The following is a 144,179-nucleotide window of genomic DNA, read 5'->3' as shown; positions in this document are numbered from 1 at the left end:
AGACTGTAAACTTTCGACACAATCTGCCATTAAGACTAAGTAGTCAGCACAGGCCAAAGTGCTTCCACCTAAGTGAATCCGTTCCTGCCACTTAATACCTTTCAGTAGATAATCCATGTAAACTATGAAAAACAAAGGTAAGCAAACTCGTGTCCTCATACCGAGGTGGTGCAGCTCTTTACAGGCACACCCCCAATGGAGGTGAGCTGCATGTACCATTTCAACCACATACCAGCCCTCCTGCCATTCTTAAATTTCTTGCAGTACCGGGAATCGAACCCGGGCCGCCGAGAACGGCAGCTAATATCACTAACAGTTACTTTACCTAGGCGGAAAAAAACAAAGGTGAAATATTACAGGGTTGTTCGACTCCTGTAAGTACCTCAATCGAAGAACATTCTACCATCAATTCTCACTGCAGCCCAATTGTCAATATATATATAAAAATGAATGTTTGTATGTTCGTATGTATATAAATGACACATTTCCTCCTAAACCACTCGAGCAAAATCAAAGAAATTTGGTACACTCATAACTTACTATCTGGAGACGAGCACTGTGGGGGTAAGCCATCCCTGGCATCCTTAGGGGTAGGGAGTCATGGGGTTATATATAAAATTAATCGAAAATAGTGTCGAATACACAGTTTCCGGGTTCGCTGACATGAGGTGAATAGTGACATTTCGGAATTTTTTAAAGTTCATTTTCACCGTATTCAACCTTTCTAACTTAATCTTACCCAAAATAGATGAGATACCAGCCATTTAGACTGTTATGTATGGCATCTTATCGTAGACCTATAATCCGTTTGTCGATATGATGTACCTTTTAGAGCAGTTAATCTTCAAATGAAAGTAAAAATGCACATATTTTCGTAATTCGATCTATATTTACTCATTGAAGTCGATATTTAACGATCCAGAAAGGGTGTGCATGCCTTTGTTATTAATACTTTACAAATCGGTAATGACTCTCAGCAGGAGAGCGTCTGCTATTATAATCAGTGTTCTCCACATCGACTTTAACTGGCAGTATGAATGTGGTCTTTCTCCAACTCCTTTGTACCATTATAATTATTTTCCTTGTCGATTTGACTGGCAGAAGCCTAGGGAACATGCATTTTTTTCAAAACTCCTTCACCCTATTGTGTTTGGTAGTAGGCTAGGGTGCTCGCCATTATAATCAAATTTGCCCTCTAAAATGTGCTTGACGTTAGGCATAGTGACCTGCTATTATAATGGAAACTCAAAACCTCGGTGTGAGTGGCAGTAAGCTAACTGGCATTAGGAAAAAGGGCCTATCATTATATTGATAACAGCAAAACTCAATTTTGACTGGCTGTAGGGAAAGTGCCAGCCATTATAATAAAAATTCCTCGATTGTTATCTGTCTTGAAATAGGAAATGGGGCCCGTCATTGTTACGAAAACTCTCCAAATATATTGTGACCGCGCAGCTGGCAATGGGCCCAAATCGGTTGCGAATGGCAGTAGATAAGTTGACATGCCATTATCGTCACAACTCCGCAACTCGCTCTTTACATTAGAAGCAACGTATGTGGACCTCCCTATGCTGTTTCTCGGATAACGCTGTGAGACATGGAATTAAAAAAGATCTTATTCACTGCATGTACAGTGATTTACTTAGATATCCGAATACAATATAGAATACCGTAGCGAAGCACGGGTACATTTGCTAGTATATATTGTACCGGGAACACCGCTACGACAGAAGTCCGAAGTATGTTTGTTGAACTTCGCGCGAGATGGAAGGTAGGCAGCCCGCCGAACGCAGTGACGTACCCAGCGAGTGACGTGGCCGCCGTAAGCCAGCTATCCGCTACCATATATGGTAATGATCCAGCTCGTCCTCAAAAGTACATTTTGAGCTAATTTATCGCTATTTTGACATTGCCAACTTCAAAGCCTCTACAATGGACATCATCTCTTCAGATTTCAAGAAAATCCACCGAGTATTATAGAAGTTATAAGGGTAGATAGTACCCGAGTTCTAGACACTTCCATGCGAACGTGTATAAAAGGAAGCCCACCCGACCTACGAATTCAGTGTCTGTCACTCCGCCGTCTCTGTGACACGGGTGACAAGAGAAGTGTTGTGCGTGTCGAACTTCTAGTCGACAGTCTGCGAAATCCAAGTTCGGTATTTTCTCTAAGTGTTGTATCAAGGCTTTATCATATTCTTGAAGTGCCTGAATGGGACTTTACTTCTGAGAGCATCGTATTGGAACTTAGTCATATTGACACATTGGGACTTTGTTTTTTTTTCGTGTGTTGTGATTGGACTTTGATATTTTCTTAAAGTGCCATATAAGAACTTTGTTTTTTTTCTGAAGCGTCTCATTGGAACTTAGTTATTTTCGCCAAGTGTCGCGATAAGACTTTATTATTTTCTTAAGGTGACGTACTGGAACATTGTCATCGGAACTTTTTTTTCTTCGAGTGTCGTGTTGGGACTTTAACATTTCGGCATATTGGAACTTTGTTATTTCTACACATTGGAACTTTGTTTTTTTTTGAAGTGCCACTTAAGGACTTACTTATTCGACGACGATTGAATTTCACGTGTGTTGTGTATCGCATTGAACTTACGTTTCGAACTTATTCGAACTTATATTTTTGAATCAATTTCTGGAACATTGAACTTAGGGGACATTAAACATTACGTTTAATTGTGAAATATGCAATGCTTTCCAAGTGCTGCACAGGGACTTATGTTTTGATTCTTAAAGACTGTGACAATTCGGAATACGCATATCGCATTTCCCGAAAGCCTAGAACTTTCCAGTATTTTGAGTGATCCATATTTTATGAAGTCAGACTTTTTCTTACGAATATTATTTTCTTTAATGGCTATTCACTTCGCTTATTAATGCAACAGGACAGTTTCCGAGTGCTACTTATTCAGTTCATTGCCAATATGTTTTAAATCTTCAGAACTATGCATTTAGGACTGCAGTGACAGTAATCCTCTAGAACATTCTGACTTACAGTGGGCTTGCATTATGAACTTGCATTTCTACCAGTACTTGTTCTTCGAGTGATTATTCCAGAACGTTTTGATTTAATATCTAGAGTGCAGTAACCATAATTAAAGGGTCATATCTGTTCAGACAGTGCCCTGAATGTGTGGAGTGCCGTGCAGGAAATTCAGGTGTGAATTACGTCTCGAATCGAACCCAAGAACTTGTGCCAATCTTCGAGACATTCCAGAACGTCGGGACATTCCAGAACGTCGAGACTTCCAGAACGTCGAGACATTTCCAGAACCTCCAGACATTCCAGAACTCCTCATCCGAGCAGGTGTGGTCCCTGCCCAGTCGATGTCCAGCACCATCCCAGGACTTGGAGGTACCAACCAGCCACGACACTTCCACACTGCTGTACGAAGGTGATATGAACTTGCTTTTGATGATCAATAAACTCAATTTATCAAAATAATCTCTCAAATTGATAACTATACCTCTCTCTGTACCAGCTCCAATGATAAAGCCACTCCCTAGATTAAGAATCGTGCTCGTTGAGTTAATATCAAGCGCCTTAAAGATATGAACACATTTTTACGGGTACAGAGAGGAGGTAGTATACGTGGCGCCCACCTTTAGGGGCCAGATTTCATTGGAGCTTAACATGAAAGATTTACATACAGCTCAAACTATGGTGACTAAATTTAATCAGAATAGGAGGGTTTTCAAATTTCAGTGGACACTAACTTAACTGGAATATAAGTGCATAATTTAAGTGATTTGGTAGAGGTGATTTGCAAAGACTTGATTTAATTAATGTGTGTTGAAACATTGGCACTAGGACTTAAGACTTTGAACTTTTGACTGAATGCAAGTTTCGAAAAGCTTTCAATTTCTTTTGAAGTGTGTCAATCATTATTTCTGTACTTGGTACTAGCGTTATATATTTTAATAAAATGGAGGAGATTATGGCAGCGATTGAAGCCCTTAGGCTCAGTATGAAAGTAGCAACTGAAAACTTAGAACACCGACTTACTGAGTCCAGCTCTAATCTTGAACGTCAACTTAACGAATCTAGTTCTAACCTCGAACGCAGGCTTAATGAGTCTAGTTCTAATCTCGAACATCGGCTTAATGAATCTAGTTCCAATCTTGAACAGTCTTTGAGAGAACAGAGAGAACAATTAAATGAGTCTAGTTCTAATCTTCAGCGTCAACTTAATGAATCTAGTTCTAATCTTGAACGTCAACTTAATGAATCCAGTTCCAACCTTGAACGTCAATTTAGGGAATCCGTAGTTCAAATTAATGCTGAAATAGATAAGAAGTTTGTAGAAGCGAATGCCAACCTAGAACAAAGACTTACTCAGGCTGGTGCTCGCATTGAACAAAAATTTAAAGAGTCCAACGCTAGGGTAGATGAAAAATTTTCCGAAATCAATGACCAATTGAAAAGTAACATGGAGGTCATGAAAGAAGAAATTAAAACCCAAGTTGTAGCTCTTCTTAGGGATGACTTCAAAGCCATTCTCCCCACTTCTCTGGCAATTGCTAAAGAGATGGAAGGCTTAAAAACTCAGTTACAGGAATCACGTTCACAATTATCTGTAGCCCAGGTTAAAATAGCCTCTATTCAGGAGAAACTTAGAGATACATTTAAAAATGACATTCAAAGAGTAAACAATGAAGTCAGTCTTATAAAGAGTAAACAGGGAGAGTTTGATAAAAAATTTCCATCTCAATTAGATACTACACACACTCAGGTTACGCGTATATGTCGAGACGTATCCGAATTAAAAAAAGATCTCCAAGATGAAGTTAAGGTAGTAGAAGATACTATTAAACAACAGGTGAAGGATGTTAAAACATAACTACAAGGACAGATAGAAACCCTTGGTAGTAAAGTCTCTAATTTAGAACTGAAGGATACTCCCTTATTTTCTTCTAGTCTAATAAAAACTAATGAAAACGCAAACATTACCACTATCATCCGCATGACCGATGAAAAACCTGCTAAATTCTCTGGGAAGGAGGAATACACCGCTAGGGAATTTTTACTCAACACTGAAGAATATTTTCAAGAAAATAAAATCAGTCCTGATCGACAGCTTCGTGTCGTTTCCAAGTTACTAGAGGGACGCGCTCTATCATGGTATTCCGCTTTTAAATCTTGCTTTAACACTTATTCTGAATTCAAGGAAGCTCTATTGAAGCGTTTTTGGAATTCAGAGACGCAACATTTAATTAAGTTGCAGTTGTATGCTAAGAAGTACAATACTTCTATAAACACATCCCGTTACTCAGATTATTTCATCGGGCAACTTAAGAAGATGCAATTTTTGGATCCACCATTGCCTGAGCAAGAGCTGATCCAGGCGATCACGTTGCAATTCCCAGCCCAAGTTCAGGAGATTTTGGTAGCTGCTAACATACAATCTTTAGAACAAATGGATGGGATACTTCGTAGATTGGACACAGCCCACGCTCAATGTTTACCGAAAGGGAGTAAGACTAAAGAAATGACTACCAGTCCTGTCGCCATTGTGACACAAGGACGTCCAGATCCGGAAGTACCAGAGGAATGGCCTACGTCATGAAACACACCTACCCGATATCGAGGGTATAAAGGACGGCCGGAACGAGGGAAAGTGCCATACCAAAATAGATTAACATGGAAAAAGCCAACAGAGGCCCAACAAGTAGAGGATAGATGAATTGAATAGACGATGGCGAGATACTCAAGAGTACTTGAAAGAACAGCGAAAGGGCGAGAATCAAGAAGGAGCAACCTCGCTAGAGTATCAGCAAGCCGCTGGTAAGAAAAACGAAACACCTGCCCTGAACCCTAACACAACGGGTGCAAAAAAAAAAAACTCCAATTTTTTCTTAAGAAGATTGCCTGAAAATGGAAGGAGGGAAGAGCCGCTCTGCGTAACTCAGGTACATTATTGGCACGTAGAGGACTCGGAACTACTCCATGAAAACATGACACCGTCTAGGCCAAGAATCCAACGTAGCCTGCCAGTAATCACCATTAGGGTTGGCAATATTAAAGTTATGTCATTGGTAGATTCAGGAGCTCAAGCCTCACTTATTTCAGCCAGACTATTAGAAGCCATAAAGGAGAGACGTGATGTACTTGTGATGCCTGTTTCCCAACTTAGGATCAAAGGGATTGTTCCAGATAAGTGCATTAAATGTAAAATACAGACTTTTATGGAATTCGTCGTGGGACATGTTCAATTTGAGCATGTTTTTTTAGTAATCTCTCAGATGAAATTCAATGTTATCCTTGGATCGGATTTTCTCATCAAATATGGAGGAGTGATTGATTACACAGCAAATGTCATTACATTTTATAACGTTGACCCTGTAGAATTACAGCTGATCGAAGGAGACGACGGTCGGATACAAGGGATAGATACCCCGCAAGAAGAATAGCGATGCACCAGTGTGATTGAAGACCCAGTGGCCAACAAAGACGTTTCGGATTCAGTCAAGGAAATCTTCGAAACTTATCCAGACGTGTTCAATGATAAACCCGGAGAGATCCGAGATTTTAAATATCATTTAGATGTCAAGGATACTTCCACTTATAAAAGACGTCCCTATTCCATAGTATGGAGATGCAGAGCATAAGCAAGAACACACATCATGGAAACGCCGAGGGATATATAATGTTTCTTGCCTAAAAACATACTTCGAGAGAGAAGCCTAAAGAAAATACTTGTCGAATTTTCTTTGCCCTAAGAGGGGGGGACATGCACCGGGAACACCGCTACGACAGAAGTCCGAAGTATGTTTGTTGAACTTCGCGCGAGATGGAAGGTAGGCAGCCCGCCGAACGCAGTGACGTGCCCAGCGAGTGACGTGGCCGCCGTAAGCCAGCTATCCGCTACCATATATGGTAATGATCCAGCTCGTCCTCAAAAGTACATTTTGAGCTAATTTATCGCTATTTTGACATTGCCAACTTAAAAGCCTCTACAATGGACATCATCTCTTCAGATTTCAAGAAAATCCACCGAGTATTATAGAAGTTATAAGGGTAGATAGTACCCGAGTTCTAGACACTTCCATGCGAACGTGTATAAAAGGAAGCCCACCCGACCTACGAATTCAGTGTCTGTCACTCCGCCGTCTCTGTGACACGGGTGACAAGAGAAGTGTTGTGCGTGTCGAACTTCTAGTCGACAGTCTGCGAAATCCAAGTTCGGTATTTTCTCTAAGTGTTGTATCAAGACTTTATCATATTCTTGAAGTGCCTGAATGGGACTTTACTTTTGAGAGCATCGTATTGGAACTTAGTCATATTGACACATTGGGACTTTGTTTTTTTTCGTGTGTCGTGATTGGACTTTGATATTTTCTTAAAGTGCCATATAAGAACTTTGTTTTTTTTTCTGAAGCGTCTCATTGGAACTTAGTTATTTTCGCCATGTGTCGCGATAAGACTTTATTATTTTCTTAAGGTGACGTACTGGAACATTGTCATCGGAACTTTTTTTTCTTCGAGTGTCGTGTTGGGACTTTAACATTTCGGCACATTGGAACTTTGTTATTTCTACACATTGGAACTTTGTTTTTTTGAAGTGCCACATAAGGACTTACTTATTCGACGACGATTGAATTTCACGTGTGTTGTGTATCGCATTGAACTTACGTTTCGAACTTATTCGAACTTATATTTTTGAATCAATTTCTGGAACATTGAACTTAGGGGACATTAAACATTACGTTTAATTGTGAAATATGCAATGCTTTCCAAGTGCTGCACAGGGACTTATGTTTTGATTCTTAAAGACTGTGACAATTCGGAATACGCATATCGCATTTCCCGAAAGCCTAGAACTTTCCAGTATTTTGAGTGATCCATATTTTATGAAGTCAGACTTTTTCTTACGAATATTATTTTCTTTAATGGCTATTCACTTCGCTTATTAATGCAACAGGACAGTTTCCGAGTGCTACTTATTCAGTTCATTGCCAATATGTTTTAAATCTTCAGAACTATGCATTTAGGACTGCAGTGACAGTAATCCTCTAGAACATTCTGACTTACAGTGGGCTTGCATTATGAACTTGCATTTCTACCAGTACTTGTTCTTCGAGTGATTATTCCAGAACGTTTTGATTTAATATCTAGAGTGCAGTAACCATAATTAAAGGGTCATATCTGTTCAGACAGTGCCCTGAATGTGTGGAGTGCCGTGCAGGAAATTCAGGTTGAATTACGTCTCGAATCGAACCCCGGAACTTGTGCCAATCTTCGAGACATTCCAGAACGTCGGGACATTCTAGAACGTCGAGACTTCCAGAACGTCGAGACATTTTCAGAACCTCCAGACATTCCAGAACTCCTCATCTGAGCAGGTGTGGTCCCTGCCCAGTCGATGTCCAGCACCATCCCAGGACTTGGAGGTACCAACCAGCCACGACACTTCCACGCTGCTGTACGAAGGTGATATGAACTTGCTTTTGATGATCAATAAACTCAATTTATCAAAATAATCTCTCAAATTGATAACTATACCTCTCTCTGTACCAGCTCCAATGATAAAGCCACTCCCTAGATTAAGAATCGTGCTCGTTGAGTTAATATCAAGCGCCTTAAAGATATGAACACATTTTTACGGGTACAATATATATATATATATTTGATTGCTTTTCATCTGAATGTAGTGTAGTTGATGCACTTTTGATTTTTTAATGTATTTATAATTAAATATAACTATTATTAAATACACAAACATATTTATTAAAGAATATACATGCGTGCTCTCATGTTTATATTTATCGTTCTTCTTTTATTTTTACTCCCTGAATCCTTGATCTTGCTAAATGATTACTTCTATGAATTTTTCTATATTTTCTTTCATAGGGCCAAGACGCTGCAGTTTTCTCCCCTGCCGGTAACGAAGGTACGATATTAATTCTAGAGGCACTGTTACTCCAAATAAATTCCATTAAAATGAACTATATCAATAAAAAGATTAAGTATGGATATGTTCAATAAAACACTCATAACTTTTTTCGTAAATCTCTTTAACACGTTTCCACTCTACCTGTTCTTGCTCTAAGATGAGGCTGTGTCAGAATCCACTCCCGAATGTGAGCCAGATCCTCTTGTCTTCTCTCGGGCACCTCGTTAACATTGTTTCTGGCTGCAGCTTCCAACTTCGGGCTCAATGGGCGTATTCCAGGTATGCACCGCTTCATCTTCCACGTCCTTCAACAGAGGCAGAATATATGTGAAACAGAATGAGGAAAAGAGAGTATGAAAACTGTGGACAAGTACCATTTTATTATGACCATCATGTTCCTTAAATGCAATCCCCAGAGTCTCACAATTGTTGAGTTTTCTATGAGAGGCATGGCGAATGCTTAGGATTTTACAGGGTGTATTCGTGATTATGTTACAAAGGTTCGGGCATGATGGAGAACGGCAAATGGATCAATTTGAAATAAGGAACTGTAGACCGGAAACGTTCCAGTCAAAAGTTATGATAGGGCCCGGATGTTTATGCAGTAATAGGTCAGAATGCAAACTTACTGAAGCGAGTAATAAGTAGACTCTACCCGCACGACGGTAATGCTATGAGGTTTGCATAAACATTAGGGGTTCGGCCCATTATTTAGAAACAAATTTACTTAGTAGGAAATATCTATTAGCCCGCTCTAATGTAGTGGGAGTAACATAAAATCTAGGGCTTCTAATGGGCCGAACCCCTAATGTATATGCAAACCTCATAGCAATACCGTCGTGCGGGTAGACTCTACTTATTACTCGCTTCAGTAAGATAGCATTCTATCCTATTACTGCATAAACATCCAGGCCCTAGTTATGAATAATCCTGGATCAGACATTCCCTGCAAAATGCATAGGATGAGGAGGTCCTGTTTCATGGCCCCGTCGTTCACCTGATCTCACCCCGACTTGATTTCTTGTTGTGGCGGTATATGAAAAGCCTTGTGCGTGAAACATTTGTCGAGTCTGAAGAGGATCTTTTGGCAAGAATTCTCGCTACCTGCGACGCTGTTCAAACGACACCGGGGATATTCAAACGGGCACGACAGAAATTTTTACGATGTTGTCATGCCTACGTTGACACAGGGGGATGCCATTTCGAATTTTTTTTGGAAATGAAGCAGCTTGTGAAACTTGCTTAACGTTTGACTCGATCGTTTCCGGAATTTGGTTCCTTATCTCAAATGGATCCATTTGCCGTCCTACATCATCCTTGAAAGTTTGTTATCATCATGCATACACCCTGCAGAAGCATGACTACAGAGACACTCTCTTAAGATATGGCCATTTCAATTATTTTCCTCAATGTAAAAACCTCAACTAAGGTCAAAGGACATTTCCTACCTTCCATATTTTATTTTTATAGAAAGTTTTTTACGCGTATTGAGTCGTTCTCCTCGCCATTGAATTCCCTCTAGCTTTGCCATGTTCTCAACTGTAGAGGAGTGCCAGGGAGGAACAGTATTGGCCGCATTAGTGCCAAATAGGCTGTCGGAACTGCTTTCTTTATACCTCCCAAGACTCTGTTTGCTTTGCACCTTATTTCCTCACCATTCTTGTTCCATTTTAAATTGCTCATGTCCGTTTATGTGTCCTGAGTAAACCTGCGTCCTCAAGTCACCAAGAAGCTTTAATTCACCGGAGTTTAAGCAACAATAAATCGAGTCTGCTGGTATCAAGATGTGAGCTACCACTAGTCTTAGGTTACCCCTTTTCGACAGTTGGTTTAAAGAACGCCAAGCCTTAAGCGTTCTGAGCTGCAGCCAATAGGAGTAGGCTGTTTCAGAAGCTACCGTCAATGCTCAACACCTGATCAGTGGAGATGGTACCCTAAGGTTTAGCAAATTAAAGTCCGGCTTTGTGGGTAAATGGATAGAATGCTTGCCTTTGGTCCGATGGCCCTGGTTCAATTATCAGAATCAACTCCCTCGTAATCTTAGTTCCCCTCGTTTGGGAAATGGATGTTGATGACGTCTTCACCATTCATTTCATCCTCATTAGGTCACCACCAAGCTTATACGGATGACACGCACAATTATTATTTTTAATATTATTAAATTAAAAATTTGAATTTTCCAGCATTGCCAGCGGTCGTACCCATCGTTAAGAGGTACTCTTGGACAGTTCGGTGGCACCCGGTACGGCTGGCCGCCTGGACGAGGCCTGAACCGGTGAGTGACGTCACAGCGCGCTGCGGACTGCTAGCTAAGATGCTACACTGGCTACATGTTATGACGGTTATACTAAATGTAGAGCTGTTTTGCCACTCAGCATACATGAAAATGTCACAAGGAGCATTATTCTGCATGTTTCCGTTCCCTTGATCTGTCAGCTTATCATCTAGTTCGTACGGTTAATATTTACCTGAAGAAGGTAACTTAGTCCGCCTCTGTGGTGTAGTGGTTAGTGTGATTAGCTGCCACCCCCGGAGGCCCGGGTTCAATTCCCGTCTCTGCCTCGAAATTTGAAAAGTGGTACGAGGGCTGGAACGGGGTCCACTCAGCCTCGGGAGGTCAACTGAGTAGAGATGGGTTCGATTCCCACCTCAGCAATCCTGGAAGTGGTTTTCCGTGGTTTCCCACTTCTCCTCCAGGCAAAATGCCGGGATGGTACCTAACTTAAGGCCACGGCCGCTTCCTTCCCTCTTCCTTGTCTATCCCTTCCATTGTCCCCCCCCCGCAAGGCCCCTGTTCAGCATAGCAGGTGAGGCCGCCTGGGCGAGGTACTGGTCATTCTCCCCAGTTGTATCCCAGACCTACAGTCTGAAGCTCCAGGACACTGCCCTTGAGGCGGTAGAGGTGGGATCCCTCGCTGAGTCCGAGGGAAAAACCAACCCTGGAGGATAAACCGATTAAGAAAGAAAGAAACAAAGTAACTTAAATTATCTTGGATTTGTGATATAGCTTATGTTCCTATATGTAAGTAATGTTTGTAACACCTTCTTTTGAACAGCTGAGTACTAGGAATGTCTCTAATTTCAACCGGCAGGGAATTCCATAGGCGGATAGTAGCGGGAACGAATGAATCACTGTAACTGGTAGTGTGATGAGTAGGGAAAAGTAGCAGGGAGTTAGTTATGAGGTGCTGTGTCGATTGCGGACACAAAATATTGGGGTTCCAGGGTTTTCCACTCCTTTTCAACCCGTCTTACCAATGCAGTTCTGCTCTAGTTGCCATACTGAAAGTTAGCTCTACCACCGTGTTTAGTTTTTAGTTCGTTTGCTTGTTTCTGCTATTTAATAGTTGTGCTATTACGGAATTTTTCGAGACGGAGAAAGGTAACCCTTGTGCCTTATTGGATGCTTATAGTTACAGACAGTTTAGAGGTAGTAAAAATAGCGTTTCTGTGGTGTAGTGGTTAGTATGGTTAGCTGCCACCCCCGGAGTCCCGGGTACGAGGGCTGGAACGGGATGCACTCAGCCTCGGAAGGTCAAATGATTAGAAGTGGGTTCGATTCCCATCTCAATCATCCTGGAAGTGGTTTTCCGTGGTTTCCCATTTCTCCTCCAGGCAAATGCCGACATGGTACATAACTTAAGGCCACGACCACTTCCTTCCCTGCTCCCTGTCTATCCCTTCCAATCTTCCCATCCCCTCACAAGGTCCCTGTTCAGCATAGCCTGGACGGGTAACTGGTCCTCCTCCCCAGTTGTATCCCAGACTCAGTGTCTCACGCTCCAGGACACTACCCTTGATTCGGTAGAGGTGGGATCCCTCGCTAAGTCCGAGGGAAAAACCAACCCTAGAGGGTAAACGGATTAAGTAAGTAGGTAAAAATGGTGTTACCACATGGATTTGTTTGAAGAAGAAAACGAAGGAGTGCAAAGGAAAAGTAAGGTAAGTAACATAAGGACCTGGATTCGAATCCCCGTCAGCAAGTCGTAAAATTTATGAAACGAGATTTCCACTTCCGGATGTGCACATGGCCCTGAGGTTCACTCAGCCTACACAAAAAATGAGTACCAGGTTAATTTCTGGGGGCAAAGGCGGCCGGGCGTAGAGTTAACCACTCTACCCCAGCAAGTGCTGAGGTTACGAATAGTAGAAGCCTTTACCTTCCACCCCTCCAAGGGCCTTCATGACCTGTACGGATATGACTTTGCTTTGCTTTATTTAACATAACTTAACCTTAACAGATTTTAGTAATTAGAATGTGTATACCTCTCTATTACGTTTCATTTAAACTTTAGTTGCAAATATGAATGGATGAAAACCATAACGGTATAAGTAGCATTTTCATCACTCAGAGTAAAAGGCATTTAAACATTTTAACACTCATATAAAGCATGCTATTTGTAGTTATACCACCTAGAACGCAGAATATTACCGCTATCACTTGTACCTCTTTGCTGGTGAAAGGATACATCCTCCCGGAGTTACATCCTTCACTTAACTAATTTTTTTTTAAATGTCACTTATACCGTTCTGGTTTTCAGCCATTCATATATTAAAGTACATTATTGATGAGACATGCTCGTTTAGCATGTTCATAACATGTAAGTTTTCCTGTGATTGCTAAGAGTTTTAATCAACTCTTGTTTGATTTCACTTAGCTATTTCCCAAACTGTAACACAGAGGGCAGCACCCCTGCTTTGAAAACGGATGGTCCTTCTTTCCGCGATTCTTTGACTTCATCTCCTTGACTTGATGTGTTTGTTGTGGTTGTGACTAGAGGAAAAAGAAAGATGGAGTCGCCTCTGATCGGGGTAGCTTTTCTTAATTACCGCTGGGCGTTTATGAGGTTTAAACTCTGCCTGTTCTCATATTCCCTTTTTTAATTTACCAACTTTAACTGCAGGTAATGTGAGCTGTGTTTTCGTTCTTATTTTATGTTTATCTTGTGGCTATTTCAAGTGCCTTGTAACCGCGACTGATTGGTATACGTCTTTGCCCCGTGAAATGAATGGGATGTGTGCTTGAGGGCATTATTGTAGTGATGGTGATGAGGTAACTGGGTCACTGCGAGAATTCTGACTATGTGCACTGTTTTATGTTATTATTTTTTGCCACCAAAAGTAACTATGTTCCGGGTGTCGGCACGGAGATGGGTTCGAGCCGTACCCGATGCGTTGGTTGGTGGGGCTCGTACGCGGGCCATTAGTTCATACCGTCCTGTTTATTATATATTTACGTTGTGCACTTTACTACGTCGTGTCTGGGAGCTTACTTATTGCCAGGTGAGTCATTCATTGTGTGTTTGGAATGTGCTTTGAATGAGGTTATTGACCCTATTGTTACCCGATATCGACAATGCCTGAATGTTTGTGTGTATGTGTGAGAATCAGCGAGGGGTTTAAAAGATGACGTATCGGTCAGTTAATTTACATTCCTTTTCTTATATCCCTGCGTACTTGGTTTTCACTTCGAGTACGGGGTTTATTATTTTATCTTGGTCTATCTTATGACCGTTTTGCTTGTTCATGTGGCCGCCATTGTAGTTTTATTTTAATTCGGGTGATGTGCACGCCCGTTTGTTTTCTTTGCCTTTCGTGTTACTCTTTGGTACAGAGATGTTCCATCCCCGGCCATCCCGATACCTGCATATCTACCTTTTATTTTGCTCTACTCCGTGATGTTCTGTGATCTTTTGTCCTCGCAATGGTCATTGTTGTTGTGGCTGTAATGATGGTGGAGCCTTGATTAATGCTTGGTAAATATTAAGCGAATTACTTCGCGGAAAGAAAGGACCCAAATAAATCCGTGAGGATTGTTTTCCTTTTATGAGATTTCAATGTAATGTGATAGAATTCATTCAAGTGGTGAGCACGTCGTAATTTATTGTTCATCTTAATGTTCTCGATGACTTACGATTCTAGCTTCGATTAAGCTGAAGGACAAATGTATGTTTCCCTTCAATACTCTATTATGTAATTTTCATTGGTGGCTTCGTTTTATTTTATTTCTTTCTGATATATTTATATAAATAAACCCTCATTTCAATTTTTATTGGAATTTCATTACATTTATTTTGTTACATCCTTGTTATGCATTATTAATGAGGGCCATTTTGAGTTCGGGGCCGTTATCTGCCTTATCCTGATCGGGATCCACGCCCTCGAATCTCCCGTCTTGTTTTATGTATTCCGTCATGTATCATTAGTGAGGGCGGTGTATGGTACAAATGGTAGCATGGTTACAAGGCACTTGAAATAGCCACAAGATAACATAAAATAAGAACGAAAACACAGCTCACTTTACCTGCAGTTAAAGTTGGTAAATTAAAAAAGGGAATATGAGAACAGGCAGAGTTTAAACCTCATAAACGCCCAGCGGTAATTAAGAAAAGCTACCCCGATCAGAGGCGACTCCATCTTTCTTTTTCCTCTGGTCACAACCACAACAAACACATCAAGTCAAGGAGATGAAGTCAAAGAATCGCGGAAAGAAGGACCATGCGTTTTCAAAGCAGGGGTGCTGCCCTCTGTGTTACAGTTTGGGAAATAGCTAAGTGAAATAAAACAAGATTTGATTAAAACTCTTAGCAATCACAGGAAAACTTACATGTTATGAACATCCTAAACGAGCATGTGGAGGAAGGTTAGGAAAGGGGAATGACGACTCCTTACCAGGGAAACGAAGAAATCAGACGAAATGTAAGAAAATGTGATGCACTTGATTTCCTGAAGCCTGAAGATGTAGAGATTTACTATTCGTGTTCCAGTTTCATTTTTTCCATATTGATAAACATGAAATCTCATTGCACGTGTTGTGAAGCGTGTAGAAATTTTTTACTTAATTTGGTTGTATTTATTAACAACCAAAGTACCTAATTTGTTTGATTATTAAATATATGTTATTCTTATTTCATTATTAATATTTAATTACTAGTTATTATTTATTTCCTTACATATTTTAGGTAATGAAGTCGTGAAAATTGCAAATCATGATAGCATACCTGATGAGGCTCAACTGGATGTAAAACGAGCAATATTTCGGGCAAAGAAACAGGGTAGAGAAGAGCCTAGTTCTTCTATACCTCACATTCATTCTGAAGAACTTCAAAATTTGCCTAATAAAGGATATGAACTTGTAGCATACATTCCTCAGTTTACAAATATTAAACATTCAATGTACTATGGAAGGAATAAGGATCACGGAGTGCAGAAAGAACCGAAGTTAGCGTCAGAAATCATCCTCAGTGAAGAATTGTTGAAAATATTTGACGGAAAGAGCTTTCTCCTTTCAGGTGACGGCACAGATGACAGAATGTTAATTTTTGCCAGTTCTTTAGCTAAGGAAATGTTGCGAGAAAAAGGCGTTGTTTTATCTTAAATTAAGAGTGTAAGCAACGAGTTCGCCCAAATATACACGATACATGTGGATCTGAGAAGTAGTGAAAGTGAAGGTAACATCACTCCTATTGTATTTGGACTTCTTCCTGACAAGAAAAGAGGGAACATATATTCGGATGCTCGAAGCTGTCCCAGAGTGGAAACCAGAGAAATTCACGGTAGACTTTGAGACTTGTGCTAAGAGAAACATATCCTCAATCTGAGATTCATGGCTGTTTTTTCCATTTCACGCAGCGTCTGTGGAGGAAGGTTCAGGAAAGGGGAATGACGACTCCTTACAAGGGAAACGAATAAATCAGACCACATGTAAGGAAATGTGATGCACTAGATTTCTTGAATCCTGAAGATGTAGAGATTGGATGGATTCTAATTCACAGTCAAGCTCCGCCGGGTTGTGAAGTTAACATAATTTTTCGACTAATTTGTTGAGCAATGGGTGCTAAATGAGCCTATCCCGCTGGAGATGTGGAACTGTTTTAACGTTAGACTTAGAACAAAAGTAGTATAATACAGGGATTCTGCGGCCTCCTCCGCCGCCCGCGGCGCGGGAAATTTGAATTTTGGCGGGAGATTTGAATTTTGGCGGGAGATTTGAATTTGTAAACAAAGCCACGTGCTATTTGACAGCTGTCATCGACAACAACGCATCGCTAACCTCACTGCTGCCATCTTGACGGGCCTAAACCTCAGTAGTGCCAACTTAACCTAACTAGCATGAGGTAAAAAAAGCCACGTGTTTTTTGAGAGCCACGTGCTTTTTGACAGACAACAACGCATCGCTAACCTCAGTACTGCCATCTTGACGGGCCTAAACCTCAGTAGTGCCAACTTAACCTAACTAGCGCGAGATAAACAAATCCACGTGCTTTTTGACAGCCACGTGCTTTTTGACAGACAACAACGCATCGCTAACCTCAGTACTGCCATCTTGACGGGCTTAAACCTCAGTGTTACCAACTTAACCTAACTAGCGCGAGATAAACAAAGCCACGTGCTTTTTGACAGACAACAACGCATCGCTAACCTCAGTACTGTCATCTTGACGGGCCTAAACCTCAGTGGTTCCAACGTAACCTAACTAGCGTGAGGTAAACAAATCCACGTGTTTTTTGACAGCCACGTGCTTTTTGACAGACAACAACGCATCGCTAACCTCAGTACTGCCATCTTGACGGGCTTAAACCTCAGTGTTACCAACTTAACCTAACTAGCGCGAGATAAACAAAGCCACGTGCTTTTTGACAGACAACAACGCATCGCTAACCTCAGTACTGTCATCTTGACGGGCCTAAACCTCAGTGGTTCCAACGTAACCTAACTAGCGTGAGGTAAACAAATCCACGTGTTTTTTGACAGCCACGTGCTTTTTGACAGACAACAACGCATCGCTAACCTCAGTACTGCCATCTTGACAGGCCTAAACCTCAGTAGTACCAACTTTACCTAACTAGCGCGTGGTAAACAAAGCCACGTGCTTTTTTGACAGCTGTCATCCGCCATCTTTAAACTACAGAGCGCTGTGCTGCCCTCTTTAGATGTAAAATTCGTCACCTGTCATCAGCAGTGCTGCCATCTAGGCGGGCCTAAACCTTAGTGCTACCAACTTAACCTCACTAGCGTGAGATAAACAAATCCACGTGCAGCTGTCATCCGCCATCTTTAATCCATAGAGCACAGTGCTGCCCTCTTTAGATACTTACCTTTGAAATGTGGTGGCGGATAATTTGAAAAATGCTTTTTTGACAGCAGCCATCTTTGAGCACCGTGGTGCCCTCTTTAGCTACTTACCTTTGAAATGTGGTGGCAGGCAATTCCACATGACAGCAGCCATCTTTAATCAAGAGAGCACCGTGCTGCCCTCTATGTGCTGGCGGCAAATTGAAAAATTCCACGTTCTCTTGTTTGGAAACAAACTCACGTGCTTTTTCGACAGCTGTCATCTGCCATCTTTAATCAATAGAGCACAGTGCTGCCCTCTTTATTTTGAAATGTGGTGGCGGCAAATTCCACGGGCTCTTGTTTGGAAACAAAGCCATGTGCTTTTTTGACAGCTGTCATCCGCCATCTTTAATCAACAGAGCACCGTGCTGCTATCATGCGGGCAATTTCATCACCTGTCATCCGCCATCTTTAATCCACAGAACACCGTGCTGCCCTCTTTATGGCTACTACGTTAAGCACGTAGTAGCGGCCAATTTGAAAAGTTCTGGTAGCTATCATCCACCATCTTTAATCAAGAGAGCACCGTGCTGCCATCTTTAGCTAGATACCTTTGAAATCTGGTGGCGGCAAATTGAAAAATTCCACGTGCTCTTGTTTGGAAACAAACTCACGTGCTTTTTTGACAGCTACCATCCGCCATCTTTAATCAACAGAGCATAGTGATGCCCTCTATGTGGTGGCGGCAAATTCCACGTGCTCTTGTTTGGTAAACATAGCCACATGCTTTTTTGACAGCTGTCATCCGCCATCTTTAATCCAGAGAGCACCGTGCTGCCCTCTTTATCGTAGTAGATGTAAATTCGTCACCTGTCATACGCAGTGTTGCCATCTTTAGCTAGATACCTTTGAAATGTGGTGGTGGATAATTTAAAAAGAAAAATTCTACAGCAGTCATCTCTCGACGCTAACTGCATAAGATGGCGGCTGTACATGACTCATTAAGGGTGCTTACGCAAGATGGCTGCTATACACAGGTTCTTATGAGACTCCCTTGGGATGCTTGCGCAAGATGGCGGTTATACATGGCTCCTTATGAGATGCCCTAGTGAAGCTTGAGCAAGATGGCGGTTGCTCTTATGAGGCGGCTTAAGGATCCTTGCACAAGATGGCTAGAGACGCCCTAAGGATGCTTGCGCAAGATGGCGGACACAAGATGGCGGCTATACACGTCTCCTTATGGGACGCCTTAAGGGTGCTTGCGCAAGATGGCTGCTGCTCTTAGCTTAGAGGCTAACGTGTCGTGCTAGTTCGATTCATTAAATTTGGGGCTTAAATGCAAAATGTTAAATATCTCGAAAACGGTGCATCGTAGAGCAAAACGGACAAAAAAATTTCTACCCAATACCTCGGTTCGTAGTATGGGGAACAAGTAAAACATAGTCTAATGATGAGATCAACGGTTCGGTTCTAACTTAGGCCCTTTGGCATTAGCTCTGTTTCAGCTTGTAATGAAGCAAGTCTTCGTAACATGATCAGGTCTAGCTATGGTAGAGAGTATAACGTACCGTGCAGGTTCGATTCATTACATTTGGGGCTTAAATGCAAAATGTTAAATATCTCGAAAGCGGACAAAATTTTTCCACCTGATACCTAGGTTTGCAGTATCAGAAACAAGAAAAACATAGTCTAATGATGAAATCGACGGTTCGATTCCTACTTAGGCCCTTTGGCATTGGCAGCTATCTATTTCTACAAGATGGCGGCTATACACAGCTTCTTATGAGACAGCTTAAGAGCGCTTGCACAAGATGGCTGCTGCTCTTATGAGACGCCCTAGGGGTGCTTGCGGGAGGTAGCAGCGACAAGACGATGACTATACACAGCTGCTTATGATACGGCCTAGAGGTGCTTACACAAGATGGTGGCTGCTCTGATGAAGAAAGCTAGCTTTGCATCGTGCAGGTATTTTTACAGCACTAAACCTCATAGGTTTGAAATGTGGTGGCGGGTAATTTGAAAAATTCGACGTGCTTTTTTCATAAGCTGTTAAGGCCTCATCTTCTGTCAAGGCATAGCTCTATCGAACAAGTTTAAACCTGCATCGGAATAGCTAGAGTAAGCGCGTGCTGCAGTGATGACGTCATTAAGCATGTTTAGACTTGCAAATCACAGAAGAAACGTAACAAGGCTGGAATCGAAAACTGCACTCTATGCCGTTAACTTTATCATGTGATCGGAACATTGATTGAAGTGTTTAGAACACTGTACTCGATACAACATGTGTTTAGAACATGCCAGGGGATATCTTTGTTCTAAGAAGATTAGTTTACCGCACATTCCTTGGCTAAAGGGCTAATGGGCTAAAGGGCTAATGGGCAAAATGGCTAAAGGGCTAAAGGGCTAAAGGGCTAAAGGGCTAATGGGCTAAAGGGCTAAAGGAGCAACAACCTCATCGATCGCTATCAGCAAGAACGCTTGTACTTTGTTAAGTGTAGAAAATTAATCTTTATTTGTAAATGGTTTCATGTTCAGAACAAGGAATGGAAGCTAGGGGTTACGTCTTACCTAATAAAATCCCCGAGGTGCGATGAGTTACGTTTTTCGAACTAGTGTTTGGAACACTGAACTTTTCAAGATGATAGCAGAGAGTTTAGCAATGTTCTGTTGTTGGATTATAAATTCCGCGCTACAACATGCATAAGGTGGCAGCCCTTGAGGTTTACTGCTGTAAAGATGACAAGAGTGAGGTTAACAATGTTCCGTTGTTGGATTTTAAATTCCGCGCTATAACATGCATAAGGTGGCAGCCTTGAGGTTTACCGCCGTAAAGATGGCAGCAGTGAGGTTAGCGACGCTCTATTGTCCTTCAAAGTGAGGTTAGGGTTCGTCAAGAAGACAGCTGTCAAAAAAGCACGTGGCTATGTTTACCAAACAAGAGCACGTGGTCGTGACGTCACGGTCACGTAGTATGCTGCCTTAGCATGCATAGTTCAATGTCTACAAATACGTAGTAAACATTCTGCTATGTTCACAAGATTTTTTACACATAACTATTCTTTATGCTTTAAGTTCATGCACATAGGCTATGCTAAGATAGCAGCACAAACACATGCGAACTTTGTACATTCTAATGGAATAAGTTTAGTACTGCGTGCATCATGGATACATGATGTGTACACGCATGTAAACATGGCTATACTTAATGCTGCTGCTTTGTTTACAAGATTTTTATACATTGCTATTCTTTATGCTTCAAGTTCGTGTACACACAAGCGATAGTCGTACGCTCTGGCAGGAGAGGTTCAGTACGATATTCGATACATACATTATCGATAGGTGATGTGTACACGCTTTAGAACATAGCTCTTCTTTATGCTTTAAGTTCATGCACATGGGTTAGGATACACAAAAGCGATTGCTACATGCTCTAGCGGAAGAAGTCTAGTACGATAGTCGATACATGTAAAATCGATAGGTTATGCTAAGATAGCAGCACACTTAGATGATTTTAGCACAATCTAGTGGAGAAAGTTTAGTATGATAGTCGTTTCATGCAAAATCATTAGGTAATGTGTACACGCTTTTAAACAAGGCTATTCTTTGTACTTTAATTTCATGCGTACAGGTTATGCTAAGATAGCAGCACAATCTAACGCAAGAAGTTTAGTACGATATTTGATGCATACAAAATCGATAGGTGACGTGTACACGCTTTAAAACATGGTTATTCTTCGTACCTTAAGTTCATGCGTATACGTTAGGCTAAGATAGCAGCACAGTCTAGCGTAATAAGTTTAGTACGAGAGTCGATGAATGCAAAATCGATAGGCGATGTGTACACGCTTTGAAACATAGCTATTCTTTGTACTTTAAGTTCATGCGTCTTAGTTATGCTAAGATAGCAGCACTATCTACCTGAACAAGTTTTGTACGAGAGTCGATACATGCAAAATCCATAGTTGATGCGTACACGCTTTGAAACATGACTATTCATTGTACTTTAAGTTCATGGGTATAGGTTATGCTAAGATAGCAGCACAATCTAGCGGAAGAAATTTAGTACGATATTTGATGCATGCAAAATCAATAAGTAATGTGTACACGCTTTGAAACATGGCTATTCTTTGTACTTTAAGTTCATGTGTATAAGTTATGCTAAGATAGCAGCACAATCTAGCGGAAGAAGTTTAGTACGAGAGTCGATGCTTGCAAAATCGATAGGTAATGTGTACACGCTGTGAGACATAGCTATTCTTTGTACTTTAAGTTCATGCGTCTTAGTTATGCTGAGATAGCAGCACAATCTACCGGCAGAAGTTTAGTACGAGAGTCGATACATGCAAATCGATAGTTGATGTGTACACGCTTTGAAACATGACTATTCATCGTACTTTAAGTTCATGGGTATAGGTTATGCTAAGATAGCAGCACAATCTAGCGGAAGAAGTTCAGTACGAGATTCGATGCAAGCAAAATCAATAAGTAATGTGTACACGCTTTGAAACATGGCTATTCTTTGTACTTTAAGTTCATGTGTATAAGTTATGCTAAGATAGCAGCACAACCTAGCGGAAGAAGTTTAGTACGATATTTGATGCATGCAAAGTCGATAGGTAATGTGTACACGCTTTGAAAGATAGCTATTCATTGTACTTTAAGGTCACGCGTATAGGTTATGCTAAGATAGCAGCACAATCTAGCGGAAGAAGTTTAGTACGAGAGTCGATGCGTGCAAAATCGATAGGTAATGTGTACACGCTTTGAAACATGGCTATTCATTGTACTTTAATTTTATGGGTATAGGTTATGCTAAGATAGCAGCACGATCTAGCGGATGAAGTTTAGTTCGATGGTCGATGCATGTAAAATCGATAGGTGATGTGTACACGCTTTGAAACATGGCAATTCCTACTGCTGCTCTGTCCCCAAGACTTTTAAGCATAGCTAATCCTAATGCTGCTCTTAACGACGTCGAGCTAAGGATTGATTACGTGACCGTGACGTCACGACCACGTGCTCTTGTTTGGTAAACATAGCCACGTGCTTTTTTGACAGCTGTCTTCTTGACGAACCCTAACCTCACTTTGAAGGACAATAGAGCGTCGCTAACCTCACTGCTGCCATCTTTACGGCGGTAAACATCAAGGCTGCCACCTTATGCATGTTATAGCGCGGAATTTAAAATCCAACAACGGAACATTGTTAACCTCACTCTTGTCATCTTTACAGCAGTAAACCTCAAGGGCTGCCACCTTATGCATGTTGTAGCGCGGAATTTATAATCCAACAACAGAACATTGCTTAACTCTCTGCTATCATCTTGAAAAGTTCAGTGTTCCAAACACTAGTTCGAAAAACGTAACTCATCGCACCTCGGGGATTTTATTAGGTAAGACGTAACCCCTAGGTTCCATTCCTTGTTCTGAACATGAAACCATTTACAAATAAAGATTAATTTTCTACACTTAACAAAGTACAAGCGTTCTTGCTGATAGCGATCGATGAGGTTGTTGCTCCTTTAGCCCTTTAGCCCATTAGCCCTTTAGCCCTTTAGCCCTTTAGCCATTTTGCCCATTAGCCCTTTAGCCCATTAGCCCTTTAGCCAAGGAATGTGCGGTAAACTAATCTTCTTAGAACAAAGATATCCCCTGGCATGTTCTAAACACATGTTGTATCGAGTACAGTGTTCTAAACACTTCAATCAATGTTCCGATCACATGATAAAGTTAACGGCATAGAGTGCAGTTTTCGATTCCAGCCTTGTTACGTTTCTTCTGTGATTTGCAAGTCTAAACATGCTTAATGACGTCATCACTGCAGCACGCGCTTACTCTAGCTATTCCGATGCAGGTTTAAACTTGTTCGATAGAGCTATGCCTTGACAGAAGATGAGGCCTTAACAGCTTATGAAAAAAGCACGTCGAATTTTTCAAATTACCCGCCACCACATTTCAAACGTATGAGGTTTAGTGCTGTAAAAATACCTGCACGACGCAAAGCTAGCTTTCTTCATCAGAGCAGCCACCATCTTGTGTAAGCACCTCTAGGCCGTATCATAAGCAGCTGTGTATAGTCATCGTCTTGTCGCTGCTACCTCCCGCAAGCACCCCTAGGGCGTCTCATAAGAGCAGCAGCCATCTTGTGCAAGCGCTCTTAAGCTGTCTCATAAGAAGCTATGTATAGCCGCCATCTTGTAGAACTAGATAGCTGCCAATGCCAAAGGGCCTAAGTAGGAATCGAACCGTCGATCTCATCATTAGACTATGTTTTTCTTGTTCCTGATACTGCAAACCTAGGTATCAGGTGGAAAAATTTTGTCCGCTTTCGAGATATTTAACATTTTGCATTTAAGCCCCAAATGTAATGAATCGAACCTGCACGGTACGTTATACTCTCTACCATAGCTAGACCTGATCATGTTACGAAGACTTGCTTCATTACAAGCTGAAACAGAGCTAATGCCAAAGGGCCTAAGTTAGAACCGAACCGTTGATCTCATCATTAGACTATGTTTTAATTGTTCCCCATACTGCGAACCGAGGTATTGGGTAGAAACTTTTTGTCCGTTTTGCTCTACGATGCACCGTTTTCGAGATATTTAACATTTTGCATTTAAGCCCCAAATTTAATGAATCGAACTAGCACGACACGTTAGCCTCTAAGCTAAGAGCAGTAGCCATCTTGTGCAAGCACCCTTAAGGCGTCTCATAAGGAGACGTGTATAGCCGCCATCTTGTGTCCGCCATCTTGCGCAAGCATCCTTAGGGCGTCTCTAGCCATCTTGTGCAAGGACCCATAAGCCGCCTCATAAGAGCAACCGCCATCTTGCGCAAGCATCACTAGGGCATCTCATAAGGAGCCATGTATAACCGCCATCTTGCGCAAACATCCCAAGGGAGTCTCATAAGAACCTGTGTATAGCAGCCATCTTGCGTAAGCACCCTTTATGAGTCATGTATAGACGCCATCTTATGCAGTTAGCGTCGAGAGAGGACTGCTGTAGAATTTTTCTTTTTAAATTATCCACCACCACATTTCAAAGGTATCTAGCTAAAGATGGCAGCACTGCATATGACAGGTGACGAATTTACATCTACTACGATAAAGAGGGCAGCACGGTGCTCTCTGGATTAAAGATGGCGGATGACAGCTGTCAAAAAAGCATGTGGCTATGTTTACTAAACAAGAGCACGTGGAATTTGCCGCCACCACATAGAGGGCAGCACTATGCTCTGTTGATTAAAGATGGCGGATGGTAGCTGTCAAAAAAGCACGTGAGTTTGTTTCCAAACAAGAGCACGTGGAATTTTTCAATTTGCCGCCACCAGATTTCAAAGGTATCTAGCTAAAGATGGCAGCACGGTGCTCTCTTGATTAAAGATGGTGGATGATAGCTAGCAGAACTTTGCAAATTGCCCGGTACTACGTGCTTAACGTAGTAGCCATAAAGAGGGCAGCACGGTGTTCTGTGGATTAAAGATGGCGGATGACAGGTGATGAAATTACCCGCATGATAGCAGCACGGTGCTCTGTTGATTAAAGATGGCGGATGACAGCTGTCAAAAAAGCACATGGCTTTCTTTCCAAACAAGAGCCCGTGGAATTTTGCCGCCACCACATTTCAAACTAAAGAGGGCAGCACTGTGCTCTATAGATTAAAGATGGCAGATGACAGCTGTCAAAAAAGCACGTGAGTTTGTTTCCAAACAAGAGCACGTGGAATTTTTCAATTTGCCGCCAGCACATAGAGGGCAGCACGGTGCTCTCTTGATTAAAGATGGCTGCTGTCATGTGGAATTGCCTGCCACCACATTTCAAAGGTAAGTAGCTAAAGAGGGCATCACGGTGCTCAAAGATGGCTGCTGTCAAAAAAGCATTTTTCAAGTTATCCGCCACCACATTTCAAAGGTAAGTAGCTAAAGAGGGCAGCACTGTGCTCTATGGATTAAAGATGGCGGACGACAGCTGCACGTGGATTTGTTCATCTCACGCTAGTGAGGTTAAGTTGGTAGCACTAAGGTTTACGCCCGCCAAGATGGCAGCACTGCCGATGACAGGTGACGAATTTTACATCTAAAGAGGGCAGCACAGCGCTCTGTAGTTTAAAGATGGCGGATGACAGCTGTCAAAAAAGCACGTGGCTTTGTTTACCACGCGCTAGTTAGGTAAAGTTGGTACTACTGAGGTTTAGGCCTGTCAAGATGGCAGTACTGAGGTTAGCGATGCGTTGTTGTCTGTCAAAAAGCACGTGGCTGTCAAAAAACATGTGGATTTGTTTACCTCACGCTAGTTAGGTTAAGTTGGCACTACTGAGGTTTAGGCCCGTCAAGATGGCAGTACTGAGGTTAGCGATGCGTTGTTGTCTGTCAAAAAGCACGTGGCTGTCAAAAAGCACGTGGCTTTGTTTATCTCGCGCTAGTTAGGTTACGTTGGTAACACTAAGGTTTAAGCCCGTCAAGATGGCAGTACTGAGGTTAGCGATGCGTTGTTGTCTGTCAAAAAGCACGTGGCTGTCAAAAAGCACGTGGATTTGTTTATCTTGCGCTAGTTAGGTTAAGTTGGCACTACTGAGGTTTAGGCCCGTCAAGATGGCAGTACTGAGGTTAGCGATGCGTTGTTGTCTGTCAAAAAGCACGTGGCTGTCAAAAAACACGTGCCTTTGTTTACCTCATGCTAGTTAGGTTAAGTTGGCACTACTGCGGTTTAGGCCCGTCAAGATGGCAGCAGTGAGGTTAGCGATGCGTTGTTGTCGATGACAGCTGTCAAAAAGCACGTGGCTTTGTTTACAAATTCAAATCTCCCGCCAAAATTCAAATCTCCCGCCAAAACTCAAATTTCCCGCCAAAATTCAAATTTCCCGCGCCGCGGGCGGCGGAGGAGGCCGCAGAATCCCTGTATTATACTACTAACAAACAATACCATTGAAGGGTGGAATTACAATTACAATTACAAAATCAATAGTAACATTGGAAAGCCTCAACCAAGAATAAAATATCTCATCGCCTAGCTAAACCTGGCAGCAGAGAATTCAGATCATTCAATTATGCGGATGGACTTAAATTTGGAAGGAACTAAAAGAAAAAGAAAGTAATGTAAACTCGACGAAAGAATTGCTCGAAGCACGAGGAAGTACAATGAGGATGGCAACCTGGGAAAGTTTTTGGACGTAATGTCATTTATCCTCAGAATGGAGTAAGCGTAAGTGTGCCCCACTGTCGGCAGCCCTGAAGATGGTTTTCCGTGGTTTCCCATTTTCACACCAGGTAAATGCTGGTAAAGCGAATGCAGCGAGCTTGCAGTTGCGATCTACAGTATTCTATAAGAAGGAAGTGAGCTCCCAGATGAAACTATCTTTACATCGGTCTGTTTTCAGACCAACTTTGTTTTACGGGATATCTTATTCATAAGTTAGAAGTAATAGACATGAAAGTAGCAAGAATGATTGCTGGTACAAACAGATGGGAACAATGGCAGGAGGGTACTCGGAATGAGAAGATAAAGGCTAATTTAGGAATGATCTCGATGGATGAAGCTGTGTGTATAAATCGGCTTCGGTGGTGGGGTCATGTGAGGCATATTGAGGTTAGGTTACCTAGGAAAATAATGGACTCTGTTATGGAGGGTAAGAGAAGTAGAGGTAGACCAAGACGACGATGGTTAGACTCGGTTTCTAACGACTTAAAGATACGAGGTATAGAACTAAATGAGGCCACAACACTAGTTGCAAATCGAGGATTGTGGCGACGTTTAGTAAATTCACAGAGGCTTGCAGACTGAACGCTGAAAGGCATAGCAGTCTATAATGATAATGTATGTATGTATGTTTGTAAATGCTGGGGCTGTACCTTAAAGCCACGGACGCTTCCTTCCCATTCCTAGGCCTTCCTATCCAATCGTCGCCATAAGACCTATCTCTGTCGGTGCGACGTAAAGCCACTAGCAACAAAAAAGGGTAAGTGACGTTCCTTCAAAAAACGTATGTTGTAAATATGAGTGTATTATTAACGGTATGTATGTATGTATGTAAAATTAATACGTAAATAATTAGTAGCAAAAACGACAAACTTCTTAAAAAGTGCAAACCGTTATTCTGACAAAGCAAAATAACAGCTAATTATGGGACTAGGTCTTCATTATTTTGAAGGCCGAGTACGGTTAACCGTGCGGGTTCATGGCGTCCGTGGGTCTTACGACCACTTGCCGTTAACTTCATGTGCTGAGCTACACGGCAGGCCTACCTCGAAAATAAGCAAGGTGCTCTAAATAAAGGGCAGGCAGTCCCGGTTAGCGCTAACAACGAATCTTTATGCACTTGCACAAGTAAGAAAAGTACAATATAGCTAGTTTATTTCACGAAGGCGTGTCTGTAGGAAATAGGCACATCGAGGCTATCGACAATCGAGACTGTCCACAATAAAGACGCAAATGAAAGGGAACGAGTTGGCACTCTTCCCAAATATTTTGTGTCCGCAATTGCGACTGTTCGACGACACCAGTTATGACCTTGTTTACAGACTACCCCAGGTACTGAAGGTCATCTCTCAAGTAAACCGGTCTTTTGCTCCGTAGAACACTGTGACACAGAGTGCAGCTTTCGTCTCTCCTCCAAATATAGCCAAAATAACTGATTGAGGTATGGCAATGTTTCGGTTTATTGAAGACAAGCAGATTAGAGCAGATGTAGGATGCAATAGTTACGTAGAAATGAAAAGGTTAGCACAGGATAGGGTGGCATATAGAGCTCCATCAAACCAGTCTATGGACTGATGACTCAAACAACAACATCTACCCTCATATAAATAATTCAACTCCTTCCTCACTTTTTTCACCCCTCACCCCTTAAGTGGATTTTCTAAAAATGAATATTTGTGTTCTTTTATTTATTTATTTATTTTCGCTAGTTGCTTTATGTCGCACCGACACAGATAGGTCTTATGGCGACGATGGGACAGGAAATGGCTAGGAGTGGGAAGGAAGCGGCCGTGGCCTTAATTAAGGTACAGCCTCAGCATTTGCCTGGTGTGAAAATGAGAAACCACGGAAGACCATTTTCAGGGCTGCCGATAGTGGGGTTCGAACCCACTATCTCCCGAATACTGGATACTGGCCGCACTTAAGCGACTGCAGCTATCGAGCTCGGTCTTTTATTTATAAAGGGGATTCCAAATATTAATTTTCATGTCTGTAACATGTTAGGTTTTGTGATTTATTGTAGATAATTTCGCTGCTGTAGAATCCAGGAGCTGACGTTGCCATGGTTACGGCAGCTCATTACTTTATCCGATTCCTAGAGCAGGGGTAGTGTGGTGCCAATATCTCCGTAACGGTTGGTTTTAGGGCCTTAAAACATGGTTTTCGGGCCCGTAGGGCTTACCGAGTTTTGTTCTTTGCGTTCTTTGGAGCTTTGTCTCGTCCTTATACGACAAATTTGATATTTTGCATATATTAGCCAATCATTTTATATCCCCCCCACCGTGCCCCCCACCACGAATATTTTTGAAAATAAAATACATCCTATGTTACTCACTGGCAATGTAGCTTTCTATAGGTGAAGTAATTTTTAAAATCGGTCCAGTAGTTTTTGAGCCTATTCTTTACAAACAAACAAATTTTTTCCTCTTTATAATATTAGTATAGATAAAACGGATACATGCGTTGTAATTTGGTACTGAGTGTGCTGTTTGAATTGTTGTATATAACGTCTCCGTAGTCGAAAATGGGTGGAATTAAACTTTGTATAAATAATTTCTTTGTGTTAAATGGGACACGATCTCTTAGCCTGTTAAATGAGTGTAGTGTGTAGAAAGTTCCCTGGCAGATTTTTGTTGCGTGTTCAGACCGGGTTAGTGTTTTGTCAATGATTAGGCCAAGATTCTTTCAAACCGATTTCTGTTCCTTGGTTTTTCTTCTCCAATTTACTGTGGTTATTCTTAGATACACATTGTTGACGTCCTGTAAGATATGAATGCAGCCAATATAAAGGTGTAGGGGAAAAATTAATAGCTTTGAATTTTGCCAATAATATGTCTCTGTCTACGCAGACTTAACTTAAGTCTAATAGTGTGAGAACGGTCAATCGTCCTTTGTCCATTATTAATTGAATGATATTGGTAACTTTCAGTAATGCTTTGGTAGTGCTGTGGTTAAGTCGGAGTCCTTATCGGTATCTGTCCACTAGGTTGCGTACCGAGCTCGATAGCTGCAGTGGCTTAAGTGCGGCCAGTATCCAGTAATCGGGAGATAGTGGGTTCGAGCCCCACTGTCGGCAGCGCTGAAGATGGTTTTCCGTGGTTTCCCATTTTCACACCAGGCAAAGGCAAATGCCGGGGCTGTACATTAATTAAGGCCGCGGCCGCTTCCTTCCAATTCCTAGGCCTTTCCTATCCCATCGTCGCCGTAAGACATATCTGTGTCGGTGCGACGTAAAGCAAATAGTAGCAGGTTACGTTTTTGAAGATAAATAGAGAATTGTTTGTGTACGATTTTTTCGAGTATTTTACCTAGGCGGGGTAATACACAAATTGGTCGAAAGTCTTCTGGGTTGCTTGGGTTCTCTTGTTTTTCTAAAGGTTGTATTATGGCACACTTTCATTCAGAAGGAAAAATCCTAATCATGAGAGAAGTGTTTATAATGTGTGTGATTATAGCGAGAAAAATTTCCGTAAGTTTTTTTAACTGCGGCAAGTTTATTCCGTCACAACCAATTGCGTCTGATTTTATTTCAGATATTACGATCCTGACGTCATGTGGTGTAACATGGAAAAACTGTTCAACCCTTTGTACCTCTTGTAAGTAATTTTTCTTTTTAATAATAATAATAATAATAATCAAAATGCTATTTGCTTTACGTCCCACTAACTACTTTTACAGTCTTCGGAGACGCTGAGGTGCCGGAATTTAGTCCCGCAGGAGTTCTTTTACGTTCCAGCAAATCTACCGACACGAGGCTGTCGTATTTGAGCACCTTCAAATACCACCGGACTGAGCCAGGATCGAACCTGCCAAGTTGGGGTTAGAAGGCCAGCGCCTTAACCGTCGGAGCCACTCAGCCCGGCATTTTTTCTTTTTAAGCAGAAATTGTATTTTAGGAATTTGTATGATGAAAGTTTTAAGTGCAAAGGATTGTAATTTATATCGTGGCCGAAAAATCCAAAATGTGAAATATCCAATATATCCTCATTTTTAATGCTCTAAAATAAAAATTTCTTAGAACCCTCTCTTAGCACTCTCTTACACAATTATACGAACATGTACTTAAAATTTGCCTGGTGCCATTTCTTGATGGATACAGTTCTTTTGCATCCATCTCTTGGCACAGGCCAGAGTAAAGTGTAGCTTCCACCGAAGTCCCAGTCTCATCCGTGGCTGTGACAATATGGAAGCTGCTGGGGTATGGGTGGTGCTGAGTAATGGCATTCAGAGCACGACTACTGCATCTGAGTGTTGTGAAAGGTGTTGCTCATAGGGTCAGTCGTGCTGCAATAGCACTTTCTGACCCAGTGAGGAAAGCAATGGCAAACTACCTCACTCCTCGTCTTGCCTAGTACGCCTCATTTTGGTGCTGCCATTGGTTTTTGCGGTTTCCTCATAACCGCATAACCTTTGGTGGTGCTATTTGAGGATCCAACCAGCCTCTGGGCTGATGACCTAACAGACAGATCCTTAAAATTTGATTCCTCTATATATATACTGGTCTCTGCTAGGCGTTTATAAGACCAGTAGTGGCGATTGGGAATGTATAGACAACAAAATGTACCGGGGTCTGGGGGGGGGGGGATATAAATCAAAATTGACAATGAGCTATAAAATGGTAATTTTCGATGCTCTCTGAGCGAATTTCTACAGAGACTTAAAGGCGTTGACAGTCCACCAACTGAAGTGCAGTAAGAATAGATTTTTGAGAGAGAGACCGAGCTCGATAGCTGCAGTCGCTAAAGTGCGGCCAGTATCCAGTATTCGGGAGATAGTAGGTTCGAACCCCACTGTCGACAGCCCTGAAAATGGTTTTCCGTGGTTTCCCCATTTTCACACCAGGCAAATGCTGGGGCTGTACCTTAATTAAGGCCACGGCCGCTTCGTTCCCACTCCTAGCCCTTCCCTGCCCCATCGTCGCCATAAGACCTATCTGTGTCGGTGCGACGTAAAGCAACTAGCAAAAAAAATTAAAAAAAAAAAATAAAAAATAAAAAGATTTTCGAGATTTTGATTCAATACGAAACAAAAGACCTTTCACCAATATTACACTTGCATTACTTTTAAATAGAAGTATGGTGTGATTATTCTATTAAAAATCATTTAGTATTTGGCTACACTGTAAGAAACTAACAGACACTAGACAGCCAGGTACAATGAGAGGGACTACCAGGATGACGAATGCGCGCGGCAAGCGGGTGACCTTGGCAAAAATACAGGGTCTTTCAATCAAATTTTGGTCGTCTGGTCGGCCGGCGCAGCGCAGCGGATAGGTGGGTGAGCTGAAGGTCAGACGAGCTCATGGCAACTTGCTGATCTTGGGGCCGATAGAGCGCCCGTATGAATCGCATGTAAATATCAAGCACACATAATAGAGCATAATCAAAGTAAAATAATTTCTCACCTTGTCGCAGAAGATGTTCAAAATGTCCTCCACCTGCATTACACATTCCTGGCTCCACCTAAAGAAATGTTCATTCATACGCATTAGTTCATCTACCGAGATGGCCTCAATTTCTCTCGTGATATTTCGCTTCAGTTCATCTAGAGTGTGAGGATTTGTTGCATAAACCTTATTTCTCAACTTTTCCCCCTAAAAAAATCGCAGACCGTAAGATTTGGAGATCTTGCGAACTACAGTGGTTTACTAATTACCCTGTTGTAAAAAATTTCCTCAATTAAACTTAATAACTCGTTAGCCGTGTGCGCGGTTGCCGAGTCTTTCTGGAAATGGTTTTCCGTGGTTTCCCATTTTCACACCAGGCAAATGTTGGGGCTGTACCTTAATTAAGGCCATGGCCGCTTCCTTCCAACTCTTAGGCCTTTCCTATCCCATCGTCGCCATAAGACCTACCTGTGTCCGTGCGACGTAAAGCCCCTAGCAAAAAAAAAAAAAATCTGGAAATATCCAGATTGGCATTCATTGTATGTCAATTGTTAAAACATGGCAGGAGAACGTCATTCCTATAACTCTGCCCAGTGATTGTGGTTTTAAAAACTATAGGCCCTATTATTCTGTCTGCAGTTACTTAATTAACTTAAATTTAATTAATTTTTTTGACAATTTGCTTTACGTCGCACCGACACAATTAGGTCTTATGGCGAGGATAGGACAGGTAAGGGCTAGGAGTGGGAAGGAAGCAGTAGTAGACTTAATTGAAGTACAACCCCAGAATTTGCCTGGTGTGAAAATGGAAAAACCACGGAAAACCATCTTCAGGGCTGCCGGCAGTGGGATTCGAACCCACTATCTTCCGAATACTGGATACTGGCCACACTTAAGCGACTGCAGCTATCGAGCTCGGTCTTAAGGAAGTTAAAGGAAAGGATTAGCTGGAAAGACAACACGGTTTGTACAAAATGTTGTTTTTATAAATAATTCCTGGTATCAGGCGGCTAAAATGGAATGAAAATTTAATTTCTTTTCCACCAAGGGGGGGGGGGGCACCCCTCACCCTAATCGCCGCCACTATATGAGTCAGTCAGTCAGTCAAGACAATGCCTTTTATATTACATATAGATTTTTAATAAGTAACTGTAACATACTAAGTAAGAGTATATTTTGTTTTTTTTAAAAAGGTACACTTCTAAAAAAGTACCTAATATATTTTCTTAAATGGATCGGTACAAAAAGCAGATTTCAAAATTTGTGCATTTTAAATATTCTATATCTCATCTCCTGCTATATGTACAGCAATGAAACTTTCTAAATGAAGCATACTACATGTTTGCTATGCAAGCACATACCTCAGAATTTATTTCGACATTATCAAACTCACTAGTAAAGTATTCAAACTGGTGGCACTTTGCGTGTCGGTGCTTCCCGTTTCCTTCACAGCTGGGCCATTTATGAATATATTAGTGTCTGCTTTTTTTCACATCTACTATTTAAAGTTATAACTACAAAACTGACCACTTTATGAATTACATTTGCAAAATAAGTATTTCTAATTTTGTGTTATTGCATATTTTGATCAAGTTTTAAAAAAAATTATCAACTCTAGACGCACGATTTTGGTCAGTTTCGTAGACTTCATCACTAAGGATATGAGATAAAAGAATCATAGTAATACACCCTATAATTTAGGAGTTTCAAGGGAAAGTTTTTGAAAAGTACAACTTTGACATAATGACACAAGCGTGCCGCGGAGATCTTCAAATAGCCTACGAATGTCTGGCTTTTAAAATAATAAATCCTAAACTAGTGGAGATATTTAAATAATTATTTCACCAAAAAGAACTAGAAGAGTGGGGTTATAAATAAAAAGTGTTGTTACGTGCCAGCCCAGTGGTAGACCCTCTCGGTACTTCCGGGAAGGGGCTAATTACTCACACGACCTGGGATCCCCCAGCCGGTTTGTGATGTGGGGCCAGCCTTTCTATGTATTATTCTCGTACCTGTGAGTTTCTTGGAGATTCAACAGGAATGCTCTGCCTCTAGTCACCTCGCAAACGTTCTGGCTCAAGTCACCTGAGCTATAAAAAGGGCAGCTAGCCGCGGACGGTCAATCAAAGTTGGGCTCCGTGGTGGAGTCAGTGTTGGGCTCTGTGGCGGAGTCAGTGTGAGACTCAGTGTGTTGGAGTTCGATGGCTGGGCTGAGGGCGACAGGGGTGTTGGCTGTCCCACCGAGGCCTGAAAGAGGAGCTGTCGCTGTGGTGCCGGTAAGACCAGTGGATGGCCTGTAGACGGCGGAACAGAAGACTGTACTGTGCGTTCGTGTATTTCTGTGGACTGAGGCTGAGCGTGCGTCAGCGAGGGAAGCCGCTATCCCGAGTGTGAAGGTAAATGGACCTGTGTTAATGTTCGCTGTTGTGAGTATCGTCCCGCTGTTGGATACCGTTGAACTGTTTAGTTTGTGAGTTACTGGACTACCTGTGGAGTCGAATCAACGAATAGTCATCGTGTGTCGAGTGGCCCGTACTCCTGTGTTCAGATCCATCTGTCTAAACACAGCTGCTTTATGAGGTGGGGGGACTTGGGGAAAGTGGAAGTAAGGATTAAGCGTCCGCAGGTATAGCAACGGGCTGGACCGCCTACTGTGCCATAAGGAAAAGAGAGAGACTTGTAAATAGACAGCAATTAGTGAGTGTGACGGCTCATGGTTAAACAGAATTGTGCGGGTAAATGTGTGTGTACATTTATTGCGGCATCCTGAAATAAATTGAAGTAATGAAACAGAGTTTTATACGTGACAGTATTTTGAAAAATGAAATATTTGAAGGTATTATGCTGTAGCTGACCGATCACCTTTAATGCTGTATTGGTATCTTTTACTAACTAGGATGATGTTTACACACAAGTCAGTGACGGCTGGTAACTACAAATTCTAAATTATCTCGCAAACAGCTCGTTTGTGGATCCATGTTTACTAAGACTTTTTTGCTTCTAGTATCGTGTACTTATAGCTGTTTCAATTTGCGCTAGTAATTATGATACAACTAGTATATTTCTGAATGTGATGATGCTCTTATAAGAATGAAGTACGCCATTCTATTTTAATTAAGTTGTTTTCTTGCAGGTAGTTTTTTTTAAATTTATTACTCAAAATTAGTTTTGACAGACTGAAGGAGTTAACAATTATAGAAGTTAACTGAGTCAAAACTAAAAGTCAATTGCTTCAGATATTACCAAAAAAGAAATCAATGCATAGGTATCGATATTTACTGACGTTGTTAACATCACAACATCCTTAGCTGGCCAAACTTCTGATGGTGAATTTGTTTTCGACCAACGGCACTCGGACCGTCTAACCACGGTGTAGACTTGTCGCGTTAACGATCATGGCTAACAGGTCGCCTACATTCCATCATCAGCGGGAATAATGCCAGTTGAACACCATCAAGTCTTTCCATCAATTCAATACTTCACAAGAAAAGATGTCAAACATTGTTCAGCATTGCTGAAAGTTTTACAAGTACAAGATAAAAAGATTTGGCAAGGTTTGATAGCATTTTGATTTAACGTGGAGGAAAGGCAAACAACAATTGTGGTACTTGGACCAGCAGTGGGATACTGTCTTCAAAATAAGGGAAACGCGCAATGTACCACAATTTACATGGGCAAAATAATAATAATAATAATAATAGAAAGGAAATAAAAACTATAATTAAGGGACTGAAACGCAACAAAGCACCCGGGGAAGAATTCATCACGTCAGAATTATTTAAATATGCTGGTGAAAACAGGGTGAAACAGTTGAAAAGGCCCTTTAGGCATATTTGGGAAACAGCACAGCTTCCTAAAGAGTGGAAGAATGCGCTTATTCGCCCTCTACACAAGGAAGGCGACAAAAATAACCATAATAATTACAGAGGAATCTCATTTCTCTCTGTCGCATATAAGATATTTTTAAAAGCACTGCAGCATAGAGTGGAGCCCAGCTGGACAAGAAGTTAAGTGAATACCAAGCAGGATTTTGAAAAGGACGCTTGTGTGCAGAACCAATTTTCATCTTGAAATCACTGATGAGACGAAAGTGGTTGGGCATGACCTTTGTAGATTTCAAGAAAGCATACGATTCTGTAGAACGTACAACACTTATCAATATTATCCAGGAATTCGGATTAGATGACAAATCCGTACCTCTGATAAAACAGACTATCACGAACACATACTCCCGACTAAAATTGATGCGGGTGCTCTGAGAAAAGTTTGAGATGAAAACATGAAACAGACAGGGGGATGGGCTCTCCCCAATACTTTTCAACTGCGTTCTGGAGAAAGACGTCCGGGAATGGAGGAAGAAATTGGGTAAGAGAGGCTATCAAAATGGAGTAAGAATTGGTTGTAAAACTACCGGTATTACAGTTGATTGCCTGGCCTTTTCTGATGATGTTGTACTCTTTGCGGACGATATTCAAACGGCAGCAAAACAGATTGAAGTACTCCAAGAAGTAACTGCTAAGACTGATCTAAAGATCTCATTCGACGAAGCTAAATGCATGGACTGCGAGAAAACTGATCCTACCCGTAAGATAGTGACACCCTATGGAGATGTCGAGAGAACTACGAAATTCAAGTGCCTTGGTGAACGTCTAACCCCCTATGGTAATGAGAATGAAGCACTGAAGGAAAGAGCTAGGAAGATAGAATTGACTTTTAAACTGGGTCAGGATACTTGCAAATCCAAATCCCCCTCTTTCGAGGCAAAACTGAGACACTACAGCACAGTAGTTCCATCAGCATGTCTCTATGCAGCGGAGACACTTTCTAAGATAGAAGACCCCTTAATTGAGAAAAAAGAACGAAAGCTTCTTAGGAAGATCTTAGGACCAAAGAAAGTCGCTAGAGAATTTTCCTTCCGTCTGAGGTCCAACTAGGAAGTGCATGAGACGATTGAGAAGATAACCACCAAAATGAGGAGAAGGAGATTGATATTTTGTGGACATTTGAAGAGAACGAGCCCAGACAGACTAGCATATAAATTAATTATTCTTCATGAAAAATGGAAACCTCATCCCCGCTGGTTGAACGAAGTGCATAAAGATTTCAACGGAGGAGGTATCACGCCCACAGAAATTCGAAATAGAAATATCTTCAGACAGAAAGCTGCGGAACTGAGGGATAATCCAGAGAAACGACCTGGTAAATCACGGAACATCTCGGTGGAAGAACGGCAAAGGAGGAGCCAAAGGTTAAAGAAATTTGGAGAGAATGTAAAGAGAAGGTTATTACCTTTAGGAGGAAACGTGGCAGGTAGCCGGTTTATGCGTAGCCCAAAGTTGGCTGTATCGAAAAAGAAAGAAAGAACGAAAGAAATATTAATAAGAAAACTGTGGTGTCATTTATAGAGTTCAAGAAAGCCTTTGGTTCGGTGGACAGAGAGACTTTGGTAGGGAATTTGGAGTCAAAACCAAACCGGCAAGTATAATCAAAGAGACCCTAACAGACACAACCTCCAAGGTAAAATTCTTCGGGCATCTCTCACAATCATTTGAAATCAAGAAAGGCGTGATGCAAGGGGATGGACTATCCCCTCTCCTATTCAACTGTGTCCTAGAAATGATAGTGAGAATATGGAACTCAGAACTTGAACATCAAGGGATAATCCCGATCTGTCTAGGGAGAAAATCAGGTGGGATTAAAGTCAACTGCTTGGCTTTTGCTGACGACTTTGCTATACTATCAAAAAGTCCAGAGGTCGCAACCATCCAGATTAACCTCTTGGAAAGAATCGCCAGCCAAACAGGACTGAGGATCTCAGCGGAAAAGACCAAATTTATGACGAACATGAAAGATGTGCCAAAATTCCTGGAAACAGAGATAGGACGGATAGAAAGGATCAAGAAGTTCAAGTACCTTGGTGAGACGATACAGGAGAATGGACTAGAAAAATCTGCAATTGAAGACCGGATCTCAAAAATGGAGAGAGCATACGGCTTGACAAAAAACATCTACAATAAGAAGTGCTTATCCTGGAATTTCAAATTAAAGCATTACAACACCGTGGTCAAAACAGAATGCCTGTATGCCAGTGAATGCCTGTCCATGAACTAAAGCTGGAGAAGCTAGAGGTCCTGGAAAGAAGAATCCTCAGAATAATTATGGGAGCTGTTCAAACGGAAAGCGGATGGAAACTTCGGAGCAACAAAGAAGTTTACCAGAAGGTGGAAAGAATCTCAGAGACCATGAAGAAAAGGAGGCTGGTGTTTCTTGGACATCTATACAGAATGAACGCAAACAGACTTACCAAACAGATATTTGATTACTTCTGGAGAAAAAAGACCACTACAGCATGGATTAAGGAAAGGAAGAAGGATATGGAAAGGTTAAGCATCTTGAAAGTCCAGCTGTTAGTAAGGAATACGTTTAGGAACACAATGAAGAAATTGGAAGGTGTTCAAGCAGCAGGAAGAACTAGGAAGACCGGAAGAACTTGGACAGATGAACAACGGAAGCAGGCCAGCGAGCGCATGAAGGAGAATTGGACACAGAGAAAACTCCGCACGAAGAGAAAGAAATGAAGTTGATCCTTAGTTGTCCTTTCGCTTGTAAATAATAATAATAATAATAATTGTACCGGGCGTTACACCTCCACGCCGCTAATTTAAAAATTGCGGCAGGTGAAACTCCTCTGCTGGAGGAAGTCTGAACCTTATATACGCTATTAATTCGCTACCTTCTCAGAAGATGTCACCACGTGGAAAATTTTGAGTTTTTGAACTGTGTCATTTTTGATGTGTTTTTGTTTCGCCTGAAGTAAGAAGTGTGAACTTTCTCTCCTAGAGGACACTACGGAAGATCAACAATAGTGCACCCTAGCGTGGAGTCAAAGAACTATTTTGTTGGAGAAATTTTTATTTCAAATGTTTGTTTCTTGTTAAATTTCTTTCTGTTATTGTTTAAGTTGGCTGTATACCCCTCTTTTTCCCCTTGTTTTAGATTTATCCAATCCCGAATTTCTTTTAGTAATTTCCGACCAATCCGATGTATTTCCCCCCAACTTGGATATGTTTCTGTAACCTAGCCAATAAAATAATTGTGGGCGGGTGTTTTCATTCCCCTAACGCCTAGAACCTTCCACGAGAGGATATAAACTGCTGATTTTTGGGTCTCTGCGCCACTTCTGTTCCATCTTTCAGTGTGTTAAGTACATAGCAGGGGGCGGGAAGCGCCTCTTTCTTCGGCAGCGGTCAACAACAAGGTAATGGCCGATTTATAACTTCTTTCTTTGCTAGCTCAGCAGTTTAATTTTCGGGGCGGGTTCTAAGCGTTCAACCATGTAACCTTTTCCTAAAATGTAACTACTCTTTTCATATATTCTCTTTTAAAGCTTCATACTGGGATAGAGAGTGCTAACCCTCTCGAGCTCCCACTCATATTGTTGTGAGGTGAACTTAGTTTTCTCAACCTATTCTTCGTTAACGTAAAACAAATTGTTCTCTTCTTAAGTCACCTCTTTAGTATGGGATTAGCCCTTGTATTAACGGCCTAGTGCCAAGTAGGTCTTAAGCAAAGTGTATTGGGAGTGCAAGTTCGCCTCCTCTCAAATTGTATTTTAGAGGTCATGCATTAACCTTCTTGTCATTTAACAGACCTCAGTAGGTTGGGTATTTTACCCCTGTGTATATGTCCTTGGAGGACAGCTTAAAGGTGGAGTTCGGAGTGGCCTATGATAGGCTTGTATTTTAGGGGGAAGTTGCCCTTTCTTGAAAATTGTGTTTCTGCCTCAAGGAGGCTTTTGGGTGTAATTGGAAGCAAATGTTTCTGGCATGTTTGGGGGTTTTCGGCCCCTTTGTTGTATGGTGTTCATTGTAAGGTTGGGCTCATTGCTCAAGAATTATGTTTCTGACTTTTGAAGCCCCAAATGGGGTACCTATGTAAATGTATTTTTCAATCGTGTTTCGGCTACTAAGTACCTGTTCTATTTGTTGTTACCTAATTTTGAAAAGAAAATATAACCTTGTTAAATTTTAAAATTAATTTCACTTTAGTAGCTTGAGACCTATTCACCACCCAGCACCTTCTTTCATGCATAACTACCACAAAAACACGGTAACAATAATAATAATAATAATAATAATAATAATAATAATAATAATAATAATAATAATAATAATAATAATAGTATGGCCTCAGCGACCGTGTGCAGACATATCAATTTGAAAGCATTTGGCTGTCTGCTCGTCAATTTCGCCGTTCCGTTTTACTCTGGGCCTACTAGATGGCAGACCGAGTAAACCGAAACTCTCTTGGGCGTCTATGGCTGAGATTTAATGAACTTTGTCGGGTAAACACCAAATCTGTCACAAGAGATCTTTTACATGCCGACATCGTACGACATGGAGTGTCGAATGGACATTTTCCGCTACCTTGAGGCCGACACTCTACCACTGATCCACAGAGGCAGCTATGGGGAAATTTAATCTTCAACGTAACATTAACTGAATAAAAATAAAAGAATGTAACGGAATTTTATATCGTATTAGATGAACACGTTTTAGGAATTCTATAAAATTAAAATAATAATAATAATAATAATAATAATAATAATAATAATAATAATAATAATAAAAATAATAATAATAATAATAATAATAATAATAATAATAATAATAATAATAATAATAATAATAGCCTCAGAAACCTTAATCATTGGTGAAGGATCTTTAACCAAAGACATTGGAAACAAGAAAGGAAAATTTTACGAAAATATTTTGACCCAGTTTGTATAGATGGAATATGGAGGAAAAAATCATCCCAGGAGATATATTGTCATTTTGAAAAAAATTCTCACACTTTTCGGAAAAGACGATTGAAATTTAATGGATACATAATCAGAATGAAAACTAACAGGCTAACTAAAAGAATTCTCAACCTAGCCCTTTCATTAAAAACCAAGAACAGCTGGCTTCGTGAAATTGAAACAGATCTCCAGAAAATCAACATATCAGAAGACATTCTACAGGTCAGATGTAAATTCAGAACCAAAATCGACAATCACCACTTTGAAGACAAACCTAACACCAGAGCTACTATAACTTAGACAGAAGAACGAAGGAAGAAGCTCAGCGGGAGGATGAAGAGATATTGGGAGGAAGAGGAGGCCAACACATCAGCTAAGCAAGTTCAACCGTGCTCCTGAGTAGGGCATAACGGTGTAAAATAATAATAATGATAATAATAATAATAATAATAATAATAATAATAATAACGTCCGTCTCTGTGGTGTAGTGGTTGGCGTGATGAGCTGTTACCCCCGGAGACCCGGCTTCGATTCCCGACTGTGCAACGAAATTTGTAAAATGGTACGAGGGCTGGGACTCAGCCTCGGGAGGTCAACTAAGTAGAGGGGAGCTCGATTCCCTCCTCAGCCATCCTTGAAGTGGTTTTCCGTGGTTTCCCACTTCTCCCCCTGGCAAATACTGGGATGTTACCTAACTTAAGTCCACGGCCGCTTTCTTCCCTCTTCCTTGTCTATCCCCTCCAATCTTCCCATCCCTCCACAAGGCCTGTGTTCTGCATAGCTTGTGAGGCCCCCTGGGCGAGGAACTGGTCCTCCTTCCCAGATCTATCACCCCGAATCAAAAGCCTGACGCTCCAGGACACTGCCCTTGAGGCGGTAGAGGTGGGATCCCTCACTGACCCCGAGGTAAAAACCAACCCTGGAGGGTAAACAGATTAAGAAAGATAGAAAGAAAATAATAATAATAATAATAATAATAATAATAATAATAATAATAATAATAATAATAATAATATTAATAAAAATAATAATAACAATAATAATAATCATCATAAGCAAAGATCGTCATAAATCGATCATTGCTGATACTGTTTACTTATATGATACCGTAGAGTACTTAAACATAAAAGATGTCCACTTCCTTGATATATTTCTCTTGCAATCTCCTCGTACGCTGCCATTTTATTCATTTTATTATCGGAATCTGCTGAATATAGGCAGCGATGTGCGTCATACTTACTAATTAATACACACATAACATCCCTCCGTCATGAAGACAGCCCTTTTTTATTATTATTATTCCCGTCCCACCAATCCCAGCATGCCTAGTGGCATAGCGCGCACCATTAATACTCGAATTTCATTGGTCAATTCTGTCAATTGTTTGATCGATTAGAACATGTTCTAATTCGCTTTCAAGAATTTTGAAGACTTGTCAAGTATTGAAAGTGATTTGACAAGTAGTCTTATGAAGTATTAACAATTATTGTAAAGTCTTGATTTTGACAAAAATTCGATCATGTACAACATGCTCGACACAAACTATTTACAACATGTTAAAATGGACGTTAGCACGTGTCAATTCAAAATGATGGCTAGACAGAAATGCACTACAAAACAAACAAATAGACCGAATGGAAGAGATTGCACGACCCTAGAGTTTACGTTGAAAAAATTCAAAAGATTGTATTATGACATACCTCTGAAGGGACCGGCTGTTTTCACCGTCTCAGGTGTTGAACTGGTACTAAACGGAGTTGAATATCTTGCAACTAGCATGAGAACGCTGCTTGATGTTACGTCAGCTCAAGGTTGTGAATCAGGCCAGTTTTGACATGCGCTGGGCGAGTTAGGGGATTGCAGCTGTGAGCTTTCATCAGGGAAATAGTGGGTTCGAATCCCACTGTCGTTAGCCCTAAAATGTTTTTCCGTGGTTTCCCATTTTCACACCGGGCAAACACTGGGGCTGTACCTTAATGAAGGCCGCGGCCAATTCCTTCCAACTCCTAGGGGTTTCCTAACCCATTATCGCCATAAGACCTATCTGTTTCGATGCGACGTAAAGTAAATAATAAAAAAATAGTTTAACCTGCCTTGTTCGTAACCTCTGGGGCAGAATATCTCATTATACCATACATGTTTGCGAGGTTGGTTTGATACAGTGCAGATGGTGTTAGGAGAGGTTATCGCAGAGAGGCTCAACTTGCAGTCTTCCAGCAAGATGATATCAGATATTTTAAATTCAGTAATGGACGGTATCGCTTTGGATATGGTAGGTCATGGAAGACTACTGATAAAAGTGAGGGCCGACTGGACTAGACAAAATAGAGATTGAATGGTTGCCTAAATTTCTAGAAAATTAGAACTTAAAGAGTTAGAGTAGGTGAACCATTATCTGATCCTGTAATGATTAAAATGAAGCTTCCCCAAGGCACTATATATTTTTTTTTTTGCTAGGGGCTTTACGTCGCACCGTCACAGATAGGCTCACAGCCGCGCGCCTCTACGCGCACGGCCAACTCGCCCGGTGATACCTTTCTTTTCTTTTTTTCTTTTCTAGTTGTGGGATCCCGTCCATTTTTGCCTCTGGTTAGTGTTAATAGACGATGGTTGCCCGGTTGTACTTCCTCTTAATCACCACCACCACTTACACCTTTCACCTTTCTAATCTGTCTTGTCGGGCTGAGTGGGTCACACGGTTGAAGCGCTGGACTTCTGACCCCAACTTGTCAGCTTCGATTCTGGCTCAGTCCGGTGGTATTTGGACATGCTCGGCTAGCGAAAGAAGCCACAACTTGTGAATTCCGCCATTACAAACAATTACCATATTCTGATTTCCTGCCCATAACCAAACAACAGGGAATGGTCTACAGAGAATTGTCTGAGTACTGGAAAATGTCACAGATTACAAGAGGAAAGCACCATGCTAAAATTCAGCCCACCATACCAACGCAAATGTGGTTCAAGAAATATTGAAACTAACTCGCAGACTCCTTTCATCTTTAATGGGCCATGGATGCTATCCGAGTCATCTACACAGGATCAAGGTCTTCGACAACCCTCACTGCCCAGAATATCCTGGAGAAATAGCCGACTCGAACCACATCATAGTGGCCTGTAAGAAGTACTCCCAACATCAGGTCCGATAATACTGCCTTGAGGAATTCCCCTCTTTATTATTACAGGGTCAGATAAAGCTTCACCTACTCTAATTCTCTGAGATCTCTTTTCTAGAAATATAGCAACCCATTCAGTCACTCTTTTGTCTAGTCCAATTGCACTCATTTTTGCCAGTAGTCTCCCATGATCCACCCTATCAAATGCTTTAGACAGGTCAATCGCGATACAGTCCATTTGACCTCCAGAATCCAAGATATTCATGTTGGTGTACCCACCCGAGCTCTCCTTATGGGAATGCAATGATAATATAATCAATTTTAAATCGCAATTAATGGCGCATTGGAATAATAAAAAATATAGGGACATGTTCACTCAAAGCATAATGACATTGGGAACACAGAGGTCAGTAAATCTCCGGGATAGCAATAAAAATGAGTATATAATAACGGCCGAGAAATATTAACTTACGTGCTGAATACTTGCAGTTAGCGTTCGGTAATACAATAAAAGTAAAAAACAGTTTCTGGAAACATTGCTGTAAATTTTATACATGTATGCCACGTAATTATGCATTCTTATGGGGAGGTATGACTGAATGTTTCGTATTTTGGGCCAAAAACTCGGTTTTTCTTTTTATCCATACAAAAACAGCCCTATTCTTCCTCTTTCACAAAATGTTTTTTTTAGTAATTCCGGCTTGTTTAAAGCTTGTAGAAGCCATTTAATGTGAGCCCGCAGGACATTTAAAAGCCCAGAACCACACTCACTTTTCCTGTAACGGCATTAAGACAGTTTACTGTGTGTTTTTTGCTGGATATTCAAGTATTTCGCGGCGTATTTTTCGTAGAAGCACACCTCGGCATGCTGACAGTCACTTGTTTACTACGTAATCAATACAATTACGTTATGTTAGGAAATATTGTAATTTGAACTGACGGAGAGAATGTTGTACCTCTTCCAAATAGTACTCAATTTATATCTGCCACACATGTATACTTTGATAGTTTAAATATATTATGTATTTGTATTATTTACATTTAGAAATCGGCCCCTAGAAATTCGTATTTGTGTTAATCGTAGTAGTACAAGCATGGCTCCCTTGTTTGTTTATATTTTACTAACATGCAGAAGTAACATATGGTTTCAATTCAGCGAGTGAAATATCTAAACTAGTGATTTTTCATTGATGTATTTCATCTTAATTCCTTTGTAAATGTGTGGGGTATTGCAATAACACAGCACAGAACACCCATGGAACTAAAATCAGGAGGTCTGGCGTCACTGAACTAAGCATAAACAAAGCAAGCGCGCTGCTCTTGGTCTATCTACGCTGTTTTTACTACGGCTAGGAAACATAACATCTCTATCTTTGTGCCCTAGCCGTGCCAATAAAACACAATCAGGCCAGACACCAAACTGGAAGTCGGCCTCCCTCCACCATGCCCAACTGTGTACTTCCAGGCGTAGATCGCTCCTTCACTGGCGCTGCCGTATTCGGATATCTCAAAAACAAAGGCGTTCCAGTAACAAACCTAAGTAGAATACTGGTGGATTTCGCACCCACCGACCGAGTCCTGATCCAACTCGCCACAGAAGAAGCCGTCCAGAAAGCCATAAGATGGGGCATCTACATCAACGGAAAACCTCACTACGCAGAGCCATGCCCATCTTACATGGAAAATTACTTCGAACTGAACCCGGGAGCCAATCCACCCCAACAAATCCAGCCGCCATCACCACGACCCCCACCTCCATATACCCCTCCGCGTCATCTGCTGACCTATCCACACACTACTACCACTACCACTATCACCACCACCATTGCTACCACCCCCACTCACCCTTCCATCAACATTCCCATAACCACCACAGTAATGACACACTCCTCACCAATAATGATGTCCCCTCAACACTCCACACAGCCTAGTCCAGTAAACCCTCAGACCGAAGAAGAAGACGCCACCAGCATTACCATGGAAACAAGAAGAGAGACACCACCACCAGTTCCCGAGTCCAACGAAGCAACTCCACCGCCACCACCAGCAGCAGCGCCTCAGCCCAACGCCAGCTGCGTAATCAGAGGAATCAACCCGGCCATCCCCTCGGAAATCATCACCCAGGAATTACGACGATCAGGACTCAACCTAAAGAAAGCAGCTAGGATCCTCAACGCAGCCGGGCCCACCTACATGGTGCGGCTCCTTCTCCACCAACCCGAAGAAGCACAAAGGCTCATACAGCAGGGGATCCAGCTCTTCGGAAAACAACACCGGGTGGAACCATCTCGCTCCAATCCTCAACCACCCATCCGCCCTAACCCTAACCCATCACGGAACCCTCCCCGCCTCCCCCACCAACCCATCCCACCTAATAACTCCAACCTTCTCCTCCTGCTATTCACCTCCCTCGTCAATATCACCTCCTTCTATCAACAAACCATCCACCTTCTCCTATCCAACAACCCCACTAGTTATTAAAATCTTTGTATCTTGTAATTAAAACTGTATTGTAATCAACTAAAACTTGTAAACCAATTGTAATAACCAACCTATGTAACAAGAACCAATAAAAAGCACAAGAGCAGATACTGCACTCTTAGCCAAGAGGCCAATCCCCCACATCACTAAATTAGAAAGCACCCCCTCTTTTCATCAAACCCATTAAATCCCCAAACCCTGCCAAATCTCCTGGCCAGAGAGAAGGCGTTACCTTGTAGGTGGCCCGCCCCTTCCCTTCGGGAAGGGGAATCAAAACACCCCCCTAGGTCCTTGGTCCTTGGTCTACTGCACCGTGTGCTCGTTGCCAGTCACCTTCAATTCGGTTTACTGCTACCCAAGCTACCAGCCATCCATGTATAGAGATCAGTGATTTCTTTCAATCTAAAACTTGCTTTGTATGCCCTCTGACTATAAGATAAGAAGAAGGCATGGGTAAAAAAAAAAAAAAAAAAAAGATAGAGATGCAAGGCCGTGGCGGTAAGTTAGGTACCATCACAGTATTTGCCCGGAGGAGAAGTGGGAAACCACGGAAAACCACTTCGAGGATGGCTCAGGTGGGAATCGAACGTGGGCCTCCAGGGATAGTAGCTAATCACACTAATCACTACACAACAGAGGCGGACATCAGTAAAATTACAATTACTTCACAGAAAACGAGTTTCGAGATGGAGCTGGAATGAAACCAAAGATTTCAAGGGTAATACATTACTCCAATTTGTGCTTTTTCAGCATAGAGACATTAAGTGGTTGTCATCGTTACTTGAGACTGAACAGATATTCAAAATGATAGTTCCCGAGCGAAATTAGAATGTCACTTTCGAGTTTTCAGGGTAACTTATTCAAATAGGGGAGTGGAAATGCCTTAACCTGTTCACCATCACGTGTTTATTCCGGCTCGATTCTCGAACACGTAAGCCCTGCGGCTGGGGGTGGTTTTCCCTGCCTGTAGTATGAGGTGTCTATAAGTGAGACCTAGGACTTTCAACTTGGCAGCGTGGGTTGGCGACCTTTGTCTGGCGTTGCTTTCACATACTTGTGACAGGCTCCTCGGTTTCAATTTTCCTATCTGACCTCTCTCGGTCAACTCTTTTTCTTCTCCTACCTCCTCTGCAAGGCGCGGCCCAAGCGGGTTAATCATACACCAGTGTCCATAACCTTCGCAAGAAAAGTATATATATACCCCCGACCCCTTTCTCATAGCACATACAAAAGTCTCCACTACTTGCTGTGGCGCTATACAAATAAGTTAGGCGTAACGAACGACACTTTTTGGGTATTTCCGCTAATAATATTGTTAACAAATTAAATTAAATAAACCCGGGTGAGTTGGCCATGCGGTCTGGGGCGACCAGCTGTGAGCTTGCATCTTGGAGATAGTGGGTTCTAACCCCACTGTTGGCAGCCCTGAATATGGTTTCCCGTGGTTTCCCATTTTCACACCAGGCAAATACTGGGCTGTACCTTAATTAAGGCCGCGGCCACTTCCTTCCACCTCCTAGGCTTTTCCTACCCATCGTCGCCATAAGACGTATCTGTGTCGGTGCGATATAAAGCCACTAGAAAAAAATAAAGGAAAGAATATGGAAAGAACTAGCTGATAAGAGAACAAGACTACTACAAATTGCTTTGTTTAATAACTCCTATAATTCCTAGTTTAAGCCGGCTAAAATGGAATTAAAATGTAATGTTTTCTCCTTTTTTAATCCCTTAATCCTTAACTTATAAATTAATAAAAAAATTCTTCTGCTTATCCCAATTATTTCTGGGATCGCTGGAACCTTCCAGGCTCATTTTGGTTTCGGGCGGAGGTTTGGGACCGGACGCCCTTCCTGACGCAACGTGTTTCTCGAGATGAAAATCTCACCCAGGATCGATAGGGATTCGATCCTCGGCCTTCTGGGTGGGAGGCCAGCAGCTAGGCCACTCAGCTAAACACGGTCACTCCCTCCCACTCTCGCCTTCCTATAAATGAATATCTGCCCCAATTTTTCCTCTTTAATTCCTTCACTTTATCTTCCATATTATGGTCTTTCCTCTTTCTACTCTCTGCCTCTATTTTCATATACGCATTACAATGACAGTATTATTTAGTGTTTGCCTTGTGTAAATAATTCAGCTCTTTTCTTGAAAATCGTTATTTGTGAGACTGAAGTGAAACCACGCTGTAATAACACACACAAACAAATATCTTCTTTTTCTGCCACTTTTCCCACACTTGTGGGGTCACGGGTGCAAACTGTGTCGCACATGAGGGTTTGGCCCTGTTTTCGGCCGGATGCCCTTGATGACGTCAACCCTATATGGAGGGATGTAATCACTATTGCGTGTTTCCGTGGTGGTTTGTAGTGTGTGGTATGTTGTATGAATATGAAGAGGAAAGTGTTGAGACAAACACAAACACCCAGTCCCCGAACCAGAAGAATTAATTAGACGCGATTAAAATCCCCGACCCGGCCGGGAATCGAACCCGGAACACTCTGAACTGAAGGCCTCAACGCCGACCATGCAGCCAAAAAGTCGGACACACACAAGCAAATATATTGCATGTTTATAAGCCGTGAGACAATAAGAATGCAAAAAGATTAAGTCTGCATACCGTACCAAAGTGGTGGCAGGATAACTTTAGGTTAGGTTAGGTTAGTTTAGTTTAGGTTAGGTTAGTTAACGGTAAGGTTAGGTTAGGTTAGTTTAGGTTAGGTTAGGTTAGTTAAAGGTTAGGTTAGGTTAGGTTAGGTTAGTTTAGGTTAGGTTAGGTTAGGTTGGTTTATGTAAGGTTAGGTTAGTTTATTTTAGGTTATGTTAGGTTAGGTTAGGTTAGTTTAGGTAAAGTTAGGTTAGGTTAGGTTAGGTTAGGTTAGTTTAGGTTAGGTTAGTTTCGGTAAGGTTAGGTTAGGTTAGTTTAGGTAAGATTAGGTTAGGTTAGGTTAGGTTAGTTAAAGGTAAGGTTAGGTTTCGTTAGTTTAGGTTAGGTTAGGTTGGTTTAGGTAAGGTTAGGTTGGTTTATTTTAGGTTACGTTAGGTTAGGTTAGGTTAGGTTAGGTAAGGTTAGTTTATTTTAGGTTAGGTTCGGTTAGGTTAGGTTAGGTTAGTTTAGGTAAGGTTATGTTAGGTTAGTTTAGGTAAGGTTAGGTTAGGTTAGTTAAATTAAGGGTAGGTTAGGTTAGGTTAGGTTAGGTTGGTTTATGTAAGGTTAGGTTAGTTTATTTTAGGTTAGGTTAAGTTAGTTTAGGTTAGGTTAGGTTAGTTTAGGTAAGGTTAGTTTATTTTAGGTTAGGTTAGGTTAGGTTAGTTTAGGTAACGTTAAGTTAGTTTAGGTTAGGTTAGATTAGGTTAGGTTGGTTTAGATAAGATTAGGTTAGTTTATTTTAGGTTAAGTTAGGTTAGTTTAGGTTAGGTTAGTTTAGTTTAGGTTAGGTTAGCTTAGGTTAGGTTAGTTTAGGTTAGTTTAGTTTAGGTTAGGTTAGCTTAGGTTAGGTTAGTTTAGGTTAGGTTATTTTAGGTTAGGTTATGTTAGTTTAGGTTAGGTTAGGTTAGGTTGATAACGAAATGTCCTCCCATTTCAACTAATCTGTTCTTTATAGAGTAGGTAATGTTGCGTTCCTTTTCGGCGTTCTTGCAGATTCTTCTTGCTTCTCATACAACCTGGTTGAATTCTATACATACGAACTGGACGAAATAAGACTATATTAATAAAATGTCCCCTTCGTCATTTAGCGTCAAAACTGCGTTATTAAATGCATTATTCGAACATGTTACAATTCTGCTTACAGTACCTTGTATTATCCAAATAGATTTACAATCCTACAGAAAAATTAATAAAATATGTTTTACTTATACCCGCAAATGTAACACTAGTGATTTTCACAATACGGCAGTGACAGTACGTAAATCGCACAAGTCACGAAATAAACCATGACTACATAGTGCCAACGTGCAGGATCAACAGTAACTGTAAGACGTCGTATCGTCAAGAAGGGTCCCTAAACTGTATGGTTTGCGACACTGAATCGAACCCAACAGCTAGAAAATGACTATAAAAATCGCTACTTTCAGTATTAACTGGGGAGAAAAAGTAAGATTGTACGCTTAGTGTATAAACATACATGGCACGTTCAATTAGTGTCACAGATTGAGTTATGATCGATGGCTACTTCCAGAATCACAGATGACGAGGACACTATTTGTGCACTGCTGGACCTACCTGTCCGTGATTGTGATGCCATTAGTGATACTAGTAACCTTGAAATAAGTTATCATGACACGTTTTCAATAGAAAGTTCCAGTGAGACTGAGAAAGTCCGCCCCTGTGTTGTAGTGGTTAGTGTGATTAGCTGCCACCCCCGGAGGCCCGGGTTCGATTCCCGGCACTGCACAAAATTTGAAAAGTGGTATGAGGGCTGGAACGGGGTCCACTCAGCCTCGGGTGGTCAACTGAATAGAGGTGGATTCGATTCCCAGCACAGCCATCCTGGAAGTGGTTTTCCGTGGTTTTCCACTTCTTCTCCAGGCAAATGCCGGAATGGTACCTAACTTACGGCCACGGCCGCTTCCTTCCTCTTCCTTGTCTATCCCTTCCAATATTCCAACCCCCGCAAGGCCCCTGTTTACCGTACCACATGAGGCTGCCTGGGCGAGGTACTGGTAACCTCCCCAGTTGTATCCCCTGACCCAGCGCCTGAAGCTAGAAGACACTGCTCTCGAGGCGATAGAGGTGGGATCCCTCACTGAGTCCGAGAGGAAAACCGACCTTGGAGAGTAATGAGATAAAGAAGAAGAAGAAGAAGAAGAAGAAGTTATTTAATCAATTTAATATGAAACACTAGGCAATGAAATACGACACTATGAAGTGAGGTCGCCACTTATGGCATGTAGCACAATGTTAAACCAATTCATCCTGAATTTTGAAGCGGTTTTCATGAACCCCAATTTTTAATTACTATCGCGCTGGATCCAATCATCGTCATAATGATTGTCGAATACATTGCAAACTGTTTTTTGATTTTTCTTTTATCTGTAGTGAACATTTCTTGGGTGATGTTCACGTCTGTGTCGGTCGCTCGGCCATGGTCTAACAAGCGGCCGCTGGTCAGACCAAAGGGGCGCACGTCACGAGGCGTTACACTTGGCTTTCTAGACCGGGGCCGCTATCTCACCATCTGGTAGCTCCTAAATTGTAATCTTATAGTCCGAGTGGACCTCGAACCAGCCCTCAAATCCTGGTTAAAATCCCTGACCAGTACGGGAATAGAACCTGAGACCTCCGGGTAAGAGGCAGTCACGCTACTTATACACCACGGGGCTGCACTCAAATGACAAAACATCTTATTTTAGAATCGCTACGAAGAAACATAATTATCACAATTGTTTCAATGGTTCAAAATATACACTCTCGGACAGAACAAATTACACGACATACAAAGACTTAATTTAAAAAAATGCAAAGTATTTAAAATTTATTAATTGAAATACGTTAAAATTACCTAGATATTTCACCAGTACTTGAAAAAGCTAAACATCTTCTTGGCTGAAATACCTACTTTACAGTACACTTACAGGGAATGCGAGTATTAAGACTGTTTTCCTTTTCACCCTTCAACGTGAAATCTCTAACTTCCAAGAAGAAAGTTACACTCGGCTGTCTTGCTGACCTTGCCTCAGACAGGAGGTGACCAAATTTACAAATACCAAAAATATTATAGGTTCAAATTACACGCAGGTCCAAATTACACGGAGGTCTCCTAGTATGGGTTCCGACGACCAACATGTTCCGCAAGTGTTACATAATATATATTCCAGTTATGGATTAAAATTACATCAAATGAAGTGTTCAAATACCTTAGACCTTCTCCTGCCTAAGTACAGTTCTTCCGTCGTCTTCACAGAGTTTACGTGTCCCCAAAGGTGTAATTCCGGAGATATGTAAGTCAGGAAAGATCGGGATTCATCAGTACATATTATTCACACATTCAGATTACTTAACTCATGATATAATCAAGACACGTGCATTGTGTAATCCGTTACAAATTACATGGTACAAATGTTAGTCATTGTGTAATTCATCACAAACTGCATGGTACAAATATCAGTCATTGTGTGATCCCTTATAAATTTCATGGTACAAATTTCAGTCATTGTGCAATCCGTTACAAATTACATGGTACAAATTTCAGTCATTGTGCAATCCGTTACAAATTACATGGTGCAAAATTCAGTCATTGTGCAATCCGTTACAAATTACATGGTATAAATTTCAGTCATTGTGCAATCCGTGTAACAAATTTCAGTCATTGTGCAATCCGTTACAAATTACATGGTACAAATTTCAGTCATTGTGCAATCCGTTACAAATTACATGGTAAAAAATTCAGTCATTGTGCAATCCGTTACAAATTACGTGGTACAATTTCAGTCATTGTGTAATCCGTTAGAAATTACATGGTACAAATTACAGTGATTGTGCAATCCGTTACAAATTACATGGTACAAATTTCAGTCATTGTGCAATCCGTTACAAATTACATGGTGCAAATTACAGTCATTGTGCAATCCGTTACAAATTACATGGCATTCAGTCATTGTGTAATCCGTTACAAATTACACGGTACAAATTTCAGTCATTGTGCAATCCGTTACAAATTACACAGTACAAATTTCAGTCATTGTGCAATCCGTTACAAATTACATGGTACAAATTTCAGTCATTGTGCAATCCGTTACAAATTACATGGTACAAAATTAAGTCATTGTGCAATCTGTTACAAATTACATGGTATAAATTTCAGTCATTGTGTAATCCGTTAGAAATAACATGGTACAAATTTCAGTCATTGTGCAATCCGTTACAAATTAGATGGTGCAAATTTCAGTCATTGTGCAATCCGTTACAAATTACATGGTACAAATTTCAGTCATTGTGCAATCCGTTACAAATTACATGGTACAAATTTCAGTCATTGTGCTATCCGTTACAAATTACATGCTACAAATTTCAGTCATTGTGCAATCCGTTACAAATTACACGGCATTCAGTCATTGTGCACTCCGTTACAAATTACATGGTACAAATTTCAGTCATTATGCAATCCGTTACAAATTACATGGTACAAATTTCAGTCATTGTGCAATCCGTTACAAATTTCATAGTACAAATTTCAGTCATTGTGCAATCTGTTACAAATTACATGGTACAAATTTCAGTCATTGTGCAATCCGTTACAAATTACATGGTACAAATTTCAGCCATTGTGTAATCCGTTAAAAAAAGCATGGTACAAATTTCAGTCATTGTGTAATCCGTTACAAATTACATGGTACAAATTTCAGTCATTGTGTAATCCGTTAGAAATTACATGGTACATATATTAGCCATTGTGTAATTCATCACAAATTACATGGTACAAATATTAGACATTGTGTAATTCATCACAAATTACATGCTACAAATATTAGTCATTGTGTAATTCATCACAAATTACATGGTACAAATTTCAGTCATTGTGTAATCCGTTACAAATTACATTGTACAAATATTAGTCATTGTGCAATCCGTTACAAATTACATGGTACAAATATTTGTCATTGTGCAGTTCATCGCCCCATGGTACAAATATTAGCCATTGTGTAATTCATCACAAATTACAGGGTACAAATATTAGACGTTGTGTAATTCATCACAAATTACATGGAACAAATATTAGTCATTATGTAATTCATCACAAATTACATGGGACAAATTTCAGTCATTGTGTAATCCGTTACAAATTACATGGTACAAATATTAGTCATTGTGCAATCCGTTACAAATTACATGGTACAAATATTTGTCATTGTGCAATTCATCACAAATTACATGGTACAAATTTCAGTCATTGTGCAATCCGTTACAAATTACATGGTACAAATTTCAGTCATTGTGCAATAGGTTACAATTACATGATACAAATATTAGTCATTGTGCAATCCGTTACAAATTACATGGTACAAATATTAGTCATTGTGCAATTCATCACAAATTATATGCTACAAATTTCAGTCATTGTGCAATCCGTTACAAATTACATGGTACAAATTTCAGTCATTGTGCAATCCGTTACAAATTACATGGTACAAATTTCAGTCATTGTGTAATCCGTTACAAATTACATGGTACAAATATTAGTCATTGCGTAATTCATCACAAATTACATGGTACAAATTTCAGTCATTGTGCAATCCGTTACAAATTACATAGTACAAATTTCAGTCATTGTGCAATCTGTTACAAATTACATGGTACAAATTTCAGTCTTTGTGCAATCCGTTACAAATTACATGGTACAAATTTCAGTCATTGTGTAATCCGTTAGAAATAACATGGTACAAATTTCAGTCAATGTGTAATCCGTTAGAAATTACATGGTACAAATATTAGTCATTGTGTAATTCATCACAAATTACATGGTACAAATTTCAGTCATTGTGTAATCTGTTAGAAATTACATGATACAAATTTCAGTCATTGTGTAATCCGTTACAAATTACATGGTATAAATTTCAGTTATTGTGTAATCCGCTACAAATTACATGGTACAAATTTCAGTCATTGCGTAATCCGTTACAAATTGCATGGTACAAATTTCAGTCATTGTGTAATCCGTTACAAATTGCATGGTACAAATTTCAGTCATTGCGTAATCCGTTACAAATTGCATGGTACAAATTTCAGTCGTTGCATAATCCGTTACAAATTGCATGGTACAAATTTCAGTCATTGTGTAATCCGTTACAAATTGCATGGTACAAGTTTCAGTCTACTTGCAAGGATCTGAAGGAGCCTTCAGCGCCGAACATTTCCTCCACCGTCTTGGGTTTCCCGGGCCTTTTCGATTCGTCCACACCGTATTTCTCGTCCTGTAGGAAGTAATCCCTGTAACTCTCGATCTTCGCTTTCCACGCCGCTGAAATGATGTAAAATGGGCATTGCAAATAAATATGATAGAGCTAACACCTTAAAACAACGCTGTGCTAATTTTTTTATTTAAATGTAGCATTTCTCTGTTGATTCAGAAGATGGACAGTGTTGGGAAGCAAATGCAGTGCCACACAGTCAGGTGAAGCGCCAGTCTTGCCACTGACGTGCATGTGGTACTGCAGATCACCAGGTGATATCTAGTGATTGGATAAGGAAGAAATGATCGTACCTCCGATAGACTTCATTGAGCCAGCGTCTCCTCCATACTCGGTGGGAAGTATACTCTTCAGTTTATCAGTTTGTAGAGCTTCGATGTTAGGGTGCAGGAAGAACTGTAACAGAATAATGAGTTGTTACTTAAAATCTCTCACTAACTCTTTCATAAATGCCTCGGAATTAAACTACAAAAGCTTCAAAATATTACTGAGACCCTATGAACCTTTTTCAAGAGTTCTGTTTAAAGAAGAAGAAGAAAAAGAAGAAAAAAGAAGAATAAGAAGAAGAAAAATCAATACTGGTGTAAGGCAGGGAGATGTATTATAGCCTCTACTACATTGCGAAAAAATTAAATTGCCTATGGCTTCTAGTGCCTGCCAGGTACAGGTCTTTTGAATCGACGCCCGTACGCGATGTGCGCGTCGTGATGAAGACGAAACATACACCCAGCCCCTGTGCCAGCAGAATTAACAAATTATGCTTAAAATCGATCCTAGGACCCCTGCGACCAAAAGTCAGCACGCTAACCATTTAGCCATCGAGCCGGACATACGACATGGTGTGTTGAATGGACTGTTTTCCACACTTCTGAAAACCTCTGTCTGCTTGTGATCTACCACTGATCCATAGGAAGCAAACTTGAGAGTAAGGAAACGAGCTACTCGAATAAGCGGTATGTTTCGAACTGTCAGTGGAGAGATGGTGTGGAATGGCGTTGGTAGACGAATAAGCTTGAGCAGAGCTTAATTTATAGGACGAGGGGTAAGAGATTGGAATAATTCATCAAGGGAAATATTTCGTACATTTGTATGGTCTTTGAAAATATTTAAGAAAAGGCTAGGTAAACAATTGAGGGGCCACCTCTATGGTGTAGTGGTTAGTGTGATTAGCTGCCACCCCAGGGACCCGGGTTCGATTCCCGGTTCTACCACAAAATTTGAAATGTGGTACGAGGGCTGGAACGGAGTCTACTCAGCCTATGGAGGTCAACTGAGTAGAGGGGAGTTCGATTCCCACCTCAGCCATCCTGGAGGTGGATTTTCGTTGTTTCCCACTTCTCCTCTAGTCAAATGCGGGGATGGTACCTAACTTAAGGCCACGGCCGTTTCCTTCCCTCTTCCTTGTCAATCCCTTCCAATCTTCCTATCCCCCACAAGGCCCCTTTTAAGCTTAGCAGGTGAGGCCACCTGAGTGAGGTACTGGTCCTCCTCCCCAGTTGTATCATCCAGACTCAAAATGTCAGACTGATTTCAGGTGGGATCCCTCGCCGAGTTCGGGGGGGGGGGGGGGGGAGGGGAGACCAACCCTCGTGGCTAAACGGATTTAAAAAAGATCTCGCAGCTTTGTCATTTTAACAACTGCTGATGTTAGCCAATCAGATCGCTTAGCGGGAGTATTCAGGTGGGTTTTACGACGCGATGTTGCTAAATCTGTACGAGGCTTAATACCGGCTTGAGAAAACTATTCGAAGAAGGCTTGCGTTACAATGCGAATCAAATCCACTGTACCCATGCCAAATGGCTGCTTAACGACGGATGCCGATGCAAGGAAAACAGCATAAAACACAAAAACACCGTGGGATTCAGACGGTGTCCCCACAGCGCACTTGTCATGACGGGATTCAGTCAGCTCGGAGGGCCATGTTCGAATCCCTTCCCTGGCAAAATTTTCACTTTGAGTCTCCTCTCTAGCCGACCAAGCCACGTGCAGATTTGGCATAACAACCTCGCAAAGCGATCTCAATGACTAACTTCAGTAGCTCATAAATGATAATGGCGAGGGATATGGATTTTTTCAATAATTATTTATCAGTATGACCCGTCTTCGATTCATGGGTGGATGATGAATTTTAGCGGCGTCTCGTTAATTCCCTTAGCTCGGGGACTGGGTGTTTGTCTTCATCCCAAAATCCTTCATTTATACACATCACATTACTAACCACCTAGAAGGACCCCGCACTGAATACGTCCCTCTGCGTAGGATTGGCGTCAGGAAGGGCATCCGGCTGTAAAACTGAACAATATTCAAATTGCACCGTAATTCACACCTACGAACCCTCCAGGATGTAGGGAGAAAGTGACGGAATATATCTAAAACAGTCAGTAAATTATATGGCCTGAAGGGGGCTTACAGTACATTGAAGAATACTAAGAACATTACAATAATTTTCAACTAGGCTTTATGTTGTGTTTCACCAACATTCCGATTGTTTCAATGAATCGCAGGCAGAACGTGTGACTCAGGATCCCGTGGTTCCAGGTTCGGTCCTGGGGGCGGTAGAATATTTCTGAAAGGTGGGCGAAAGTGAATGAAGTAAGTTATAACTGTATAATATTTACGCCTCGCGCAATAGACATGATGGAGAGCATTTCACTTGTCACTGGGACTGCCACCAATCAGGCTAGAGACTGGACTCAGCACAATTATCTGTCATTTTGGACATATTTTTGTTCATCTCTTCTTAAACCCAGTGCCAAAGAGGTTGAACTTGAATTTAAATAAACGGCATTCAGAGTGTCATATTTCATCCCAGCGACCCCGAAAGCCACGGATTATACACTAATATCGGTCGATTTCGTTTATTGTTACATATCAACCCGTCCTCTAGGAGTGCTAGTCGTGTCTTACCCCACAGTATTTGTTATCAGATAGTAAGTTATGTGTGTACCAAGTTTGGTTGAGATCTGTGCTGGAAAATAGACACATTCATCCGTAATTTCGGTCATTCTGGATATTTTCTCTTTCACCCCTTCTAATCACCATTTCAATTGGAGCTGAGCTTGACTTACAGGGCATCTAGAGTGTCACATTTCATCTTAGCGACCCCGAAAAGTATGGATTCGACGGAAAGGTACTTCATGAAACATGGCGGCGTGTTCCAATCCTCCTTTAATACAGCCGCGGTCATGCACCTCCTAGCAAGGAAGGTACGTCATAAAACATGGCGGCGTGTTCCCATCCTCCTATATACAGCCACGGTCATGCACCTCCTAGCAAGGAAGGTACGTCATAAAACATGGCTGCGTGTTCCCATCCTCCTATATACAGCCACGGTCATGCACCTCCTAGCAAGGAAGGTACGTCATAAAACATGGCGGCGTGTTCCCATCCTCCTATATACAGCCACGGACACGAACCTCTTATCAAGAAAGGTTCTTCATAAAACATGGCTGCGTGTTCCCATCCTCCTATATACAGCCACGGTCATGCACCTCCTAGCAAGGAAGGTACGTCATAAAACATGGCGGCGTGTTCCCATCCTCCTATAAACTCCATTTCTTACCGAACTATCATGATACAGAGTACGTCGTTGCCTCCTAGCAACAATCTGTCCATCAAGGACGATCTACATCTTGGTGCGGCTTTGTAATCTTCTTTATATTAAAATATTTGACTAAAAACAGCTTTGGCAAATCCATCCGTCCTTTCTACTGTACCGCTTTGTTTCATATCTGTTCAATTCTCTCCGGAATTAGCTGCCGGTGAATCATGAGACATTAACAGGTCTCTAAGTCAGATGTTTACGGAATTTTAAAACGAGTGACGTAAACTTATCACTTCAGTAGCTGTTGCGTACAATATTCTATTTCATATGATAGTGAATTTACGTAATCTAAAGTTATTGAATTTATTTATAAATAATTTTGATTCGGCGCCGCGCGAAATGTCCATGTTTGATCAATGCATTGACGAACGGACAGCCAGATGGCTTCAAATTCAAATGTCTGTACACGATAGATTAGGCCATGCGATTATTATTATTATTATTATTATTATTATTATTATTATTATTATTATTATTATTATTATTATTATTATTATATTCATTTAGGAAGGCTCGGCTTGTGTGTATTATAACACAATGGGCTGATTCGGTCTACGCAAGGAGTCACCCTCTTGATTATGAAACTATACAGATATCTACAAATGTTTACAACATAAATAATTACAACATACACACACATTATTATTTTTCTCCTTAGTAGATCAATAAGGCTTCAATGCTGTAGATCGGAGGAAAAGAAAGTCATTCATTCATTCATTCATTCATTCATCAAATTATGTCCCTAAACACCTTTTTTCCTACCCTTTTTGGGAATCTGTCCTTCAGATCACCGGAACTGCGACCTGGATCTTCATGCAGTTTAGTGAAACTCAGAGGAAAAGTCGTTTCTTGAAACTTTCTCATAATGTGGCAGGTTCTCAGGAGGATGTCTTTCTACAGTTGAACGTGCGTGTGCTGATGCAGGTTTAATGCGACCAGAGAGCTGTGCAAGCTCTTCGGAACATCACCAGTGCATGATATCACTATTGGAACTGTGATGACTGATTCTAGCTTCCGCAGGCGTTGTATTTCTGTTGCCAATTCTGTGTATTTTAATATCTTCGTGACTATTGTTTGCAGACTGGAGTTGTTTGGACGAGAAATTTCTATAGATGATGCAGATCTTTTTCATGTATCCATGAGAAGAATATGTGGCTTATTGTTGCTTAGCGTGACGTCACCTATGACATTTCGGTCCCATAGAAGCTTGTATGAAGAGTTTTCGAGAAGGGATGGCGGTGTGTATGTCCAATAAGCAGCTGATGACTGAAGAAACCCACATTTTACAGAAAGTTTCTGGTGATGAACATGTCCCTACTTATTATTATTACTACAATGTCCGGTGTTCTCCGTGATAATACTTATGTCACAGAAAAGTGTACAGTACTCATTTTCAAGCACTGGCGGTTTAATTCTTGCGCACGATGAAAAATCAAACCCGTATGACTATCACCCTAACATTCATTGTACGCCTGGCGAGTGTTACCAGAAGCCCTCTGACTCGACAAGAAACCCTTGTTTTTTGGTAAGACGATGCAAACTTACTTGCTGCTTTAAATGAAGCAATAGAAAACAGATTATTCGAGCTATGTACAGCAGTTGTATAACTTCCTCTTTTTTTATACGTTACTTACCCTTTCCTTTAACTTCTCCTTCAGAAGAGATCGCATCAAAGAAAGCAGACTTTCGAAAAATGACGGTGTGTTGATGAAGTTCAATGCTTGTGGTCTGCAGGGATATCCAGCCTGTAACAAGGGTATTAAGCGTAAAATTTCTCATATTCGATACTGGTGACAGTGGTGGTAGTTATTTTTAAAGGAGTAATGTTCCCATATTAGAGGAATATACCTCAAGATCAGGTCGTGTGTATAGTTGTTAATACATCAGCATGATCATAGCACCATCGCATGCCCCAGCACAGGTACTGATAGTCGCATGACAGTGATCTATAAAAGACTTGCACAAAACTGGCTACAGTGACGTCTCAAAATATTTGTGAAGTGTGTGCGGAAATTTTTGTTGATGAGCCAAGGTTTTAAGGTGCTATGCGTTTGGTGAGATTTAAGATTTTCTTTAGAGATGAGAAATTTGTTATAGGGCGAGTTGACCGTGCGGTTAGGAGCGCGCAGCTGTGAGCTTGCGTCCGGGAGATAGTGGGTTCTAATCCCACTGTCGGCAGCCCTGAAGTTGGTTTTCCGTGGTTTCCCATTTTCACACCAGGCAGATGCTGGGGCTGTACCTTGATTAAGGCCACGGCCGCTTCCTTCCAACTCCTAGCCCTTTCCTATCCCATCGTCGCCATAAAACGTAACTGTGTCGGTCGACGTAAAACCACTAACAAAAAAAAACCAGAGAAATTTGTTTCTATGCTAATCTGCAGAAAACTGCTCGAGATAGAATAGAATATTTTACCACATCCCCAGAGTGTTGCATCATCCGACTTGGACTTGTTTCACATTCCACAGTAGTCTTCAAAATTGTAAAAAATACACTCGTGTGAAAACTTCAAGTCCAAACATACCAAGTTACACCCAAACGGAACTTTCAACATTAAACTAGACAAGGAGAATGTTCAGTCATTGGAGATCGTTTTATTAACACAAATATACATTAGTGTCCAAAAGTTAAGCATAATCACTAAACAAGGCCATACCGCCTCATAGGAATGTCAGACGGATTGCTGAACAAACGGAAGCTGAATCACACACCATGTGTCACACAACTTGTCCAAAACAGAGTGCCAGAACTGTTCTGATAGCTAAGGTACAATTTTGACAACTAACAAAACTTGGCAATGTCTTCCAGAACAAATTACCGGTATGCTGTTAATAGGGCGTATGGTTACCCCTAATGGCCACACATGCTTCGCAGCGACGTGGCATGCTCTCTATCAAATAGTCCAAGAGTTCTTGTGGCAGTCGATCCCATTTCTCCGAATTTGCAATGCAAAGGTCTTGGAGGGTCCTTGGTGGAGGCTGGCGAGGTGCAATTTGCCTCCCCAATGCATCCCAGGCATGTTCTATAGAATTCAGATCCTCAGATCTCGCTGGCCAGTCCATGCGTTGAATGTCTCCCCCAGCCAGAAATTCATCCACCAGTGCACCGCGTGCGGTTGGTCATTATCGTCCATTAAGAGGAAGTCTGGACCAAGCGCACCTCTGTAGAGTCGAACATGTGGTCTCAGTACCTCATCCCTGTATCTCCGAGCGTTAACAGTGTTCCTCGAATCACCGATGAAGATGTGCAGGTTCGTACGGCCATTCAACATGATGCCGCACCACACACTGACGCCACCACCACCATACTGGTCCCGTTCCACTATGTTCGCATCTTTGTATCGGCTACCCGGTTCTCTCCAGATTAATGTGCGACGGTAATCGTTCTGCAAACTGAAGCGGGATTCATCTGTGAAGCGCACATGCCTCCATTCATTCATGGTCCAGTTTCGATGTTGACGGCTCCACAGTAAACGGACCCATCTCTGTGCTGGTGTGAGCGAACGCACACCGCTGGACGTCGGGCAAACAGACCTGCTGTTCTGAGCCTCCGGTACACAGTTTGCCGGGAAACGGCAACCCCTGAGACGGCTGCAAGCTCTGCGACAATTGTCTTGCAGGTGCCCTCCGACTTCGTCGGGCTGTCATGGCCAGATTGGTCCTGCTGTAGGGTGGTTACCCTTGATCGATCCGGTACTGGCCTACGACTAACATCTCCTGTGTCACGAAATCGTCTCCAAAGCCTGGAAATAACACTTTGTGGCACATTCAAGGATACGGCGACTTCGGTCTGTGTTTGGCCTGCTTCCAGGCGGCCGAGTATTCTACCCTGCAAAACGGGATCCGAATGGCGTCGTTGTACCACTATGTTCACCACGAGGCTACACTCCGCACCCTATAACAGGGCAAACGCGACTGAGGGTGTATGCGGCGCAGGCACTGGCTGGGTTTACCTTGCGGTTACGCCGCTAGTCAAAGGAGGGAACACTCCTTTCCTATACAGAGCGAACACATAAGGTTGGTAGGTGCATATGTCGTGCGATTTGCGGTCTATTTCCTGTTGCCCTGCTTACTCGTAACTTATGCTTAACTTTTGAACACTAGTGTATATACAGGGTAAAGAGTAATTCGCGCACTCGGGCGTCGCAGCGCGACTCCTCACATGCCAGCAATAAAAAAAAAATGTCTCTTACAAATTTTCGTCTTGCGAGTATATCCGGCAGAAAAACGACGTTGAAAAGTAACAATCTGGCAACACTGTAACCACATGTAGGGTAACTACCTCTGTCAGCAAAAGTTAGTCGTGCTGTACAGTTGGTGCAGTGGATAGAGTTTTGTGTTAGCATGCAGGAGGTCGAGTGTTCGATCCTGGTTTGAGGCGTATGTTTTTTATTTCGTAAATGTAGTCCAGGTGGTATGGTATGGTATGGTATCGTCCACAGCGATTGCAGTGGGTCCTCTAGAAACCACTTGCACTTACATACTACGATCCTAGAAATGGATGAACAATCGTTTTCATTGGTCAGCTTTGAAAGGCGCCCTTTCCACGTCGTGGGCGTGAATTTATTCGCACCACTTCATCTACTAGATGTGAAACCTGTTTTTTTTGTACCCTCCTCCAATGATCCCATAGATTAGTCATCATCATCATCATCTGTTTACCCTCCAGGTTCGGTTTTTCCCTCGGACTTAGCGAGGGATCCCACCTCTACCGCCTCAAGGGCAGTGTCATGGAGCTTCAGACTCTTGGTCGGGGGATACAACTGGGGAGTATGACCAGTACCTCGCCCAGGCGGCCTCACCTGCTATGCTGAACAGGGGCCTTGTGGAGGGATGGGAAGATTGGAAGGGATAGGCAAGGAAGAGGGAAGGAAGCGGCCGTGGCCTTAAGTTAGGGACCATCCCGGCATTCGCCTGGAGAAGAAGTGGGAAACCACGGAAAACCACTTCCAGGATGGCTGAGGTGGGAATCGAACCCACCTCTACTCAGTTGACCTCCCGAGGCTGAGTGGACCCCGTTCCAGCCCTCGTACCACTTTTCAAATTTCGTGGCAGAGCCGGGAATCGAACCCGGGCCTCCGGGGGTGGCAGCTAATCACGCTACGTATGTTTTTTATTTCGTAAATGTAGTCCAGGTGGTATGATACCTGGCATCCTAATCGTCAACAGCGATTGCAGTGGATCCTCTAGAAACCATTTGCACTTACATACTACGATCCTAGAAATGGATAAACAATCGTTTTCATTGGTCAGCTTTGAAAGGCGCCCTTTCCACGTCGTGGGCGTGAATTTATTCGCACCACTTCATCTACTAGATGTGAAACCTGTTTTCTTTGTACCCTCCTCCAATGATCCCATAGATTAGTACCAACTATTATTCTTGCCTCGAGTTGGCCGTGCGCGTAGAGGCGCGCGGCTGTGAGCTTGCATCCGGGAGATAGTAGGTTCGAATCCTACTATCGGCAGCCCTGAAAATGGTTTTCCGTGGTTTCCCATTTTCACACCACGGCCGCTTCCTTCCAACTCCTAGGCCTTTCCTGTCCCATCGTCGCCATAAGACCTATCTGTGTCGGTGCGACGTAAAGCCCCTGGCAAAAAAAATTTTCTTGCCTCGTTCAGGTCCATTACATTTCGTTAGGGCCTTACATAACCAGTAGGCCTAGCAACGTGCTCTGCGAATAATGTCCAAACTCGGTTACAGTTTGTATGTGTTATCACCACGGTCCCGATAATTCTGCCTTTCAACATTGCGTCTGGTAACCGCATGCTGTTTAGTACGTATCTCAATGCATTATTATTATTATTATTATTATTATTATTATTATTATTATTATTATTATTATTATTATTATTATTATTATTGTTACTATTATTATGTTGTTGTAAATGTAGGATACATATGACCTCAGAAACGGTGTCTTACTGTATTACAGTAGGTAATGTCAGACGGAAATTAGCAAATAAAAAATGCGCCTCAACCCAGGATCGAACCATCGACCTCCTGCATGCTAACCAAAAACTCTACCCACTGCACTAACTGTACAGCACGACTAATATGTGCTGACAGAGGTAGTTGCTCTACATGTGGTTACAGTGTTGCCAGATTGCCACACTTCAACGTCCTTTTTCTGCCAGATATACTCGCAGGACGAAGTTTTGTGACAGACATTTTTTTATTGCTGGTATGTGAGGAGTCGCGCTGCGACGCCCGAGTGCGCGAATTACGCTTCACCCTGTATAAAGTTGAAGGAGTCTGCTGTCTGTAATTTCGTTTCTTTTTCCAATTTTTCAGATATTTATCCGTTTTAGGTCAATTCAAGACCGTATCAGTGGTTTCATTTTTCGTGTCTGTTTATCTGCTTGTTCTACCATCACGGCGAATCGGCTATATAGATCTCGACCAAGTTTCATCAAGGGAAAGGTTTTGATATGCATATAACTTCAACAGCTCTGAATAGAAAATATAGGAAAACCAGAACAGTTTTCTTTAATTTTCTCTTCTATCATTGATCATCATCATCATCATCATCTGTTTACCCTCCAGGTTCGGTTTTTCCCTCGGACTTAGCGGGGGATCCACCTCTACCGCCTCAAGGGCAGTGTCCTGGAGATTCAGACTCTTTGTCGGGGATACAACTGGGGAGTATGACCAGTACCTCGCCCAGGCGGCCTCACCTGCTATGCTGAACAGGGGCCTTGTGGAGGGATGGAAAGATTGGAAGGGATAGACAAGGAAGAGGGAAGGAAGCGGCCGTGGCCGTAAGTTAGGTACCATCCCGGCATTCGTCTGAAGGAAAAGTGGGAAACCACGGAAAACCACTTCCAGGATGGCTGAGGTGGGAATCGAACCCGCCTCTACTCAGTTGACCTCCCGAGGCTGAGTGGACCCCGTTCCAGCCCTGGTACCACTTTTCAAATTTCGTGGCAGAGCCGGGAATCGAACCCGGACCTCCGGGGGCGGCAGCTAATCACGCTAACCACTACACCACAGAGGCGGACTTCTATCATTCATTTTCTGTAAAATTACTTGATTACATGTGAAAAGTTCCTTCATTAATAACTTGTTTTATGTACATAATTTCGCTTACTCTTCAAATGACGGAGAAAAGTACTATTTTCTGCGGGTCTCATGCTCTGCTTTGAGTGCCCGATAGACCGACAACGAACCTACAGGTTACCATGGCAACGTCTCTGACTGCTTGCCAGGGAAGTTTTTTTTTTTTTTGCTGGGGGCTTTACGTCGCACCGACACAGATAGGTCTTATGGCGACGATGGGATAGGAAAGGCCTAAGAGTTGGAAGGAAGCGGCCGTGGCCTTAATTAAGGTACAGCCCCAGCATTTGCCTGGTGTGAAAATGGGAAACCACGGAAAACCATTTTCAGGGCTGCCGATAGTGGGATTCGAACCTACTATCTCCCGGATGCAAGCTCACAGCCGCGCGCCTCTACACGCACGGCCAACTCGCCCGGTGCCAGGGAAGTGACGTATTGCCATTTTCTTCATCATTCCTGTAAACTCGTTATTCCTTGGGTAGAAGTCAAGAGAAACGTCAATTGGCCATTCTGCGGGATATTGGCAGAATACCGTTGGAGGTTGAAATATATGAACAGTACCGCGGTGTGTAGCCCATTATTTCACACCGTAATATGATTTCTGGCATTTGCTATAATTTTTACTGTATTTCTATTCTATTTCTGTTTTCCGCTTTAATTTCTTACCTCTGCCTTGCCTCTTTAGGTTTAAGTAATACCACCGTAAGTCATCTTGTTATCTGTTTACCTAAGAAACCCTGCACCTAAATTTCTCCTCTATTACCGCCTACTCATATCCGTAACTCATACCATCACAATTTATTGAGGGACATTTTATTTTCCAATACATCCACTCGGTATGTAGATATTCTTCCTATCCGACTGTCCTCAGTTATAATCTTATTTTCTATTAGTTTCAATTTTCTAAAGTGTATTGCTTTTCTGCTTAATTACTCCGTATGAAAGCGAGTGATAATCCAGAAACCTGGACACTCTTTTTGAGAAAAAAACTCCACGCTCTTAAACTTTTTAGCCCCAGAATGTATCGAAATATGGATGCAATTTTAATGAAAGTGCAGACCTTCGTTTGGGATTAATTGGTGGCTAAACGGTAAGTCGTATGACTTATTGTCCGGTTTCGATTGCTTTTACGTTAGATAGCACTGCCTTTCTCTATTACAATCAAATATCTCCAACTCGATTGTGACTGGCATTAGGAAAATGAGCCTGTCTTTTTAATGAAAACTCCCTATCTCTACTCTGAATGGCGCTTGCCAAGTGAGTCTGCTGTTATAGTAGAAACTCCCGAACTCGATTGTGATTGGCAGTAGGAAATGAGGCCTCCTATTATCAACAAAACTTCCCCAATGCATACCTTACATCGGAAACAACGTATGGTGTCCTCCCGGTTTTGTTTCTCGGATAGTGCTAAGACATCTGCAATTTTATGTAATTTTACACACTACCTTTACAGTAGCTTACGGAGAAATCCGTATACAATGTAGAATACCGTAGCGAAGCACGGGTACATTTACTAATATAAAAGAAAAGAAAATAATTTGTCCTGATTGACTGACTGACTGACTGACTGACTAACTGACTGACTGACTGACTGACTAACTGACAGACTAACTGACTGACTAACTGACTGACTGACTGGACTGACTGACTGACTGACTGACTGACTGACTGACTGACTGACTGACTGACTGACTGACTGACTGATTCATAATCACAGGGTCAAAACTACAGGACATAAAGAAATGAAATTTTGGAGATACATTCATATTAACATGTAGGTGCTTGCTAAGGGAGGATTTTTGGATATTCCGTCGCTAAGGTGGTGAATTTTCAAAATAAGGATATCTATATCTCAAAAACTTAAAAGTTTACACACGTAAAAATTGGTATTTAAAATCTCCCTTAAAAACAAAGAAACACGTATTTTTTTGTTTTTGGAAAATCCCATTAAGGGGGTGAAAAAGGGGGAAAAGTAGTTGAACACCTTTTATGAGGAGACTTATATCTAAAAAACTGAAGATGTTACGGACATAAAAATTGAAATTTGGAATCTCTTTTCAAAATAAAGAAACACGTATTTTTGTGTTTTTGAATAACCCGATGAATAGGGAGCGAACAGGAGTGACAAAAGGGGTGAATTTTTAAAACGACCATATCTACAAATTATCTCAGACACGTAACATATTACAGATTCAAAAACTGGTATTTGGAATTTCCTGTAAATATAAAGAAATATATTTTTCGGAAAATGGACTCAAGGGGAACTGAAAAAGGGGTGAATTTTTAAAATGGGCGTATCGACAGTATATCTAAAAAACTTAACATGCTGCACACGTGAAAAATTGGTATTTGGAATCACCTTTAAAAATAAGGAAAGCATAATCTTTTGTTTTCGGTAAAAACAGTTAACCGGGGGGGGGGGGAGGGCGAGGGGTGAGAGAATTGAAAACTTGGTTGAATTATTTGTATGACAATATATATATATATATAAAAGTAAACACGCATTTTGGATGGAGGAGTGAAATTGGTAGGGCGGGAAGAAAACGGAGATGAATTCCTTTTACGAGGACACATATATCTCAAAAACTGAGGATGTTACATTCGTGATAATTCATGTTTGGAAGCTCTTTAATGAAACGGATACTGTTCATTTTTGGAAAATTTACTTAAGTGGGGAGTGTGAAAGGAAGTAGAATAAAAGTGAATTCTTTTTTTCTGGAGAAACTTATATCTCAAAACTGAAGTTTATAGACGTGAAAATTGGTATTTGGATTCTCCTTGAGAAATAAAGAAACACGCACTTTTGAGGACGGGGATCAACTTAACGGGTAGGAAGACGGGGTGAAAAAAGGGTTCAGTTACTTTTACGAGGATACTTGCATCTCGAAAACTGAAGATGTTACAGACATGAAAATTAGTATTTGGAATCTCCTTTAAAAAGAAAGAAACACGCCTTTCCTTTTTCGGAAAATCGACTTCAGGGGTGTGGGGTTGAAAATAAGTAAATAGGGAGTTGAAATATGTTTACGAGGATACTTTATCTTAAAGACTGAAGCTGTTACAGACGTGAAAGTTGACATTTTGAATTTCCTTTCAAAATAAAGAAAGCTGTATGTTTTTGTTTTTGGAAAGTCCGCTTAAGGCGGGAGAGGGGTGGAAAGAAGTGAAGAAGAAAAAGTTGAATTATTTTTATGAGTGTACATTTATCTCAAAACTGAAGGTGTTACAGAATTACAGACATAAAAACTGGTATTTGGAATCTCTTTTAAAAATAATTAAACACGTATTTTTTTATTTTTGGGAAATCCAGTTAAGGGACTGAAAGGAATTGGAAAAGCGGGTGAATTTTTTAAAATGAGTACCGGTATATCTACATTATATGTCGAGAACTTAACATGTTAGAGACAAAAAAATTAGTATTTGAAAAGTCCTTTAAAAAAACAGGAACATGCACCTGAAAAAAAGTGAAAAGTAGTTGAATTATTTTTTATGAGGATACTCTTATCTTTTAAAAAATGAAGATGTTACAGACTTAAAAACTGGTATTTGTAATCTCCTTTAAAAATAAAGAAATATGTATTTTTGTTTTCTGGAAGTACACATAAATGGGAGTAGGGGTGGGAAAGGACTGATGAAGGGTTTGAAGTGTTTTTATGGGGATACTTACGTATATCTCAAACACTGACGATGTTACAGATGTGGGAATACGCCAGCATCGTGTGGGCAGATTCACTGGCACGTATTGGAACTGGTATCTCGTCGTCTCCAGAAACAGTAGAGATACTTAATGTTATTTTAGATTAAAAGATGATTAATATTAATTTCCATTTGAAATTCCCGTACCACATTGCTTATATCACCAATGATCACGGTAGTTTTCGACATGAAGCGTGTCATCTTACGTTAAACGCAGAAAGAAAATAAACCATCATCCTTGGATATCCGAAATTACTCGCGAAGATCAACCGAGATTCCCAGTCTTACTAATAAACGGTGCATACATTTTGTAGCAACTTTATACAAGGCTTATGTGCAATTTGTTACTAATCAATATACCTCGGATTTGTAGGTGGTAATAGGTTAGATTGCAAAGTAATATGGTTGCTAGTAAGTGTCATGCAACCCGTAAATTCAAGGAGTTCTATAGGCAGTGCCCCTAATATCTATGCAAATCTCATAGCATAACCGTTGTATAGTGTCGGGTACACTTGTTACTGGCTTAAGTAAGTTAGCATTATTATTATTATTATTATTATTATTATTATTATTATTATTATTATTATTATTAAAGCGTCTTTATTGTGGCGAAGTTAGGGCTCCCGGCCCTTTCTTACACTTAACCACTTCATGTATATACAATGTATATTTTACATAAAATTTAAACATGACATCTTTACAACCTAAAGTATAACTAAAGCAACTAACCTTGTGAGGCAGACCGTCCAATGAGGCTGGGCGGCACCTGCCATTTGTAGGTAACTGCTTGTTATTGTGGTGGAGGATAGTGTTATGTGTGGTGTGTGAATTGCAGGGATTTTGGGGACAGCACAAACTCCCAGCCCACGAGACACTGGAATTAACCAATGAAGGTTTAAGTCGCCAACCCGGCCGGGAATCAAGCTCAGGTCCGTCTGAACCGAAGGCCAGTACGCTGACCATGCAGCCAACGAGTTGAATGGTAATTCACTGAATTGCTTATACAGACCAGTTAAAACATCAACAAACTTGATTCAAACACACATTTACATTTACATTTACCAATTCGAGGATAACGTAGTTTTCGGGAATATTTTTACGTAACGAACCTGCCAAACCTGGAACATCTTCTTGATGACGAGAGGCGAATACTGTAGCAGGTGTGACATGGTCACATTTTCCAAGTCTATGAGCAGGTTCTGGCCGTAGATGACTGACTCATCACTCTCCATGAGCACGATCTCCTCCATCATGAACATCACCTTCACCATATCGTTGACGTTGCTCACCTTGGGGTCGTAGTTCGTTGCCCGAAAGACCCATAGTGGACCGCAGTCCGGCTCACAGTCTAGCGTCAACGCCATCCTGCAGGCAGAGGTACATGAGGAATTTGAATACTGTAATTTGGTAAAATGCCAATGTACCCTGCCTGAGAAAATAAAATGAAGCACCCAGCAGAATTAGTCGGATGATAACAAATGGCATTCTCTGTGACAAGTTAAACGGCCACCGGAGTGCATTAGTGTTATTACCAGGCCTGGTAGGGTATATAAGGGGTGTGAGCAGCGTCAGATGTTGAGCGATCCCTGTAAAAGACACGGAGATGCCTCGTTCTTGTCTGAGACAGCGTTATTAGCACCTGACAGAGTTTGAAAGTTGCCTTACCGTGGGGCTTCATTTGACCGGCCAGTCGAATCGTGCAATATTCCCCGTTTGTGGGACATCCGAATGTGACAGTGGTCCAATGTTGGACTTTATAGGAACTTGAGGGCAGATATACTCGTCTCCAAACTTTCTGGTCGACCACGTCTGACCACCACAAGGGAGGATCGCCGTATTGTGCACCAAGCACATTGTAACCCCTACACATCTTACAACAAGTAGTGGACTCCCTGCAACATTCTGTGTCGGAGACTAACAGCAGCCATACTAGGGAATTACCGTCCCATGCATAGGTTGCCTTTAACAACTCAACACAAACAGCCTCGTCTGGAGTCGTGCCGTGACTGGGAAGCATGGACTGCTGACGAATGACATCGCATTGTGTTCAGCGATGAATCGAGGTTCTCCACCACCCTGGATGACCATCGTCTGAGAGTTTGGCGGTGACAGGGGGAGAGGTCCCATGCTTGCAATATTTCTGAGAGCCACAGCGGTGTTATGCCTGGTGTCATGGTGTGCGGAACCATCGGATATGACTTCCGGTCATGGTTGATAGAGATTGAGGGTAATCTGACGGCATAAGGGAACCTGCGTCCTCATGTGTTACTTCTCATGCGACAGTGCCTGTACGAACTGACTGCGTAATGCTGAGGTACTCCCATATCCGTCCCCGATAGAACATGTCTGAGACCATCTCGGATGTCAACTCCGTCCCCCTGTCAGTATCCACATTATCAAGGACAGTTACAGCATTTGTGGGCCAGCTTGCCTCAGGAGAGGAAACAAAGGCTTTATGACACCCTTTCCAACCGAATCAGGCCCACATTGGATGCAACGTCATAGTGCTGAATTGACTCGTATTGATAAGTTCTTTGTAAAGTTGACTCGATCTTGTAATCACAGAAATAACATCACACACCTGAATACATGAATTTTCATTTATTTTCCTCTTCCCATTGTGGGTGCTTCAATTTTTTTTTGTCAGGCAACGTATAAGTTACGGAATGGGGATTACTGAGAATTAAAATGAAACCATCCCTATGAATATTATCTCCTATAATATGTTGTTACTGAGTTGCATACTGCGGAGTTACAAGGCGCACATTGGCCACGTCACAGGATATGCTCGAAGTCTCCTCTACGTTCAGCCTGAACATGGACTAGCAAAGCCACTCGAAGATGCCTTTCCCCAGACACCCCCAACAACTTCCTAGTAAACTCAGAATTGAAGACATGGATGGAAGAAGGGCTTAAGTCATGTTGTGGCGTTATTCGGTAAATTGCATATATACGTTCCTTGGAGGCTGTTCTAAATTCTACCTAAATGGCTTCTCGGTAGTGTTAATAGATGGCGTGTGATGTGCTATATTGAGTTGCGCCGTTCTTACAAATATTGGTCGTGTCCGACTTAAAGTACACTCCAATGCTGACTTACGGCGAGCCAGCAATCATCACTCATCAGAAGCGAAACGGCTGACGCAGGAGTAATGTCAGCAGGAGAAACATCTGATATTTCAGCAGATGACAGTGAATATATACCAAGTGAAACCTCAGATGATTCGGATACTATCCGAATGTTCTGCCGTTCTCAGCCCAGTGTCATTTGCAACACCACAAACAAAAGGACTTAAGTTTTCTATTCCAAAGTATGTCATATTATGTCACTCGCCTGAAGGAACTGTATGAGGAAGCCAGAATTATAATATTACGTTTCATGATACGTTTCAGTTAATGAAGGATATGAGGTCTGTAAGATAATTTGGATAGCTTTCCAGTCCCTCATGTAGGTATTAAACCCGGGAAATTAAAATATGTTAAGGATTTAGTAAGCTTTCTATGCGCAGGTGCACGTGCATGGTTTGAAAATATTTTTCGGGGAGCTGAATCTGTGGGAGTAGGAAATTCTCGATATAGTGAGTCCCCTAATAATATGTTGTGACTTGTCAAATGTTCTAACCTGTAAAACTTGTTTACATACTACCAACAATGTAAATAATATTAATTTTCAATGACAATGTTTCTTGAAAATGGAATAAGGGCGTAATTCCAAAATACAAAATTGACAACAAACCACAAAATTTATAAATACTTTTGATGTACATATTATGAAATAATCAAGAATGTAGTTAAATATAATATTCCAAAATTCTGTATTTCTGAGAAAAGTGTTTGATGCTGTAATTCTTTAAACTCATTTATCTCAAAAGTGTGTTTTTGAGTTACGCCCTTCTTCCATCCATGTCTTCAATTATTAAAATAATAGCAGCGGTACATTCAAATTCCCGTTTATATTTAATCCACCTTCGTATCTTGCTGTATGAGGAGAATATATTCAGTTTTAGAACCTGTGACAATAAAGTTGGGTGAATAGTCCTGTACTATCAACATAGATGAACAATGCACGACAGTGACCTTACTGTCCTTCGAAATAATCCCCTCCCATAACTATGCACTGCTCAGATCGGCGATATATGTCCTGGAAACTTTGCAAGAAGGCGTCCTTTGGGATGGTGTTCAAAAGCCTCGTCACGTTTCGTTGGATGTCAGGAATATCGTCAAATCTCTTTCGTGCAGTTCATCCGCTACCATGCGCACAGTGAATCGCCGATCGTTCGTGATTAATGTCCTCACCGTCTCAATGTTTTCGTCTTCCGCTACGAAGGTTGTCAGAAAAAATTTTCCCGACCTTTTCGAAAACGGGCGAACAACTGGTACACACACTTCAAGGACAGTGCTTGATCTTCATAAACACGTACCAACATCGCATTCGTTCCTTTCGGTGTCTTTCCAAGCTTAAAACAAAACTGTACATTGATCTTTAGGTCGTTCATGTTCCTGTTCCCAGTTCAGAACCAACGCACTAAACACGCACTGTGTAAGACAGGTCTTACACGGCACACACACGATGCTCAACTGAACGACACGGGGAGCAGGTGGTCAAAACCTGTGCAGCATTGCGTGTCGCCAATGTTGTCGGATAGATCGTTCTGGCTTCATTCACCGAACGTTATTGTCACAGGTTGTATATATAGGATACGCCAATTTCCTGACTTGTCCATGATATTCCTGAATGTCCACAAGTACAAATCTGCTAATGAGAGGAAATTTTGGCCCCTTACCTTATATAACTTCATCATATTATTTAAAGAACACTACTATTATCTGTTCTGAGAGGTACTCTCGTTAAATTTGGGAGGCGAGTTCTGAGACAGGTTGTCACAGTCCTCGCCCCTGCCTGGTACACGTACGCTGTGTTCAAGAGTGTCTGCAGTTCTGGTAACATGGGGTCCCTGTTGCTGAAGAACTCCGGTAACGCCGTCCTGTAGGTATAGTAGGCGTCTATCTTCTCTTTCGTCCTCTCCAGACTGAACTTACACCCGCGGAGGAATATCAGCAAGAACGCGTCATCTGCGAACAGAAAAAAGCAAACATTTATTTTCACGATGTCCTGCTGGTTCGCCCACAAATACAACTGCTTGTCCACGCCATGCAGGCCCGCCAACGGGATGAGGTAAGGGACTGTCTCTATTACTCCGACACCACTACGGTAGCTCTGAAGTCCCTACAGGAACCCTGAAAAAAAGATATACCATATGTAAATGTCTCCGCTTCAGGGGTAAAATAGAATCATGGATATGTTTTAGGGGTTGGAAGAGGAGAGACTGAGTACATATTATTTGGTTCTTCCCCTTTTAGTGGTCTCAATCAATCAATCAATCAATCAATCAATCAATCAATCAATCAATCAATCAATCAATCAATCAATCAATCAATCAATCAATCAATCAATCAATCAATCAATCAATCAATCAATCAATCAATCAATCAATCAATCAATCAATCAATCAATCATCATTTAGGGCGGTCACTCAGGTGGTAGATTCCTTATCAATTGCTTACCCGGCCTTCTTCTTCTTCTTCTTCTTCTTTTTCTCTTTACCCTCGAGGGTTGGATTTTCCCTCGGACTCAGCGAGGGATCCCACCTCTTCCACCTCAAGGGCAGTGACCTGGAGCTTCAGACTCTGGGTCAGGGGATACAAAAGGGGAGGATGACCATTACCTCGCCCAGGCGGCCTCACCTGCTATGCTAAACAGGGGCCTTGCGAGGGTGGGTAACATTGGAAGGGATAGACCAGGAAGAGGGAAGGAAGCGGCCGTAGCCTTAAGTTAGGTACCATCCCGGCATTTGCCTGGAGGAGAAGTGGAAAACAACGGAAAACCACTTTCTGGATGGCTGAGGTGAGTATCGAACCACCTCTACTCAGTTGACCTCCAGAGACTGAGCGGACCCCGTTTTAGCCCTTGTACCACTTTTCAAATTTCGTGGCAGAGCCGAGAACCGAACCCGGGCCTCCGAGGTGGCAGCTAATCACACTAACCACTACACCACAGAGGCGGACCATACCATACTTATTGCATTTATTTTGAAGTTCCAAGATGTTAGACTGTAAACTTTCGACACAATCTGCCATTAAGACTAAGTTGTCAGCACAGGCCAAAGTGCTTCCACCTAAGTGAATCCGTTCCTGCCACTTAATACATTTCAGTAGATAATCCATGTAAACTATGAAAAACAAAGATAAGTCAACTCCTGTCCTCATACCGAGGTGGTGCAGCTCTTTACAGGCACACCCCCAATGGAGGTGAGATGTATGTACCATTTCAACCACATACCAGCGCTCGTGTCATTCTTAAATTTCTTGCAGTACCGGGAATCGAACCCGGTCCGCCGAGTTCGGCAGCGAATATCACTAACCATTACTTTACCGAGCCGGACAAAAACAAAGGTGAAATATTACAGCGTTGTTTGACTCCTGTAAGTACCTCAAACAAAGAACATTCTACCATCAATTCTTACTGCAGCCCAATTGTCTATACTTACTGAAGCGAGTAATAAGCAGAGTCTACCCGCATGACGGTAATGTTATGAGTTATGCATAAACATTAGGCGTTCGGCCCATTATATAGAAACAAATTTACTTAGTAGGAAATGTCGACTAGCCCGCTCTAACGTAATGTAGTTGGAGTAACATAAAATCTAGGGGTTCTAATGGGCCGAACCCCTAATGCACATGCAAATTGCATATATATATAAATGAATGTTTGTATGTTCGTATGTATGTAAATGACACATCTCCTCGCAAACAACTCGAGCAAAATCAAAGAAATTTGGTACACTCATAACTTACTATCTGGAGACGAGCATTGTGGGGGTAAGCCATCCCTAGCACCCTCAGGGGTAGGGGGTCAGGGGGGTTATATATAAAATTAATATAAAATAGTGTCGAATACACAGTTTCCGGGTTCGCTGACATGAGGTGAACAGTGACATTCCGGAATTTTTTAAAGTTCAATTTCACCGTATTCAACCTTTCTAACTTAATCTTACCCAAAATAGATGAGATACGAGAATATATCATAGGACCAGCCATTTAGACTGTTATATATGGCATATTATCGTAGGCCTACTATACGTTTGTCGATATGTTGTACCTTTTAGAGCAGTTAAATCTTCAAATGAAAGTAAAAATGCACATATTTTCGTATATCGATCTATATTTACTCATTGAAGTCGATATTTAACGATCCAGAAAGGTGTGCGTGCCTTTGTAATTAATACTTTACAAATCGGTAATGACTCTCAGCAGGAGGGCGTCTGCTATTGTAATCAGTGCTCTCCACATCGACTTCAACTGGCAGTATGAATGTAGTCTTTCTCCAACTCCTTTGGACGATAATAATTATTTTCCTTGTCGATTTGACTGGCAGAAGCCTAGGGAACATGCATTCTTCTCAAAACTCCTTCACCCTATTGTGTTTGGTAGTAGGCTAGGGTGCTCGCCATTATAATCAAATTTACCATCTAAAATGTGCTTGACGTTAGGCATAGTGACCTGCTATTATAATGGAAACTCAAAAACTCGGTGTGAGTGGCAGTAAGCTAACTGACATTAGGAAAAAGGGCTTATCATTATATTGATAACAGCAAAACTCAATTTTGACTGGCTGTAGGGAAGGTGCCTGCCATTATAATAAAAATTCCTCGATTGTTATATGTCTTGAAATAGGAACTGCGGCCCGTCATTGTTACGAAAACTCCCCAAATATATTGTGACCGCGCAGCTGGCAATGGGGCCCAAATCGGTTGCGAATGGCAGTAGATAAGTTGACATGCCATTATCGTCACAACTCCGCAACTCGCTCTTTACATTAGAAGCAACGTATGTGGACCTCCTTATGCTGTTTCTCGGATAACGCTGTGAGACATGGAATTAAAAAAGATCTTATTCACTGCATGTACAGTGATTTACTTAGATATCCGTATACAATATAGAATACCGTAGCGAAGCACGGGTACATTTGCTAGTATATATTGTGCCATTTCACTATTATAAGAAGTCCCGTCCGTAAGTAGAACAAAGATGGAACCCAGGTATCTTAGAATAATTAACGTCGAAAGGTCTGATCATACCGCATGCGAAGGCGAAAGTATTCACATCAAGTGGGAGAGAAAAAGAATTAAGATTCAGAAGGCAGTGAAAAGGATCGAACGGGAATATTGTTACTAACAATTATTTTTAAAAAATTAGAAAAACGAGATTGGATTGCTACCTGAAATATACGAGTCGAAGACGGAAGTAACTGCACCAGAATTTTAAGGACGGTACAACAAGAAATCAGCTCAGTGGGACAAAGAACGGATTTTTAGAAGCTACGTTGCGAATTAAGTGGAAGATTAATAATTTCATTAAAAGAACTCCAAGATACGTGAATAGTTGAAAATAAGGGCAACAAGCTTACGTCACCGTAGTCTCTGCTGACGTATTTCACGATATTACCGAAGTGAAGAGTTACAGAAAGGGAATCCTTCAATAACTCGAAATTGAGTGAAGAAAGAGAATTTGATCATTTCAAATTATAAAATTACATCACCCCAAGGAGAATATTCGACAAGTAGATCAACTCTTTCAAAAGGAACAATCTTTGCATTAGACAGTTTCTCACAGCTATTCACAATGGAAATGCCAATTAATCTTATTTGCTATTCTATTCCAACTAGTCCAGAGATGAGCAAGGTGTTCTAAGAAGATGATAAGCCAGACTGCCTAAATGGGTGCCGCCGGATGACGTTGCCGACCGAGATGACTAAGCCCAGAGGAGAACTATACTAATATTTCCCGTCCACCTAGGGAAATAAGAGGCAATGTTTCAATGTGTCCTGTCAGCTGGACATATGACGACTGGAGCTGCTGAATTCAGATAAGTCTTACTTTTAAATTAGTGTAATAATGTTCATATTCAACTGTGAGTGTAATATGATTTATTAATTTGTTCCGTGCGAAATGATTAAGCGACAAGAGTGGTGTGATGAGTTAGAATAAAGGTGGATAGGTAATCTTCAGATATGCATGACAAATCCTCCGATAGGTAGTCAATCAGTGATGAAAGCCTACGTTCGAAATGTGATCCATGTAGTGTAAAATACTGAGTTAGTCAAGGTGACAGTGAGTTGTATGATATGTAAAAGAGCGATGTTGGTACGTGTGTATATTGGTTATAGCCAATGAATGTCAAGTTAGGAACCAGCAGTAGGATATGCTTGCTAGTTAGACAAATGTATTTATGATAATTGGAGGTTATGAAGGAATGAAGGTCATAGTATCTTAAAATATGTCCATGAACCGTGATTAAAATAATAAGGGCCACGATTGTAACAAGTGAACCCGTATTTAGTAAGGAAACAGAATATATTTTTGAAAGTATAATAATAATATTTTAAGAGAAGTTGATACGTGATTGATGATTTAGAATAGTGATGGTTATTGATTCTTCGCGAGGATGAGCACGGTAACGTGGTTATCCACTTAACGGTTTTCATGTAGAGTTTTGCTAATAAGGAAATGAATGTGTAACAGTTTCATGTACTGTTTATCTTACAAGCAAGCATAAAGAAATTCAAATAAGATCGGAGTGACATCTGTTGGTTAGAACGCACACTTGGTAGTGTCAACGAAATCTCAGTTAGGAGGACGAACTAAACACATGTACTGTCACAAATGTTTCCTAATACCAATCTATTCTCAGACGAGAGGAACGTAGTAACTTCTTAGGCGACTTCCTATCACTGATGGCTAAATGAAAATGTAGGAATCATATTCGATGTTCAAGTCTTCACACCATGCACCACTTTAGATAGCATATTTCAGATGAGACTCGTAGAGTAGTCGTTAACAAGTATAATATCGCACGTATGTTTAACTTAAAATGACGAGAGGATTTGGATCTTTAAATGGTATGTGTATCTTATTGGTACTGTTTGAACCTTTTATGAGAACTACATTGATTTAAAAAGAGGACTTATCAGACTTCACGCAGAATAAAACAACGTAAATAAAGGAGCATGAATATTCAATATCCAACATTGTGACTTAATTATGTATCGAAGCATTAGGGAACTATCCTCCCAGGTTAATATCCATAGGTATTTATTAGTATGTTGAGAAAGATAGGAATGATTATATGGCAGTAAATGAATATGAGCTCCGTGGGAGAGCTAATAGTTAATTCAAACCTGTTATGTAATAGGGGAAATTCCAATTCATGAGATATGGTTATAAATCTCAAAATGCGTCCTGGATACCATGAAAAAGACACCCTCAGTCTATATTTTTGCTTATTGGAACTCATGTTGTAAATATTTTTCTTTTCCTTTGCTAGGGTGCACCCAAATGAATTTTTTTAGTTACCCAGATAAGTTTTTTAGTTATCCAGATAAGTTTTTCTTTAGTTACCCAAGTAAGTTTTTAATTACTCATACGAATTTTAATTACCTATGTTAGGAACTATTTCACTAATTTAAGTATTCAAACATATTTGACTTCAATGTTTCAATCTATTAATTGTACGCTTTATTCTGGTTTGATTATTTCTTTAAGGGCCTAAGAGGGAGAATTTGACATTTTCTTTTGGACTTATGATTTTTAATTTCATAGTAATGAGCTGGATCATAATGATATTCAGCTGAATAATGGCTTATGCGGAACTTAATAATTTACCATATACTGTATTCTGTCCCTGATTTTGTGGGCAAACAAGACCTGAGCACTTAGTGCAGTGGATTTCAGTAGATCTATTATAAATGATGACGAAATCAAACAGCTTTTCCTTTAGAACGCATAGTGGGTGCCGGATGTACCAAATACCGGCAGATTCTCCGTAAACATTGCCTACATGTATTTTTGCACGATACCGTCATTTCTTCGGTTCTTCTTTTACCCAGAAATGTGGAAGTGCTGAATGAAGGAGTGATATGGAGCAATTAGAAGAGAAAAGGAAATGATTAATTATATAATCGAATGGAGAAATAGGTAGACTTATGAGGTTAAGCCCATGTTCCCTAGAAATAGGCCAAGTGAACAGTCGATCATACAGTTTCCTTTACCAGATTTTTCTTGTGGAGGATAGCTCAACATTCGAGTTCTGGATTGAAACATTTGTATAATAAACAAATATGTAAAATCTTAAACAGTTCTTTCAATGTGTTCGTAGTTTAGAGACCTAGATTTAAGTAAATGAGAGCGGTAACATCTTGATAGCATAAGAATTAGAATAAGCAACATATGAGAGTCGTTTCTATATGTGATTTAAGTCTTATTTGGCTCCGTATGGTATGCCTTTCTCTTATTCGGAACTCACCACCCAAATTATAGAACTATTTATTTGGAAAGGTCATAATTAAGCTAGCCTGAATATTATGCGTCCTCTGAGAGAGCCGGGAACGGCGCAATATATATATATTTGATTGCTTTTCATCTGAATATAGTGTAGTTGATGCACTTTTGATTTTTAATGTATTTATAATTAAATATAACTATTATTAAATACACAAACATATTTATTAAAGAATGTACATGCGTGCTCTCATGTTTATATTTATCGTTCTTCTTTTATTTTTACTCCCTGCCTCCTTGATCTTGCTAAATGATTACTTCTATGAGTTTTCTATATTTTCTTTCATAGGGCCAAGACGCTGCAGTTTTCTCCCCTACCGGTAACGAAGGTACGATATTAATTCGAGAGGCACTGTTATTCCAAATAAATTCCATTAAAATGAACTATAACAATAAAAAGATTAAGTATGGATGTGTTCAATAAAACACTCATAACTTTTTTTCGTAAATCTCTTTAACACGTTACCACTCTACCTGTTCTCGCTCTAAGATGAGGCTGTGTCAGAATCCACTCCCGAATGTGAGCCAGATCCTCTTGTCTTCTCTCGGGCACCTCGTTAACATTGTTTCTGGCTGCAGCTTCCAACTTCGGGCTCAATGGGCGTATTCCAGGTATGCACCGCTTCATCTTCCACGTCCTTCAACAGAGGCAGAATATGTGTGAAACAAAATGAGGAAAAGAGAGTTTGAAAACTGTGGACAAGTACCATTTTATTATGACCATCATGGTCCTTAAATGCAATCCTCAGAGTCTCACAAATGTTGAGTTTTCTATGAGAGGCATGGCGAATGCTTAGGATTTTACAGGGTGTATTCGTGATTATGTTACAAAGGTTCGGGCATGATGGAGAACGGCAAATGGATCAATTTGAAATAAGGAACTGTAGACCGGAAACGTTCCAGTCAAAAGTTATGATAGGGCCCGGATGTTTATGCAGTAATAGGTCAGAATGCAAACTTACTGAAGCGAGTAATAAGTAGACTACCCACACGACGGTAATGCTATGAGGTTTCAATAACATTAGGGGTTCGGCCCATTATTTAGAAACAAATTTACTTAGTAGGAAATGTCGACTAGCCCGCTCTAACGTAATGTAGTATGAGTAACATAAAATCTAGGGGTTCTAATGGGCCGAGCCCCTAATGTATATGCAAACCTCACAGCATTACCGTCGTGCGGGTAGACTTAACTTATTACTCGCTTCAGTAAGTGTGCATTCTAGCCTATTACTGCATAAACATCCGGGCCCTAGGTATGAATAATCCTGGATCAGACATTCCCTGCAAAATGCATAGGATGAGGAGGTCCTGTTTCATGGCCTCCTCGTTCACCTGATCTCACCCCGACTTGATTTCTTGTTGTGGCGGTATATGAAAAGCCTTGTGCGTGAAACATTTGTCGAGTCTGAAGAGGATCTTTTGGCAAGAATTCTCGCTATCTGCGACGCTGTTCAAACGACACCGGGGATATTCAAATGGGCACGACAGAAATTTTTACGATGTTGTCATGCCTACGTTGACACAGGGGGATGCCATTTCGAATTTTTTTTGGAAATGAAGCAGCTTGTGAAACTTGCGCAGGTAAACGGACTTAATGAGTAGAATTTTGCTTAACGTTTGACTCGATCGTTTCCGGAATTTGGTTCCTTATCTCAAATTGATCCATTTGCCGCCCTACATCATCCCTGAAAGTTTGTTATCATCATGCATACACCCTGCAGAAGCATGACTACAGAGACACTCTCTTAAGATATGGCCATTTCAATTATTTTCCTCAATGTAAAAACCTCAACTAAGGTCAAAGGACATTTCCTACCTTCCAAATGTTATTTTTATAGATAGTTTTTTTACACGTATTGAGTCGTTCTCCTCGCCATTGATTTCCCTCTAGTTTTGCCATGTTCTCAACTGTAGAGGGGTGCCAGGAAGGAACAGTATTGGTCGCATTAGTGCCAAATAGGCTGTCGGAACTGCTTTCTTTATACCTCCCAAGACTCTGTTTGCTTTGCACCTTATTTCCTCACCATTCTTGTTCCATTTTAAAATGCTCATGTCCGTTTATGTGTCCTGAGTAAACCTGCGTCCTCAAGCCACCAAGAAGCTTTAATTCACCGGAGTCTAAGCAGCAATAAATCGAGTCTGCTGGGATCAAGATGTGGGCTACCACTAGTCTTACGTTACCCCTTTTCGACAGTTGGTTTAAAGAACGCCACGCCTTAAGCGTTCTGAGCTTCAGCCAATTGACAATGGAGTAGGCTGATTCACAAGCTACCGTCAATGCTCAACACTTGATCAATGGAGATGGTACCCTAAAGTTTAGCAAATTAAAGTCCGGCTTTGTGGGTAAATGGATAGAATGCTTGCCTTTGGTCCGATGGCCCCGCTTCAATTATCAGAATCAATTCCCTCGTAATCTTAGTTCCCCTCGCTTGGGGACTGGGTGTTGATGACGTCTTCACCATTCATTTCATCCTCATTAGGTCACCACCAAGCTTATACGGATGACACGCACAATAACTATTTTTAATATTATTAAGTTAAAATTTTGAATTTTCCAGCATTGCCAGCGGTCGTACCCATCGTTAATAGGTACTCTTGGAGAGTTCGGTGGCACCCGGTACGGCTGGCCGCCTGGACGAGGCCTGAACCGGTGAGTGACGTCACAGCGCGCTGCGGGCTGCTAGCTAAGATGCTACACTGGCTACATGTTATGACGGTTATACTAAATTTAGAGCTGTTTTGCCACTCAGCATACATGAAAATGTCACAAGGAGCATTATTCTGCATGTTTCCTTTCCCTTGATCTGTCAGCTTATCATCTAGTTCGTACGGTTAATATTTACCTGAAGAAAGTAACTTAGTCCGCCTCTGTGGTGTAGTGGTTAGTGTGATTAGCTGCCACCCCTCGGAGGCTCGGGTTCAATTCCCGGCTCTGCCTCGAAATTTGAAAAGTGGTACGAGGGCTGGAACGGGGTCCACTCAGCCTCGGGAGGTCAACTGAGTAGAGGTGGGTTCGATTCCGACCTCAGCAATCCTGTAAGTGGTTTTCCGTCGTTTCCCACTTCTCCTCCAGGCATGTGCCGGGATGGTACCTAACTTAAGACCACAGCCGCTTCCTTCCCCTCTTCCTTGCCTGTCCCATCCAGCCTTCCCATCCCTCCACAAGGCCCCTGTTCAGCATAGCAGGTGAGGCCGCCTGGGCGAGGTACTGGTCATTCTCCCCAGTTGTATCCCCGACCTAGAGTCTGAAGCTCCAGGACACTGCCCTTGATGCGGTAGAGGTGGGATCCCTCGCTGAGTCTGAGGGAAAAACCAACCCTGGAGGATAAACCGATTAAGAAAGAAAGAAAGAAAGTAACTTAAATTATCTTGGATATGTGATATAGATTATGTTCCTATATGTATGTAATATTTGTTACACCTTCTTTTGAACAGCGGAGTACTAGGAATGTCTCTAATTTCAACCGGCAGGGAATTCCGTAGGCGGATAGTAGCGGGAACGAATGAATCACTGTAAACAACACCACCTAGATATAAGGCCTGAGCACAAAACCAAGATGGCTGACAATAGAGGCAATCATCATAATGCCACTATGGCATCCTACCATATGTTTTAATTGATCTGGCTACTTAAACCTCAAAATAATTACCCACAAACCCTCATTCTTTCCTATAAAAGTCACTTACACCTTCCAAAAGCGATTTCTGAAAAATCAGGGATAGTTGATACACAAGGTGTCTAAATAATGCTGAAAATCAAGTGAGGTTCAAGAATTACAGAATACCGAAATTCATAATAAATGTTTTATTTCGTCCCCCACCCACAAAAATAATTGAAAGCAACAACACACTTATTTACATAAATGCAGATTCGCATGAAATTCAGTCCTGTTGACAAATAACACGTTTCTTCCTCGTCAGTGCGATCTTTAACATGGAGCTTTTTTTTCTTACAATAATTATCCAAAAGAATGTTTGTTGAAGTCCATACCAGTTTTTTACAAACACATTCTGATGTATGTCTGTTATTGTACATATCTGGCTCCCACAAACAACCTCCCTATGATCATTTACTAAAAAAAACTCTGTTTCAAAATCTGTACCTAATTTTGTTACTACCAGATAATTATGTATTATTACATTGATAACAGACATTTCGGGGAACAAAAGCCTACCCCTACTCTTATTTCTAATTAGATTATATGCCTCATCATCAGCATCAATGAAGTCCACAGTAACAAGAATTCCTTTACAGTGTTCACATTTCAAATATTTTGAGACACTATAGCAACAATATCCCGCTAAATAGACTAAAATTGGCATGTCATTGTTACAGTTTTCAATATCCTGTAAACTTATATGTACATCTTACACAATGAATTATCAAAATCCAAAAAGGCAGAGGATTCAGGAGGCGGGTCAGAGAACCCATCTACTTCAATCTCCCCAAATGTGTTTGGTCTTATCTTTAGAGTCAGAGATGGCAGAAACCTTAACTTCTTTTCAACTTCAAACAACTGCCTCAAAGAAATATTGTACTGCCCTCCTGCAAGCTGCCTATATTTCCCAAACCTGTCCTCTAATATGTCTGTTTGAAATTTTCCTAATAGGACATATGCAAAATTAAATTTTGACAAACAATATTCTATCAACATAAACAATCCTTCAGTTGTCAATATCAAAGCAGCCATTGTTTCAGATGATAATGAACCTTTTCCACCTAGATCTCTCCACTTTACTAGCCATTGTAGGAATTTCTTCAAATATTCAAGCCCTTCCCCTGAATTCGAAGAGACTGGACACATTAAGCTGTTGTTGAGCCTTACCCCTTTACCTGGTGTTTTGACATTGACAACAGCCCAGCAATCTATTATCATTTTGATATATGAGGCTGTTTCTTTATAATATGGTAGCTTACACTTTTCACCTAACACTTTCAGCCCTTCTATAACATTGTCATCGAACACTTGCAGAGCTAATTTTACATTCTGCCCTTCAAATGATGAAGAACTTAATGCTTTGAGAGACAGACCATAACCATATTTTATGAACTTTTCATGCTCAAGATCATATAATTTCTTAATTGTAAGAAAAGAAGCACACTGCACTGCACTGTTATCTTCAAAATCAGGGACGTTCATGCACATATTCTCATCCTTTCGATTTAGCCAGTTATTGCGAATACATTTGAGCAAGTGAACACTATCAAACACAAAGAAAAGTGGTCTGCTCTCATCAGCAGGATGCGGAAAAACACATTTCAATTCATTTTCAGGTGAAAATTTTTTGCATGCATTTTCTGTTTACAGAACTATTATCTCTAACAACACAAACAACTTTAAACCCTGTTTCCTCTAATCCTATAATAACTTTTCTTAGTACACCATGCAAATATTCTCCAGTAATTGATTTTACAGGTAATATGTGAGCTACTTCCTTAAAATCAGATAACAAACTTGAAACCATAAAACAATAAGCACCTGTTGCTAACTGCTCATCATTGAATGCTTTACCAACAACATTACCACATTTATAGTCCACTAATGGTTTAACATGAATTTCATCCATCATAAGCACAATGAAATTATCATTATCATTGCCAGAAAATGTATCCCTTATATACTTCAGGAAATTGTTATCATGCTGTTCTATTCTAGGATCTACTTTTAAAGAAGAAGAAAGCCTCCTGATGGTACATGGATGAGGCAGATACAATAAATTGAGATGTCTGTGGTATGCATAGCATTGGGGTGAAATGGACTGCAATATTGAAGATAAAATCAGAAAGGAAGGACTATAAATCATCCTCTCGTGTGACCAAAGTGCAATCTGTTCAATCATGAATTCAAGTGGTCCTTTTAGTCTCGGTTCTAACATGCTGACTTGTTTCAAAAGGTTCGCTGCTAAACCTAAAATGTCATTAGTGCTGTTTGCACTGTGAACCTCAGAACTTAACGTGTCAACTTTTTCAAGAAGCACTGAAATTTCATCCAGGTCCTTTACAGACTGTCGGAAACGAAAGTTACCGATACTGTCTAATTTGATGTTATTATAGTATACACTTAACTCCAAAGTTTCATTGATAACTATAGAACTAATTATTTCAGGTTCAGGGTTCAACACAATTTTAACTATTACTATATTTACACCTTTGTGAAGTATGTCCCATGATTCACCTACATTCAGATTATTTAACTTGTCTTTCAGGTCAGTGAAGTTAGAAAATGTTATTCTATTCTTGTGTAAATTATATTCTACTTCACTCTCCTCGATTGCTGCCTGGATATTTTCATTTCTCTTCTTCTTCTTCTCTTCAGGACCTTCTCGATACGTTTTTGAACTACTCAAATACGTTGGGCAATTTGGCAAAAGTGAAGGAACAGCACTGGGGATAAGTCGTGGAACCTTCAGTGGTAGAAGTAGTATAATTGGATGGTTCGGCGGCCTCCTCCCGCGGGAAATTTGAATTCTGGCGGGAAATTTGAATTTTTGCGGGAAATTTGAATTTTGGCGGGAGATTTGAATTTGTAAACAAAGCCACGTGCTTTTTGACAGCTGTCATCGACAACAACGCATCGCTAACCTCACTGCTGCCATATCTAGATTATATAAATATATGAAAACAATATGAAATAAAACATTTGCTAATAAAAAATGCATAACCTAGTATCTAGTTACTTACCACTGAATACTTCGTTGGAATGAAATTCTCGCGCTTTATTGCACATATCCATTTCTTTTTTAGATCTTCAACTTTCGGAAATCTAAAAATCTGTACTTTGCTATTGGCACTGTAGTTTCCCCTACAATTAGGCACACAACATTTGTAGACCATTATTGTATTTGTATGACAAATTTACGGATCACTTTCACAAGGCATTGCCTCAACAGTCCGCCATTTTCCTTTTAATCTCGACACCATGCACAGGCCTTATATCTAGGTGGTGTTGCTGTAACTAGTAGTGTGATGAGTAGGGAAAATTAGCAGGGAGTTAGTTATGAAGTTCTGTGTCGATTGCGGACACCTCATTAACAGTCTCGATTGCGGACACAAAATATTTGGGTTCCAGGGTTTTCCACTCCTCTTCAACCCGTCTTACCAATCCAGTTCTGCTCTAGTTGCCATACTGAACGTTAGCTCTACCACCGTGTTGAGTTTTTAGTTCGTTTGCTTGTTTCTGCTATTTAATCGTTGTGCTATTACGGAGTTTTTCGAAACGGAGGAAGGTAACCCATGTGCCTTATTGGATGGTTATAGTTACAGACACTTTAGAATGAGTAAAACTGGTGTTTCTATGGTGTAGTGGTTAGTGTGATTAGCTGTCACCCCCGGAGGCTCGGGTACGAGGACTGGAACGGGGTCCACTCAGCCTCGGAAGGTCAAATGAGTAGAAGTAGGTTCTATTCCCATTTCAATCATCCTGGAAGTGGTTTTCCGTGGTTTCCCATTTCTCCTCCAGGCAAATGCCGGCATGGTACATAACTAAAGGCCACGACCACTTTCTTCCCTGCTCCCTGTCTATCCCTTCCAATCTTCCCATCCCCTCACAAGGTCCCTGTTCAGCATAGCCTGGCGAGGAACTGGTCCTCCTCCCCAGTTGTATCCCCGACTCAGTGTCTCACGCTCCAGAACACTACCCTTGATTCGGTAGAGGTGGGATCCCTCGCTGAGTCCGGGGGAAAACCAACCCTGGAGGGTAAACGGATTAAGTAAGTAGGTAAAAATGGTCTTACCACATGGATTTGTTTGAAGAAGAAAACGAAGGAGTGCAAAGGAAAATTATTTACTAAAGGTAAGTAACATAAGGACGTGGGTTCGAATCCCCGTCAGCAAGTCGTAAAATTTAAGAAACGAGATTTCCACTTCCGGATGTGCACATGGCCCTGAGGTTCACTCAGCCTACACCAAAAATGAGTACCAGGTTAATTCCTGACGGCAAAGGCGGCCGGGCGTAGAGTTAACCACTCTACCCCCATCAAGTGCCGAGGTTACTTATAGTGGAAGCCTTGACCTTCCACCCCTCCAAGGGCCTTCATGGCCTGTACGGAGATGACTTTGCTTTGCTTTATGTAACATAACTTATCTTAACAGATTTTAGAAATTTTAATGTGTATACCTGTCTATTAGGTTTCAACGCTGATTCATTTAAACTTTAGTTGCAAATATATTAAAGTACATTATATTTACTATTTGTGATCCAGTTTCATTTTTTCCATATTGATAAACATGAAATCTCATGTGTTGTGAAGCGTGTAGAAAATTTTTAATGTAATTTGGTTGTATTTATTAACAACCAAAGTACCTAATTGTTTTGATTATTAAATATATGTTAATCTTATTTAATTATACATACAAACATACATACATTATCATTATAGACTGTTATGCCTTTCAGCGTTCAGTCTGCAAGCCTCTGAGAATTTACTAAACGTCGCCACAATCCTCGATTTGCAACTAGTATTGTGGCCTCATTTAGTTCTACACCTCTTATCTTTAAATCGTTAGAAACCGAATATAACCATCATCGTCTTGGTCTCCCTCTACTTCTCTTACCCTCCATAACAGAGTCCATTATTCTCCTAGGTAACCTATCCTCCTCCATTCGCCTCACATCACCCCACAACCGAAACCGGTTTATGCGTACAGCTTCATCCATCGAGTTCATTTCTAAATTAGCCTTTATCTCCTCATTCCGAGTACCCTCCTGCCATTGTTCCCACCTGTTTGTACCAACAATCATTCTTGCTACTTTCATGTCTGTTACTTCTAACTTATGAATAAGATATCCTGAGTCCACCCAGCTTTCGCTCCCTTAAAGCAAAGTTGGTCTGAAAACAGACCGATGTAAAGATAGTTTCGTCTGGGAGCTGACTTCAATCTTACAGAATACTGTTGATCGCAACTGCGATCTGACTGCATTAGCTTTACGACACCATGATTCAATCTCACTTACTATATTACCATCCTGGGAGAATACACAACCTAAATACTTGAAATTATCGACCTGTTCGAGCTTTGTATCACCAATCTGACATTCAATTCTGTTGAATTTCTTACCTACTGACATCAATTTAGTCTTCGAGAGGCTAATTTTCATACCATACTCATTGCACCTATTTTCAAGTTCCAGGATATTAGACTGCAGGTTTTCGGCACAGTCTGCCATTAAGACCAAGTCGTCAGCATAGGCCAAACTGCTTACTACATTTCCACCTAACTGAATCCCTCCCTGCCATTTTATACCTTTCAGCAGATGATCCATGTAAACTACGAACAGCAAAGGAGAAAGATTACAGCCTTGTCTAACCCCTGTATGTACCCTGAACCAACAACGCATTCTTTCATCAATTCTCACTGAAGCCCAATTGTCAACATAAATGCCTTTATTTGATTTTAATAATCTACCTTTAATTCCATAGTCCCCCAGTATGGCGAATATCTTTTCCCTCGGTACCCTGTCATACGCTTTCTCTAGATCTACGAGACATAAACACAACTGCCTATTCCTCTCGTAGCATTTTTCAATTACCTGGCACATACTGAAAATCTGATCCTGGCAGCCTCTCTGTGGTCTGAAACCACACTGGTTTTCATACAACATCCTCTCAACCACTGATCGCACCCTCCCTACCAAGATGCCAGTGAATACTTTGCCTGGTATACTAATCAATGAGATACCTCGATAGTTGTTGCAATCCTTCCTGTTCCCTTACTTATAGATAGGTGCAATTACTGCTTTTGTCCAATCTGAAGGTACCTTACCAACACTCCACGCTAATTTTACTACTCTATGAAGCCATTTCATCCCTGCCTTCCCACTATACTTCACCATTTCAGGTCTAATTTCATCTATTCCTGCTGCTTTATGGCAATGGAGTTTATTTACTATCCTTTCCACTTCCTCAAGCATAATTTCACCATCATCATTTTCCTCCTCCCCATGAGCTTGGCTGTTTGGAACACCACCATGATGATTTCCTTTTACATTGAGAAGATGTTCAAAATATTTCATTATTAATATTTAATTACTAATTATTATTTATTTCCTTTCATATTTTAGGTAACGAAGTCGTGAAAATTGCAAATCATGATAGCATACCTTATGAGGCTCAACTGGATGTAAAACAAGCAATATTTCGTGGAAAGAAACGGGACAGAGAAGAGCCTAGTTCTTCTATACCTCAGATTCATTCTGAAGAACTTCAAAATTTGCCTAATAAAGGATATGAACTTGTAGCATACATTCCTCAGTTTACAAATATTAAACATTCAATGTACTATGGAAGGAATAAGGATCACGGAGTGCAGAAAGAACCGAAGTTAGCGTCAGAAATCATCCTCAGTGAAGAATTGTTGAAAATATTTGACGGAAAGAGCTTTCTCCTTTCAGGTGACGGCACAGATGACAGAATGTTAATTTTTGCCAGTTCTTTAGCTAAGGAAATGTTGCGAGAAAAAGCGTTGTTTCGTCTTAAATTAAGAGTGTAAGCAACCAGTTCGCCCAAATATACACATACATGTGGACCTGAGAAGCAGTGAAAGTGAAGCTAACATCACTCCTATTGTATTTGGAATTCTTCCTGACAAAAACAGAGGGAACATATATTTGGATGATCGAAAACATTGTGCAAACTGTACCAGAGTGGAAACCAGAGAAATTCACGGTAGACTTTGAGACTGGTGCTAAGAGAAACATTTCCTCAATCTGAGATTCACGGCTGTTTTTTCCATTTCACGCAGCGTCTGTGGAGGAAGGTTCAGGAAAGGGGAATGACGACTCCTTACCAGGGAAACGAAGAAATCAGACGAAATGTAAGAAAATGTGATGCACTTGATTTCCTTAAGCCTGAAGATGTAGAGATTGGATGGATTCTAATTCACAGTCAAGCTCCGCCGGGTGTGAAATTAACAGAATTTTTCGACTTTATTGTTGAGCAATGGGTGCTAAATGAGTCTATCCCGCTGGAGATGTGGAACTGTTTTAACGTTAGACATAGAACAAACAATACCATTGAAGGGAGGAATTACAAAATCAATAGTAACATTGGAAGGCCTCACCCAAGAATAAAAGATCTCATCACCTATCTAAAGCTGGAAGCAAAGAATTCAGATCATTCAATTATGCCGATGGACCTAAATTTCAAAGGATCTAAAAGAAAAAGAAAATACTGCAAACTCGACGAAAGATTTGCTCGAAGCACGAGGAAGCACAATGAGGATGGCAACTGGGAAAAGTTTTTGGACGTAATGTCATTTATCCTCAGAATGGAGTAAGCGTAAGTGTACCCCACAGTCGGCAGCCCTGAAGATGGTTTTCCGTGGGAGCTGAATGGACTCAGGATATCTTATTCATAAGTTAGAAGTAACAGACATGAAAGTAGCAAGAATGATTGCTGGTACAAACAGATGGGAACAATTGCAGGAGGGTACTCGGAATGAGGAGATAAAGGCTAATTTAGGAAAGAACTCGATGGATAAAGCTGTACGCATAAACCGGCTTCGGTGGTGGGGTCATGTGAGGCGAATGGAGGAGGATAGGTTACCTAGGAGAATAATGGACTCTGCTTAAGACAAGTAGACGTAGACCAAGACGATGATGGTTAGACTCGGTTTCTAACGATTTAAAGATAAGAGGTATAGAACTAAATGTGGCCACAACACTTTTTGCAAATCGAGGATTGTGGCGACGTTTAGTAAATTCACAGAGGCTTGCAGACTGAACGCTGAAAGGCATAACAGTCTATAATGATAATGTATGTATGTATGTATGTATGTATGTATGTAAATGCTGGGGCTGTACCTTAAAGCCACGGCCGCTTCCTTCCCATTCCTAGGCCTTTCCTATCAAATCGTCGCCATAAGACGTATCTGTGTCGGTGCGACGTAAAGCAAATAGCAACAGAAAACGTAAGTGTCGTTCCTTCAAAAAAAAAAAAAACGTATGTTGTAAATAAGAGTGCCAACGGCCGTAGCCGTGTTGAAACACCGGATCCCGTGAGATCTCCGAAGTTAAGCAACATTGGGCGTGGTCAGGAGTTGGATGGGTTGCCACGCGCTGTTGGTGGGGGGTAAGGGAATGGAGGAGCGGAATGGAACTGGCCACCCTACCGCACGTAAACTCCGGCTCAGGAACACCTCTGCGGAGGTTCGAACCTGCCTTCGGGCAGAATAACCCTTACCTTAGCTAAATAAGAGTGTATTATTAACGGTGTGTATGTAAAATTATCACGAATATGATAGATGAGAAATAATTATAAGCAAAGCAAAGTCAGCTCCGCACAGGCCATGAAGGCCCTTGGAGGAGTGGAAGGTAAGGGCTTCTCCATTGTTAACCTCGGCACGTGATGGGGTAGAGTGGTTAGCTCAACGTCTGGCCACCTTTGCCCCCAGGAATTAACCTAGTACTCATTTTTGGTGTAGGCTGAGTGAACTTCAGGGCCATATGCACCTCCGGAAGTGGAAATCTCATTTCTTAAATTTTACGGCTTCCTGACGGGGATTCGAACCCACGTCCTTCCGGGCGAACCGACCACGCTTTTACCGCCACGGCCAGACAGCCCCTGAAAAATAATTATAAGTCTAAATTTATACGTAAATAATTAGTAGTAAAAACGACAAACTTCTTAAAAAGTGCAAACAGTTATTCTGACAAAGCAAAATAGCAGCTGATTATGGGACTAGGTCTTCATTATTTTGAAGGCCGAGTACGGTTAACCATGCGGGTTCTTGGCGTCCGTGGGTCTTCCGACCACCTGCCGTTAACTTCATGTGCGGATCTACACGGCAGGCCTACCTCGAAAATAAGCAAGCTGCTCTAAAAAAGGGCAGGCAGCCCCGGTTAGCGCTAAGAACGAATCTTTATGCACTTGCACAAGTAAGAAAAGTGCAATATAGATAGTTTATTTCACGAAGGCTTGTCTGTAGGAAATAGGCACATGGAGGCTATCGACAATCGAGATTGTTTACAATAAAGACGCAAATGAAAGGGGAAAACCCTGGAACGAGTTGGCACTCTTCCCATATATTTTGTGTCCGCAATCGCGACGACACCAGTTATGACCTTGTTTGCAGACTATTCCTGGATGATAGGTACTGAAGGTCATCTCTCAAGTAAACCGGTTTTTCGCTCCGTAGAACACTATGAATAGGGCCCGGATGTTTATGCAATAATAGGTTAGAATGCAAACTTACTGAAGCGAGTGAAAAGTAAAGTCTACCTGCAGGGCGGTAATGCTATAAGGTTTGCATAAATATTAGGGGTTCGGCCCATTAGAACCCCTAATGTTTATGCAAACCTCATAGCATTACCGCCCTGCAGGTAGACTTTACTTTTCACTCGCTTCAGTAAGTTCGCATTCTAACCTATTACTGCATAAACATCCCAGCCCTAAATTATGAATAACTGACACAGAGTGCAGCTTTCGCCTCTCCTCCAAATATAGGCAAAATAACTGATTAAGGTAGGGGGAGGTATGGCAATGTCTCGGTTTATTGAAGATAAAGCGGATACATGCGTTGTAATTTGGTACTGAGTGTGCTGTTTAAATTGTTGTATATAACGTCTCCGTAAACGAAAATGGGTAGAATTAAACTTTGTATAAATAATTTCTTTGTGTTAAATGGGACACGATCTCTTAGCCTGTTAAATGAGTGTAGTGTGTAGAAAGTTCCCTGGCAGATTTTTGTTGCGTATTCAGACCGGGTTAGTGTTTTGTCAATGGTTAGGCCAAGATTCTTTCAAACCGATTTCTGTTCCTTGGTTTTTCTTCTCCAATTTACTGTGGTTATTCTTAGATACACATTGTTGACGTCCTGTGAGATATGACTGCAGCTAAGATAAAGGTGTAGGGGAAAATATTATATCTTCGAATTTTGCCAATAATATGTCTCTGTCTACGCAGACTTTACTTAAGTCTAATAGTATGACAACGGTCCATTATTAATTGAATGACATTGGTAACTTTCAATAATGCTTTGGTAGTGCTGTGGTTAAGTCGGAGTCCTTATCGATATCTGTCCAGTAGGTTGCGTACCGAATTCGATAGCTGCAGTCGCTTAAATGCGGCCAGTATCCACTAATCGGGAGATAGTGGCTTCGAGCCCTACTGTCGGCAGCGCTGAAGATGGTTTTCCGTGGTTTACCATTTTCACACCAGGAAAATGCCGGGGCTGTATCTTAATTAAGGCCGAGGCCACTTCCTTCCAATACCTAGGCTTTCCTATCCCATCGTCGCCGTAAGACGTATCTGTGTCGGTGCGACGTAAAGCAAATAGTAGTAGGTTGCGTTTTTTAAGATAAATAGAGAATTGTTTGTGTACGATTTTTTCGATTATTTTACCTAGGCGGGGTAATATACAAATTGGTCGAAAGTCTTCTGGGTTGCTTGGGTTCTCTTGTTTTTCTAAAGGTTGTATTATGGCACACTTCCATTCCGAAGGAAAAATCCTAGAGTTTATAATGTGTGTGATTATAGGGAGAAAAATTTCCGGAAGTTTTTTTATCTGCGGCAAGTTTATTCCATCACAACCACTTGCTTCCGATTTTATTTCAGAGATTACGATCCTAACGTCATGTGGTGTAACATGGAAAAACTGTTCAACCCTTTGCACCTCTTGTAAGTAATTTTTATTTTTAATGCAGAAATTGTGTTTTAGGAATTTGTATGATGAAAGTTTTAAGTGCAAAGGATTGTAATTTATATCGTGGCCGAAAAATCCAAAATGTGAAATATCCAATATATCCCCATTTTTAATGCTTTAAAATTAAAATTTCTTAAAACCCTCTCTTAGCACTCTCTTACACAATTATACGAACATGTCCTTAAAATCTGCCTGCTGCCATTTCTTGATGGATTCAGTATTTTTGCATCCATCTCTTGGTACAGGCCAGAGTAAAGTGTAGCTTCCACCGAAGTCCCAGTCTCATCCATGGCTGTGAAAATATGGAAGCTGCTGGGGTATGGGTGGTGCTGAGTAATGACATTCAGAGCACGACTAGTGCATCTGAGTGTTATGACAGGTGTTGCTCATAGGGTCAGTCGTTCTGCAATAGTACTTTCTGACCCAGTGAGGAAAGCCATGGCAAACTACCTCACTCCTCGTCTTGCCTAGTACGCCTCATTTTGGTGCTGCCATTGGTTTTTGCGGTTTCCTTATAACCGCATAACCTTTGGTGGTGCTATTTGAAGATCCAACCAGCCTCTGGGCTGATGACCTAACAGACAGATCCTTAAAATTTGATTCCTCTATATGTACTGGTCTCTGCTAGGCGTTTATAAGTCCAGTAGTGGCAATTGGGAATGCTTAGACAAGAAAATGTACCTGGGTCTGGGGGGGGTATATAAATCAAAATTGAAAAACAGGTATAAAATGGTGATTTATTGATGCTCTCTGAGCGAATTTCTATAGAGACTTAAAGGGGTTGACAGTCTACAAACTGAAGTGCAGCAACAATAGATTTTTGAGATTTTGATTCAATACTAAACAAAAGAACCTTCACCAATATTACACTTGCATTACTTTTAAATAGAAGTATGGTGTGATTATTCTATTAAAAATCACATAGTATTTGGGTACACTGTAAGAAACTAACAGACACTAGACAGCCAGGCAGGATGACGAATGCGCGCGGCAAGCGGGTGACCTTGGCAAAAATACAGGGTCTTTCACTCAAATTTTGGTCGTCGGGTCGGCCGGCGCAGCGCAACCGGTACGTGGGTGAGCTGAAGGTCAGACGAGCTCATGGCAACTTGCTGATCTTGAGGCCGGTAGAGCGCCCGTATACATCGCATGTAAATAACAAGCACACATAATAGAGCGTAATCAAAGTAAAATAATTTCTCACCTTGTCGCAGATGTTCAAAATGTCCTCCACCTGCATCTACACATTCCTGGCTTCACCTATAGAAATGTTCATTCATACGCATTAGTTCATCTACCGAGATGGCCTCAATTTCTCTCGTGATATTTCGTTTGAGTTCATCTAGAGTGTGAGGATTTGTTGCATAAACGTTATTTTTCAAATTTTCCCATAAATAAAAATCGCAAACTGTAAGATCTGCGGATCTCGCGGACTGCAGTGGTTTACTAATTACCCTGTTGTAAAAAATGTCCTCAATTAAACTTCATGGCTCTTTAGCCGTATGCGCGGTTGCCAAGTCTTTCTGGAAATACCCACATTCGCATTCATTGTCTGTCAATTGTTAAACATGGCACGAGCATGTCATTCCTATAGCCTAACTCTGCCCAGTGATTGTGGTTTTAAAAACTATAGGCCCTATTATCCTGTCTGCAGTTATTTAACTTAATTAAATTTAATTAATTTTTTGACAATTTGCTTTACGTCGCACCGACACAATTAGGTTTTATGGCGACGATAGGACAGGTAAGGGCTAGGAGTGGGAAGGAAGCATCAGTAGATTTAATTGAGGTACAACTCCAGCATTTGCTTGGTGTGAAATTTGGAAACCACGGAAAACAATCTTGAGGAGGACTGCCAGCAGTGGGATTCGAACCCACTATCTCCCGAATACTGGATACTGGCCACACTTAAGCGACTGCAGCTATCGAGCTCGGTCTTAATAATTAAGGATAGTAAAGGAAAGGATTGGCTGAAAATACAACACGGTTTGTACAAATTGTTATTTTTTTTATAAATAATTCCTGGTGTTAAGCGTCTAAAATGGAATGAAAATTTAATTTCTTTTCCACAAGGGGGAGGGGGGCGCCCCTCCCCCTAATCGCCGCCACTATGTGAGTCAGTCAGTCAAGACACTGCCTTTTATATTACATATAGATATTTTATACGAAATATAATCACACAAAGAGTTCTGTGCTCAGTTTCACCACACGATAATCAGCACCATTCACATACAAAATCCATGTCTGGCCCATGAAATTTCTTAAGGGATCGCCTCTGTGAAAGACACAGTACAGTAGTGGAAAATCGATATTTTTTCCCCTCATAATTTGAACACTTCCTTTAACTAGGAGTAAGTACAACCTCGAAGGTAAAATTCTTCGGGCATCTCTCACAATCATTTGATATCAAGACAGGCGTGAGGCAAGGGGATGGATTATCCCCACTCCTATTCAACTGTGTCCTAGAAAAGATAGTGAGAATATGGAACTCAGAACTTGAACATCAAGGGATAATCCCGATCTGTCTAGGGAGAAAATCAGGTGAGATTAAAGTCAACTGCTTGGCTTTTGCTTACGACTTTGCTATACTATCAGAACATCAAAGATGGGCCAAAATTCCTAGAAACAGAGATAGGACGGGTAGAAAGGGTCAGGAAGTTCAAGTACCTTGGTGAGACGATACAGGAGAATGGACTAGAAAAAGCTGCAATGGAAGATCGGATCTCAAAAATGGAGAGAGTATATGGCTTGACAAAAAACATCTACCATAAAAAGTGCTTATCTTGGAATTCCAAATTAAAACTGTTACCGTGTTTTGGTGGTAGGTAGAGGTGTAAGAAGGTGCGGGCGTGAATGGGTCTCAAACTACGGAATCAAAGTTAATGTAAAAGTTAACAAGGTTATATTTCCTTTTCAATATTAAGTAATAACAAAGAACAGGTACTTAGTAGCCGAAACACAATTGAAATGTACAATTACAGGGATTACAGAGTTTGGGCTTCGAGCCCTGAGTTCACAATTTTTGAGCAACTAGCCCAACTTTCCGATATACAAATTTTAACAAAGGGGCAGAAGACCCCAATCAAACCCTGGAGCCCTTGCTCCAAATTACACAGTAAAGCCTCCTCGAGGCATACAACACTCCGTTTCCAAAAGAGCCACACGCTCTTTAATTTAAGCCTCTCCTAGGCCACACCAAACTCCACCTTCAAGTTGTCCTCAACGGACATAAACACAGGGGTAAAATACCCAATCTACTGAGGTCTATTAAATGAAAAGCAGGTTAATTAAATGACCTCTAAAACAATTTGAGAGGAGGCGAACTTGCACTCCTAATACACTTGGTTTTTAAGACCTACTTTGGCTCTTAGGCCACTGATGCAAGGGCTAATCCCATACTACAGAGGTGACGTAATAGCAATTTACATTACATTACGGAAGAATTGGTTGAGAGAATAAGTTCACCTCAAGACGATGTGAGTGGGAGCTCGAGAGGGTTAAGCACTCTCTATCCCGATATGTCGTTTTAAAATAGAATAGATACCAGTTGTTTTTACATTTTAGGAAAAGGTTACATGGTTGAACGCTTAGAACCCGCCCCGAAAGTTAAACTGCTGAGCAAGAAAAGAAAGAATTTATTAATCGGCCATTACCTTATTGTTGACCGCCGCCGAGGAAAGAGGCGCTTCCCGCCTCCTGCTATGTACTTAATACACTGAAAGATGGAACAGAAGTGGCCCGGAGACCCTAAAATCAGCAGTTTATATACTCTCGCGGAAGTTTCTAGGCGTTAGGGGAATGAAAACACCCGCCCACAATGTTTTTATTGGATAGGACCCCGCAACAGATACAAGTTGGGGGAAGATACACCAGATTGGTCAGAAATTACTAAAAGAAATTCGGGATTGGATAAATCTAAAACAAGGGGAAAAAGAGGGGTATCCAGCCAACTTAAACAAGAAACAAACTTTTGAAATAAAAATTTCTCCAACAAAATAGTTCTTTGACTCCGCACTAGGGTGCGCTATTGTTGATCTTCAGTAGTGTCCTCTAGACGAGAAAGTTCACACTTCTTACTTCAAGCGAAACAAAAACACATCAAAAGTGACACAGTTCAAAAACTCAAAATTTTCCACGTGGTGACATCTTCTGAGAAAGTAGAGAATTAATAGAGTAGATAAAGTTCAACCTTCCTCCAGAAGAGGAGTTTCAACTGGCGCAACTTTTAAATAAACGGTGTAGAGGTGTACCGCCCGGTACAGACCTCCCCCCCCAAAAGTTCCTCCAGGGGTGACACATGAAATCAGTTTGAAACAAAGTCCAAGTAATGATGTTGATACGAAGATAGATAGCAGAAGCATTTACAAGATTTCTTAATTCAGTTTCAAAATGTTGTTGTTGCAGGTGAATGAAAGTCTTTAAGTTTGTAGAATTTGCATTTCTGAAGATAAACTTTTAATACTTAGAAGTGAAGAAAATTTTTTTGCACGGTCCACCAAATATTGCTGTAGAATTCCCAAATGTAGTTATCTCTTATAGTAACTGTCCATGTAGTTGATGTTGATGAAGTTGGATGGCCGGACCGGCCGTTGCAGCTTGCGTCCAAAAGGAGGCCGCTCGGACCCCTCAAGTACCCTGAGATACCGCTCGCCCGCACTATGAGGGGAGCAGAGGTGTTGAAGCACGCCGCGCCCGCGGTGAACATATACAGGCTGCGGGCAAGTAGCAGGTCGTGCGCCGCACGTCAGCCTTGGCCGGGAGGAGAGCTCCGGCTCGCCGTGCACATGTAGTCCTCGCTGGAGAGGAGGGGGCCCATCCCCCTCCCCAGTCGCTGCACGGCGCTGCGCGGCTGCGGGGGCGCTGAAACATTAAAGCTAGGCGGCAGAATTGTGTTGGACTATCATCTTCTTTGAGGGTACAGGCTTGTGGAGAGGTTGAGGGGCCAGCGGCGTGTAGATATCCATGGCATTTACTATTATGAAGCCACAGTGTAAGGTGGAGCAGGAGACGGGAGCGTGGTAATGGCCGTGGCAAGAACAGGATGGCAGTTTAACGGATCGGGGTGGGTTTTACAAAAGGCTTACATCTAAAACCAAAATATTATAGAAGGGGCAGAATGCCTTAAAAGTGAAACTCAAAAAAAATATATAACCTTCATATCCTTTCAGAATAATATGAAGCAAGTTAACACAGAAATTACACCGGTTTCACCTGGGACAGGTGACCTCTAAATATCCTCTCGGTGGCTGGATTACTTAGCAATAAGGTAACCGGCGTAAGAAAATCGAGAATGATACAAGGCCCATGAAATCTGGGGGCAAGCTTGCCCGCGGGAACAAAATTTTTGACCATAACCTGGTCACCTACCTTCAAAGTGGTGGGTCTCCGTCCACGATCATACCTTTCCCTAACCTTTTCATGAGATACTTTAAGATTAGCTTTAGCCTTCTTCCAAAGATCTTTAATGTTGTCCGGATCTATTGTCTCGGGCAGAATGTCATTTAGAGACCAGAGGTTAGAGAGCGGCGTGTTGGGAACGAACTTAAACATCAAAGAAGCTGGAGTAAATTTGTGTGATTCATGAACCGCCGAATTCAAAGCAAAAGCTAACCAATGCAGGGACGTGTCCCACCTAGAATGATCTTCATGATGATAGGCAATAAGTGCGGACCTGAGATTACGGTTAACCCGTTCAGCCAGAGATGGTTGAGGGTAATAAGCGGAAGTAGTTACATGAGAGATGGACAAGTCAAAACAGAATTTACGAAATAAATTAGATGTAAAAGCCTTAGCATTATCAGATACAATGTATTGGCACGGACCAAAAGAAGCAAAAATAGAATTTAGGCAAGTAATAGTTGACTGAGCGGTAGCCAGCTTAGTCGGAAATAACCAGGAAAATCTTGTAAAACCATCTACACACACAAAGATGAACTTGTTGGCATTACCCTTTGACTGGGGGAAGGGTCCCACATAATCAATATACAGGCGTTCCATGGGGCGCGACGCTTGATGAGAAGACAAAAGGCCTACTTTAGTGGACATGGTGGGTTTACTGATCAAACAAGATTTACAAGCTTTTACAAGTTCCCGGATTTCACCGTCCATACCTTTCCATATGAACATTTCACGAATCTTTTCACGAGTTGTAAAGATTCCAAGATGCCCCCCCAATGGGGTCTCATGATAGTATTTGAAGATCATAGGTACAAGAACCGCTGGAACAACAACTTTCATCAACTTATCATGCCTCGAAGGGCAACATAGAACACCATTCCTCAGAACATAAGGGACAGCATGTTCCCCAGAAGAAAGGGTTTCCATTATCGGAGCCAGCGTCGGATCTTCACGTTGGTATTTCTCAATATCCCTAAAAAGCATGGGAGCATCTGTTAAGATGGCATTAACACCAGATAGTATGGACTCGGAAGGTGATGAACTGTCGACCGGTTCGTGGGTCTCTACGTCGTTATGAAACATACGGCTGAGTCCATCAGCAACAACATTTTCGGTACCTCTGATATGTCTAACATCAAACTGGAAGGCGGAAATACGAATAGCCCAGCGGGCTATACGACCAGTACGACGCGGCCTACCTAAGACCCAGCTTAAGGCTTGATTATCTGTCTCCAGGTCGAATTTAACGTGTTCCAGATAGAGACGGAACTTTTCTAAGGCAAATAAGACTGTCAAACCTTCGAGCTCATAGATGGAATACTTGGCTTCTTGAGCCGACAATGTCCTAGACGCATAGGCGATGGGTCGCCTCCCTAGTTCAGTCTCTTGAAGAAGGACTGCAGCTACTGCTGACGACGACGCGTCGGTTTGGACGATGAATTTCTTCGAGAAATCAGGCATAGCAAGTACAGGGGCATTACAAAGAGCTAATTTAAGGTCTTCAAAAGCGGCTTGTTGAGAAGGTCCCCACTCGAATTTGATGCCTTTCCTACGAAGAAGGTTTAAGGGCGCCGCTCTATTAGCAAAGTTAGGAATGAACTTTCTGAAGAAATTCACCATACCAACGAACCTGGCGATACCTTTAATGTCCTTGGGAGGTTTAAAATCACGGATGGCCTGTGTTCTAGAATGATCAACTGCTACACCATCGGGTAACACAATATGCCCTAGGAAAGACATAGAGGGCTTAGCGAAGGCAACCTTGGACAACTTAACAGTTAACCCAGCCTTACGAAGGCGATCGAGAACTTCTCGCAGATGATCTAGGTGTTCTTCAAAAGTCTCTGAAAATACTACGACATCATCTAAGTAGTGATATAAGTACTCGAATTTGATGTCGGAGAAGACCCTATCTAGTAGCCTAGTGAGCACAGCTGCCCCCGTGGGGAGCCCGAAAGGCACGCGGTTGTATTCGTATAAATTCCAGTCCGTGGCAAACGCTGTAAGGTGTTTAGACTCTTCGGCAAGGGGAATTTGATTATAGGCCTGATTTAAGTCCAAGATGGTGAAGAACTTGGCCTTACGAAACCATGAAAAACAAGAATGAAGGTCGGGAAGGGGCACAGATTGTAACACCACCTTCCGATTGAGAGCCCTGTAATCAATGACAGGCCTGAAACCTCCTTGGGGTTTCGGTACTAAAAAAATAGGCGAAGAATACGCTGACTTAGAGGGCCTAATAATACCGTCCTTCAACATCTGATCGATGATTTCCTTCAGAGCCTTCATTTTAGGTGGAGATAGCCTATACGGTGGAAAACGGACAGGAATCGAATCCGTAACCTCAATTTTGTATTCAATAAGGTCAGTAACACCTAGAGTATCAGAGAACACCTCGGGAAACGACTGACACAGTTTGCGAATACTATCAGCCTGCTTCTCAGGTAGATGTCTAAGGTCTAACAACATCTCATCCTGGATAGGCGACATAGAAGAACATGACACAGAATTACACTTTAATAGTGGGATTTTACAACTAGAAGCAAATTTGAATGTGCACGACCTAGACTGCAGATCGAGCACAAGACCAGTGTGAGAAATAAAGTCAGCTCCCAATATAATGGGGCAAGACAATTGCTTGGCCACAAACAACTTAACTTTCCATGTAAACTTAAAAACACGAATTTTGACCAGTAAGGAACCTAGAATTTCTAATGGAGATGAATTAGCCGAAACGTATTGAACAGGAGAAGAGACATAGTCAGGAAGTTTACAAACCGTTTTCAATTTAGAATACCATTCAGCCGCAATAATCGAACAAACACTACCTGAATCTAAGAGAGCTGTTATAGGCTCGTTATTTACCTCAATCTTAAGAAAAGGAACAGGTGCGGGGGTATCCGCCGCAATCCTAAGACATTCTTTAGGGCATTCAAAAGATGAACTTGAAGGCTGATCGTTCTCTGCATTTACAATCCGTTTACTAGGGGCTGAGTCTCGGGAAGATGGATTAGTCGACTCAGCCGAAGCCACTAGTCACTTTTTATTATTGGCATAGGTGGAATTTGCACCAGAAGTTGAGCAGGAGGGGGTGCTATTTGAGTTTGGGCAATTTTTGGCGATATGTGAGAAGGCCCCACACTTAAAACAGCCTTGTGATGAACCAGCTCCATTATTTGCCCTACTAGACTTGATCAGAGGACACTTATTGCGCAGATGGTCAGGCGACCCGCAAGCATAACATTTACGAGGGGTAACTGATCGGCGAGGTGGAGGCCGAGTATTACTAAAAGAAGGCCGGGGTTCTTTTGCTACACGCAAAGAATCGGCGTATCTAACTCCTTCCGCTGAGACGGCCAACGCTTCAAGTTCAGAGAAAGTTTGCGGGCACACCGCAAACACAAGTATGACCTATAAGATGGTGAAATGCCTTCCACAATAGCTTGTACAATTTGATCCTCAGGGAAGTGAAGAGCAAACACCCTAGTATAAAACTTAATATCTTGGATGAAGTCTGCCAGGTTTTCATCCAAGCGCTGTACCCGATAATAGTATTTCTGAATAAGAGATGACCTCGCGCGGGCAGGAATAAAATTTGCAAGCAGATGTGCATGGAAATCTTCGATAGATGACTGTTCAGCTATGGCTCTTACTATTTTATCTGAGAGAACACCAATAGCATAAGGATAGATTATTTGTAAAATTTGACAAGGGGAAAGCGAAAATACGAGGGCATGATCCTGAAATTCAACTAAAAACCTTAAGAAAGAAATAACTTCACTGGTGGTGTTGACCGAAAACTTAGAGATACCTCTTAGCAACATTGCCAATGGATGAGGCAAGCTGCTAAACCCGGGTGACATAGTAGGTAAAGGTTTCAATGGCAAGGAAGTCAATTCAGAACGGATGTTACTCAATGATGCACGACGTTCAGATTCGTTGTCCAATGGGGCAGGGATAGTTTGAGCAGCAACGGTTATCCTATTAACTTCTCCCTTGGGAGGCGCTTCCTCACTACCTGGATTCACTATGGTGGGTTGATCAGATTTGGGAGGAACTTCCCCAGTTAACAATTGAGTGACCTTATTAGATAATTCGGAAATATTTTCCAGGAGCGTACTAGCTTCCTTCCTCTGAACATCATTCAGTTTTAGAGACAACAGATCGTTAACCCTATTCGAAAAATGATATAGCCTGCCTTGCACACGCTTAATTTGATTAGGAGACGGATCATTTTCATCAAAAAAACTAACTACGGAAGCTAGCCCAGTAATATTCTCCGTGATCGTGGAAAGAGAGTCGTCAATTTCTTTCTCTCCCAAATTGGGGATGGAAACGGGCAAATCAAGGGACTCTCTAAGCTTGTTAGTGTCTATTGCAACCGTGCCTCCAGATTGAACGTTTCTGATAGTTAACTCATATATCAACTCCTCTTTGCGCAAATAGTTAAGGAGGAGAACATCGCGAGGGCCGGGCATGATGACAGAACAATTTTGGAAAACTCAAAAATGCCAGCAACTGAGAAAATGGTTAGAGTTCGGATCAAAACAATGTCTCGCCGTCAAAAGGGGCTAAATTGAGACCCATTCAACCACGCTCTGCTACCACTTGTTACCGTGTTTTGGTGGTAGGTAGAGGTGTAAGAAGGTGCGGGCGTGAATGGGTCTCAAACTACGGAATCAAAGTTAATGTAAAAGTTAACAAGGTTATATTTCCTTTTCAATATTAAGTAATAACAAAGAACAGGTACTTAGTAGCCGAAACACAATTGAAATGTACAATTACAGGGATTACAGAGTTTGGGCTTCGAGCCCTGAGTTCACAATTTTTGAGCAACTAGCCCAACTTTCCGATATACAAATTTTAACAAAGGGGCAGAAGACCCCAATCAAACCCTGGAGCCCTTGCTCCAAATTACACAGTAAAGCCTCCTCGAGGCATACAACACTCCGTTTCCAAAAGAGCCACACGCTCTTTAATTTAAGCCTCTCCTAGGCCACACCAAACTCCACCTTCAAGTTGTCCTCAACGGACATAAACACAGGGGTAAAATACCCAATCTACTGAGGTCTATTAAATGAAAAGCAGGTTAATTAAATGACCTCTAAAACAATTTGAGAGGAGGCGAACTTGCACTCCTAATACACTTGGTTTTTAAGACCTACTTTGGCTCTTAGGCCACTGATGCAAGGGCTAATCCCATACTACAGAGGTGACGTAATAGCAATTTACATTACATTACGGAAGAATTGGTTGAGAGAATAAGTTCACCTCAAGACGATGTGAGTGGGAGCTCGAGAGGGTTAAGCACTCTCTATCCCGATATGTCGTTTTAAAATAGAATAGATACCAGTTGTTTTTACATTTTAGGAAAAGGTTACATGGTTGAACGCTTAGAACCCGCCCCGAAAGTTAAACTGCTGAGCAAGAAAAGAAAGAATTTATTAATCGGCCATTACCTTATTGTTGACCGCCGCCGAGGAAAGAGGCGCTTCCCGCCTCCTGCTATGTACTTAATACACTGAAAGATGGAACAGAAGTGGCCCGGAGACCCTAAAATCAGCAGTTTATATACTCTCGCGGAAGTTTCTAGGCGTTAGGGGAATGAAAACACCCGCCCACAATGTTTTTATTGGATAGGACCCCGCAACAGATACAAGTTGGGGGAAGATACACCAGATTGGTCAGAAATTACTAAAAGAAATTCGGGATTGGATAAATCTAAAACAAGGGGAAAAAGAGGGGTATCCAGCCAACTTAAACAAGAAACAAACTTTTGAAATAAAAATTTCTCCAACAAAATAGTTCTTTGACTCCGCACTAGGGTGCGCTATTGTTGATCTTCAGTAGTGTCCTCTAGACGAGAAAGTTCACACTTCTTACTTCAAGCGAAACAAAAACACATCAAAAGTGACACAGTTCAAAAACTCAAAATTTTCCACGTGGTGACATCTTCTGAGAAAGTAGAGAATTAATAGAGTAGATAAAGTTCAACCTTCCTCCAGAAGAGGAGTTTCAACTGGCGCAACTTTTAAATAAACGGTGTAGAGGTGTACCGCCCGGTACAAAAACATTACAACACCGTGGTCAAAACAAAATGCCTGTATGCCAGTGAATGCCTGTCCATGAGCTACAAGATGGAGAAGCTAGAGGTTCTGGAAAGAGGAATCCTCAGAAAAACTATGGGGAGCTGTCCAAACGAAAAGCGGATGGAAACTTCGGAGCAACAAAGAAGTTTACCAGAAGGTGGAAAGAATCCCAGAGACGATGAAGAAAAGGAGGCTGGCGTTTCTTGGACATCTATACAGAATGAACGCAAACAGACTTGCCAAACAGATATTTGATTACTTCTGGAGAGAAAAAAGACCACTACAGCATGGATTAAGGAAACGAAGAAGGATATGGAAAGGTTAAGCATCTTGAAAGTCCAGCTGTTAGTAAAGAATACGTTTAGGAACACAATGAATACTTTTTTTGCTAGGGGCTTTACGTAGCACCGACACAGATAGGTCTTATGGCGACGATGGGATAGGAAAGGCCTAGGAGTTGGAAGGAAGCGGCCGTGGCCTTAATTAAGGTACTGCCCCAGCATTTGCCTTGTGTGAAAATGGGAAACCGCGGAAAACCATATTCAGGGCTGCCGATAGTGGGATTCGAACCTACTATCTCCCGGATGCTAGCTCACAGCCGCGCGCCTCTACGCACAAGGCCAACTCACCCGGTAATGAAGAAATTGGAAGGTGTTCAAGCAGCAGGAAGAACTAGGAAGAACCTGGACAGATGAACAACGGAAGCAGGCAGCAAACGCATGAAGGAGTATTGGACACAGAGAAAACTCCACACAAAGAGGACGAAATGAAGCTAATCCTTAGTTGTCCATTCGTTTGTAAATAATAATAATAATAATAATAATAATAATAATAATAATAATAATAATAATAATAATAATAATAATAATAATAATAATAATAGTATGGCCTCAGCTACCGTGTGCAGACATTTCAATTTGACGGCATTTGGCTGTCTGATCGTCAATTTCGACGTTCCGTTTTACTCTAGGCCTACTAGATGGCAGACCGAGTAAACCGAAACTCTCTTGGGCGTCTATGGCTGAGATTTAATGAATTTTATTGGGTAAACACCAAATCTGTCACCAGAGGACCTTTTACATGCCCACATCGTACGACATGGAGTGTCGAATGGACTTTTACCCCTACCTTGGGGCCGACACTCTACCACTGATCCACAGAGGCAGCTATGGGGAAATTTAATCTTCAACGTAACATTAACTGAATAAAAATAAAGCAATGTAACGGAATTTCATATCGTATTACATGAACACGTTTTAGGAATTCCATTATAATAATAATAATAATAATAATAATAATAATAATAATAATAATAATAATAATAATAATAATATCCTCAGAAACCTTAATCATTGGTGAAGGATCTTTAACCAAAGACATTGGAAACAAGAAAGGAAAATTTTACGAAAATTTTTTGGCCCAGTTTGTATAGATGGAATATGGAGGACAAAATCATCCCAGGAGATATATTGTCATTTTGAAAAAATTCTGACACTTTTCGAAAAAGACGATTGAAATTTTATGGACACATTATCAGAATGAACACTAACAGGCTAACTAAAAGAATTCTCAACCGGGCCCTCTCATTAAAAACCAAGAACAGCTGGCTTCGTGAAATTGAAACAGATCTCCAAGAAATCAACATCTCAGAAGACATTGTACAGGGCAGATGTAAATTTAGAACCAAAATCGACAAACACCACGTTGAAGACAAACCCAACACCAGAGCTACTATAACTTGGGCAGAAGAATGAAGGAAGAAGCTCAGCGAGAGGATGAAGAGATTTTGGGAGGAAAAGAAGGCCAACACATCAGCTAAGCAAGTTCAACCGTGCTCCTGAGTAGGGCATAACGATGTAAAATAATAATAATAATAATAATAATAATGATAATAATAATAACGTCCGTCTCTGTGGTGTAGTGGTTGGCGTGATGAGCTGTTACCCCCGAAGACCCGGCTTCGATTCCCGACTGTGAAACGAAATTTGAAAAGTGGTACGAGGGCTGGAATGGGGTCCACTCAGTTTCGGGAGGTCAACTGAGTAGGGGAGGGATTCGATTCCCTCCTCAGCCATCCTTGAAGTGGTTTTCCGTGGTTTCCCATTTCTCATCCAGGAAAATACTGGGATGGTACCTAACTTAAGGCCACGGCTGCTTTCTTCCCTCTTCCTTGTCTATCCCTTCCAATTTTCCTATCCCTCCACAAGGCCTGTGTTCTGCATAGCAGGTGAGGCCGCCTGGGTGAGGTACTGGTCCCCCTTCCCAGATCTATCACGCCGACCCAATAGCCTGACGCTCGAGGACACTGGCTTGAGGCGGTAGAGATGGGATCCCTCACTGAGCCCGAGGTAAAAACCAACCCTAGAGGGTAAACCGATTAAGAAAGAAAGAAAGAAAATAATAATAATAATAATAATAATAATAATAATAATAATAATAATAATAATAATAATAATAATAATAATAATAATAATAATAATAATCATAAGCAAAGATCGTCATAAATCGATCATTGCTGATACTGTTTACTTATATGATACCGTACAGTACTTAAACGTAAAAGATGTCCACTTCCTTGATATATTTCTCTTGCAATCTCCTCGTACGCTGCCATTTTATTCATTTTATTATCGGAATCTGCTGAATATAGGCAGCGATGTGCGTCCTACTTACTAATTAATACACACATAGCATCCCTCCGTCATGAAGACAGCCCTTTTTTATTATTATTATTCCCGTCCCACCAATCCCAGCATGCCTAGTGGCATAGTGCGCACCATTAATACTCGAATTTCATTGGTCAATTCTGTCAATTGTTTGATCGATTAGAACATGTTCTAATTCGCTTTCAAGAATTTTGAAGACTTGTCAAGTATTGAAAGTGATTTGACAAGTAGTCTTATGAAGTATTAACAATTATTGTAAAGTCTTGATTTTGACAAAAATTCGATCATGTACAACATGCTCGACACAAACTATTTAGAACATGTTAAAATGGACGTTAGCACGTGTCAATTCAAAATGATGGCTAGACAGAAATGCACTACAAAACAAACAAATAGACCGAATGGAAGAGATTGCACGAACCTAGAGTTTACGTTGAAAAAATTCAAAAGATTGTATTATGACATACCTCTGAAGGGACCGGCTGTTTTCACCGTCTCAGGTGTTGAACTGGTACTAAACGGAGTTGAATATCTTGCAGCTAGCATGAGAACGCCTCTAGATGTTACGTCAGCTCAAGGTTGTGAATCAGGCCAGTTTTGACATGCGCTGGGCGAGTTGCCCGTGCGGTTAGGGGATCGCAGCTGTGAGCTTTCATCAGGGAAATAGTGGGTTCGAATCCCACTGTCGGTAGCCCTAAAATGGTTTTCCGTGGTTTCCCATTTTCACACCGGGCAAACGCTGGGGCTGTACCTTAATGAAGGCTGCGGCCAATTCCTTCCAACTCCTAGGGGTTTCCTAACCCATTATCGCCATAAGACCTATCTGTTTCGATGCGACGTAAAGTAAATAATAAAATAATAGTTTAACCTGCCTTGTTCGTAACCTCTGGGGCAGAATATTCTCATTATACCATACATGTTTGCGAGGAAGGTTTGATACAGTGCAGATGGTGTTAGGAGAGGTTATCGCAGAGAGGCTCAACTTGTAGTCTTCCAGCAAGATGATATCAGATATTTTAAATTCAGTAATGGACGGTATCGCTTTGGATATGGTAGGTCATGGAAGACTACTGATGAAAGTGAGGGCCGACTGGACTAGACAAAATAGAGATTGAATGGTTGCCTGAATTTCTAGAAAATTAGAACCAACTTAAAGAGTTAGAGTAGGTGAACCATTATCTGATCCTGTAATGATTAAAATGAGGCTTCCCCAAGGCACTATATATATATTTTTTTTTTTTTTGCTAGGGGCTTTACGTCGCACCGACACAGATAGGTCTTATGGCGACGATGGGATAGGAAAGGCCTAGGAGTTGGAAGGAAGCGGCCGTGGCCTTAATTAAGGTACAGCCCCAGCATTTGCCTGGTGTGAAAATGGGAAACCACGGAAAACCATCTTCAGGGCTGCCGATAGTGGGATTCGAACCTACTATCTCCCGGATGCAAGCTCACAGCCGCGCGCCTCTACGCGCACGGCCAACTCGCCCGGTGATACCTTTTTTTTTTCTTTTTTTTTCTAGTTGTGGGATCCCGTCCATTTTTGCCTCTGGTTAGTGTTAATAGACGATGGTTGCCCAGTTGTACTTCCTCTTAATCACCACCACCACTTACACCTTTCACCTTTCTAATCTGACCTGTTGGGCTGAGTGGGTCACACGGTTGAAGCGCTGGCCTTCTGACCCCAACTTGTCAGCTTCGATTCTGGCTCAGTCCGGTGGTATTTGGACGTGCTCAGTCAGCGAAAGAAGCCACAACTTATGAATTCCGCCGTTACAAACAATTACCATATTCTGATTTCCTGCCCATAACCAAACAACAGGGAATGGTCTACAGAGAATGGTCTGAGTACTGGAAAATGTCACAGGTTACAAGAGGAAAGCACTATGCTAAAATTCAGCCCACCATACCAACGCAAATGTGGTTCAAGAAATATTGAAACTAACTCGCAGACTCCTTTCATCTTTAATGGGCCATGGATGCTATCCGAGTCATCTACACAGGATCAAGGTCTTCGACAACCCTCACTGCCCAGAATATCCTCGAGAAATAGCCGACTCGAACCACATCATAGTGTCCTGTAAGAAGTTTTCCCAACAACAGAACCATCTGCACTCTCCTTTGGTGAAGTTATTCGTAAGTACGCCACTGCCAACTTCAGTTTGCATCCTATTATCAAACCCTATTCCACAATTATGCACTGTGATTTGCCAATATTTTTCAGACTAATATTAATTCATAACTTTTTCTTTTCAACTACGGAATGTACATGTATGTATGGTACCATAACTGTACGCTCAGTCCGGCCCAATGCCATTCATATTTTTTTAAATGGAGGTGCTCAAATACGTCAGCGTCTAGTCGTTGAATTTACTGGCACGTAAAAGAACTCCTGCGGGACTGAAATCCGTTACCTCGGCGTCTCCGAAAACGTAAAAGTAAGGCCAATAGCATTATTATAATTATGATTATTATTATTAGATTGATTCATGGTGCAGTAAAGCTAGCGCAGTGAGCTCGCAGTTGCGATCAACAGTACTCTGTAAGAAGAAAGTCAGCTCCCGGACGGAACTATCATTACATCGGCCTGTTTTCAGACCAACTTTGCTTTACGGGAGTGAAATCTGGGTGGACTGAGGTTATCTTATTCATAAGCTAGATGTAACAGACATGAAAGTCGGGAGAATGATTGCTGGTGCAAACAGATGGGAACAATTGCAGAAAGATGCTCGGAATGAGGAAATAAAGGCTAATTTAGGAATGAACTCGATGGATGAAGCTGTATGCAGAAACCGGTTTCGGTGGCGGGGTCATGTGAGACGAATGGAGGTGGATAGGTTACCTAGGAGAATAATAGACTCTGTTATGGAGGGTAAGAGAAGTAGAGGGAGACCAAGACGACGATGGTTAGATTCAGTTTCTAACGATTTAAAGATAAGAGGTATAGAACTAAATGAGGCCACAGCACTAGTTGCAAATAGAGGATTGTGGCGACGTTTAGTAAATTCACAGAAGCTTGCAGACTGAACGCTGAAAGGCATAGTGGTCTACAGAGATGATGAATGTATGTATGTTGTTATGATTATTATTCCAATCTGACCTCTTTTGATCGAAGCTTCTTTTCTTCCTCAATGTTTCGGCCTAAGATTAGTGTTACGGTAGCCTAAGTTTACCTTTGACCTTCCTCCTAAAACAGCAACCATCAACACAGGGACGTAGCCAAGGGACGGGATTACTGGAGATTAGAACTCCCCCTTACCCCCACTCCATGGAAATTTTACAAAAGAAAATTGATAGAAATTGACCATAAACTAATGAAAGTCTACTCAATGTGTTGGCCATTTTGAACATTCACAGAGACATAATTGTAAAGTCGACAGATCTCTTGGATTTATTTTCTAAGAAGACTCGAAAGTTGTATTTTAGATTGTATTCTGAACATACCATTCGCTGTAAAACTCTCTGTCTTGATCCTGTTGTTCTTGTTCTGTGTTTTAATGCACGATTTTGTTGTGTACTGCAATCTGAATGCACTTGGTGACAATATTTTCTTCACAAGAAATCTGATCAGAGAATCTAGTACATTTTGCTGCACTGAATTCAGATATGTAGTCGGAATTTTTCCATCAGGCACAGTCTTTTTGTGACAGCAACTTTTTAAATTTTGATTTTAGCATTCTATTTTACTTGTCATAGGAGCCTTTATTTATTTATTTATTTATTTATTTATTTATTTATTTATTTATTTATTGCACACTACAGGACTTAGTGTCCCAATTACAGTGTCAACTACGTCAGATAATCTACAATTAATATGGTGATACTTATATCTAAACTATATTCTACAATTTTATCTAATCTCCTATAACATTGATATAAAATATTAAAGTATTTTTCTAAAAACTAAGGAACCTTATATTAATATGATGGAACAACACACGACAAAGTAAAATGACAAAATAAATGAAGCAATACACGTACAAACATAATATTATAGGACTTCACCTTACAATTTTCCCTATTTTTAGGACTTCATACAATCGCGCGATGAAGTTCAGTTTCAAACTCACGCAATGGCAAACTGAAGTCAAGGCCATTATTTTTCCGAATAGCACTGTTGAAGATCCTACAGATCCTGTTTACCGACGAGTTATCATGGGCACACGTCCTGGTTTTTCCATTTAAAAATGTTATGTTAATTCTGGAATTGAAGCGAGGTACATGGAAATTCAGGAGAGACAGTAATTCTGGATAGCATAGTTTACAACTTTATAAATAAATTTTACTGCATCCTTCCGTCTGCGAATTTCTATGCTCTCCACTCCGAAATTTAAAAGGATATCACTATAGGGTACCATACGGGGATAGCAGCCAGTTTTTTATATTGTAAGTATTTTAAAGATCTTTTTTGTAATTTTTCAATCTGATTGACATATGATTGACACCTAGGGCTCCAAACGATGCTGGCATATTCTACTTTTGGTCTTACTATGGTATTGAACAGATGGATGCAAGTTTGTGTGTTTTTGAATGGATTTTTATTCCTGATAATGAATCCTAGGGTCTTGTACGACTCAGCTACCACTTTCAGTATATGTGAATTGAATGTAAGCTCGTGGTCGAATAAAACCCCAAGGTCTTTCTTCTCGCAAACCGATCGCAAATCACTGTCGCGTAGCTTGTAAGTGTAGTGGACGGGAGTCTTCCTTCTGGTGAACGACATCGATACACATTTTTCTGCATTTAAGTACAGTTTATTTTCAGTTTCCCACTCCGATACACTTTTCAAGTCTAGCTGAAGCTGTTTACAGTCGTATACGTATCGATTTCATTGAAGCTGCATTTGAGAAAATTATATGTAATATCATACTGAAGCACCAAACGACAAGACTGGGCAGGTTCATATCTCTTTTGACACGCGTAGACATGCTCAGACCTGTTAATCTGGCATTGGGATGTGTCAGTATTGTGCAGACTGTGAGCGTGTTAGCACGAAAATCAGTAGTGAAATATTTCCTTCTTTTCTGTTTACAGAGTACAGTATGTTGTGTTTCAGTGTTTTGATTATCCATCATGCCAAGAAAGTGTGCAAATCATGCAGATAATTTCTGCTATATTTGTCGTGAGCTGACCTTCAAGTCTCCGAGGCGACATTTCACGCAACTTGTGAAAGAGTGTAATGGACTTTACTTTGACTGCCGAGTGGATGATTTTCATAAGAGCTGGGCCCCAAACATGTGCTGTGTTTTGTGTGTTACACTGTTGACTGGGTGGAAAATTGGTACATATCATATGCAATTTGGATTTTCCATGATTTGGAGGGAATCGAACGATCATCGAATGGATTGCTATTTTTATTTAACAAATATTAAGGGAAACACATCCAAATCTAAATATACAGTTACGTATGCGAATTTGCCATCTGCAGTAAGGCCAGTCTTACACAATGAAGAGTTCCCTGAACAAATTAGTAAAAATTCAAATGAATATGAAATAAAACTCCTGCCTGATGGGGATAAACTGGCGTGATATTTGAATTCAGCATGCAAAATATTTCCAGAATGTCTTAAGAAAAAGGTTCACTTTTATCGACTAGCGATATAAACATAATTGACTTGTATTAGTGTCCTTATAAAGACACTCAAGCATACGCGCACCACACACGCAAAAATACCTTCATTATGTTCTATCATCAAGTTCGAACTATAACCTCACCACCACCACTGCAGTGTCGCTACATGGCGCTACTGACGTGTTGCTGTCCAGCGCCATCTGTTGTCCTGTTTGTGCACTCGTTGTTGGTGTCAATAAAACTCTATAACATGTCAAGCATATGTGGGCATTTGTACCTGACGTGTTTCTGTCCAGCGCCATCTGTTGGTCAATCTGTGAACTTTATTTTGGTGTCAATAAAACCTCCCATAATATGGGGCCAGTTATGTGTGTCAATTAATAACTCTCTACCTCCAATATTAAGTGAAGTATTTCCTCGTCAAATGTTAACGGACATTCGGGTCACTCCTTAAGTTTAATTCATTTTCATTGGATTTTTTTTAATGTTGAAATATTCAGTAATTTTCGGGAAGCTACCTTCCCCCACCCCCGCCATGGATTCTATTTATTCAAATAACTTATAATTTAAAGAGATTTGTTTACTAATAATAATAATGTTATTTGCTTTACGTCCCACTAACTTCTTTTACGGTCTTCGGAGACGCCGAGGTGCCGGAATTTAGTCCCGCAGGAGTTCTTTTACGTGCCAGTAAAACTACCGACACGAGGCTGTCCTATTTGAGCACCTTCAAATACCACGGGACTGAGCCAGGATCGAACCTGCCAAGTTGGGGTTAGAAGGCCAGCGCCTTAACCGTCTGAGCCACTCAGCCCGGCTCTCGTTACCGCTGCCTCTCACAATGGACCCTACGCAACCGGCCCCGTCAAACATCTGGATGAGAGTTAGTCAACAAGAAGAACATTAAGTTGCTAAGTTGTATGCAAACTCCCAACAGCTAATGGAGAATAATTTCACAGAGGGGAGGGAACGACATCTTGACTTGAAGGAATCAAATATGTGAATTTTAAAATATAATTTATAATTTCGCGTGGCTATTACTAGCCGATTGCAGCCCTTGTAAGGCAGACCCTCCGATGAGGGTGGGCGGCATCTGCGTGTTATTGTGGTGGAGGATAGTGTTATGTGTGGTGTGTGAGTTGCAGGGATGTTGGGGACATCACAAACACCCAGCCCCCGGGCCATTGGAATTAACCAATTAAGGTTAAAATCCCCGACCCGGCCGGGAATCGAACCCGGGACCCTATGAACCCTAGGCCAGTACGCTGACCATTCAGCCAACGAGTCGGATAATTTTAAAATAATCACAATGTTATCTATGTAGAGTTTTGTGTAAAAACCATTATAATCTCAACAAATTTTCATAATATATTTATTATATTATATATAGAGAAAATCCACTTAGGATACCTGCCTTCATACTAGACAAGCCGCAAAGATTCAGGCCCCTGGTTAATCCGTATGAACAATAATAAAATAATGGTGACTCAGAAAGTATGTTAACGTTTGACGAGGCAAATACTTTACGGAATATTGTAGGTAGAGTGGTAATAATTGACATACACTATTGACATGACATGGGGTTTTATTGACATAAAAATAAAGTACACAAAATGACAAACAAATGGCGCTTCATAAGATACACAAGCAATAATTGATAAGACATGCTCAACATGTCGGCCGACATTCATCAACAGTACCTGCAGTAGAGGGACAATGTTGTGAACAGCACTGTACGGCATATCCGTAGGTATCGCAAGAAACTGCCGTCAGATGTTGTCTTTTACCATCCCTAATGAGGTCAAACGATCGCGGTACATTGGCGACTTCAGGTAACCCCACAACTGATAATCTCACGGATTGAGATCAGGGGACCGGGGAGGCCAAGCATGACATGCCGCCATTGCAGGATTGCAGGCGCATTTTAAGCCCTCTCTCACGACACCTTCTTTTTTCTTTACAATTGGCTCCACGTCGCACCAACACAGAGAGGTCTTATGGCGACGATGTGATAGGAAAGGCTTAAGAGTGGTAAGGAAACGGCCGTGGCCTTAATTAAGGTACAGCCCAAGCATTTGCCTGGTGTGAAAATGGGGAACCACGGAAAACCATCTTCTGGGCTGCCAACAGTGGTGTTCGAAACCATCTCTCCGATGCAGGCTCACAGTTACGCGCCTCTAACCGCACCGCCAACTCGCCCGGTCCACTTTCTTTTATACCGTACACGGGCCTCATGCGTCATCACCTACGTCTTGCAGTCCAGCGCCATCTCTTAGCCTGTTTGTGTACTCGTTGTTGGTGTCAAAAAAAACCATATGCCATGTCAACCTGCTGTAGGCCGCATTCGGAAGGCCCACCAGGTTAATAATAATATCCTAACATTACCGAAATAAGGGAGGATAGGGGGCCAAAATTTCGCTCATAAACGAATTTAAACAACTGCTACTAAATCTGTCGGTTTGGATTTTCTCTGTATTAATCATTTTCAAGTGCCGCGGCACGATCCCATACTCTCTCGAACTGTAAATATTAGTGTGTGATGAAAACTGAATGTTGATAAGACACAACACAAATCTGATCACAGCCTAAAGTAATGTGAGATAACTCACCAGGGTGAAGTTCCGTTCTGTGGCGAGCTTCTTGTGTCTCCATCCCCGGCCAGACCAGCGTACACACTGTGAATCTCGTCAGAGGCTCGCGAAACCGCGAACATATCTTATTCCCTGCCCCTCCTCTTCTGCAGATTGCAACGTGGCATGACTTCGCTACATAATCTCCTTTCCTCAGCCTTGAGATCTCCAGTGAGATGCAATCTTGTAATTCCCAGGCACTTGGATTATATCTGTAGTACTGAGATTTTGAAATTAATATATAACAAATATTATTCACTCTATCTTTCTTTTTGCTAGTTGTTTTACGTCGCACCGACACATATAGGTCTAACGGCGACGATGGGACAGGAAAGGGCTAGGAGTGGGAAGGAAGCGGCCGTGGCCTTAATTAAGGTACAGCCCCAGCATTTGACTGGTGTGAAAATGGGAAACCACGGAAAACCATTTTCAGGGCTGCCGATAGTGGGATTCGAACCTACTATCTCCTGGATGCAAGCTCACAGCCGCGCGCCTCTACGCGCACGGCCAACTCGCCCGGTGGTAATTATACTGATCAACAACAAAAAAATGACTATCGGCGGATACCTTGGTATCCAAGACGCGTTCCAATACAACTGAAACGAGTTCATTCAAATATTTCGAACGGGTCGTTCACGTGAACATACAGCATGATAGAGGACCAAGATCTAAGCAAACACCATCTATTGTAAAATGGACGTACTAGCTCGCACCGCTAGTGCTGTTGCTAGGATAGCTCATATAGCAAACTACCTCATTCATTTGAACGACTTCGTTCCTTGAACGCCGCGAGAGCTGTTTCCATTCTATGAAGAAAGAACAAACGAACTACCTCATTCATTTGAACTACTTCATGCCGCGAGAACTGTTTCCATGAAGACTGCACAAATGAACTACCGGTACCTTGTTCATTTGAACGACAAAATGAGCTCGCACGCAAATGGCCAATGGCGTGCCGTGTTAATGGTCACATGACAGCACATCTCCTCTCATATTTCTCAACTGGGGGAGAAGGAGTTATAGAAAATTAGAAAACTTAACTGTCTCTCCGTCTCTCGTAGATCCCATTTCTCCACTGAAGCAGGCTGGCGGCGGCATTGGGTAGCTGTTTCCTGCTCGTGCTCGTAATAAACTACCTCGTTCATTTGAACTAGTTCATTTGAACGACTCAAGGCGACGAACGGTATCGAATGAACTAGTTCAAGCAAATGAACTAACTGGACCCATCCCTAATTCGGACAGCAATGCCAGATTGCTTGCTCTCTAGGCTTTTCTCACGCCCTCTCCTTTCTCCTTTCAAACTGAAGGCTTATGCAGTCACTTGTAAAACGCCTGGCACCCTTGTCAGCCGGCTGAGCAGTTAGGCCCCAGGTAAATGTTATCAACTGTCAATCAAGACTCTTCTGACCGAGCTCGATAGCTGCAGTCGCTTAAGTGCGGCCAGTATCCAGTATTCGGGAGATAGTAGGTTCGAACCCCACTGTCGGCAGCCCTGAAAATGGTTTTCCGTGGTTTCCCATTTTCACACCAGGCAAATGCTGGGGCTGTACCTTAATTAAGGCCACGGCCGCTTCCTTCCCACTCCTAGCCCTTCCCTGTCCCACCGTCGCCATAAGACCTATCTGAGTCGGTGCGACGTAAAGCAACTAGCAAAAAAAAAAGACTCTTCTGAGACAAAGTAGCCTGCCCCACGTGCATTCAGTCAACCAACGATCTGTCGACTGTCATAGTCAAAGGTTTGTAAACAGTAGGGGCGATTGGGAATTAAAATGGGGGGGGGGGATGTACAAACAACGAAAAGTACCCGGGTTTGTGGGATATCATCATCATTAGTCGTTGTGCTCATTACTGAGCGTCGTGACCTCATAACTCCATCATTTCCTTGTTGCAACCTTGACAAGATGTCTCCATCCAGAGCGGTTTTCACATTTCGTTAATATGATCTGAAGTGGTAGACCAGTGATCTTCTTCGCCTGATCTATCCATCTGCTTGCTGTTCTTCCTCGTGGTCTACTGCCTTCAATTTTGCCTTGTAAAATTACCTTTTCCAAGTTCTCTCCGTCTCGTCTCAAAATGTGGCCAAGGAACTGGAGGTAACGTTCACTCACACGGGAAGATAGACGTTTCTTGATGCAGAGTTCTTCCAGAATGGAAACATTAGTTCTTTTTTCTGTCCAGGATACACGTAGCATTCTCCGCCAACACCACATCTCAAAGGCATCAATGCGCTTTCTGTCTTTAGCATTCACGGTCCAGGTCTCACAGCCGTACAAAAAGACGGAGAACACTAGTGATTCTACCAAGCGCATCTTCGTGGCTTTTGATATTGCCCGGTTCTGCCAGATCTTAGTAAGTTTAACCATTGCAGCACGACCTAAGACAATACGTCTTTTTACCTCTTTATCACAGTTTCCCGTGTCGTTGATGACAGACCCCAAGTATACAAATTCCTTAACTATATCCAGGTCTTTTAGGTATCCCGTAAGTTGGATTTCACCTTGCCGATCAACTACCATTAGTTTGGTCTTTTTTATGTTTATCTCTAGACCATACTGAAGACTAGTGTTCTTCACCCTTACAAGCAAGTCATGAAGTTCCTCTTCACTACCAGCGATGAGGGTAGTGTCATCTGCAAAGCGTAGGATATAGCGGGCATTAAATACATTAAAACTGAAAAAGGCTGCAAATTGGTAAGTTTATTGAAGCTCACTATTCGAATTTCGACGGAGAGGTAAAGGTTGATAGTTTACCAATATAAGTGCGATAACAATAGCTTTTTGAGATTTTGATTCAACATTATACAATAAAACTTTCAACAAAGGAACAATATCACATTTTTATTACAATTAAATAGAAGTAGGGAGTGATTGTACAATTAAAAATCATTTAGTATTTGACTACACGCTAAGAAACTAACAGACACTAAAGAGACTCCCAGAGTGTCGAATGTGCGCGGAAAGCGGGTGAATCATACCTCAGTGTCCATGAACTTGGCAAAAAATACCCCTGCTATCCTTTCTCACAGCACATGCAGAGTCTCCACTACTTGCTGTGGCGCTATACTAATCGGTTAGCCGCGACGAACGACATTTTGTGCGTATTTCCGCAAATAATTTTGTTAGAAGTCCGCCTCTGTGGTGTAGTGGTTAGTGTGATTAGCTGCCATCCCCGGAGGCCCGGGTCCGATTCCAGGCTCTGCCACGAAATTTTAAAAGTGATACGAAGGCTGGAACGGGGTCCACTCAGCCTCGGGAGGTCAACTGTGTAGAGGTGGGCTCGATTCCTACCTCATCTATCCTGGAAGTGGTTTTCCGTGGTTACCCACTTCTCCTTCAGGTAAATGCCGGGATGGTACCTAACTTAAGGCCACGGCCGCTTCCTTCCCTCGTCTTTGCCTATCCCTTCCAATCTGCCCATCCCTCTCCAAGGCCCCTGTTCAGCATAGCAGGTGAGGTGGCTGAGCGAGGTACTGGTCACTCTCCCCAGTTGTATCCCCAACCCAGTGTCTCATGCTCCAGGATACTGCCCTTGAGGCGGTAGATATGGGTTCGCTCGCTGAGTCCGAGGAAAAACTGACTCTGGAGGGTAAATATATTGAAAAGAAGAAGAATTTTGTTAGAAAATAAGGAAAGACTTAGCTGATAAGACAAAAGGGCTTATACAAATTGCCTTTTTTTATAATGTCTATAATTGCTAGTTTTCTCCACAAACTGGGGACCCCTTTCATTTTTTCAGTTTTTCTCTCTGATTCGTGTTAATAGAAGATGGTTGCCTAGTTGTACTTCCACTTAAAACGATAATCACCACCACCACCACCACCACCTCATCATAAAAAAGATTAGATATGCGGATGACTCCCTAATTATATGCGACATCATTAAAGTTCTTCAAGGACTGTATTCATCTCAGTGGATTAAGATATGGTCGAAACATCAATACCACAACATACAAGTTCATGGTATTTTGCAGAAGCAAGGTGTCTCCATTTCATTACATAATCAAACCATTGAAGGAGTAAGTCAGTTCACATACCTTGGGGGGCATCATAACAGACAATCTGAACCCTGAAAAAGAGATCAGACGCCGTATTGAGATTTCCAGATCATCTTTTCCAAAATATGAGGTCATTCTTTTGAGATGATAATCTAACAATATCAGTCGAAAGCTGTTGAGATCTGTCGTCTGGTCAACACTGCTGTATAGGGTAGAGGCCTTCGAAATGTGGTACATACATGAGTGCTCAGAATAGCCTGGGCAGATTTTGTAAGCAATAATGAAGTGTTAAGGAGAGCTTCAGCTGATTCTGAGCTGGCAAACGTCATCAAAGCAGGAAAAAAGCTTCTTCAGGCCATGTTCTGTGAGATAGAAAGTGGGGGCTTCTACACCTCATATTGCAAGGAAAGATAGAAAGCAAGAGAGGAGATGGTAAAGAACCGATGTCACTCCTCCAAAGTATCAAAGACTACACTTTTATGAAACAGCACTGAACAACTCTTCAAGTTAGCTAAAGAAATGGGTGCTTTCTCCAGGGTGATCGCCAAACTCCGTATGGAGACGGCGTCTTAAGTAAAAAAAAGTATACCAAGTATCACAAGCTTTTCGGAATGGATGGTGCCATCAATAATTGAGAGTAAGTCCGATGAAAATCAGTGTGGTTTCAGATTAGAGAGGGGCTGTCACGATCAGATTTTCGGTGTGCGTCAGGTAATTGAAAAATGCTATGGGAGGAAGAGACGGTTACACTTATGTTTCGTAGATCTTGAGAAGGCATATGGCAGAGTATGACAGAGTTGTTAGCCGTACAGGGGGATTAAGAGTAGATTATTAAGACCAGTTGTTACAGATTAGAATCACTGTGAAGTTATCACACGCTGCTCCATTGGTGTTGACGACCACTCCTCTTCAGGCTCCTGCAGCTTCCAGACGCACACAGAAAAATAAACAAGCCAGTCAAGGATTTCAATCGACCTCTGGCAACCTTGTTCAGTTCTTAATCACAATCTCGACAGCTCCCTATATAATTTGCTAGATTGTTTGTCATAAGAAGTGCAATAATTCTGCTCGATCATTATACTATTAAATTGCACTGATTTTCCTCCTCCTGTAAGACATTTTACTGAGTCACTCCGCAGTGCTACAAGCTAACTGGTACAGGCCTACTTAAACTGGTTTAGACTCGGTTCAAACTGCTCTGGTCAGTCTTCCTTTTGCCTCATGACTGAGGCGTCGTGACTATCATAAAATTCAGCCCTCTAGCCGATGAACCATACTCCGCCATTCTTCCCTATCTAAAGCTTTCAATGTGGTTACTCTGAGATAACTCTGTAGGGGGCCGTTCACCATGTCAATCCATCGCGTTGGTACTCGTCTTCGTTGTCTGGTTCCCTGGACTTTGGCCTCAACAATCAGCTTTTGAAGACTACCATCTCGGCGCATTATATGTCCAAAGTAGCGTACAATCCGCAGAGAGACCTTACACAAGAGACGAACTTTTATCTGAAGTTGGTTCAAGCTTGATGTGTTCGTGCGATCAGCTGTCCAAAGAATCCTCAACATTTTCCTCCAGCACCACATTTCAAAGCTTTCTATCCGTTCATGATCACGTTTGAGGATGGTCCACGTCTCTGCGCCATACAAGAAGAGTTAGAAGGCTAGAGATTCAACGAGCTTCTTTCTTGTATTGATGGTGATGTTATTATCTTTCCAGATCTTTTGCAGACGGATCATTGCTACCTTTGCTATTTCAATTCTTCGCTTTATTTCATCTTTGGAACCACCAGAATTGGATTATATAATAATAACAATAATAATAATAATAATAATAATAATAATAATAACAATTTCGTATGGCTATTTCTAGCGGAGTGCAGCCCTTGTGGGCGGCATCTGCCATGTGTAGGTAACTGCGTGTTATTGTGGTGGAGAATTGTGTAATGTGTGGTGTGTGAGTTGCAGGGATGTTGGGGAAAGTACAAACACCCAGCCCCCCAGCCATTAGAATTAACCAATGAAGGTTAACATCCCCGACCCGGCCGGGAATCAAACCCGGGACCCTCTGAACCGAAGGCCAGTACGCTGACCATTCAGCCAACGATCCGGACATTGGATAGTAAGGATCCTAGATACACATACTGATGTACAGCTTCACAACTTCCAATCTGTTGCATATGAGGACTGTTGTTGTTCTTACGATCAACAATCATGACTTTGGTTTTCTGTCGATTTAGGCGTAATCCAATATCAAGGCTTGCTTCCTACACTCTCTTGATCAGCTCTGTCAACTCCTCTTCAGATGATGTTATCAAGGTGGTGTTATCAGCATATCTCAAGTTGTTGATTATTAAGCCTATACATATGGCGCAGCGAACGAGTCACAGTGTGCGTCAGCATGGGTAGATGTAAGGATGTGACAGAGTGGGAAAAAGGTGCAATCGGGTTCGGCCGCGCCCATGGCCATACGGTGCTGGATTTGTTGGTGTTTCCCAGCCGACTGTTCAACGTGTCTACAAGGATTGGTGTACTACACGTGGCCATGAAGCACGACCTCAGAATTGTGGTCGGAAAAATAGATCTTGATTGAGAGTGTCCGGAGACGCGTTTCACGGATTGTGAATCAAAATTGCTTCCAAACCTGATAGGAATTGCTGCAGTCAGTGAATGAAGGTCCATCCCAACATTGCGAAGGGAACTGCATGAAATGAACATTTGGAGTCGGTCATACAAAGCTGCGCGCCTCCAATGGGCTAGAAATCATCGAGCGTGGACAGTAGCTGACTGGCGGAACGTAATGTCATCTGAAGAATCACGTTTTTGCCTGTATTCCAACGACGCACGTCGTCGAATGCACCGAAGGCCAAATGAAACATTTCATCCTGGATGTGTGGAAAGTCAGGTTCATGCCGGAAGTGGGGCTGTAATGTTTTGGGGGTATGTATCGTATCGTGGATTGAACATAAACAGTGGTTATGCCAATAATGGCAGTAATTAAGACACTTGTATGGAAATTATAAGATACTCTTGTCTTAATTATTGCCATTATAGGCTTGTTGCTTAATATACTATTGTTTAATCCGGACTTTCATTATTTCGGGCAAGAAAAGAAGACAAATGAGGAAGTCCTCAACATCTTGAGCAAGAAGAAGGAGCTTCTCATAACCATGAGGGAGCGTAAGCTCAGCTACCTCGGGCACATCATGAGAGGTGACCGATATGAACTTCTCCGACTGATCATTCAAGGGAAGATTGATGGGAAAAGATCTGTGGGAAGACGGAGAAATTCCTGGCTGGAAGACTTGCGGCGGTGGTATGGACATACGTCGATAGAAATCTTCTGTGCTGCCGTTTCGCATGTAATCATAATCAATTGGATCGACAACCTTGGGAGGGAGACAGTGTCATAAGAAGAAAAAGAGATCCCAGTTAGTTCGGATTAATGATGTTCTCCTATATATACTGAGAGGTCAAAAGTCACGGGAAGCGGTGTCCCATTATAAAATGAGCCGTGAATGACTCCTGAGCGTTGCGGCTAGCTGAAGCGTAGCTGAGCAGTCTGTCACAGACACCAGTGTCTTGACGATGGCAACACGTAGCGAGTTAACTGTCTTTGAGCGTGGAATGATCATCAGCGCACGGCGCATGCGTCATAGCATTGAGGGGATTTCACGAAAATTTGGGTTTTAGATCACCGACCAGTTGAAGGCTGGGTGTCAGAAACCCATTTCTACTAGGACTGTAAGGTGGCAACTGCACCGCTTAGGCTTCGCCAGCCGATGACTAACTCATGTCCCTTTTGCTGACACCTGGATACAGAGCTCAACGACGTGCATTGACCCGCGAACATCGGCAATTGACCATGGAAGAGTGGCGGCGTGTGGTATGGTCCATTGAATCTCGGTTCCAGTTCTATCTAGTTAATTGGCACGTGAGTGTGTGGCGTATGCCTCATGAAGCTATAATCCTGCTTGTCAATAGGGTTGTGTCCAGGCAGGTCTGGGAGGCATTCTCATGGTCGCAATTAGGCTCCATTGAACAGTTGCACGGAGCGCTGACAGTTCCACGTTACTTGAACATTCTATCAGACCTCTGCATCTCTTTTCGGCCCTAGAGTACCCTGATGGCGATGTCATGTTTCAGCAAGACAATGCGGCATGTCACCGTTCTGTGGTGGCACGCAGGTGGTTGGAGGAGCTCTCCAGTGAAGTTACGACCATGGATTGGCCCTCCAGTTCCACTGATCTTAATCTCTCCAGAACGATTCCAACACGTTGTAGAGTCGATGCATCGCCGTAGTGCTGCTGCCAGTTTTGAGGGCTCGCGCAGGAGCAACTCGTTATTAACATCGCATTCACTGTCTTCCCATGACCTTTGGCAACTCAGTGTATATATTCACGTGTTGAAAATAATCCACGCCACTGATTTCATTCATTTCAAAATAAATCCTAAGTCTGAATGTGTAGAATACGTTCTTTTTCTTTTGTGGAGCCCGACAGAGTGGCTCAGACGGTTGAGGCCACGGCCTTCTGGCATTTTGTGGCGGTAAGCAACGGTACACAGTACTGGCACCTTTCTTCTCGAAAGATACAAGAACAATTGATTAGATATTATGTGGAATATTCCTATCACATATCCTCTCACGTATTGGTGTATGGCTTAAAACCATTCTCGTTTGTCCAGTTTTGGTACGTTTATACAGATGTAACGTGTACGAACACATGATTGAAGTTACCATAAACTGCCGTTCTAAAATTATCATGCTTGCCCAGTGGCTGTGGGCTCTAAAGAGCACATGAGCACGTCAACACCCGGTTCTCAAACACATTCACGCATTCATGGGTAATTCAAAATTGTTTCCTTTATTTCGACCTGAGTTCATCAATCGATACACTGACAGCTATTCGTTTTGACTGACAATGCAGGGAGCACATTGGAACTCGTGCTGCGATCCTGAAGACTATACGCATGCGCAAGCAGATGACGCCATGGTTTATGCACAGTTATCCCTATAAGCGAGGAGCACGGTAAGTCATGTGCCTTTCCGTGTACAGCCCTCGAACCAGAGATAGTATTAAAATTGAGAAGAAAGGTCTGCCAACTCCCCTGCCACTGTTAGCCGCAGCCTCGCATTACCTCGCTGGAAGATTTCGCTAGTAATTCTGGACAGGTGTTCGTAATCGTCGGAAGAAGTTTGCTTTACATTGTGATTGGGGATTCGTTTCAAGTTAAATTGATTTCAGTACCGGTAAATGTGGTAAGCTCATAATTTTTATGTTTGTTGTCATACCTTAGGTGAACTTCGTGCTATGTAAAAACCAAGAATAGTGCTCACATCATTTAATATTTGCTACAATACAGCGTTGTAACGAAGTTGCTGTGAATTTTTCGTCGGTGGTTGTAGAGTGGACTTCCGTTGGTGCGAGAGCTCTGCACTCCAACCGACCAACCGACCAGAGCCGTGGCTCTACACCTCTGCATTCGGGAGACGTGGAGGGGTTGGTCCTCATTGTCGGCTGTCCTGAGAATGGTTTTCCGTGGTTTTCCATTCTCCAACACTTAGGCGAATTCCAGGACAGTTCTTAGCATAGGCCACGGTCGCGAAACCGCTCACCTTCTCCGCACATCCCTTGGCCTGAGGAACGGTATCACAGTCTAAGTGGCCCATCTCTTTAATAGGAGTGGAAAAATCTGAATTCACTATACTGGCAGCGGAGAAACTGTTTGACTTCGAGGAAAACTATTCCTCTAAGTCAGAGGAGAAACTCCCTCTTCGCTGCTAATGAAACGAATGTTGAATTTAATAAAAGTGAAGATGAAGGAGCTTTTCTTAAGAAACGGCCCTTTTCAGGGTTGAATTTTGAGTGATTTAGTGAATTGTGGTGCTATAATGTGGAATAGGTCGAAATTCTGATTCTAGACCAGGTCTTAAGTGAGCCTCTGCAATTATTCCGTTAAGTGTGCACGCTGATCAATCCAATCAGCGCGTCAGAGTAGGCATCGAATAGCTGGAATACTATCATGAACCAGTGTGTTACATACCAGCAGTATTAGAAAATGCATGAACCAGAGAAATGGCATGCTAAAGAAGAAAGTTATCTACTTCCCCAGCTATTTTCCGCCAATATGCAGACAGGCTATTATAATCGATACGCAGCACAAATCCCACCTATCGGAGGTGAGTGGCAACATAAGAGAGAAAGAATATCACAACAAACAATGGTCAATGTAATGTTATTGTTGATCAATTTTATGAGCTTTCGATATTGTACGCCTTCACATTTAGTTTTCTTCCGACTCTGAAATACCACCCTTATCATAGTCGGTATGGTAAAACTGAATCAAACATAAAGGATGGGAAATTGTATTCTCTATAACTATAACATTTGTTATGTAATACTTTTCGATAGGACAAATAATATAGGTATTTAAAAATTGCATATTAGGCGCCTTGCCCTAAACTACCATTTCATCCAGGGTGAATACAATTATTTATAGCTTACACTAGTTTCTTATTCCTCGACTCTATATATATCGATTTTTCATTAAATCCTGTTTACCCATTTTCTCGCGGCTCGGCGTTATTTGGACTTAGCAACAAAAATACATATTCATGAATATCTTTGTTATCATAGCCGGTACGGAATAATTGCAGAGGCTCACTTAAGACCTGGTCTAGAATCAGAATTTCGACCTATTCCACATTATAGCACCACAATTCACTAAATCACTCAAAATCGGAAATTTAATTCTATATAACTTTCCTTATGCAGTATTTACCTTTTTTTTTTTTTTTTTTTTTTTTGCTAGTGGCTTTACGTCGTACCGACACAGATAGGTCTTATAGCGACGATGGCATAGGAAGGGCCTAGGAGTAGAAAGGAAGCGGCCGTGGCCTTAATTAAGGTGCAGCCCCAGCATTTGCCTCGTATGAAAATGGGAAACTACGGAATATCATCTTCAGGACTGCCGACAGTGGGATTCGAACCCACTATCTCCCGGATGCAAGCTCACAGCCGCGCGCCCCTGACCGCATGGCCAACTCGCCCGGTGTAGTATGTATCGATAGGACTACTAATAACATAAATATTTGAGAATTACATTTTAGGCTTTCACCTAAACTACCATTTCATTCAGGGCGAATAAAATAATTTATAGCCTAGATTGTAGTGGCTCATTCCCCGACTTTACATACCGATTTTCATTAAGTCCTCTTCAGCTGTTTTCTCGTGATGCGCGTACATACATACATACATACATACATGCATACATACATACATACATACATACATACATACATACATACAGGCAGACAAAAATTACAGAAAGTAAAAAGTGCATTTCCTTGTTACTGTGGACCTGACCGATACATGAATAATATTCTCTCTAAATTCTGAGCAATGTACAGACAAAACCGATATCTACCATCATTCATCCCTCTTTTAGGAGAAGACTGCATGCAATACAACCATTGGGTACTTTTGCTCCCAAATGAGGACATCGTGTATTTCCAAAACAATGTAAAATAAATTCACAAATAATTGCATATAGTGTTCTTTCCTCGTTAACTCACTGATGTGAAAAAGAAAGCAGATTTTTTTGAACAGTAGAAATAAATCGTGATCGAACGGACTAGGGTCTCACAGCTTCGCTCACGTAGCTGAGTGTGACATTGATCCAGGCTCCTCATCTGACCTTCCTTGATCAGCTCTTGTTTCTTCTCCAACTTGTGCCATCTTAGTTCTGAGAGGTTTTCCAATTTCACGCTTTTTGTGACCCGTCATTTCCCTTGCTTTGTTATCTTCTGATTGCAGTTCAGACAGGTTGGTTTTCTAGTCGTTATTCCACTTAAAGTAAAAATCACAACCATCCATCACGGTACATCACGTGTATCAAAGGTACAGCACCTACGGTAGACGCACAGATATCCTACCTACCGGTCCTCAACACAAATTATTATTATTATTATTATTATTATTATTATTATTATTATTATTATTATTATTATTATTACCTTACCGAGGAAGTGACCTTGCGGTTAGGGACGTTCAGCTGTGAGCTTGCATTCGGGAGATCGTGGATTCGAACCACACTCTTTGCAGCCCTGAAGATGGCTTTCCGTGGTTTCCCATTTTCATAGGAGGCAAATGCTGCGGCTGTACCTTAATGAAGGTCACAGCCGCTTGGTTCCGACTCCTAACCGTTTGCTATCCCATCGTTGCCTAAAACCTTTTGTGTCGGTGCGACGTAAAGCAAATTGCAAAATATATATTATCGTAACTATCTTCATCACCATTGCAGGCAAATGCTGATCCAGGATTCCGTAAATGGAGGGGCTACCTTAAAAAATATATGTATGTTACCAGAAAACAAATACAACGAGTATTTGGGACATTTTACTTTGCTTTGCTAGTGATTCAATTTTCCAAGTTCATTTTAAGGAAGCTGTTACAGTATAGTAAACGCCAGTTACGGTAATTTGATATTTATTTCGCCACAAAATTCCAGTCCATAATGTATTACCGGTATATCAACTTTACTATGTACAGTTACATGCTAGCAGTTCAAATCAATCAATTTGACCAGTTAGAAATATGCAATGCCATTAAGCTGGTTCTCTCCCGTTGTTCTTGTAGGTTTTTAGCACTTACGTAGTGCCGATAAACTTCTCTCTGTAGAGGCTGTTGTGACTGGCAGGGTGGCAAACATTTGTAGCAATAGTCTAATACTAGGAAAGAAATTTCCTTTACATAGGTAGAGCAAATATATGCAATTCTTTGGCTTGCCATTTATTTCTGGATGAGACATTGTCCGATGGTCTCTCCATAGTGATATTTTCGCTCATTCAGCATTTACTGCTGTGCCATATGCAACATACATCTCTGCTGCTTTAATAATTTCGTCTACTGAAAATTTGGAAATAACCCCTTCCAAAGGGGGACACTTTGTTAACAGTAGTAATCATGTCAACGCCACTAGAAGAAGAATTTTTCTACAAAATTGTGATGTGTTTTATGTTCTACTTCATTCCTTGTGTTTTCAGAGAACGATAAAACTGAAACACTAGATTATTTACGTTTGATATTCGTTGCATGGAAAATAGGTATTCTGTCAGCTAATATTTCAAGTATTATTATTTTGTGAAGTAAGAAGCATATTCTCTGTGAAAGTTAATGCACCGCATCTACAAGCTCGTCGTAGCTTGTGCAGCCCTGGATTCGGCGGTTGCTGCCAACATGCAGCCTATTGTTGCCAGTCCTCCAGGAGCTCGAGTTCAATAGTCACTATACTACTATTTGTCTCTGGAGAACTTCAGTGACACAACCTACGTATTTAATGCAGGAAAGAAATTGTTAGGTATAAATTCATTAAACAAAAACAACATTTAAAACTAAATGAAACAAGGAGCGGGGGTTGTCTAAAGCACCCCTTAGCCCTCCTTGGATCAGCCTCTAATTGCAGGCACGGTAAATTATATGAATTATTTTTTACACTGGTTGATATTCTGTGTATGTTCTAAAACAATGGGTGCTACGTAAGCATTTTGCCACGCTTTTGGCGGGAAAATTGAATTTTTGCTGCCTAGGAAACATTGTTGGTGCAGGCGAAGTAATTCACCCCTAGTGAATTACGTCAAACCTTACATATGTGAGCAGGCCTAACCTCACGTAGGTAAGGTTATGACATCATGATGACGGCCTAACCTAACCTGCAAACACGGGCGCTAACCTAACCTCATTGGGTTAGGTTAGGGATCGAGGTTTTTGGTAGAGTGGTGAGGGTCCTCTCCTCATTTCCTGGGGACTACCTCCCAGCTCCTACCAAAAATAGGGGAAGGATAACAAAGAGTTTGTTCTCTGCCTCTCTCTCTCCCAGATGATCACCTCCCGGTTCTTCCTTGCGGAAAGTGGCATTGACCTCTCGTCCGCTCCGAATTTTATAGCGTGTTCGTGTGGGTGCGCATGTGGGAGGAACGTAGGGAATGCTAGTGCAACTGCGCGGTGGTGGAAGGGAGAATACAGTGCAGTCTCGCGGCGACTTCGTAAATTACTGTAAGCAAATGACTATCAGAACCTGCTAGAGAAAAAATCCGTGCGCTCATGCAGCGACTTCGCGAGTTACTGTAAACAAATCCCACTAGTAATATAACACTGCGCTCTTGTAGCGACTTCGTGAGTTACTGTAAACATATGTCTATCAGATACCGCTAGAGACATATCAGTGCGCTCTTGCGGCGACTTCGCGTGTTATTGTAACCAAATTACTATCAGATCCCTCTAGAGACATAACAGTGCGCTCTGGCGGCACTTCGTGAGTTACAGTAGACAAAAGTCTATCAGATCCCGCTAGAGACATAACAGGGGGAATTGCTAGTGCGCATGGGCGAGCGGGAGAATACATCAGCTTGCGGAGGAAAGAAGAAGCGTTGAGGTACTCTCTGACGGCGAGCTTGCGAGTTACTGCTAAACGAATGGTAAAAAATGGATGACTCACGCACTCTGTTTGCCGTGGAGGAAAGTAGGATTGCGGGGTGCCATCTATCTGAAGGAATGACCAGCAGTTCTGCATCCTTTGAATAGATGTCGCATGCATGCATGCATGCATGACGGAAGACATACGCGGTATTTTTAAACTTCTGTTTGTGCGTGTTTAGAAGCAAGGGGATACTGAGCGGTCGACATCGAAAAAACAAGAGATGACTAAGGAAGGTTGGATAGGAGCGAGGCAAGAGACGAACAACGGTTATGTGATGGAAAGCGAGCTAAAAGTTCTTCTGCCCACATTTCCTTAGTGATAAAATGACGACTATTAAAACATTTGTTAAGTGTGAGGAGACGAAGGAAATGCAATAAGTAGAACATTTAAAATTTAATGAAATATTTATTACGTAATTATTTACAAAATTAAACAAACTGCTATCGGTTTTACTACAATTTTCGTTATGCTGGCGACAAGGTTCCTGTACTCTTTAACATCTTACCGTGAAGAAAAATGCCTGAAAAATTGTGAATCCACCTGCAACATTCAAATTATACAAAATATTTATGGTTTACTAAGTTTTGAAAGTATATTATAGAATGCATGTTATACTTTGCAAAGAAGTTGTTGCTGTTCTCATCCCGATGCATCCTTGTGTTTAGTTCCTTTCAGAATCATTATCAGGTACTGAAAAGAAGGGTAAAAATCAATGCATAGACTGTCTACAGTTTACAATCTTCGGATTAGGTCCATCCCAATCGACGCGATTTTCACTTCGATGCTCGTAATGTCATTGACAGAGTCCGCATGAAGCTTCATCGATCGACATCTTACTGTGCAGAGGTGCGATATCCCAAAAAAGAATCTACGGAGGGAGCAGCGTACGTAGACAAAATTCCTTGTGGTAAACACTGAATCAGATATTTTGGCATCTGATATACGGTTCTATGTTTATAGAACATCTTTATGGCCTCACTTACTTGAGTGAGGTAAATGAGATGTAGCGTATTAGTTTAGCTTCTAGGCAAACATAATGCACATTCACAGTTTTCTCTGTTATCAATACGATTGTCTGACACCACACAGTCTTATCTTATTTCCGTTCCATAGTGTACGGTGAAGAAGCACACACTAATGATCATGATGAAGTTCTATCCTTATTTATAGTCCTGTAACAATTTCGATAGTGGGTGGTAAGTGACATCACCCATGTGTATAATAAGGCAATAGGCTGTTGTGTTAGCAAGAATATTTCCATATGTTTCAAATTCTAAACGAATATCGACAGGAGATTCTTTTATAGATTCTTCTTGATAAGAGCAGTCTATAACTACAGTCGCTGCTTTACTTTTAAATTCTTCAGGAGAAAATAGCGGACGATCTTCTTTCCTAAAATACGATGATTGGAATTTATAAGCATGTCATTGAGAACCCAAATTAACTTTTCTCAAAATTAATACCCGTGTTTTTGTAAGGATACGTAATTCTGTTGAGATTTAGTCAATTATTTCTTAATTTACAGTCATCAAACTGTGACCTATCTTTTTCATGGTTCAATTTATGATGGGTTTGAAATCCACAAATAATATACAAAGGCTTTTCAGCGAAACGTGACGTTTTAACAGCCCAGCTATGCTTGTTTGTAGCTGCTAACGCAGGATACTCATGCAGCTCCCAATTTCGAATCATTTACTAAAATCTTGAGCATTAGACGTTTTTCTCGATCAGATAATGTTACATGTGTAATCCTCGATAATATAGCATGAAGAAAAATTATCGAGTCTACTGGTAATTCTGCTGCTTTAAGAGAATTGTAATCACGCTCACGGATCAGGAGAATGAGCTCTTGCTTTTGCGTTGATTATAATACGTCTAAAGTCATCAGCAAAGACGAGAATATGTTTTAATGATAACATACCAGAAATTGTACCGTCCTGAGTAAACATACAGTTGTTGTTAGCTTGTTGTTACCCATCCGTAAACGATTACTTTCTTCGTCGCTATAAGAAGTGTAGGGTTTCATTGCACTTGTAATACCAAAATCCTTCGGTCTATCTATTTCTACACTATGTAGTTCATAACGCGCTTCATAAAAGAGAATAGCTAGACCATGGTTGTTTAGTTGAGATGTGCTTGGTCCACTTCCATCTACATTATCCATGTCCCCTGCATTAGAGAGGTAGCTTTCATGTGGTGGGTTGCATACATCTTGCTGATTAGTGATAAAGCGAATTTCATCATTGTTATTAGGACCAAACATAAAAGCAGGACAAATAGAAATGCATAGTGTGACGACTTCTGCTGGTTGATATGTTCCTACACTACGCGGCGTGGTCTAGATAAAAGGTGATCAGCTGTCTCCGAACATGTGATTCTAAATGAGATCTGATGTGGCTTCGTAATTTATCGTTTAAACAAATTATTTCAAACCGTGTATTAATTATTGTGATGTTTCTGGACTGTGCATTCTCTTTACTGACCGATGACTGTGTTTATGGGCGGTTGCGTTTTCGTTCAAATTAAGATATAGTGATCGTTGTTTTGAAAGTAATATCTGAAAACTACGTAGGAAATATTGTGCATTTAGCAATAATTTAATGACATTACTTCTGAAATTGCTTCATCAGTATCTTAACGAATATTTCAAACGCGTATGTCTCTATAGAGCTAAGTGATGTTTTATTAATTCACTGCGAAATCAAACTCGGTTGCAATTATCAATTATTATAATCTTAAAACCCTATGTTTATCTGTTAGTGTGCATGCTACGTAATATAAACATATATCTCTGCAGGCGCCCACATGATTGTTATGTACACGTTTAATTCCTATATAACTACTTAAATAATATGTTAACATGCTCAGCTGAACGAATCTTACCAGCACTTCACCCCGTCAGTCAGTTAACTGGACATATTTGACATTTTCCTGGTATGTTTTGCTGTCGTACGAGCCTGCATTTCATTCCTTACTTCTTTTACTCAGAAATAAAATCGGCATCGTATGTAATATAAAAATAATTTTGGTACCAAGTCCTGAGCGTGTTCAGTACAGCACCCAAGTCCATGAGAAACAGTAATTGGAGGTAAACTATCCCTACAGTCTTGAAATATTTCTCCCCATAATGCTTCTTATACACTAAAATTTCTCACTAATTCTACATGAGAAAACAAAAATGATAATTAATTCCTCGTCAAATAAAAATACCTGCATCTTCTCTGTATTAAATAAAATGGCGAATGGCTTTTAGTGCCGGGATTGTCCGAGAACAAGTTGGCTCGCCAGATGCAGGTATTTTGATTTGACGAGGCGACCTGTGCGTCGTGATGAGGATGAAATGATGATGAAGACGACACATACACCCAGCCCCCGTGCCAGCGAAATTAACCAATTATTTTTAAAAATCTATACCCTGCCGGGAATCGAACCCAGGACCCCTGTGACCAAAGGTCAGCACGCTAACCATTCAACCCTGGAGTCGGACTCCTCTGTATTGTTTTGCAGAGGACCAATACATGCTGCAAAATCTGTCACTTTGCTTGCATGTTTAACAATATACCCACAGAAGTGATGAATAACATTCATCTTTGAACTGGTGAAAGGAACTATTTGTTCATCTTCCCAACTTGATAACAGTGGCTGATCAAAGGTAAGTTAGCTGTAATTTTTTCCTCAGCTGTACTTACGATTTTAACATTCTCTTTGACAACAGCCTTTGCAGTGCCTCTAATCTGACTGAAAAATGATGTTAAGGGTATTATCACTTAAAAGCAGATCCTGACGTGGGATAGGCTTCGACCACTTTGAGAAGAGAGCGGGATCTTTCGGGGTGAAAAAAATGCATTTTTCATTCGAATATTTATCGTAACCCGTCGTGTAACCCTGGACATAGCAAGTTGTAGGCATATTCGCTTGCGTTATTAAATTGAAGCACATACCAAAGTATACGTCCTACTTCTCAAATGCTTAATCTTTTTCACTTTTCAGTTCACGAAAGGTTGACACCAGATATTTTGGACGTATGAAACTGAAGAACGTATAAAATTACCGAAAAAAGATCACAAACTCTTTACACACTTGCACATTAAGCCGACATGGACTTTTATCGACAGCAGCGCTGCAGGTGGCGGAGAACATGTACACCACGTCTGTTAAAATGTGATTCAGAGGAAGTCGTCACACTATTCATCTCTATTCGTCCTGGTAAAAGGTTGATAAGAATGAAGCTCACTTCATATTACACCTTCATGACTTTCTGTTGTGTTCATGACGTGTAGCATTTCTTCCATTTTGTTTTAGTAGCTTATAACTAAATCACGGATTTTTATGCAGTAACGGGTTAGATTGCAAACTAATTTGGTTAGTAGGAAGTGTCGGCCACCCGCTCTTCCATAATGTAGCAAGAGTAACATAAACTATAGGGGTTTTGATGGGCCGTACCCCTAATGTTTATGCAAACCCCATAGCATAATCGTTGTGAAGGTAGACTATACTTGCTACTCGCTTCAGTAAGTTTGCATTCTAACCTATTAATGCATAAAAATCCGGGCTCTACTTATAACCTAAATCTTGGAGAATCTGCTTATGGTCATCTGTTAACGCGTTGAGTCTCCGCGAACATATAGTATGTCTTCTGAATATTCACTGTGTTTTAGAGATTTTTTCGTACTGGTTTACGATGAAGTTTGTAAGGTACGTACGTGTGACGATCTAAATTAATGAGCTGGTCATTTTTCTTCACAAGCCTAAGAGTGGTGTTATAATGTGTTTAACAGGCACAGGATTATAAGGAACTACTGACTTTTTCTCACGAATTGTATAACCACTTTCCTCTGTAATGATAAAGTCGTGCAGGACGCGCGAAGATTGTTGATTACTATACAAGTCTGTAATAATATTACAAGTGATGTTTACACTCATGACGTGCGTTCGGTATGAGCTTTCTTAGTGAAAATCCAAGGAAAGGTCCAATCGAATCAGGTTGTGATTTAAATTTAATCTTGAATGAAGACTCAAAAATATATTTTTGTGTGATGTTGCTCACAGTAATTAATAACTTGTAATTATTATTACCAAAACGTGTGATAATCACTAAACTGTTCAATTAATGTACTTTCAATGTAGTCCTGAATATCGTCTACTGAATAACTGCCTGACGGTAGCGTTAGCACATGCTCATCGTAATAGAGCTTGTTCATGCCATTAGATTTTAGATTTTATTGTAGCTTTCAAACGACGCAAGTCCAAGACTATGCGGCTGATGACCGAGTTCGATCGGTGGATTAAAGTAGATGGTTGTTTCAGGTCCTGCTCCACGTACAGCGGACGTCTTGCACCGTTGGTCATCGCGTGCACACTAATGCTCTTTGTCTACTGTCTGGGTTTGATACAAGAACATTAGACATAATCGCCCACACAGGCATGTATTAACTTTTTTCACACGGGTTTATATTGTAAACAATGACTGCACTGCTTCCTAAATAACGTATGAGCTCAGATGAATGGGGTAAGTCTCCATAGCTATCGAAATACCATAGTTTAGATATATGTTTTACGTAGGCAACGTATTGACTTCCAGGTCCACGACTTTGTCTATGTTACAGTAACTACAGCACGTTCACGTGGGCATGCTGGTAGTTGATCGCGCATATACACGCCACGAAAATAATGCATTCCTAGTTGTTAATCAAACGCAAATTCCTCTTCGCGGATTCGAGTTCGATGTGGCAGTGCATTCAGTAGACGTTTTTTGGTGGTATGTAGATGGCAAACATTTATACGTCTTTGCCTCGTAATTAAATTTCCTCTATTGTCTTGTTATGGGGTTCACTCTCGTTCAACTGTTGTTTCGCTTCTTGTACAGCCTTAACAGTTCTTGCTGCAGCCCTAGCGCCACCCAGAAAAGATCCTGAAGCTGCTCCGCCTCGTTTTGGTACAGGAATAATTTGTGCATGTTTACAAAACATTGCTCTACTCTTAGGAGAAATACTCGCTCTCAATGCTCGTAGTGCCTTAGAAATGGCTACTCGCTTATTGTATTCCTCTCGAATATCTTTTTGTGCAAACTTTACTTCCTCCATCCAGCAGTTTTAGTTCTCTTCTTCATAAAGTTAGGATGTCTTTGTTTCACCATTTTGTACACGACTTTACTCGTCAAGAGTTACTTGCTGTTTAATTTGTTATATATGTTATTATTACGGGATACTTAATTATTCAGTAAGATTAAAAATCAGTTAGTGACATAGTGTCACATCACTTACCTAATTCTGTTACAACTGCACAAAGACGACATGGAGCGTTGTTTCCTTTTACTATTCGATGTATTATAAATGGCCCCTCAGGATACGACCAGACAAATCTTTGACTCACACCCATTACCTCTTTAAATGGCATACGCTTCTAGAATATTTACTTTTCCGCAAAATCACTCTATCAACCACTATATTCTGTTCTACAAATTATAATGCACGATCTGGTTAAAGCTGGTTTGAGATATTCTTAATTTAATGCACATGAGCAAGTACCACCACCAGATGATGTGCTTCGCAATTCTCTTATGATCTTTAACGATGTCACTACAGAACAGCAAACCGTTATTCGTGCATACTTTAGTATGGGAAGTCATAAATATGTAGATTGCTTCTATTTATGTCACACCTATTCTCGTGTGCCTAAGCAGTTGAAACGCGACAACGCAAATATCATAGTGCTTTTTCGGCAAGATGACCGCAACATTCGGCATGTGTATGATGATCATGTTAACACTGATATGACAGTCAATAACTTGTTATTTTTAAAAAACCAATGTTAATATTGCTGTTTGTCGTTTAAATAAACTAGTGACTTGATAAATATTATTATTATTACTGAAAGTGAGGGCTGCATAGTTCTTTTAGTAGTATTGACAAGCGTTGTTTCAGGTTTATTCATGATTTTATTTATTATTTTCTTAACAAATATTCTATTATGCCCCTTTTTGGGCTATGGTAAAGGTTGTGTTTCTTTCTTTCTTGTAGTTATTTTTAGAAAGGGGAATATTATGAACTCTACAGATCAAACTAGGCTATAAAAGGCTGTTTTTGTATCTTGTTTGAATATGTTGATTTGCGATATATGACATATGTGAGTGAGTTTTTATGTCGTTTGATAGATAAATCTAAGAAATTAAGTGTAGAATTACTTTCAGTTTCAATAGAAAATTTTATATGAAGATCTAGTTTATGAGGTTGTTGAGTATAATGGTACTCTTAGTGATTTGTTCATCATTAATGGCAAAAATATCGTAGACATAACGCATCCAGAATAATATACCATTGATTTCGTTGGTGATTTTTATTATATTGAAGATTGTTCATATACATTTCTGCCAAGATTCCTGATGCTGCTGCAGCCATGGGGATTATTATTTAGTGTTTGGCATAAAATCTCCATATACACAATTGAATATATTACAGAAACAAAAAAACAATTTCATATCAGGATGTGCAGCCCTTCCATCCACTCTAAAACTGCTTCTGATAGTAGTATAATGGGAGAGTTCGGCCGCCACCGCCACCTCCGGCTCCCAGTGGCCACCTCCACCTCAGCCAGAGGCCTCTTCCAGTACTGCCAACTTAACCTAACTAGCGCGACAGTACTGCCAACTTAACCTAACTAGCGCGAAATTTGAATTTGTAAACAAAGCCACGTGCTTTTTGACAGCTGTCATCGACAACAACGCATCGCTAACCTCAGTACTGCCATCTTGACGGGCCTAAACCTCAGTAGTGCCAACTTAACCTAACTAGCATGAGGTAAACAAAGCCACGTGCTTTTTGACAGCCACGTGCTTTTTGACAGATTTGTAAACAAAGCCACGTGCTTTTTGACAGACAACAACGCATCGCTAACCTCAGTACTGCCATCTTGACGGGCCTAAACCTCAGTAGTGCCAACTTAAACTAACTAGCATGAGGTAAACAAAGCCACGTGTTTTTTGACAGCCACGTGCTTTTTGACAGATTTGTAAACAAAGCCACGTGCTTTTTGACAGACAACAACGCATCGCTAACCTCAGTACTGCCATCTTGACGGACCTAAACCTTAGTGATACCAACTTAACCTAACTAGCGCGAGGTAAACAAAGCCACGTGCTTTTTGACAGCCACGTGCTTTTTTGACAGCTGTCATCCGCCATCTTTAAACCACAAAGCACTGTGCTGCCCTCTATATCGCAGTAGCTGCAAAATTCGTCACCTGTCATCGGCAGTGCTGCCATCTTGACGGGTCTAAACCTTAGTGCTACCAACTTAACCTCACTAGCGTGAGATAAACAAAGCCACGTGCAGCTGTCATCCACCATCTTTGAGCATCGTGCTGCCCTCTTTAGCTACTTACCTTTGAAATGTGGTACGTTATCCGCCATCTTGCATCCGAAACCTCAGTGCTGCGCTCTATGTAGTGGCGGCAAATTCCATGTGCTCTTGTTTGGAAACAAAGCCACGTGCAGCTGTCATCCACCATCTTTGAGCATCGTGCTGCCCTCTTTAGCTACTTACCTTTGAAATTTGGTACGTTATCCGCCATCTTGCATCCGAAACCTCAGTGCTGCGCTCTATGTAGTGGCGGCAAATTCCATGTGCTCTTGTTTGGAAACAAAGCCACGTGCAGCTGTCATCCACCATCTTTGAGCATCGTGCTGCCCTCTTTAGCTACTTACCTTTGAAATTTGGTACGTTATCCGCCATCTTGCATCCGAAACCTCAGTGCTGCCCTCTATGTAGTGGCGGCAAATTCCATGTGCTCTTGTTTGGAAACAAAGCCACGTGCAGCTGTCATCCACCATCTTTAATCACCGTGCTGCCCTCTTTAGCTACTTACCTTTGACAGTTGTCATCCGCCATCTTGCATCGCCAACCTCAGTGCCGCACTCTATGTAGTGGCGGCAAATTCCACGTGCTCTTGTTTGGAAACAAATTCACGTGCTTTTTTGACAGCTGTCATCCGCCATCTTTGAGCACCGTGCTGCTATCATGCGGGCAATTTCGTTAGCTGTCATCCGCCATCTTTAATCCAGAGAGAACAGTGCTGCACTCTATGTGGTGGCGGTAAATTCCATGTGCTTTACAAACCTATGTGCTTTTCTGACAGCTGTCATCCGCCATCTTTAATCCAGAGAGAACAGTGCTGCCCTCTATGTGGTGGCGGCAAATTCCACGTGCTCTTGTTTGGAAACAAAGCCATGTGCAGCTGTCATCCGCCATCTTTGAGCACCGTGCTGCGAGCAATTTCGTCAGTTGTCATCCGCCATCTTTAATCTACAGAACACCGTGCTGCCCTCTTTATGGCTACTACCTTAAGCACGTAGTAGCGGGCAATTTGAAAAGTTCTGTTAGCTATCATCCGCCATCTTTAATCACCGTGCTGCCATCTTTAGCTAGATACCTTTGAAATGTGGCGGCGGATAATTTGAAAAATGCTTTTTGACAGCAGCTATCTTTGAGCACCGTGCTACCCTCTATGTGGTGGCGGCAAATTCTACATGCTTTACAAACCCACGCGCTTTTTTTTTTGACAGCCATCTTTAAGCAACAGAGTACAGTGCTGCCCTCTTTGTTGTGGCGGCAAATTCCACGTGCTCTTGTTTGGAAACAAAGCTACATGCTCTTTTTGACGGCTGTCACCCGCCATCTTTAACCAACAGAGCACTATGCTGCGGGCAATTTCGTTAGCTGTCATCCGACATCTTTAATCAACAGAGCACCGTGCTGCCCTCATGCGGGGTAATTTCGTTAGCTGCCATCCGCCATCTTTAAACACCGTGCTGCCCTCTTTATGACTACTACCTTAAGCACGTAGTAGCGGGCAATTTCGTTAGCTGTCATCCGCTATCTTTGAGCACCGTGCTGCTCTCTGTAGTAGCGGGTAATTTGAAAAGTTCTGTTAGCTGTCATCCGCCATCTTTGAGCACCGTGCTGCCATCTATGTGGTGGCGGCAAATTCCACATGCTTTACAAACTCACGCGCAGCTGTCATCCACCATCTTACATCGCAAACCTCAGTGCTACACTCTATGTGGTAGCGGATAATTTTAAAAAGAAAAATTCTACAGCAGCCATCTCTCGACGCTAATTGCACAAGATGGTAGCTATACATGACTCCTTAAAGGTGCTCATGCAAGATGATCGCTATACATAGACGCCCTTGGGATGCTTGCGCAAGATGGCGGTTATACAAGGCTCCTTATGAGGGATGCTTGCGCGAGATGGTGGTTGCTCTTATGAGGCGGCTCAAGGATCCATGGCTAGAGACGCCCTAAGGATGCTTGCGCAAGATGGCGGATGCAAGATGGCGGCTATACATAGCTCCTTATGAGACAGCCAGTACAACATGTGATCAGAACATTGATTGATGTGTTCAGAACACAAAATAAGTAGAATCGAACACTGTACTCGATACAACATGTGATTAAAACATTGTGTGGTGTGTTCAGAACACTAATCGAACGCTGTATTAGGGGATACCTTTGTTTAGATTGAAACATAACAAGACTAGAATTGAACACTGCACATTGATTGATGTGTTCAGAACACAAAATAAGTAGAATCGAACACTGTACTCGATGTCGTTAACTTCAACATGTGATTAAAACATTGGCTGGTGTGTTCAGAACACTACATAAGTAGAATCGAACGCTGTATTAGGGGATACCTTTGTTTAGATTGAAACATAACAAGACTAGAATTGAACACTGCACTCGATGTCGGAAGATCAGATTGAAAACATAACAAGACTAGAATTGAACACTGTACATTGATTGATGTGTTCAGAACACAAAATAAGTAGAATCGAACACTGTACTCGATGTCGTTAACTTCAACATGTGATTAAAACATTGTCTGGTGTGTTCAGAACACTACATAAGTAGAATCGAACGCTGTACTCGATGTCGTTACATGTGACCCGATACAACATGTTAGGGGATACCTTTATCCTAAGAACCGAACACTGTACAACATGTTAGGGGATACCTTTGTTTAGATTGAAACTAACAAGACTAGAATCGAACACTGCACTCGATGTCGTTACATGTGATCCGATACAACATGTTAGGGGATACCTTTGTTTAGATTGAAACATAGCAAGC

The 144,179-nt window shown here is 41.4% G+C and overlaps 2 protein-coding genes across 2 annotated transcripts in view; both read right to left on the bottom strand.

The window, feature by feature from the left end:
• The window catches only part of LOC136886086 (retinol-binding protein pinta), a 44,134-nt gene extending 1,071 nt beyond the window's left edge, over nt 1-43,063 (bottom strand). Inside the window, exons 1-2 of the mRNA XM_068230931.1 lie at nt 43,045-43,063; nt 9,048-9,211 (exon numbers count right to left, since the gene is read on the bottom strand). Coding sequence (XP_068087032.1) covers nt 9,048-9,201 — 154 coding nt within the window. The 5' untranslated portion in view covers nt 9,202-9,211; nt 43,045-43,063. The remainder of the gene's footprint in view (nt 1-9,047; nt 9,212-43,044) is intronic.
• Nucleotides 43,064-55,746: 12,683 nt separating this feature from the next.
• LOC137503368 (retinol-binding protein pinta-like) lies at nt 55,747-118,680 on the bottom strand. The gene is made up of 7 exons (XM_068230930.1): nt 118,565-118,680; nt 82,068-82,231; nt 75,110-75,269; nt 71,309-71,564; nt 61,088-61,198; nt 56,142-56,244; nt 55,747-55,898 (listed from the first exon to the last, which is right to left on the bottom strand). The coding sequence occupies exons 1-7, from the start codon at nt 118,666-118,668 to the stop codon at nt 55,747-55,749; spliced, it is 1,050 nt and encodes a 349-aa protein (XP_068087031.1). The 5' UTR covers nt 118,669-118,680.
• Nucleotides 118,681-144,179: the final 25,499 nt, after the last annotated feature.

Source organism: Anabrus simplex, chromosome X, assembly GCF_040414725.1.
Source record: "Anabrus simplex isolate iqAnaSimp1 chromosome X, ASM4041472v1, whole genome shotgun sequence".
NCBI classification, from domain to species: Eukaryota; Metazoa; Arthropoda; class Insecta; order Orthoptera; family Tettigoniidae; genus Anabrus; species Anabrus simplex.
The sequence above is the reverse complement of the archived record's forward strand: the minus strand, read 5'-3'. Positions and strand labels throughout refer to the sequence as shown.

Bases quoted from the DNA above. Each gene is read 5' to 3' on its own strand.
- LOC137503368 (XM_068230930.1), bottom strand. From the start codon at position 118,668: ATGTTCGCGGTTTCGCGAGCCTCTGACGAGATTCACAGTGTGTACGCT. The intron at 71,565-75,109 runs GTACGTGTACCA...CTCTGCCTGCAG, and splicing joins CAGACACTCTTGAACACAGC to GATGGCGTTGACGCTAGACT. The intron at 55,899-56,141 runs GTACGATCATTT...ACATCATTTCAG, and splicing joins CTCAATGAAGTCTATCGGAG to CGGCGTGGAAAGCGAAGATC.